The sequence below is a fragment of the Pogona vitticeps genome, chromosome 5, assembly GCF_051106095.1.
Source record: "Pogona vitticeps strain Pit_001003342236 chromosome 5, PviZW2.1, whole genome shotgun sequence".
NCBI classification, from domain to species: Eukaryota; Metazoa; Chordata; class Lepidosauria; order Squamata; family Agamidae; genus Pogona; species Pogona vitticeps.
Window position 1 is genome coordinate 154,979,632 of NC_135787.1, and position 144,179 is coordinate 155,123,810.

The 144,179-nt window shown below is 39.7% G+C and overlaps 3 protein-coding genes and 1 long non-coding RNA gene across 4 annotated transcripts in view; 1 reads left to right on the forward strand and 3 right to left on the reverse strand.

Moving 5' to 3' along the window:
* Positions 1-6,340, reverse strand: part of KERA (keratocan) — an 11,554-nt gene extending 5,214 nt beyond the window's left edge. Inside the window, exons 1-3 of the mRNA XM_020815460.3 lie at positions 6,271-6,340; positions 3,878-4,770; positions 1-912 (exon numbers count right to left, since the gene is read on the reverse strand). The exon at positions 1-912 is cut by the window's left edge and continues 5,214 nt beyond it. Coding sequence (XP_020671119.3) covers positions 746-912; positions 3,878-4,766 — 1,056 coding nt within the window. The 5' untranslated portion in view covers positions 4,767-4,770; positions 6,271-6,340 and the 3' untranslated portion in view covers positions 1-745. The remainder of the gene's footprint in view (positions 913-3,877; positions 4,771-6,270) is intronic.
* A 10,812-nt stretch (positions 6,341-17,152) lies between these two features.
* On the reverse strand, positions 17,153-33,659 carry LUM (lumican). The gene is made up of 4 exons (XM_020777431.3): positions 33,292-33,659; positions 32,702-32,929; positions 28,717-29,631; positions 17,153-18,114 (listed from the first exon to the last, which is right to left on the reverse strand). Exons 3-4 carry the CDS (start codon positions 29,609-29,611, stop codon positions 17,960-17,962), a joined length of 1,050 nt encoding a protein of 349 aa, XP_020633090.2. The 5' UTR covers positions 29,612-29,631; positions 32,702-32,929; positions 33,292-33,659; the 3' UTR covers positions 17,153-17,959.
* Positions 33,660-44,064: 10,405 nt separating this feature from the next.
* On the reverse strand, positions 44,065-85,015 carry DCN (decorin). The gene is made up of 8 exons (XM_020777412.3): positions 84,529-85,015; positions 79,506-79,746; positions 62,601-62,713; positions 54,998-55,211; positions 54,254-54,367; positions 52,570-52,663; positions 48,748-48,886; positions 44,065-45,625 (listed from the first exon to the last, which is right to left on the reverse strand). Exons 2-8 carry the CDS (start codon positions 79,708-79,710, stop codon positions 45,431-45,433), a joined length of 1,074 nt encoding a protein of 357 aa, XP_020633071.3. The 5' UTR covers positions 79,711-79,746; positions 84,529-85,015; the 3' UTR covers positions 44,065-45,430.
* A 7,497-nt stretch (positions 85,016-92,512) lies between these two features.
* On the forward strand, positions 92,513-101,444 carry LOC144589656 (uncharacterized). Its single transcript, XR_013545904.1, has 2 exons — positions 92,513-92,579; positions 101,174-101,444. It is a non-coding gene; the product is annotated as an uncharacterized LOC144589656 (long non-coding RNA).
* The last annotated feature ends 42,735 nt before the right edge of the window (positions 101,445-144,179 follow it).

Genomic DNA, 144,179 nt, shown 5'->3' on the forward strand with positions numbered 1-144,179 from the left:
CATAATTAGATGGTTTTCTTTGCTTAATATACATTTAAAAGGCATTGTTCCAGTATAAAGAGGCTGTGGTAAGAAAAGCGCCACTGTGGGGCCCCATGTAGTCCCTAATCTTGTTTCTAAGGTTCCTGGCACCAGATTCTACAATACACTTACTATAAAAATAATGATTTCTCCAACAGAAGAAAAGTTTAATTACACCTCCTAGAAGCCTCCAGAAGCATGGATTCATCTTTAAATTGGATTCACTTCTAAATTGCCCAGAAGCCTATCCTTACACCAAACCCACACACTTTGTTTAATGCCACAGAATTTTCATTTTTCAGAACTGGATGTGGACTTCCAGGCATTTCTAGGTTTGCTTTTCAGAGTGGTTTTTTGGTTGTTGTTTTTTGCATTTTTGGCAGTTTATGCAAGTCTCAAAAGGTCCAGGGAGTGGGAATGGACCCTATCCCTGGTGTAGACCGGAATGCATAAGCTGTACAAGCATGGGAACACTTTGCTTGTTTTATTGGCTCTGGAGAGAACCCTTATGCAACAAATGCATTAGAATGACATGTCATCTTGATAAAAAAAGGAGAAAACATTACAGAAGTTTGAGAAAGAGCAAGAAGTTATATAACACTAATAACAAAATCAAAAATCAATTTCTGAGGAAAAACAAAGGTAATGAGTAGACGTAAACAATTTTAATGCTAGAAAAACTTGTTGATAAAGTCTGTAACACAATTGTGATGTTAAGCTGTCCTTAAACAACAACAGCCTGAAGGAGCCGGAAGCATAACATCAGATCAAATGGAATTGGGGGTTTGATTTCATTGCCATCTAGACGGAGATAACGGAGTGCTGGCACATTTCTCTCATAGACATAATCCCCTGCGATAGGAACTGGACACATCTGAGTTCCATTGACATCTAAAAATAAAAGCAAACAGGTATATCAGAAACGCTATGGATAGAATTACCCTCATGCCAACTTTGTAAAAAGTTATCTCTTTCAGATGAATTTTCAGATATTTGAATGTGAATGCAGGCCTTATTAAGGAACCATGGGCGCATAGTTCATTATCTGTGTTGTCTTTTCCCTCATGTAAGATGACAGAGTAAATTAAGAGGCTGCTGCTACTTAACCATCGGGTGATAGCTGGAGCCTCATCATAGTTGGCAATGCCTTTGTCATCATTACTTAAACTTACAAATGCTGTAAAAATTAATTAAACATAAGGGGTTTTAAAAAAAATTGTACAGCTGAACCTTAATGTATAATACATTTCCAATAAAAAGTGAAGAAATGTATATCTATACATTGGCCAGAACCCTGTTACGTATTTATGTTGGTGCAAAACCAAAAAAATTATGTAAATCCCTGTGGCAAAATGCTTTGAGTTAAGGTTCTTTTGTCATACACCACTCACCTGAGTTGGTGCATGATGAGAATATCTAATTTTAACTAGTTGACATTTGCAACAACTATTTATCCCACTTGACCTATGCTGGTTTGTTCCATAAATAATAACACCCTGGCTATTCTGTAGGAATTGACTTCTAACTCTATAAGCACCCTGAATTCACATTAATGGAAATGCCTGCTGAATGTTTAAGATTTCTGGTTCCTCCTCAGGTATTGCACCTTTATGTTTAATACAGCCATTATTGCTTGAAATCCTATTTGTGAAACATTTCTTATTGAAGGCTGACAATGTCATCAGTGGGGGTACTGTTTCAGAAATCAGCTGAGTTCCTGGTTGTCAAGCCAGGGGTCAGATCCCTGCTGTGCCTTCCAGGAGAAGAACCAGCCTTGGGTAAGCTGCACAGTTCTAAAGCACCATCAGAAGAAGGGAATGGAAAGCCAGTTCTAAGTACAATGGTACCTTGCTAGACGACGACCCCACTAAACGTCAAGTCCACATAACGATGACTTTTTGCGATTGCTATTCCAATTCGCAAAACAGTCATTCCAATGGGCGATTTTCACTTGACGACGATTTAGTCCGTGCTTCGCGAACCGCAAAATGGCTGCCCTGTGTTTTCCGGACCCATGCTTCACAGGGTAGCCATTTTTACAGCTGATCGGCACTCGAAAAATGGCTTCCCTATGGGCCATCTTCACTGGAGGATGAGGTATTTTCCCCATTGGAACATATTAAACAGGTTTCAATGCATTCCAATAAGGATTTGTTTTTCACGGGTGATTTCGCTAAACAGCTATTTCAATGGGACAGATTATTGTTGTCACGCGGGGCACCACTGTACTCTCTACTCAGAAAATCCTGGAAAGGTTAGAACTAGAGATGGGGACAACTCACCATTTAGAACTATAGATGGGGATGACTCACAACTTTTGATGACTCACGAAGAACGAAGTTGCCCACATGAAGCGAGGAATAACAAAGTCATTTGTTGATTCATGGGAAGGTTATCAAACAAATCAACACCCCTTGCTGCCACGGCCCCCACTGCCACCTCCGCTGCCAACCCCCCACAGTCTACTCCCCACGCCTTTCTCTCCCTACCTTAGCCCCCCAACCCCACCAATACCCCTTTACCGTAATCGCCACCAGCACCAAGGTCTCCATCTGGCCTCCCAGCCACAGCGTGTAAAAAAGGGAGACTGGCTGCCCTTTGCAAAGATGGCAGCTTCAGCTTCATTTAGGTTAGGGAAGCTGCAGCTGCCATCTTTGCAAAGGGTAGCCTGCCTTAAGGGAAGCCAGGCTCCCTTTTTACATGTTGTGGCTGAGAAGCCAGATTGAGACCTCAGTGGTGATTATGGTAAGGGGGTGTTGGTGGGGGTGGAAGAGCTAAGGTAGGGAGAGGAAGGGGTGGGGGCTAAACTGTGGGGGTGGCTGCCTGTGGAGTTGAGTGGCTGCCCATTTTTTTAATATGAAGGACAAATAAAAATGGGTAAATACTCATCCCTTCATATTCATGGGGGGTCTCTGGAACCCATGAATATGAAGGGACAACTATTTAACAAATCAGCTATTTTTGTTGAAAAAGCCGATCCGTTTTTATATTCGTGCCCATCTCTAGTTAGAACTGAATTGATGGCATATAATTATCATGATTACCTTAAAAAACCATTGATGTAGAATTTCACTAAGTTTTTTGGGAGACGGTGAGGAATTCTTGGCACTGCAGTCAACTGTAGTCATAAGGGCCACAATTTGTACACTTCTCTTGTAGGAAAACTGAGCCTTTTAAACTGCTGGACTACACCATCATGGATTCTCATAACTTTTTTTTGTCTGTACTCAGGTAACAAATTTGTGTTTTTCAGAAACCTTAATTGTCTCTTTCCATTCGCTCCCCCCCCCCACAAACACTTCCTTTGCTCATTAATATTCATATCAGCCACTCACTTTTACATAAGAAAGTAAACAGATTTCACTGTTTAGCTGGGATATAAACCTGTTTTTCTATTTCTAGGCAGTCTTTTTTCCTCACTAACAACACTCAGTAGGACACACAGATGGACAAAGTTCTTTGCTGGGTCTCTATAATCAGTCTTGACACATGACCTGTCAAATAGGCAGTTGGTACTACTAAACAAAATTCTGAACTTCCTATCTCAGAATTTATATTTTGGTAGGAAAGTATCAATATTTCTGAACCACAGATTTAATAAGATTTAGTAAGAGTGATTTAATAAGAATGGGTCTGGTTTTCCAGTTGTTCTGATACTAGTTATATGTATACCAGAGTATTAAAAAGACACAACACTTTGCTTTGTCCCATAGTTTCTGTTGATTGCAACACAATCCTATGCATTTAACTCAAAACTAAATCCAGCTAGGTGGATTGAGATGTTAATGTAATAAACAGGGAAAATAGACAAGATTACTGTAAAAGCTTTTGGCTTAGATTTTAGATATGCACTTACTGTCAATCTTGTTGTTATCGAGATGAAGGTGTTCAAGGTGAACACTGATAGCAGGGATTCTGGTGAGTGCATTGTAAGATAGCTGAAGGACAAGAAGAGATGAAATATTAAAGACGTTCATTGGCAGACCTTCATCAGTTAATTTATTGTTGTTCAATCGAAGGAAAACCAGTTTGAGCATTGCATCAAAGTAATTTGCTGGTATGGCTTCAATAGAATTATTGTCCAAATACAGTTGCACGACATTATTTGGAAGGGCTGGTGGCATTTTAGTGAGTGAATTCTGAGCAATATTGAGTTGCATGAGACTGTTGAGTCCCTGGAATGTATTACTTGAGAGAGTGCTGTCCAGCAGCGTGTTTTGATGTAGATCTAACACAGTGAGGTTTTCCAAATTGCTGAAAGCTCCTTCAGGGATTGTAGTGATTTTGTTCCTTGCTAAACGCAGCTGCTCTAAGCTTGCTGGCAGTGGAGCAGGCACTTCTTCTAATTCATTGTCTTCAAGAAACAAGTAAAGTAGATTTTTCATGTTGCTGAACACACCTTTTTCAATGCCATTGCTTGTGATTTTGTTCTTGTTCAGATTTATCCATTTTAATTGAGTGGCATTCATAAAGGATTTCCCTGTAACAGTTCCAATGTGATTATTTTGCAGATAGAGATACCATATCCTTGCTGGGATGGCAGGTATTTCTTTAAGTTCCTTGCTGTCACAGTATAAAGCATTTGGGAAGCTAGGTGGACAAAAACATTCTTGTGGACACTCAAAGCTGTAGAGAGACCAATCATATGGATCAAGTTCATCATCCATTAATCTGATATTTTGGGTTGACACAGTGTGGGTCAAGAAGACTACCAAAAGGTTGGAACAGAGTTTTACATTCATCATTTACCTTAGAAAGAGAAGGAAAATAGTTTTTAAAACCATACATCTTCATGACATTGTTACCTAAAAGCAAGGACTTTATTTATCTATAGAATCTGGAGTTGTTATCTTTGTACAGGTGAAACTCTGTTTTACATTGTGTCATAGGTATTTTCCTGAAGAAAAAGGGTCACATTGTGATGTACAGAGGGAACTGTATGTTGTAACCACCAAACACTTTATACCTCTGTCTGGATTATAAAAAGGTCAGACTTGAGGGATGTGTGCACATTCAGTTCTCATTTAAAAGAAGCTTGATAGTTTGCTTCACTTACTGATCATTTAGTTCAATAACACTTTAAGCCATCATATTTCCTAGCATGGCAACCCTGTATTTCCTCAGACAGAGGAGGACTGAAACATATGAGCACTGACATAATTACTTTCATTGACAGTGAGCCAGGTAACGTTTCATCCTTCTTTAAGGAACTCACATATTCTTTTGTATTCCTAGATGAGAATGGCATCTGGATTAAATTTTCTAGGCCCTGACTTCATCACACACAAGAAGAGGATCAAAGTATATTATAACAGCTGCTTGCTGGGCATGTTCCCCAGAGGTCTGGAGAAATCTCTTTCAAAAAGCTGTCTCTTTCCTTCAATCTCTCTCCTGTGCCCCAAATTACTGGCTTTCTCCTAAAAAGCATAAATTACTTACCAAACAAACTCTGCCTAGAACTGCTTGACACATACTTAGATTTCTTTGTCCAAATCCATTCTTAAACTATCCACACTGGAGATAACTTTTTCCATCACTATATGTTCAGAAAGCTAAAATGCAAGCCAAGTTCCTATATTACAGTAATTTTGTACGGTACAGTAACAGTACATCCCAAATTATAATGTTCCTCTTGGTTGATAGAAGTGAATTGATACATTCCATTTCAAAAGCAAGGGGAGAATAACCCAGCTGCAGCAGCCTACATCTAAGTGCCACACAGAAAAGAGTTTTGGTTTGAAGGGTGGGGTGAATACAAAAATGAAATTAAAGCCTAGATTCATAAGGATCACCAAAGTGAAAACCAATATATTGTATTATTTACTTTCAAAAGGCTCTTCTGCTCTAGAGCTGCTCTAAAACATCACATCCAATAGCTCAATAGCCTTTGAAGCTAATGGATAATAGTCTACCACCTTGCTGAGTAATACTTGAAGTAATAAGAGAGGGGGGGGGCTAAACAACATCTCTTTTTCTTACATGTCTATAAATATCTCATTCTCAACATTCATATTGTGAATAGTGATAAAAATATTTTACCTTAGACAGGTTAAGTAGTGATTTCTGAAGGCTGTTGCAAAGCCATTGAAGTGCAACAATCTTTGTTTCCTTTCAACATCTTAAAGCCCAAATTCTTGAGAATGTATGGGATAAAACTCTAAAATATTCAGCAATAATCCCAAGAAACAATACCCAAGATAAATATTGCCCTATTTTTCTAATTTGACAATGCTTCAGAATCTCGCTTACCTCGGCTTTCTTGGATTTTCTTCTGTTCTTCCTATTGGTCACTGTTGTGAGAGTGTAAGAGGTTGACTCAGGCACCACACAGCCCTTCACAAATACAGCCTAATATATACTCATCATCGACTACACGGTTAACCCCTAAAATAGCTACGCACCTCAGGACTCCTGCACACTAAAATACAGGAAATCCTGGATTTCACATCAAGCAGCTACAAACTCTTAAGTTCATTCCCAGAGATCTAAGTTTTGATTTTAAAGTAATAAACTTATGGAACTAGAAATCAGATGGCATTAATATATCTGTAATCAAATATTAATAAGTCATTTTCAAGCTATCTAAATTAAGGAACAAAGACAAAACTAATGCCATCTGTTCCTACAGAAGCCTTTTATTTGATTCTGATAAAAAACAGATGCAAGAAAGCTTTTAAACATGAATCTCTTGATTAAGAAAAGTAGGAAAGACTGCTAAGAATTTTTAATGAAGTATTTTAGAACTGATTTAATAATCTGATATAGTTCTTATTCTACTCACATTATTTTTGAACAATTTTCCGGAAACAGGACTGAATTTGTGCCACCTGTTCTAAACATTTTTCCATATAATTTTGGGACCCGTAACGCTTTTTTGTGCTTAATTAGTGCTGAACATTTGTTTTCTATCCAGTTTCACAGTCAAGACCATGTGTGTGCCACACGATACTTAAAATGTGAAATCAAAATCAAAGTGACATCTAGTAGCGTAGCTAAATTAGCAACTCAGAAAATCTTTTTCAGTTTAAATGGGAGATGATGTCACTGATGTGGTGAGATGGTACTTGGTTGGCACTGCTGAAGAGTAAAGAAGGAAAGTGGATACCTAACCTTACTTAGAGGTCATATGAGAAAGCCGCAGCAGAATTGGAAGGGGCTTGTCTGCATTGTGAAGCTCCATACCTGTTAAATTGCTCAGTATCTTATTTGGTGGATAATTTAAGAGAAGGCTTCTTAGTGTCCACTCCTAAGGTCCGGAATATTCTTGTCTTCCTTTGGCAGGAACAAATCTTTCAGTCAGACAAACTTTACCATCAAAGACAGGTTGTTGCTAAGAGAGGATTGGAACTTCAGGGTGTTGTTTTCTTTTGACTGTTTTCAAAATTGTGTTTTCAATTTGTTCTTTATCTTAATTTTATTCATTTGCAGTGGTACCTCAACTTAAGAACTTAATCCGTATTGGGACTGCGTTCTTAAGTCAAAATGTCCTTAAGTCGAAGCACCATTTCCCATAGGAATGCATTGAAAGCCATTTAATCTGTATCTGCTGTTTTTTTTGTTCTTAAATCAAGGCGCTGTTCTTAAGTCGACACATTAGTTCCCATAGGAACTAATGCAAAGCCAGTTAATCCCTACCTATCACTAGGGGGTGATTTTTTTTAAAAAAAATCTTCTTTTGACCTAAGGTGAACTTAGGTCAAAAAAAGGGCAGGAAAGGGGTTCCCCCCTTTTTTTGGTTCTTAAGTCGAGGCTCCATTCTCAAGTCGAAGCAACTTTTTGCAAATGGAGCCGTTCTTTATTTAAATTGTTCTTATGTAGGGACGTTCTCAAGTTGAGGTACGACTGTAGTTTTATCAAAGATGCTCAAGCATCACTTTTTGGTAAGAAACTGAAGTATAGATTTAAGTAAATAGGGCTTACTTCCAGGTACACATAACTAGGATTGAAAAGCAGGGCTCTTTAAAATTCACAGAATAAAGGTGCATATTAAATAGGCAGGTTCCACTTAAAATATGTCTATTTTTTTCTGAACTCTGGCCTGCATTACCAGTGCTTACATGTTACCAGAAGAGAAACATCTGATCATAATATAGTTGACTTCATGCAGTGTATAGATACGTAAGCAGACATCACTGCATATTACAAGCCTGATCTAGTCATAAAAAGTATTTAAATGCAGTGTTACAGCATTAGTGTAAAGGCAAGTGATAGCTAACTTTTTGCTGAAAGACAATCACACTGTAGTATGTTTTATAGTATAGCATACCAAGGTCTCTTGCTCTCCTCAGGACAACAGTTTTTTGCCTGCCCAGTTCGAAGGGGGCTGGGAGAGAATGCTTTTCTGAAGCTGAGATGCCAGGATTATGTTATCTATCTTAGCATGGAAAACCTGTCCTTTACCACTGTGCTAGAACTCCTCCAATAACCAATTCAGTGGATGACATCAACAAGCAGGAATGAAAGATACATTAAAAACACTGTGTTATGTGTAAGCATTAGCTATTATTTTATCATTTGGCTATGGTTTTGATCAGTCTTTGGGAAAATGTTTTTGCTCTATTTCTATATGTAACTATGTGTTTATGGTTTTGTTCAGTAGTTGTACCTAACAACTAATTAGTTTATCAAGAATATAAGTAACAATTAAAGGAATTCGACATCCAGTAGTATCAAATAGTTCTCCATAATATTCTTTTGATTGACAAGGAATTGATTTTTTCCGTAAACTTAGAATTCAATGGTACAAATCTCCACAGAACTTTCAAAAATTTCAAAACACCACCATTGCCTTCACCTACCACATGTTTATCTTCTCCCCTCCACCACAGTTCACATTTAGAAAGAAAATTTATTTAACTTTGATAAATAACAGAACTAAAGTAACTAGAAGTAGTATATCTGTTAAAATGCATTTAATGCGTTCCTGTGAGCTAAAAACTTACCTGTAAGCGAAAATCCTCCATCGGGGTGGCCATTTTCGGTGCCTCTAAAGTGAGGCAACACAGTGGTGGCCATTTTGTTTTTCCGGCAGCCATTTTGAAACTGCCAATCAGCTGTTAAAAAATGGGCGCTTTGCCATGATCGCTTTCCCGCGATCATCGCAAAGCGATTTTTACCCATAGGGGCCATCGCTAAGCGATCGCTCTGGCGATGGCCAAAACCCCATCGCTAAGTGATTTCATCGTTATACGGAGCGATCGCTAAGCGAGGCACCACTGTACTTTGCAACCAACTGAACAGATCAACAGCATACAAACTGATTCCAACATATGAAAGAGAGGGAAAAAGTCCTCAGGAGAGAGGCCAGGCTCTCTGAATTCAAAGGCTGGAAGGAATTATTGGTTAGTGCTAAATAATCAACTTAGCCCAGAAAGGTCCTTCCAAGTCACACAAACTACAGACAGCATGCAAGATTGCAAATAAAACCTTCTAAGTTTCCTAGTGGCACTGCTCTAATAAATAAAAGTACTGAACTGATAGAGCCAAAGCTACAGTGAATACACTGCAGAGATGGCCTGGACATCAAGCATGAAATCCCTTTAATTCATTTTCCCTTTCATTCATTCACAAAGCAGTTATTATTATCTTATATTTCCCACCAGATTTCTCCCATTGACTCCAATATTCTCCCATTTTCCCAATAACTGAGGGAGAAAAATCTTTTTTTTCCTCTTGTGGACCTACTAGCTTTGTCTTTCCAGCTTGATCCAGAACTACTCCATTCCTCCCTCCTCCAATTTAAAGTGAAACAAAGATGTTGAAATGACTATGAGAAATAATTCAGGCAGCCACACCCCCAATGCCCCAAGTCATCCTATTTCTAGTATTCTGACCTCCTCTATCAGTCTGTGCTGTGATATTACTGCACCTGCAACAAGCCTCATTAGAAGGAAACAGGACCTCTCCCATCCATTAACTAGCTCCCCTTAATTTTTTATAATTGCACAGTCATGAATATGCACATTGATTTCTTGCTCTTTTTAAACAAATTGATTATATATATGCTCGAATGGGCTGGAAATGCCTAGACCACCCATCATCGTGTATGACTCCTATTAAAAGGAAAGAATTGGTTCTTGTTCTCTTCTTTCTGTCAGTCCTCATAATGATGAGTTGGCTTAGTAACTATACCCAGATGTCTCTCAAGTTGACTCTTTTCTAACAAAGAAACAAAAGTCCGATTGTAATAATCAAGGGCAGTCCAGTCTATCAACTAATTGAAATGGGGTGGAAATAAATTGGCTTATAATGTCATATTCCTATATGTGTGTACAGTACCCATATATAAGTATAAGTGAGTTCAGTGGGGCATACTCCCAACTATTTAAAGAATTTCAATTTTGGTTTCAGAGCAGCAAAGCAGTGGTACTAAGATTTGTGGTTTGCAGTTGATGCCACTTCTATGAGCCAATGCCAGGAAGAAATATTCATCTTTTTCTTTAGATGAATGTATTCATTTTACTCATTTCCATTTCAGGTAAACCATCCATGGTTTTAGGAATCATCCTGTAAATGTTATGACTGATTCGCTGTTTTAGTATAACTGGAACAGCAGCCTCTGCTGAGAGAAACAAAATGGGGTGACTAGAAATTTTATCCAATGTTTCTGCAGACTAATTCAGCTGTTTCAGAACAAGTGGAGTTTGATCCTACTTTGCCACCTTATTTTTGCATCTTTTCTATTTCTCTGAACTGCTCTAAATCTATCCCTTGAACTGACCAGACTAGTTGATTGCCTATGGGTAGGGCTCAAATTATTAGGGTTCTATGGGGGACTGAACTTCATTGTTCATTGTGGATGCTTAGGAGAGTATGGGGTGTAATTTGTCTTAAACTAGAGGCATCAAATGTTGCAGTTTGTGGATTTCATAATGTTTTAATGGTACAGATTCTGCCTCTTCCAGGAACAGGCCAGAATGAACCTTAGAGTCCCTTCCAGCTCTGCGTTTCTATAGTTCTATGAAACCACAACTATAGTTTATTTAATTAAAATAACCTTGGTTTGAGATAGAGATAATTTCATCAGTTCATTTAGCCCTTTCCCCCCTTTTGCGTATAAATTTTCATTCCTTTCTAAGATTGGTTATAGCAATAATTAAGTGTTGCTTCTCTATTGGGACTGTGGTTACCTCTAAGAAGAGATGTCTTAAATTATGCTTCATATTATGGGACTGGATCTAAGAACCAATAAAATTAATGAGACAAATCAGGTGCAACTAATTTAAGTCCTATTGATTTCAATAGGCCGCTTAAAGAATAACTGATCTGGATCAAATTCATGGTTTGGAATGAGACCTACTTATTTCTAGCCACAGGAAACTGAGTGCAAGTGCCAGACTATGGTTACTTCATAACACAGAATGGAGGTAAAGGAGAAAGGGGTATATTTCAACCCATGGCACGTTTCCATTTAATTTATGGAATTAAAAAGGCTGTTATTCAAGATTAGTCAAAGCTTTTGACAGACCTTGCCTACACCAAAGCCAGAGGAGAAAAGCAAATGAAAATTCCCCAAGTTGCCCCTAGCCTCTCCTCCTGCTTCTAGGAGGAAGTTTTCCCTTTGACTTTTAATTTTTGAAAAGTGATATAGTGCATATGCCCTGCCTCTAAAACACTGACATTTTTTTGCACTTCTTTGGCCCCTCCATGAAGCCGAGGAAGTGTTTAATTTGCCAATGTCCTGAAGTGGCTCTCTTCTTAAGCCACTTCACAATATTGGCAACTAACAGGAAGCCTCACTTTTTGGTCATTTCCAACAACTGCATGAATTGGTTCACTCCAGCAAAAATGTTGTCTGATCACCATCTTTAGGAGTAAATCAGCCTCTCCCTGCAAGAGACCAAACAGTTAGCTTCACTTTTACTATATCTCATGTCTTTTATGGTTTTATTTCTTTATCTCAATTCAAGTGAAGGTGGGTAAGATATATGGGTAAGTATATGGGCCGTCGCTGCTGCTTGTGTGATTTGATGTTTCATTTTTGAAATAAGTCTTGTAAATTCCTTAATAGAAAACAAAATGAAGATTTCTCATGGTAGATTTTAGTTATAGACTTGTATCAATTGCTTTTAATTTGTCTATTGGTTTGAAAAAGTCAAAGGGTAACAATTCCTGATGATGTGGCTTCAGATGATCAGTCAAAGAAACTGATAACAAGATCCAGATAAATGTAGTTTCTTCCAGATGTAGATTCCACATCACATTCATAATTCATCTTCTAACCTTTTGATTCTGGAGGAAAGGATTCTATTAGTGTATTTGCTTTAAAATACGTAGTGTCCTGTCTTTGGAAATCTCCCTCTGGAAGGCTGTCTTGGTACTTTCTGCTGTTGCTTTTCTCTGACTCTAGAAATCTCATATGGAGGAAGCACAGTGAGGTTACTTAGAACTAAAACTGTTAATTGGTTTAACATTTCTAGTTTGTAGATTTCTTTTACTGTGAGTGAGAAAAAAGAACATTTCTGACAATATGCTTTTAAAATACGCTGATGTCAGTTTAGCTCCTAGCATCTTAGCATCCAGGTTGTTCATAAGCTAAGAGGCTAACGACATGGGCATTTAGCTCGCTGTTTCGTCTGCTACAAAAATTATCGGATAATATTTTTTGCTGGATAAACTAGCCCACATCTTTCTGGTTCTTGTCAGGGCTTTTGCTTTTTTGGTGTATGTAGGATGGCTTTCTTTTGGTAAGTTTCCAGTGCATGTGATTGCTAGGAATAAACCAAACAAATTTCCATTTTTGATTAGCAGTATCATGAAGTGGCTTAATAGAGCCTCTTCAGGATATTGGCTAATTAAACACATCCTCTGCTTCTTGGCAGAAGTGCGAAGGAAGTAAAAAAATTTCAGCCTCCATTAGAGCTGTGAAAATACACTGCATCAGTAATAAAAAAGCAATTTTAAATCCTTTCTTTCACTTGTCTTAAAGGGCTGCTCAAGAAGCTTCCTGCAGCAGAATCTGCCACTGTGGCAGTTTCTCAATTGGCCCTTTAAGAGAAGGGGAAGAAGTGTGTTTGTGTGTTAGATATGTGTATTAGGCTGTGGTGGGAAGCTCTTGACCAGATCTTTGAGAAAAGTATATGTCCTAATACACTTCTCTTAAAGATCACTTGTAATACACATACCTACTACAAGGTCACTTGAGGTATGTATGTCATTTGGGTGCAAGGATCATAGCAAATGGCATTCCAGACCTCCTAGTGGAGGTCTGGAATGCTCCAACCAAGCCTGCTCCAACCAAGCCATGTAGATAAGCCCTAATTCTCAGATAAAGTAGATTTAAATTTCATTGCTAAAGTCAGAAATTCATATTGTTTGTAAGACCAGGCATGTTTGACAGTTCCAGATCCATCAACAAGCTGCAAACCAAGTTCCATATGAAGACCTCTCATAAATTTGTATTGCCTTTCTATATTTTCAGCCAATTCTACAAAGTAAAGAGTTAAGCTTCATTGGCCAAGCATGCTGATGACACTGAATCATTGCCAGGATCTTGCCAAACTGTGGAAATTCACACTTAAATAACAAACGAAAATCAAATGTGTGGTAATGGATACAAGAGCAAATCATCTCAACTTCACATACAACTTAATGGGATCTGACCTGGTAGTGATTTGCCAAAAAGGGGGTTGTAGGCCTATGTTAAATAACTCAATGGAAGCATCAACCAAGTATGCAGTGGCTGTGGTGAATATTATGATTAGAAAGGAAATAAAAAATAAAACTGCCGATATCATACTGTTCTTATACAAATCCATTGTGTGACCACATATGGAATAAGGTGTACAATTCTGGTCATCATAATTGAAGAAGAATAGAAATTAGCACAAAGCTCTTCATGCTGGGTTGTCTTAAGTCATTGGCACAGCACCACAGGTGCTGCATGTTCCCTGCCACCTCCCCACTGGCACCTCTACTCACCAGTCAGCTCATGCTGCTTGTTCCCTCCTCGTTGTGCTATCTTCCAGTCATGACAGGAGCATGACTTCCCTTCTCTGCCTCTTCCAGCAGCTGCCCACTCAAAGGTAGCACTGCATGAAGGCCTGCCCTAACTCATTGTCAGCTGGTGGAGGAGGCAGAAAAGGGAAATCCAGGCTCCTGCCAGGACTGGAAGATTGTTTAATGGGGAGAGAACAAGCACCATGTCCTGGTTGGCAAATGGAGGTGCCAGCGGGGTGGGGGAGTGGGGTATGGAACATGTAGCACTTATGGTGCTGTGGCAACAGCTTAAGATGATATGGCAGGAAGTGCTTTGTGCTCATCTCTAAAGAATATTGCAGAGCTGGAAAGAGTGCAGGAAACGGCAAGCCAAGTGCTTAAGGGACTGGGGCACCTCTTTCATGAAGAAAGGTTGTGTTTAAAGATATCTGCTAAATATGGAGATGAATAAAAAACAAATCACAATATTTATAGAAAATCACTGATTTTTTTTCAGATATTCATTGCGGTGTGTCAATTCCAGAGACCCGAAGAATACAAAGGGATGGATACTTACCTGTTTTTTACTCATCCCCATAGACAGAGAGAGAAGGCTAGGCTGCCGGAACGGCGGCTTCCGTTCTGGCAGCTTAGCTTGCTCTCTCTGCCTATGGGTCCACCGAACAGCTGATTGGTGGACTCATGGGCAGAGAGGGAAGACTAGGCTGCCTGAATAGAAGCTGCTGCTGCTAGCTGCAAAGACAGCAGGAACAGCAGAGGTGGCAGTACAGAGGCAGCCACGAAGATGGCAGTGAAAAGCAGTGGCAAAGGTGGAGGCAGCAGGAGAAGGTAGGGAGGCAACAGGGGCAGTGGGAAGAGAGCAGGGGCAGGCTGTGGGGGCAGAGAGCTCAGATTTGTTTCTTTTAAACCAAGCACCGACAAACTGATTGGTGGTTCATCGTAAAACATTAGTACATTCATGGTTTGCGGTTCATCAGCCTTGACATTTTGGCAGGTCATCCTCATCTCTAATATCTGCTTAGGAAAAAAAAGGTAAGTAAGAGAAATCATAAAAGTGGCAATCTTTCTTCCTTCGTGTATATTACTATAGTGTGGAATCAGCAATAGGACAGAATGGTGGGAGATTCAAGATAGATAAAAGGAATGACTTTCAGAATTCACCTCCACAAGGTGTAACAGTGGCTGCCAATATGAACAGCTTTAAAAGACTAAATAAATTGATGGAAATTTAAGTAATCAACCTCATTAGGCAGGATTATTTATTTATTGCTTCCAGTATCATACTGGAGGCATTATGCCTTCTTATATCAGTTGCTGAGAACAGAGGTTGTAGGTATACTCATGCATTGCTTTGAGATTTCCATAAGTAACTGGCCTCTGGTCTGATGCAATATAGCTGTTCTTGTGTGTTAACAGGCAAACAATAAATGTGGGGAAAAGGTAACATGTTTATTGACCATTACATATCAGTTTGCCTTTCCTGCTGTAACATATTAAGATCCTGCTTGGATTCACATGTAATAGCCTTTTCAAACATTACAGTAGAAACAATAATTAATGAAGACTGAGATGTGGACAGAAATAGGTAGCATCATCCCATGGGTATGTGAAGCAGGCATTGTGTATATGTGTGTCTTGTAATAGAAAAGCTAGCTGATTGCCTTTCTCAAGTTAATGTCTGCTTATCATCATCATTATCTTAGTACTGCAGAGCTGGATAGGATCATAAAGCCCGACACCTGTTAAGAAGGCCCAGAGGGGAAGAACTGCCAACCTCTGACTCCACACCAGATGCTTAAACCACTTGAGCTATCCAGCAATTCAGTGTCTCAAGATATTGCCATACCTATCCAAAAGAGGTAGACTAACCAGAGACTCCCTTAATTAGTAGTGCTCTATAAATGTGATGGTTACTGATCCACCATTTTTCCTCGTTATGGATAGTATTGACACTTCTGTATAGTTCTGTATTTGCTTTCTCTTTGGACTAATAAAATGAGGTATCCCCAAATCCTGTGTTTCATGGGCAGGAGCAGGTTTGCTAAAGGAATCCATCCATCTAATACCAAATCAGGCTACTGTCATCTAATTAAAACTTATATTGACTACTGTACTTTACAGATACTATGGACTGTCCAGAAAGACAAATAAGTATGTCCTAGATGGAAAGCCCCACTAGGGTTGATGTAAGTCAGTTCTGACTTTATAGTACAGAATACAGAGAGATCTAATTCATTCTGAACTCTCTCTAAAACAAAAAATAACTAATTGAGTCTGTCATACTTTGGGCAATTCATGAAAAGATGTGTGTATGTGTGTTCTGTGCCATCAAAGAACTGACTTATGGGGACCCTAATAGGGTTTTCAAGGTAAGAGAGATGTTTAAGAAGTGGTTTTACCAGTCCACTCCCCCAGTGAGTTTCCCTGGCCAAGTGGGCATTTGAACCTTGTTCTCCAGAGTCCTAATCTGTCACTCCAACCTCTATACTACACTAGTAACCCACACTGAGAGGACAAGACTCGCTAGAAAAGACAATAGGCTTTAAAAACGTGAAGGCAACAGGAAAGGGGAAAAACATATATCATATATTGTATATTGATTCAAAAAGAAAGCCACACCTTTGATTTTGCAAGGGGTGAGAAACACTATCAATGATAGGCCGTTTGGAGTCAGTAACTCATAGGGTCAGAAGCAACTCCATGGTACACAAAACCAAGAACGACCAGTAGTGGCTTTTCGGGTCTTCAGAGAAGGACATCGTAACAAGAGATGTCAGAATTGAATCTGAGGTATTTTCCATTCAAGCCTTTGTTACCTTGACATCCATCATTCTCTCTGGTTTCCAGTTCATTAAAAATTAACACTGTCCAATATAGTTGTACCAGAAGTGATTGTCTGTAACTTTACATATATTGGTGTATGCACATATCCCATGAATTTCACATGTTTTATAAAGTATTATTTGATTTGTATATAATCTCATTAGAACTAGATGTAAAGTAAATAGTAATAATCATTAATCTAAGTGGTGTTTTAAAAACGTTTAAAACCACAAAATATAGAAAACAATTTATTTAATGGAGTTGCAACCTTACAAAATTCAGCAAAATATAAAATAGCCTTTTTGATTGTTTTTACCTACACTTAGTCTTAAAAATGAAAAACTATTTTGACAATAATTTGCACTCAGTATTTTTCATTTGCTATGTTTTATTTCTACAGTCGTGTTAAATATTGCATGCAAATAAATGAATAAAACAATTGTGTACATTTTTCGCTGTAAAATAATAGATTTTGCTTTTGAGCTTTAAACAAACATTGCCATAACAGTTTCACTTAACGAACATAGAAGTATTGCCAAAATAATACCCTGCTAAATGTTGTCTTTTTTCCCCCATTGTTCACATGAATCATGCTTAACTAGGGTCTTAAAATACAACTCTCTATAGATCTTACTAGTTTATGTAGCTATAAATGATTATTGCTTTTTTGTGGAACATGGTTGCAGCAATGGAACAAAGCAAAATTGTAAAACAGGAGAGAACTTGAATGTAGAAATAGTGTAAATATATGTTCCAGCCCTAACATACTAAACATTCCATCTAGATTAGAATATACCTGACTTCTGCAAACCTGAGTAGAACTGTACACTCACAAGGAGTGTATTGCGTGTTTATAGTAAGTGTACACCAGTGCTTTTTTGAAAACCTTTCAAACTCAGGCTGTACTTTGTTGTCTGACCTAAATAGTCTAAGAGGAAAAAATATGGGGAGTGGGGGAGGGAAACCTTGCCCATAATCTATGGGACATTATAGCTGTACAAAACTTTGGCATCATTGATTTGCTAGAATATACACACTTTTTAAAAAATAGATGGCCAGAATCATGCTATTTATTAACAAACATGTTAGATATTACGCAAGATGATATTCTAGTTTTAAAGTATTGTGGTGGTGTAAAGCGCAATAGAGGTGACCTCTGAACGATGGGAGGCACAATTCATTCCAAAGAGATTTCGGCAGCCATTCGGAGACAGTTGTACAGTTCATGGGGAAGATCAGCTCTCGTCAGATTGTTTGCATCCAGACGCAGATGTCTGACCCTGGAATAGGCCAGTACTCCAACAACTTTACAAAAGCTGCTCACAGGAAATTCTGCAATGTCAATGAAACATTGTTAGTAGCAGAGCAACAACACTGTCTTTAGCACATATTAAACCTTCGCTAATCAAGGTTATAGATGTTGAGTGTATAAGGTACGCACATTACAAGCTCTTGAAAAATTTCTTGTTCTTGCCTATGCTGAGAGCCCTGCTTAATATCACCTGTGCACCAGCGAGATTTCTAAAGAGTCTAATCTTGTCCCACTTTTTTCTTTTTTTTTCCATTTGCTTTCCATTTGCCCAGGAAACTGCCATGTTCTATGCAGCTTCATATTCTTTCTGGTGAATCCTATACAGGAAAGATGTCATTCTGTACAGAAATTATAGTAGGCTTGTACAGCTTGAGATTTCTTCCCAGAAAAAAAATATATAAAAATCAAATGTAGGGTGACAAAAATCAAAAGTGACAAAGCCCATTTCAGTACATATGTATTCTAAGTCTTGGTTCTAAATCTTGGTTCTCAGTCTTTGAACTTTTAGAGAAATGATATTAGAATAATTAAACAGCAAAGGTTGGAGTCATAGCTTGCTATACTAATGAGCATAAAAGTATGCCTCATTTAAGAGCATTTGTCATACTGGAAATGACAACAGTACACTATGGTGAATCTGATACAGCTGCCAGGAAGGCAATGCCAAGATTTTACTATGTTCAATATACTAAATCTTAATTGTTTCCAAATTTACTGAATCTTGATATATTCTAGTAGGGATGCATGTACTGTTGAAACCTGGTACTAATCAAATAACGCTTCAAATAAGATTTTATTTTTCAAGAGACTGAAAGAGGTAGCAAGGTTCAAATAGAAGGATAATTTATTTGTGGGAAAAACAGAAGAAGCAACTCGACCATGAAGGCATTTAGTTGGCAATCAACAAAATACATTGTGTAATTATTATGGTCTAAAAGTTTTAGACCTGTCTGCTGTAAATGTTAAGGACCACAGACCACTACTTAGTTTAAAAGGGAGTGAAGTACAGTTTTAAAAGTTGTAATTTCTATTCTGTTACCTCAGTTGCAATCTATTTGGGTCTAGAAGGTTCCCTGTGGCACAGTGGTTATTCTACAGTATTGCGGTGAAGCCCCTGCTCATGATCTGAGTTTGATTCAGATGGGTTCAGGTAGCTGGCTCAGGTAGTTAACTCAGCCTTCCATCCTTCTGAGGTAGGTAAAACGAGAACCAAACTTGCAGGGGTGGAGGTGGGGGGCAAAGTATTCCTTGCATAATTACTCTCTGTAAACTGCCCAGAGAGTGCTCTAGCAGTATTGGGTGTTATATAAGTCAGAAGAAAAAGAAAAAAAGAAGCTTCTGCCCATCTTACATGGTTTAGATTTAATGCCTCCCCTCTGTTCTCCTAAAAATAAATGAGTTGAAGTTCGCTTCATAATCATATCTGAAGGTTTCATCCAAATTCCTGGCTAGGCTGATCCAATATTATAAAATACTCAGAATTCCTGCATGCATGTCATTTGTGGTGGGGCTATTTGTATTTCTCTCAGGTTCTGCTTAACACTAAATCCACTAACTGTTCCACTTTGTCTGCTCTATATGCCCTTCATAAAGATTTTATTATATTAGCAAAACGTTTCATAGCTGGTATACCAGAGATAGCCTTTCAGATCTTCAGGCCTTCAGAGCAGATTTTCAGAATATATGGAGGGCTTGTAGGAAACGGGGGAGACTTTGAATCTTGGCCAAAATATTTTAGTTTTTTGCTGTGCTCTGCTTAAGCTAGTCAGGCTGATATTTAAATAGTTTTCCCCCCTGGATGTTGATTGGATTTAGTTCTCTCCTACTTTATACTTTGTTCATTCTTTCCGGATATGAAATTGTTCTGCTTTGGTATGTTCTGTTACTCAATCAAATTCCTTTGTCATTGAGACATATTTAAAAAATGTAGATGGCAAACTGAGGTAAAGGAGCCCAAGTTCCTGGCAAAGAGCTGAAAAAAAGCAGCAGGAGGAGTTGATTTGGATGGAAGAAGTGGGGATGAGGAGAGTTTTCTGAACTGCCCCTCTGCTGCTGCTTCACACCATCATCTTCCCCAGATGCCCTCCCCTTATGCCATGGCTAACAGGTATCCGATTAGGAAAAAGTCAGCAAAAAGGTGACATCCAAATTGTCCTTGTGCAGCTCTTTCCACCATCTTGTAGTGACCATGTATAATAGTCCCATAGGTAGTAGAACTGGCAATAAAGTAGACACAAAGGTACAAACTATTTACAGCCTTCATGGCTGAACTCTGTAAATTCTTGCTCTGAGAACAAGTGGGTTTGCTCTTTCCCAACCAGCCTCCAATTTGGTTGACCTAAGTGCACAAGGGGACGTGGTGGCTCTGCGAGCTAAACCACAGAAGCCTTTGTGCGCTGCAGGGTCAGAAGACCAGCAGTTATAAGATCAAGTCCATGCGACAGAGTGAGCTCCCGTCGCTTGTCCCAGCTCCTGCCAACCTAGCAGTTTGAAAGCATGCAAATGCAAGTAGATAAATAGGTAACACCTCGGTGGGAAGGTAAACAGCGTTCCGTATATAGCCGCGCTGGCCACGTGACAACGGAAACTGTCTTCGGACAAACGCTGGCTCTATGGCTTGGAAACAGGGATGAGCACCGCCCCCTAGAGTCGAACACGACTGACTAAAATGTCAAGGGGAACCTTTACCTTTACCTAAGTGCACAAGGCCTCCATACACCAAGCTGTCAGATGTTGGTTTATAACTGAATGTTTAATTTGATCACAACAAACATCCAGTCCTATGTTCTTGAATACGTCATGTCAATTTCTTGCACTTACTGTATTTTATTTACAATATTTTTTATTTACAATATTTTTTAGCTGCACCATTGCCAGTGGCTTCTTATTAGGCAAAAGTTATAATAGCTGAATAGTAAGATAAAACATACTAGTACCAATGATGGGTGTGCGATTACTTTTTTAGAGAAATATTCTGAAGCAATAAAAAACACTCCAAGTACGGCTAATTGAATAATCATTAATTTTCTAGAACTGTAATATCAGTTTGGCAAGGGACTTTGGGAAAGACCTGATTTGAGACAGATTTTTTGTGTTGCTTTTTGATGTTTAGAATGTAACTATTATGATCTCACCGAATCATATATTTTGGAGGGGGGAGGACTCACAGGACCGGAAAGGGCATCTCATTCCAACATTTTAGTGGAGTCCTCCCCCCTCCTGTCTTGGTCATGAGCTGTCTGTTCAGTGTTTCCAACCTTTCCACATAGAGCTTGGGCCTCCAAGTCTTGCACAATCTTTGTTGCCCCCTGCTGGTCATATTCATTAATATCTTTCTTAAACTGTGGTGCCCAAAACTGGGCACTTTCCTCCAAATAAAGTCTGATCAAAGCAGAATAAGACAGTACAATTACTACTTGCGATGTAGATAGCATATTTCTATCAAAACAATTTACAAATTAATACATTTTATGTGTATATGCATCTTACAGAGCGGCCTTCAGTCCACAAATGTTTGTACAAAAAAAAACTCCACTCCCCCTGTGTTATTTAAGATTCCAGAAGACTTTTCGTTTCTGATGCACAAACATATCTATCCAATGCATATACAGTATTTCTATTTAGACTGATGTGCTATCTTTGTTTGAACTCCTTATCAAAATGGACAAATGAGGTTTTAAATTGTTGGCCTGCTCATGTGCTCTTGGATTCATGGGAATGGGAGGTGTTTTGTTTTTTTTTTTTAAAAAAATCCCCTGGATAGTGGCCCTAGGTAGAGTACATTTGTTTATCTATCCTGACATATATTCATCCCTTGAGTTACATGGGTTTGAGCAGCATGGTTTATATTATGGACTGATTTTTAAATTGAATGAATGAATGAATGAATGAATGAATGAATGAATGAATGAATGAATGAATACTGTGCCCCTTTCAACCCAGAATCCCCTTAAGTTTGACACTGAAGATGACAAAGTGGTCTACTTGTCCCCGAACAACAACATCTCTAATTCAGCCTCTAGATCAGAGAATCATAAGGAAAGATCGTCAATGCCATGGAAGAGAACCCTAACAAAGGGATTTTGTGTGTGTGTGTGTGTGTGTGTGTGTGTAAATCAACTGTTTATGCTTTGTAGTAATGTTTTGAGGGGCATAAGCATTATATATAGCTTTTGAACTATACAGGGGTCTGACACCCCTAATTCCAGTGTTGTTGAAGAGCGAAGTATATTTTATATATGTCAATAGTCATGCTAATAGTTGGGAGTTCCTCAGCTTGTTTAAGATAAGCTGACAGCCCACCATCCATGTTATCTATATGCTAATTGGGCAGAGTCAACTGTTAGAAATAGGAGCTTCTGACTGACTGAAAAAGTCTTGTCTTAATACTTTGGTCTGGGCAAATGGAAGACTAGTAGGTAACACTGTTTATGTGATAAACTAATGGTTGTAGAATTTTAATGATTATGCATAGTAGTTGCAGAATTCTATGGGTGGAGGATGTAACTTATTAAATGCATAATGAGTACCATTCCTCTCCATTTTCTTCTTATACTGCCTATAGGTTGAGACTAGAGATGGGCAGAAACCTCAGTTTGGAGGTTTATGCTGATTCGTACACATGGCACCACAGTGTGTTCCCATGTGTTCCCCTCCCCCCTCAGCTGGATCCCCCATTCACCAGCCAGCACGTGCTCCTCTTCAGCTGTTTAGTCAGTCTCTGGCAGGAGCATGGGTTTCCCTGGCTCCTTAACAGATTGCATACTCAGACAAAGAAGGCAGGACAGGCAACCCCATGCTCCTGCCAGAGATTGGTCAAACAGCCAAGGAAGAGGATGAGAGGAGTGTGGCCCAGCTAGTGAGTGGGTAATTGTCCAGGGAGGCAGGGGAAGGGAACATATGACATCTGTGGTGCTATGTGTAGGAACTGGCACAAACCTCTGAACCGAAGTTCACGCCCATCTATAGTTGAGAATTTTCCACCTTGTGTTTTAGATCCTTCTAGTGAAACTTTTACAATCAGAAAATAGGGATGGAAATAATTGTGTAATGGAACAGCAGCCAAAATAGATTTATAAGCAAAGCTGTCTCATCAATCTCATACCTCACATTTGCATTGGACAAAGTAGCATAGATTATTATAAGCAGTGGCCCTTTGTTGCTCTGTATAGTTCCAGGAAGCCTTTTTTTTTTTTTTTTTTGCCTAGTTTGATGCCTATTGCTGTGAACTGTTGCTTCTTGTGGAAATAAATGTTCAGGGTGACCAGTTTTATCTACTGATAACTTCAGCTGTAATATATTTTCACTTCTTCAACCTATCCTTGTTTGATCTTGAAATACAGTGGTGCCTCACTTAGCGAGGTTAATCCGTTCCGGATTAACCCTTGCTCAGTGAATCCATCATTAAGTGAAACAAAAAAGTCCATAGGAACGTATTAAAACTGATTGAATACGTTCCTATGGACTTAAAACTCACCATTCTGCGAGTTTTCTCCATTGCAGTGGCCATTTTGGATGCCTTGTTAGCGAGGCAAAACAGCGGCCGCCATTTTGTTTTAGCGGCGGCCATTTTGGAACCACCGATCAGCTGTTCGCTATGCTTCGCATAGTGAAAAAAGCCCATAGGGGCCATCGCTGAGCGAACGCTCCAGCGATGGCCCGGGACCCATCGTTGTGTGGATTCACCGCATAGCGAAGCATTCGCTATGCGAGGCACCACTGTATTATCATTGGAATAAATCCAAAAAAAACCCTGAAATTAGTAGCGCTAACAGCCCATTGCATGTGTATTGGTTGAAATCCAGTAGTACGTCACAACTACAGTAGGCCCATAGAATCAGTGGCAACTTGATGAGTCAATTCCTCTGTAAGTTCCATTGAGTCAATGAGCCTATTCTAGCTATGATTTTAGCCATTGTTTGTTTCCACCTGAATGAAATAGCAAGTGTTGCATGTAACTGTAACTGTTACTGGATTCTAATGCATCTATTGAATCTCCTGATGCCTCATGAAGATCTATCTGTCTGTCTGTCTGTCTGTCTGTCTGTCTGTCTGTCTGTCTGTCTGTCATTATTCTTTACCACTTTTGAATGAATCCAGAATGGCTTAAACAAACACAAAAATCACAAATCAATACCAAATACTATAGCATCAGCCAGCAGCAAAATTAAATACATACAGTGTTCGGTATGCTCCAAGAGGTTACGGAAATACATACTTTTCATCTTACATCTGAGTGAAAATAATTTTGGGGCAAACTGGATATTTACAGGAAGAGGATTGTGTAATGAGGAAACAACCATCATAAAAGTTCTGCTTCTCCTCTTAGCAACATGAACTAACTGTACTCTGGGTTACCACCAGGAGAGACCCTCCACTGATCACATCATTTGGTTTGGTTGGTATTGGGCAAAGAGATCCGAAATGTAATTCAGTTTTGACCCATTTAGGGATTTATCAATTAAAATCTGCATGTTGAACTGAACCCAGTTGTTTCCTGCAGTTAGCATAGAACTTTTGTGGTGGTGTGACATGATCCTGCCTTGCTGCTCCTTTCAACAACATTCTCCACCAGCTGTACCTTTTCCAGCATACAGTAATTTGAAGGAAATTTCACGTGAAACTTGGTGTAGTTTTCTAACTGGAAACTTTATTGTGAGGTTGTCCTGATCCAAACAAAAAAGGCTATAGCAGGTGAATAGCAGGTGCTATTTGTCTCCCTTCTTCCAACCATCCAGAGCTACAATTACAATTTAGAATCCCCCAGGTGCAACCACAAACTTGAATAACACACAGGTATGTCTATCAATATGTTATAGGCTGCTAAGTCAAAATGCTAATATAACTTTCAAGGTAAGTGAGATATTTAAGGAGAGGTTTTACCAGTTCCACCATCCCCATAGGTTTCTATGGCCAAACAGAAATTCAAACTTAGACCTCCTAAGTACTACTCTATCATTCTATCTACTGCACCACACTGGGTAGAAAACATTATGCGCCATCAAGTCAGTTCCAACTTGTGGCAATTCTTTGCATGGCTTTCTAGATATACTCAGAAGTGGTCTATCATTCCATCTTCCAGGGGCACTCTGGAACTATGCAGCTTGTCCAAGTCTGCACGGGTTGGCTCTTCTATTAGGAGACACGGTGGAGAATCATACTCATATCCTCTGGCTCCAGAGCCAACATGCCTAACTCACTGATTTATCCAGCCTTGTCTTGTTAATAGGGGCATCTTTTATATTGTCAGATGTTACATTTGTTCATCTACTTATATGTTACAGCTTGTTTACATGATTTTTATATATCTGCCTTCTTTAAAATCATCTTATTTATTTATTTATTTATTTAACTTATATGTCACCCACTCTACCCAAAGGTCTCTGGGCGGCTTACAATAATAAAAGTTCAATTAAAATACAATAAAAGATAAAATGATTAAAATACAATTAAAATAGATACTCTAAAAATTGCCATCAGGACAGTTGATGTTATTTCAATTAAAAGCCTTCTGGAACTGGAAGGTTTTGACCTGGTGCCGAAATATCATCAACATTGGCGCCAGACGAATCTCAATCGAGAGGGACGGCTCTTTCAAAAGGGCCCCCTGGCTAGATCTTAACTGTCAGGTAGGCTCATATGGAAGGAGACGATCCTTCAGGTATCCAGGGCCCAGGCTGTTTAGGGCTTTATATGTCAAAACAAGCACCTTGATTTGGGCCCGGGCAGCAACTGGTAACCAATGTAATTTAATCAGAATTGGCTTGATGTGTTCCCTAGCAGCCACACCACTCACCAGCCACGCAGCTCAATTCTGGACCAGTTGCAGTCGCCAAACCATCTTCAAAGGCAGCCCCACTCACGTAGAGCACATTGCAATAATCTATACGTGATGTTACTAGTGCGTGTGTAACTTTCATGAGACTCTGCTCGTCTGGGTAGGGTTGTAGCTGGTACAATTTCCGCAGCTGAAGGAACGTGCCCCTGGCCACCGAGTCCACCTGGGCTTCCAGAGTTAGACTGGGGTCCAGGGGCACCCCGAGGCTGTGGACCCTGTCCCTTAGGGGGAGTGTAACCCCATTCAGGGCAGGGAAATGGCCCTCCAACCTGTCCGGCGAAGCACCCACTAACAGCACTTCCGTCTTATCTGGATTGAGTTTCAATTTATATTAATCCTCATACAGTCCATTATCAGGTCCAGACACAAGTTCAGCACAGAAACTGCCTCACCTGGATTGGTGAAAAACGAGAGATAGAGTTGAGTGTCATCAGCATATTGCTGACTCCTCAGCCCAAACCTCCTGATGACCTCTCCCAGCAGGGGGGACAGTATCGAGCCCTGAGGAACCCCATAACATAAATGCCATGGGGCAGAGCGACCGTCCCCCAGCACCACCCTCTGGACACGGTCAGCCAGGAAGGAGCGGAAGCACCGTAAAACAGTGCCCCCAACCCAACCCAGCCAGCCTATCCAGAAGGACACCATGATGGATGGTGTTGAAAGGCGCTGAGAGGTCCAGGAGTATCAACAGGGTCACACTCCCCCTGTCTCTCTCCCAGCAAAGGTCAACGTACAGGGCGACCAAGGCAGTCTCTGTACCAAAACCCGGCCTGAAACCCAATTGAAATGGATCCAGAAAATCTGTTTCATCCAGTAGCGCCTGGAGTTGCCCGGCCACAACCCGCTCCAACACTTTTCCCAAATAATGGAGGTTCGCTACTGGTCGGTAGTTATCCACAAGCCTTGGGTCCAGGTTAGGCTTTTTAAGGAGTGGTCGAATTACCGCCTCTTTCAAGGTGGTAGGGACCACTCCCTCTCTCAAAGAGGCGTTCACAGCCTCCTGGACCCAAGTGCAAACTCCCCTGGCAGATCTTCCAATAAGCAAGATGGGCAAGGATCAAGCAGAGTGGTGGTAGAACGGACAGATCCAAGCACCTTGTCCGCATCCTCAGGTCTCAACAATTGAAACTCATCCATTAATATTTGACCTAAGCACGGCACACTGGACACTTTTTTCAATTTTGCAGTAATGATGGAGTCCAATCCACTGTGAATCTGAGTGCTTTTTCTCTCAAAATGAATGGCAAACTCATCACAGTGAGCTGATGAGCAGTCAGGGACCTCCACCGGATTTCCCGGTTGAAGAAGATCCCAGACAACCTGAAACAGCTCAGCTGGATGACGTTCTGAGGAAGCAATATGGCTGGAGAAATATTGCTGTTTTGCCAGCCGTATTGCCATGAAACGGGCCCGATAATGGGCTCTAAGTCATGTTTGATCGAACTCCCAGTGGGTCTTCCTCCACCTGTGCTCCAGCCGTCTCCCCTCTCACTTTATCGCCCACAGTTCAGAAGTATACCAAGTTGCTGTCTGGGCTTGGTGAGCAGGGAGAGGGCGCTTAGGCAGAATCGTGTCAACCACCTGGGTCATCTCCCTATTCCATAGGGTGACCTGAGCTTTGACAGGAGCGCCAACCATATCAGACAGATAATCCCCCAGAGCATTCAGGAAACCATCCGGATCCATTAGTCTCCGAGGGTGGATCATCTTAATGGATCCCCCACCTTTGCAGAGGGAAGAAGAAGCTAATAGAATAAACTTCACCAGGAAGTGGTCTGACTATGACAATGGGGTAATGACAAGCCCCTCCACGTCCAAACCACAACCTTCCAATCCTGTTGAGAAAACCAGGTCCAAGGTATGGCCCTTCTCATCTGTTGGGCCAATGACACATTGAGACAGCCCCATGGTTGTCATGGCGGCCATGAAGTCCTGAGCCGTCCCAGTCAAAGCAGCCTTGGCATGGATGTTGAGGTCCCCCAGCACCAACAGCCTGAGGTCCAAGACTACCTCCATCAGCTCAGGCAGGGAGACTGTTGGTACACAGCAGGGTGGGTGGTACACCAACAGAATCCCTAATCTGTCTCACAAGCCCAACACACAATACAGGCCCTCAGTACCTCCTCTCAAAGGAATCTTGATATTGATTTTGTGGTATTTCAGGCTGTATATTAGTGAAGTAACTTCATCAAACAAAAAAACCCCCTAACTTTCCATTTCTGGAGTTCCATTTCTGTTGCCTCCTATGGATCTACAGTTATCTAACTGAGATGACATGAGCTAGGATGCCATAAAGTCAAACAGCAATCACTGGGCAGCTTGACTTTTTCACTTATTTTGCAAAGAAATGTTCATTACTTCTTGTGGAAGCATAAAAAGGTAGAAATAAAGTCTCCATTTGTTCAAGATCAATACTTTCCATCCCATCAGTGTCCAATGGGATCTTTGTCATAATTCCTCTTGTTTTATTGAATTAATAATCAAGTATTCATCGGATGAAGTCCTGGTAATAAGGGACCTCTCCTTCCATGCAGACCTCACTGTTGCCCCTAAAAGATGGGTTCAAAAGGTTTCTTAGCCTTTGAAGGAATGTTTTGGAGGTGCATGGATGGCTACAATAGGAGAGAGTAGGGAAATCACATCCTCCTAATTCCAAAGCATTCTGATGTTCCACCAGCAGAATGCAGAATTTTTTATCAAGCCCAAGGATATACCATTTCCTTAACAACACTGTTGATCTCACTGTCTCTTTTATCTTAAAAAATTGGGATACATTACTTACGGTTAATTTGGTTGACTTGGAGGTAGTAATTTTCGAGATGTTCATTTACTGTTGGAATGCTTTTCAGATGATTATAAGAGAGATCCAGCTCAACAAGTGTGGAGATATTCAAAGCATTGCCTGGTATTCCAGAATCGGTCAACTTATTATGAGACAGACGTAGATACTGCAGTGCTTTAAAACCCTTGAAGTATTCAGCAGGAATGTTGGTAATCTGATTATTGTCAAAATACAGCATCAGTATATTAGGGGGCAGTCCCAAAGGCAGCTTAGAAAGTTTATTGAAGCTCAGATCAAGGTACAAGAGTGAATTTAAGCCTTTAAAAACCCCAGAAAGTGTATCTTCACTGAGTGCATTGTGCTGTAGGTGAATGACAGTCAGATTTACTAATCCTTCAAATGTATTAGGATTGGCTTTTGAAATCTTGTTATGAGTGAGCTGCAGGTCATCCAGAGTATTGGGAAGTGGCCCAACAATTTCAGTTAGGTTGTTGTAATTTATATGCAGTTTTTTCAAATTCTTTAATTTGGCAAAGACTCTGCCTTTAATTTTTGAATTTTCCAGGTGATTATTATCGAGGATCAACCACTCCAGATCTGTTACATTATCAAAAGCATTCTCTTCTATGCCTTCAATCATATTATTGCGGAGATATAGATATTTAATTCCAGAAGGAACAATTGGCAGACTTTTCAATTTAAGATTGTCACAGTACATTGCTGTTGGATATGTTATAGGGCAATTACACTCAGGTGCACATACTGCTGTTGATGGCCCATACATTGAGGGAGCATAACCATAATCAGGCTCTGAAGGATAATATGGATCATAATCATATTGACAGAAGATGCCACTGATCAAGAAAAAGAAGAGAGGAAGAGTATTCAGATGCATCTTTGCAGTGTGGGTTGTTTCTGTTCAGGGAGATAAAATGCACAGAATTACCTAAAGGAAGGTTTTGATAAGTAAAATACAAGTTCATACCCCTATGCAATTTTTGTGCATAGTTGACATATCATAAGTAAAAAGTCTCCATGTCATAGGTATATATTATTACATTATGAATGAATAATTGTTTTCTATTTTATTTTATTCAGTAATATTACAGTTAGCTATAGGAAATGTAGAGCCAGTGGCTATTGGGTGTTAATAGATACAAATGAAACAAGATATCGAATGAAATGTTATTGTCTTGTAAAGCTATCTTAAATATTTAAAACTGCAATGTAGTGAAAATACTAAAGATACGGTAGTGTAGCACAAAAGAATGCACTATTAACTACTAAAACTAATAGATCTGAACAGAAAACATTTGTCCCAAATCTGACTGATATATGAGATACAAAGCAAATGTGTAACTTTAAACCATCAAATTTTTAAAACCAATATATTTGTCCATGGATGAATAAAATGAGATGATTCAATGTGCTTGGAGAAAGTATGTGATGTATGGTTGTACCTATTGAAACAGGATCTCCATAGACAGTACTTTTATACAGCCACCAGCTGTTATAAATGTGCATGTTTCTCTTTTGGCATGCATCCACATCGCTGCAATTGGCCTAAAGGCATTCACATTTTCCTCTCTCACTGGTATACAAATGGGAGAAAAATGAAAGCAATAAACTAGGGCCTTTATGTTGTGTTTATAATATTTTAATTAGATCATCAGAAAGCAGAAACAAATAGATGGAGAGACGGCTTCAGTAAGAACAAAGACTCATGGTAAATAATTAGTTTAATGGTGCTTTTCTTTGTCACATGCTTCTTTCCATCTTTGCAGAAATGTTCTTAAGTACATTGTATAGACTTCCATATGTCTCCCACCAAGTGTCATAATTCTTGTTATTATGCGCCATCCAGTGACTTTTGACTTACAGTCAGCCTTTGACCTCAAAAATATACTATCATCAACAGCCCTGACAGCTATTGCAAACTCAAGACTGTGGCTTCCTTTACGGAGTCCATAATATATGCACTGAGCCAACTATGCAGAAGCATTTTAAAAAACTGCTGCATCATCATATAGTGCCTAGATTAATGATTTATGCATGTAACCAATTTTCATATAGCCCTGAACAGCTATACTGTTTTGGGATAATCATAATAAAAGTTCATACCTTGATGTCCTCTATCTTTTAAATCCTCCATATATGCCTGGTTCAATTATAGTAGGAGGACAAAATGTGAGTGGAAACGCCATGTATTCAATACCAATAAGCACCAATTTTTGTAATTGGTGTATGTGTACAATTGTACTAAGACATACTGCTTGTGCTGATTAGCTGGAGACCACACCCTCTTGAAGTTTCTAGTCCTAAACACTGTCATTTCTCTTGCAGTTTATATAAAAATATATATATTTTAATTGTTTTGATATCTATTAAAATGACAAATATTTGCTTTAATTTAACCATCTCTTTGAAAGAACCTTTTGGACAAATTCATAGTAAAATATAGAGAAGCTGAAAATGTTGCTAAAATTATTCTCAACACTAAGATGTAAGTATTTCTTCTAGATTTTGTCATTTGCTTCCAATATTTACTTATTTGTCCTGTGCTAACTAGAAGCCACTTGGTGCCTTGAAAGTCTTTTGGCAGTGTAAGATTAGGAAGATGGGAGACATATGGAAGATATTTTTGGCTTTGTTTTTTATTTGGTGGAGTTAAACTGTGCCGTAAACAGATTTAGATAAGAACACACTCCAAGCCAAAATTTTCAGCTCCGGGTATTATAGGTTAATGTTAATTGGATGGTGTTATGCGGTACATCAGCCTTCTTTGATGTAAAGCAATTGAACACATATACCCTACTTCTGTAAAAGCACAGAAAGTTATTTTCCGACTCCCAAGGCCTCAAGTCGCATTCTGTGTCCTTATAAATACTGTAGTTCTAAAATATTTTTGCTGTGTGTGACATACATCTGGGGACAGAATGTATTTCTAAAACTAGTTCACTCAGAGAACAACTGGTTAACTCAGCTAAATTTACTTACTAGTTTACTAACTTCCTTTGAATCTTGAAATATGAAAAGGGTTAAGTGGATGTAATACTTATCTGGAAAATAATTTATCATAAGTATATGACCAAAGACATATAGAAATATGACAAAAATACATTCTGAAATGTTAGTTATAAGCTTATAATTGTTTGTTATGTGAGTAAGGAATGACATGTAACAATTTGTTTAATCTATGATCTGCTAAAGCATACTAAATAACTATGCTGATTCAATACATCTTTTTAAAAAGTTGTTAATAATTCTTCCTTAGGTTTTGTAGACTAATATAAATATCTTACATAGGTGCACTTACCAGTGAACTTAGATTGCATTTTCAGGGCACTTTCCTGACATAAACATTTGAAAATATTTTTGTAGAATTTGTGTAAATGTTGCATGCAGCAGTAGAGTCATTTGGCACTTCCAAATCACATCGTTCTTTTATACTAACTGTAACCAAGCTAACAATCTTTATCCACTTAAAAATGTTTCTTTCTGAAGATTTCAATATAACTCCATAGAAATAGAGAATTAATATATTGACACAAAAAAGTGCTTTTGCAATCGTTTTGATATTAATGCTTTATAATATTGTAGTTTTAATGGAGTCAAATGCAGGATACTTATTTTTCAAGTCTAACTCCACCACCCAATGATTTATTAATTCAATACAGATATTTTATTTACTATCCAATCTTGTACCAATCAATAGTTGGACGAGCAAAGAATTGCATGTGAAAAATCTTCATTTCATCCCTAAGGTTTGGCTGTTGATAATGACCCTTCTTCTAGAAGCCAACATGTTCATCAAAGTATAACAAAAACCCACAGAGCATGTGACGAATTTCAAAACAAACAGTGAAAGGAAATACACAAAAGCAACTATGTCAAGTTTGCAGTTTGGCAAAAATTCTGACAAGTTCTCAGTACCACTTTGTTCAGCTGCGGGATTGTTAGTGTTAAAGCATGCGAGGGCACTTACCTTTCTGACGTGTAGCTGCTTGCTTTAATTCCCACAGCAGATTGAGTAAGGGACTGGGTCGACCAATATATGCTATAAACAGTGTCAGAAGGTAACTGGCTGCCAGATCCTCTGCGATACAAGGGCTTAGGGGGAAAAATCCTAGTCACGCTGTTGTCTGAAGCTGCTATGTCATCATGGTGGTGTGGTATGTAAAACGGCTGCTGTTTAATGAAGTGCAGGTGGACACTGCGAATGGTAAAGGACAACCCATCTGTTCTCTCCGTGGAACAGGAGCAAGATAACCCTTTTAAGCAACCTGAGGAAGTTGAGGCTGTCTACCATAGAATGAACAACAGCTTTCTCAAGAGCAAAAACCATTTTTAAGTAATGTACAAATTGCAAACAGACATTGCCTTCCCCCCCACCTCTTGCTCATTTTATAGCCCTAAGCAAGACTTAACAAATAACATTAAAACCTCGTTATAGCCACAAGACTTAAACCAAATGACTCATTCACTTTTTCTTGTTTTTCTTTCTGATAAGTTATGTACATAGTAATTTTATAAAACTCTCTGCAGTGGAAAATGCTGAATAAGATTTTCCCTCACCTTATTTTATTTAAAAAATAGTCTTGAACATAGGAAAGTACAGATTGGAGAAGGTGTTCATGGTCAAATATGCAAGTACAAATAATTTTCTTTTACTATTTAGCCTAAATTTATGCCAAAAAAAGATTATTATTGGAAAATATATCAATCCAGGGATAGAAGTAAACAATTGGCAACTTCTGCAAAAGTACACTAGCTTTTGTTCCTCTTGTGGCTAAAAGACCTCCAGAATCTGGAAACAATCAGTTGTGTATTGTCTGTTTCTTGTTTTGTGGATGATGTTCAAGAATGCATCCTAAGGTTTGGATGAGCCTATTGTTGAAATAAGCCACTGCCAAAAATAATGTAGTAAAAATAATAAGGCAAATGATTGGCAAAGCCTTAAGTATTTATTCTGGTTCTGATATCTCTATGAAACTCCCACGAAAGGCCTCCATTTGTTCTGGGATTCATTTTTCCTCTAATGACTCATCATCTCATACACAAATGATAAAGTATGTGGCATAGAGAAGGGGGAGGACTATTTCAGGGCAATCTAGAAAGAATATACTACTGTATCACATGGAAAGGGCTGCAGCAATACCGTGTTTTACGTACAATAGACAAAGTTACTTAATGACACCTAATAAATACATTCAGATATACTTTTGTTTGTTAGCCAGTCACCTCCCTTGCAGAATCTGTAACCAATCTGTATATGTGAGGGGCCTTATCACTCCCACCACAGCATCTCTCTACATCTCTCGCCTTAACTTAGGGGCTGTGTACATTTGCCTTGCAATAAGCTCTGTTCTAAATAGAACTGATTTAGAAATCACATTGTATCAAATGGTATTTGGGTCAGTATATGTGTCACTGGAAGGACAGATCCTGAAGCAGAGGCTCCAACACTTTGGCCATCTCATGAGAAGAGAAGACTCCCTGGGAAAGACCCCGATGTTGGGAAAGTGTGAGGGCAAGAGGAGATGGGGACGACAGAGAATGAGCTGATTGGACAGTGTCATCGAAGCGACCAACATGAATCTGACCCAACCCTGGAAGGCAGTGGAAGACAGGAGGGCCTGGGGTGCTCTGGTCCATGGGGTCACAAAGAGTCAGACATGACTTAAGGACTAAACAACAAGAAATATGTGTCCTATGGGGGAAAAATTTAAGCTGTATTGTTTCTCAGTTAAAGGGACTCTGGATGAGGGTTAATAAACTGAAACTCAATCCTGACAAGACGGAAGTGCTGTTAGTGGGTGCTTCACCGGACAGGCTGGAGGGCCATTTCCCTGTCCTGAATGGGGTCACACTTCCCCTAAGGGAAAGGGTCCACAGCTTGGGGGTGCTCCTGGACTCCAGTCTAACTCTGGAAGCCCAGGTGGACTCGGTGGCCAGGGGCGCCTTCCTTCAGCTGCGGAAATTATACCAGCTATGGCCCTACCTGGACGAGCGGAGTCTCATGACAGTTACACATGCACTGGTAACATCCCGCATAGATTACTGCAGTGCGTTCTACGTGGGGCTGCCTTTGAAGATGGTCCGGCAACTGCAACTGGTCCAGAATCGAGCTGCGCAGCTGATGAGTGGTGCAGCCACCAGGGAACATATCAAGCCGATTCTGTATAAGTTACATTGGCTACCAGTTGCTGCCCGGGCCCAATTCAAAGTGCTTGTTTTGACGTATAAAGCTCTAAACGGCTTGGGCCCTGGATATCTGAAGGACCACCTCCTTCCATATGAACCTACCCGGCAGTTAAGATCTAGCCAGGGGGCCCTTTTGAAAGAGCCGTCCCTTAAGAGGGACAGCTTGTAGACAAATGGCCTTTCCGGCAGCTGCCCCCAGACTATGGAATGCCCTCCCGACTGAGATTTGTCTGGCATCAACGCTGATGACATTTTGGCGCCAAGTCAAAACCTGTTCCAGAAGGCTTTTAATTGAAATAATATTAGCTGTGGGTCCGATGGCAATTTATATATATATTTTAATTGTATTTTAATTGTTCTAAATTTTATTGTATTTTAAATGTTGTAAGCTGCCCAGAGACCTTTGGGTAGTGTGGGTGGCATATAAAATAAATGAATGAATAAATGAATAAATGAATAAATGAATAAATGAATTAATAATAATAATAATAATAATAATAATAATAATAATAATAATAATAATAATAATAATAATAATAATAATAATAATAATAATAATAATAATAATAATAATAATAATAATAATAATAATAATAATAATAATAATAATAATAATAATTTGAGGCTTTGTTCTGCATCCACCCGCCTTACCCTCATGGTGCCCACTTGCCCCTGCTACTCTGGGGAGGTGAGGGAGGGAGAGGGTCTGCTGGCAAATCTCCTTGTCCCTTTAGAAAAAATTGAACACTTCTGTCCCTTTCAGAATGCTGAAGCAGCTGTCAGCTGCCTGATTTCCCCAGCAACCCTGCTGATTTCTCCTGAGTTTTCTCTGGTCCATTTTTAACTTTGTTTCATTAAAAGTTGCCTGGAGAAGAAAGGTGGGAACAAATAAGGCAAGTAAAGGAAATTTGTGCACACAAACTTGCCAAAGAGGGAAATAACCTATAGCAGGAGTGCGGAGCCCTTGTGAGAGAAGAACTGGCCACACCTTCTCCTTGTCTTCACCTCCCAGGGAACAGCATAATAATTCTTAAAGGGACAGAAGCAACCAAGCTTTCTTAAAGGGACAAACAGCTTTTACAGCAGCCCCTCCTTCTCCTGTGCCCATCCATCCCTCTGTCCTTCTTGCTGCTTCTCCCATTGCCTCCACTGGTTACCTGAAGATGCAATTTGTAGTGACAGAGGGGTATGCATATTCAGAAACAATTGAAATAAATACATGTGTTCTATAATAAATGACCCTGTGGCAGAGCAGTATTTTAGGTTGTTTTCCAAACAGAATTCACATTTCCCTGGTGAAATAATTCATTATTTCATTTATGTCATGGCGACACCTTATTTTAAACTGTTTTTTTAAGCAGAACATGGCACAACAGCATATATTATTTTCAGTGGAACCAAGCCCTCACTCTGTCAGTTATAGCTTAAAAAGTAGGAAACAACTTCCCAAAACTGGCTTGCTCTAAATTTGCTTGTGCATATTTCTTAAAACTAATCATAACAGGCTTGGCCAGTCACCAGACATAAACAATTCTGAGTGTGTGGATTCCTCAGATGTTCTCAAATGTTGCCGTGCATTTCTGAGATCAACCAGTAGGCAGTGCAGACCTGTAGTCAGTTAAGAAGCTATGGTGGTAGAGAGAGGGGAGAAGCATTTAAATGCCCTCTGTACCCATTCACTACAGCCTCCTCTGGATGTCTCCTTTAAAATACACAGGATATTTCTAAAAAAACAGGGTACTGGGTGCTGCTGAAACAAACCAGATTTCCTTGTGAAGCATTGAATTGAAGCTATTGCTTATAGGTAATTAAAGGTATACATAAACACCACCCTCCGGTTTATGAATGTGGAATATTGGACTTCTGTGTTCACAATTCAAAACTCCAGAAAATGGCCTGATATTCCTGCACAATATGGTACCCACATTGCCAGCATGAAAAAGCATACATAGCAAAGGACAGCCTGAATGTTGACACTACACATGTCAGGATGGTCTACAGGAAGCCCTCTTATGCTCACGGCCATTTACCAGAAACTGACTCCTTTTTTCATCAGTTAACCACTTCTCACCCAAACACAAACCAATAGTCAGGACTGTTTCTAGTCTGCACAATGCAGACTAGAAAGCTATCTTCCAATTTCTGAACCCTTTTTCTACAAATATGCTGCCTGCAGGTTTTCCAGAAGATATCCACTCATCTTTTTTGAAATAAAAAGGGGGACTGGGAATTAACAAAGATTGTCACTTGAAACTCAGGACAACATTGTGCATACTATGCAAAAGATAGACAGTGAAGAAAGACAAGGGGAAATCAACTCATTTGAAATGTAATGCCAGAGATAAGCCTTACATACACCACAGACCACCAGAAAGACAAATAAATGGGTGTTCAATCAACTCAAGCCTGAACATTTACTATATCAAAAGTGAGACTATCCTACCTTGAACAGTGGCGCCTCAACTTACGACCATACTCTGTCCCAGAGTATGGCGTAACTCAAAATGATCGTAAGCCGACGCACCATTTCCCATAGGAATGCATTGGAATGGGATTAATTCACTTCAGCATTTTTTTTAAAATGCAAAAAAAACACAAACAAACAAAGCCAGTCCCATCAGAATGCGATGAGGTTGCAAAAACACATCTGAAGTGACCTGATGGCACATAACATCTGTAGAAATGCATTATTAGTTTTTAAAAAAATCAAACACAGTCGCTCAAAATTATAAAAACATTGACTGGTATCATATAACAGATACAAGTTTTAACCAAAAACCAACATATCTGTTAAACAGCACAGTGTGCATGCTGTTCTTAATATTGCCATATTTTGTAGCTCTGATGTTGTTATATCTGAGATCAGGAATTGCTTTTAATACTGTGTGAAATTTCTTGATTTTGTTAAAATGACAAAGGTGACCACTGAAGTGTGTTTTATCCACAAGCGAGATGTTTCAGTTGCTAGATCTCTGTATTTTGTTAGTTTTTCCAATTCTTTAGCTTCAACTCTGGCATCTCCTGGAATTGCAATGTCAATTATCCAGATATTTCTTATTTCTCATGAGTTTTTGGAGGCTGACAAGGTTTTTTTTTTTTTTTTTTTGGCTTAATGATCAATGCACTAATTTTGCCACTCTGACATTTCTAACGTTGTAATCTCTTTACAAATGAGGTGTGACACAGTTTCATCTTTTTCTTGGACATTTGCTTTAGCACTAATTCCTTGAATCTTAGTTTTGATCACATTGGTTTGGAGTGCTTGTTCTTATTTATTATTATCCTTATTATCATTGTTGTTCTTGCTCCTGCTGTTGCTGTTGCTGTTGTTGTTGGGAAGATTTCTATAACATTTCACACTTTCTCTGCAACCTATGCTGAACCAACAAGAAATTTAAACATGTTTATGAATAATCTAGCCTTTCTCAGCAGATTACTCATAAACATGTCCAAACCCACTTATAAATTCGAACATAGGTTGCAGAAAAATATGACATGCCAGAGAAATCCCCTCTAAGTATTATCACAGTCATCATCATAATCAATCAATTGCATAGTGTCAATATGGGTAGAACCAAGATTATGATAAGAGACTATGACAGGAACTAGCCATCAAAGCTCTGCAGACATTAAGTAAGACTAAATGAGTGAGCTTCTGAATATTTGTTCTGAATTTTTGCAACATATTTTTAAAAATATTGTCAATATTTGTTTTTTTTGTTTTTTTACAAAATTAATATAAATTTTGGGTGTTTTTTTTTTGCAGTCAGACACAGAAGATCCCTTCAAGCATGATTCTGTTTGACCAGGAAGGAATTATATTAAACTAAAAAAAATTAGTCAAGAGTTAGCTATTTGGGTCCTGATTGACAGGGTCAAAAATTCAGATTGCCTGAAATGCAGAGTTGATTCCCCCTTAGAAAACCCAAGGGGGAATCCACTGAGACTGAAATTTCTGTCCAGTCTCAGAAATCCTAAGATAATGTTTACTGAAAATACATGGGAAAAAAATCCCCTTTCTCAAGGAATGTCACTCCATTACTTTCTTTAAAGGAAATTTGTTGGGTTTTTTTTCAATCTGTTTCTGTGATCTCTCTAAATCTCTCTCCTTCACCCCCACATTTCATTTTATGAAGCTCCTGCTGTCTAGTCTGCACCATACATGCACAGTCCAAAATGACTGTTGTTCCATTTTTAAATGCCTTTTTTGATTATCAGTATTTCAGCGCCTGCAGCCTGGTTTCTTTTCAATTATAAAAAAGCAGATTGGACCCACCATTCTGTTTCAAGATAAGATTGGTCTTTTCAATTTATATGATTTATTTTGAATCTGGGGACATCTACGTGCACCTATTTCTGATTGTGAGGTGTTAGTAAAACAAGTTTACTTTTTTAAAAATCATAACTTCAAATTCCTTTGCCCAAACGTCCCCAAATTTGGCATAGAGCAATAGCAAACTATCTACTACAATGCTTCATACTTGGTGCAGATCTAAAGCCTTGTTTAAAAGTTATATATATATTTGTTTGGGCTGTTCCCACTTTTAGGATTTCCTTATCAGAATATTGATTTGCTCTGCCAGCACAAGATCATTGGAGCAATAATACATCACTGTATATCAATGAATGAAAATGTGGCACTAGCTCAATACATCCCAGTCATTTTGTTTGACTTAGGGTCCATGCTGTGCTTACATTTCAGATGGAAAGACCACATCATATATTGTAAGTACTGGAGAATTTGTGGTAATCTTGGATTTGTTTCCTATTCCTAAAAAGGAAATAGCAGCTTTGGACATGTACAAAGTGGTAGTCTGAATACAACCTCTTAACAGACCACAGGAGTGTTTTTCTGATCCCTGTATCTGTTTTATGACAGCACAAAGAATTACTCATTGCAGTACTTTGTTTCCTTTCCAAAAACATCTAGAGCTTACTAGCAGTGCCCTTATTTATTTTTTGCCTCTTGCTGCCCACTTAAGTGCTTGTTAAAGCTATTTGTTTTGGACTAATCCCTGAATTGCACAGGGTTTACATTATGACTTCTTTTTGAGAAAATTCAATTCATAAAAATATGCAAATGGATGGAAAATGATTTTTTCACACAAATAAAACTTTAATGTGAAAAGGGACATTAGCGAATGAAAGAAGAGGTGGCAAAGATAGCATCAGATTAAAAAACAGTTAAACAAATGTCAGGGGGCTACACAATGTGTTTTTTGGTTATTTTCACTGGACTGCTATCATCATAATCATATACCATGAAATCAGTTCTGACTTATAGTGACCCTTTTCATGTATTTCCAGGTAGAAAATACTCAGAGGTATTGTCAGGTTGGTGTTGAGTGTGAGCAAATTTGATTGCATCTACCCAGTTCTGGCTCACCTACACTGGTAACCTGTGAGTTTCCATGTCAGGTTTTGATTCTTTTCTACAAAGCCCTCACTGATTTGGGCCCTTGCTACTTCTTGGAGTGCCTTTCCTCAAGAACATCCACCTATACCACCAGATCTTCACAGGCAATGCTCCTATGGTTTGCCATGCCAATGGAGGCTAGAAAGACACTCACCAGAAATTGTGCATTCTCAGTAGTGGCACCAGCCCTTTGAATGGACTCCTGGTTGAGCTGTGCCCCCCTCCCTCCCTTTAGGAGACTGCTTAAAATGATGTTTTTTAAAAGAGGTTTTATGAGGATCCTCTAAAGCAGGGGGTCTCCAAACTACGACCCATAGGCAACATCCTATGGCCTGCTTTGCCTTTTTATCTGGCCTGGGCATAGGAAGAGGAGGGAAGAGGGACCAAACGATCCCCCTCCCCCACTGTCTTTGCAAAGATAGCAGGGGTGGGGGATCACTGGGGTCCCCCTTCCCTCCTTCTGCCCTCAAAAATGTGTAAAATATATGATGTGGCCCTCATACTGAAAAGTTTGGAGACCCCTGCTCTAAAAAGTTGCGGAATTTGCCCTATCATCAGACAGAACAGTATTGACATAATTGGAGAAAGGGATACTGTTTAATATTTGTTCCTATTTGCCTCCTACATTTTACATCTGATTTAGCTCTGTTAACTACATGATATGACAAAAAGGAAGTATCCAGCTCATAGGGCTGCCATTGTTGTTTTCTCTCTCCAGGAGGAAACAAAACGTGTATCTTATTGCCCTAATATCAATGTGCTATTACACATGTAAATAAAGGAGCTGCAATCATATTGGCATTTCTGTCTAGTTGGTGTACCTTATTGTGGCTAATTGTGGCTAACTTATAGGGTGCTGGAATACATATCGCCTCTGCAATTGGGTGTGTGACTAAGCATACAACTGAGATACACTCCAGCACCCATTCAATTAGCTGCATGGAATATGCTTGATCACTAGAGGTCGCCGTGACACTTATAGTATAAGCAATGAGTAGCTGGGGTTTCTTGAATAATACAAGTGAAGAGAGTGGAAGAAAGACTCATGGGAATGAAAATATGGATTCCCCAACACTCCTGAACTCATCGCTTGACAGCATCCATTTTCTTTGGTACCTTTCACGTTCATGAACACTTAACTCCCAAGTACTTTGGATAACCTTACCACACTAAGTCTTCAACTTCCTGATCTTTACAATTTTTCTGTTCTTCCTAAAATCCAGATTATAATCTTTATTTCTTCATTCACCACTACTGTTCAAGCTCATTTAACAGATAAACTATTTTGCTTACATGTATAGATTCTTTTTTCTTGCCCTTGTAAAGAAAAGTTGAGGAATTAAAGTCCATGAATTATGCTGAATATAGACATGTTTGTTAATATCAGAGTTCCAGCATTAAAGGATTCTGGATAGAGGGAAGAATCTCCCATTCCTATATTTTCTAGTGTCATTATCAGTGTCATAGTTAATTACAAACTGCTATACTTATGTTGCTGCACTAGGAAACAATCCACCCATCTATCTGTCCATTCATTGTTTTCCTACTTCTAGTGACTCTACCTTGATGACCAAAATACCAAGGAATCATCATACTATGATAAATCACTTTTACCATATCTCTTTACTTACAAGTTCTATCTTCTTGCTCTTCCCACCAGCTCTCCTGTCTCTCAGTTCCCTCATCACACATATGTTGCTGCTGTTTTGAATAGCACAGCGTTTGACTAAATGAGATGAGATATGACAGAAATCTCTAAATGTATCACCAGACTTTTAAAATTTGGACTGGTCTGTTCTGAGAAATTATATCTACAGTGGTGCCTCGAATAGCGATGTTAATGCATTCCACAAAAAACATCGCTATTTGATTTCTTTGCTATTCAAAACGCGGTTTCCCATTGAAATGCATTGAAAGCCGGCTAATCCGTTCCAATAGGAATGAATTGCTGTCGCTATTCAAAAATCTCAATGGGAAACATTGCTAATCAAAACGCAGTTCCCCCATTGAAATGCATTGAAACCTATTCAATGCATCTCAATGGGGGAACAAAAATTTAAAAATAAGAACAAAGCCAGCCAGCGCGGGAGTGAGGAAGGAGGAGGAAGCCAGCCAGCCAGCCCAGAAGGAGCGTCGCGCCCGCCCACCCGTCCTTGCCTGCCGGTGGGCACCCGGCAGGTCCCTTTGTCCTTCTCCTCCCTCGAACCCCAGTGCCGCCAGGAGGAGCCTGGCACCCGCCGCCTCCTCCTCGGAGGAAGAGGAGGAAGTAGAGCAGGAGAAGGGGAGCCAGGTGAACGGGCACACCAGGGCCCTTTCCCTTCCCCCGCCGCCGGCGCCACCACCACCCCGGGAGGAGCGAGCCAGCCGAAGCACCGCTCACCGCCGGCCCAGGGCTGAGCGCCCGCCGCCTCCTCCTCGGAGGAAGAAGAGGAGGAGCGGGAGAAGGGGAGCCAGGTGCACGGCCGCACCAGGGCCCTTTCCCTTCCCCTGCCGCTGTCACCGCCCCAACCACCGCTAACCAAAAATTGCCCATAGGGGCCATCGCTAATAGAAACGCAAAAATGCCCTGAAAAACACATCGTTATTCGATTTCTTCGTTAACTGAAGCGCTCGCTATTCGAGGCACCACTGTACATACATTTTCCCTAATAGAGCAAATAGCATCTAGGGTAAAAGTCTTCATTGGGAAAATGACATATATAAAAAGATTAACCCTTTCTCCAGAAGTGCACTTTAGTTTAAAAAAAATCTAAAGAGACACTAGATTGCATCATGGATATGTGTTGGCTCTACCTTTACTCAAAGTTGGGCCAAAAACTGGGTCTGGTACTATCTCTATTCAACTCAATATAAATGCTCCTTTTTTGGAAGATTTTCTAAGTTACTTAAAGCATTTTGTCAGGGAGGTGGAGAACTATATTTCAAGTGACGTGTAAGGATTTGGAAAGACATCAGGGTTTTCTGCTAGCTTGAGCAAAAATTTGCATGACATAATTTGCATGCAAACATGTTTGATTTTTTGTCCTCGAACTCTGAAGATTCTTTGGGAGAGCCATCAACAAATTTATGGCCAGAATCCTATTTCTGTTTGCATAAGATTGGCATCACTTGCAATAGTTAAATGCAACTAACTGTTGAGGTGCCAAGGCATATCATGGCTATGCCTTTGTGCGACAAAAAAACAAGCCCCACCCAGCATCTTATCAATTAGCCAACTTAACTGCAGCAAGTTATGCAAACCTTATGTAAATATCAATTCTGGCCCATATATTTTAGTGCCCTTTAATTTGTTTCTAAACTTTCAACTTGTTTTATATAATAGGGAAATATTCAATTACGTTTATGCTATCACTGTGGGAACCAACTATCTTACCAGAAGATGAGACCTTATCATGTGACCAACCTCATGACATTAGAAAATTGTTAAGTTTATTCTGCATCAGACGTATAATTTTTGTGGTGAATATAATACAATCATTTTTGTTTTATGTATTCTGGTACTCTATTAATTCTATACTGCCAAAACATTATTTTCATCAGATTTTCTGTTCAGAAGGGGGGGAAAAACTTCTACCTGTCTATGTGAAAGATTCTTAACATAGGTCATTTATGTTAACATATACATAAACTGTTCTTTATTTTGTCTGGGTCTAGACTAGTACATTTTCTGATGATACACTGACATTGTTATGGGTGGTAGGTTTTGTATAATACACACCAAGATAAAGGAGTTTGCCAGTACCATTTAATATAAAAACATACATACATTGGAAATTTTGTATTTTTGGACAGTTTAGAGGTATCAAAAATTCTCTGTAAAGTGATATGTGGGAAAAATACTGGTAAATTTGATGACAGTTATTCCACAAATGTACAGCCCTGTTGTGATACTAAAGCCAGTAGCAGAGATAGGCATACAGAAGGTTTGTTTTCAGAGGACTTTTTGCTGAGAAGAGACTTCTAAATGAGCTTTTCTAGTTCTAGCCTGCTGATGTTCCTTTTCTAGATATGATAACACTGGTAATCTGTGTATCTCTCTACATCATATTTAAAGATATTTAAATTCTAATGTGGTTACAATAATGTGCAGTGCTGTATTTGAGAACACTCAATTAAGGTTGTGGGTTAACTCCAGTTTAATTTACACATGTCTGCCATTACACTGGTTATTGTATATTCAGTAATTTTGAGGATGGGATGCCAGCTATATTAGGACATTACTGCAAGCTCAGCAAAGATTCTTCTGGCGTTTTAAAGACTGACAAATTTTATTTTGCAAAAACTTTTGAGGATTGCAGTCCACTTCATCTAACACCAACGAACTGTGTAGAAACATTGCATCATGGGTTATAGCCAACAAAAGGGTTTGTACAAGAAAGGAAAAGGCATTGCTTATCTAGAAATCATCAGTTATAATCTAGAAATGGCAGCAGCCACAGACACTATACTAATGTGGGGTTCCTGTGTAGAATGTTTTCTTATTTCTACATGGGAATTATTTGAGAAGGCATAAACATATTTCAAAGAGGAAATGTGCATATATTAAGAGATTAATTTTAACCAAGATACAACAAGAGCAACATTTTTATATTGCTTATGATATATATATATATATATAAGATACATTAATGCCTACACAGGCTTTAAACAGGTAGTAGGCAGTATTTAGATTGATGGGGTTTGGTAAACTCTTCAGTTGAAGATTTTCCTCCAACAATAAAAAATATACACACATTAAATGTTTCATTTCTCGCCCCACCCCACCCCAAGTAATTTCTTTGTTTGGCTTTGAAGCAAAGAATACAATCTATATAATTTCTAATTATTAAAAGCTTGACAAATATTTACCCCAAATCTCATGCACAGTGAAGTACTGTAATCTGTTGTGCTCAGCTAATTGAGAGATACCAGAGAAATATACCACATACTGGCAATGAAATGAAAATTACATAAATTCAGCAATTTCTTTTGGAATGATCTGTTTGGCTGTTTACATATATCCACTCTGCAATTAAGTTTCCAGTATTTAGTTTTAATGTTTAGGAACAATTTTAACAGAAAAGTGGTATTGATGGCAGAAATGTATCTGTGTATCTATTTGTAATTTCCAAGTTGTATTACAGATCGTTCATAGATACAGCGGAAGGAAGACGGCTGGATTTCCCAGTACTGCACAGGGTTACTGAACAGGCTCACTCCTGAATAGGAGGCCTTCTTGGTGTTGTATCCAGGAGGACAAAAATCATTAGGGCCAACGGCAGCAATTTTGTTGTTGTGAAGGTAGACCACCTGAAAAATCAACAATATTGTAGACATGAAACAATCAAGCTATCATACTGCCACACAACAGGGGAAAATTCATAATACTTTAGTACATAGATTTGCAACTGTTTCAGTCACAATTACTTCTAAAGATTCACCCTCTCAGTAGATTTAGATTGCCTGGTGCATGCAGCTGATACATTTCTCCTATACCAGGGGACTCCAAACTACAGCCACATCCAGCCTACCCTACTTTTTTTTATCTGGACCAGGGATAGGAAGAGGAGGGAAGGAGGACCCAAGACAGCAAGGGTGGGGGATCACTTGGGTCCCCCTTCCCTCCTTCGGCCCTCAAAAATGTGTAACATATATTATGTGGCCCTCGCTGAAAAGTTTGGAGACCCTTGTCCTATATCATCACATTTCGCTAATATACCACACTTCAGGTAGCCAATTTTTAACCCATATGTGACTGGTTCCATATGTCACTACTTGCTTACTCTAAGTATCCAGACTAAGAAACATTATTTCCAACCATGTTCTAATCTAGGGTTGCCATGGTCCAATTCTCTCAACCCAGGTTATCTAGTGTGAATGTTATGCGAATTGGGTAGCTTTATTGGCATCATATACAAATCTGTATATTATGTAAATTACAAAAATTACATGTTGCATTTTTCTATTAATATCTTACAGCTTTGACATCATTTATATAGAACCCCCAGGTTTGACAGAGGCAATATACTGTAATGATTATTTGTTGGACTTAAAAAGTAGAGATACTGGTTGAAATCCCAACTTGTGTGTGTTTGCATGTGTGCATATGTGTGCATGTATTTATTTATTTATTTATTTATTTTATTTTATTTATACCCCGCCTATCTGGACTACCAGACCACTCTATTTCAAAGTGATACTGATCTAAAGTGATCTCTCCCATATTTTGTGTCCACTTGTCAGTAGAAATCATTTCTAAATAATGACTCCAACTAACTACTGGTTTGCTTCACTACTGTGGGCTATTTTGAGATACATTCTAGAGCTTTGTAGCATCCAGAATCCTTCAATCAGAACAGTCACTGTCTATGCTGACTGAGAGATTCTGGAAGAAATAAAGTAACTATGTCAGTATCTGCTCCATAGTAAGCTACAGGTATCTTGTAGAGTTAGACCATCTTGACTGCTGCCATTGGTGTTCTCAACATTCAGACTGTTCTTTGCTGTTTAAAACTTGGCATCCTTTTTCCTGTTGGCAAGTTATTGTGCAACAATATTGGGCCATTTCCTGGTCTTTTGAATCATGGATACAGAAGCACAATATCCCACATTTTTTAAAATGGAGGGCTTTAAAAGAATTGCATTAGAATAACTGCTACAGTATTTCTCTGAAGATAGGACAGGGTCTTATATTAATTTTTGCTCCGAAAAATGCATTAGGGCTTATTCTTAGGGGATGTTTTATTTTACAGTCATGTCATCTTCTGGTTTCTACACAATGCTGCACAATGGTGGAGGGTGGGGTTTCACTTAACTAGGGTTTATATCAGTGGTTCTTAACCTTTTTGAAAGAAACGCCCCCTTGAGCCATTGAGGAAGTTATCATTGCCCCCCTCCCCACGGTGATTATGTATGTATGTATGTATGTATGTATGTATGTATGTATGTATGTATGTATGTATGTATGTATTTATTTATTTATTTATTTATTTATTTATTTATTTATTTATTTATTTATTTATTTATTTATTTATTTATTTAAGACACTTAAATCCAATGACCCCTGAAAACAAAATTAAATTCCAAGAAAATGAAATGCCCCCCAAAAAGTAACATTTAATGATTTAGTTGCAAGTGAATTTTAAGACACAAAAAGAAATATAAAAAGGGCATAAAAACAAATGCAGGAACTAAAAATTTCAAGACAAAAAGTCTGAAACTAAATTAAAATTGGAGGAAAATATATATTCATGCACACTGTAAAAAGGCTGCAGCCATCTTCACAGGTTTGGCTTGCTCCAGCGCCCCCCTACCGCCCCCTTCTGCTCCAGCGCCCCCACGCCGCCCCTTTTCGTTCCACCGCCCCCCTGAAAAATGAAATTGCCCCCTGGGGGGCATTATCGCCCACGTTAAGAACCACTGGTTTATATTACGAGCATCCTGGAAAATCATACTAGGGCTTATTTTCAGGTTAGGTCTTATTTTCAGGGAAACAGGGTAAATAAACTGTGTACAAGTATAAGCAAAAGTGAACACTTTCAAAGAGGTCAACCCACAGTGTAGCTGCTGTGGCAGATAAAATATAATTGTGGGAAGAAGTAGCCTGTTTTTTCTATATCTGCAACATTTACACATTAGAGGATGAGATTTTAGTTTATATATCCATGAGATGCCATCAAACTGTGTTTGGCTTCATTCGTCTATCTATCTGTATCTATCTATCTATCTATCTCATTAATGGAAACTTGGAATACAGGCTTGCTGATGGGCTGAAGGAGCACCAGATTATATGCTTAAAATAGGATATAACCCTACAAACCCAGTTCTGTTCACTCTTCTATAAGAAACTGATTTGGGCATGGATAAATAGACAGTATGGAGGGAAATGGGAATACATGCTCTAGCTCTGCCCTGCTCCACCTTGATTTTTCCATAACTGAGGTTGTAGTTTTCTGCACAACTAAGATCCTGGATTGCATTAGATTTAAAGATGGAGAGTGCTGTTTCATTCATCCAAATACAGAAACAATTTTTGTCAGTTCTTTCCTGTCAACATGAGAAGATTGATGTAGAAGGAGTGTTCCTCTCTTTTAGAAAGGTAAAGGTTCCCCTTGACAGTTTGTCCAGTTGTGTATGACTCTAGGCGGTGGTGCTCATATCCGTTTCCAACCCATGGAGCTGGCATTTTGTCCACAGACAATCCTCTGTGTTCATGTGGCCAGCGTGACTAGACACGGAATGCTGTTTACCTTCCCACTGAAGTGGTACCTATTTATTTACTCGCATTTTTGCATTTTGCATGCTTTCGAACCACTTAGCTACCATCAAATCTTTGTTAGGAAAAACTGCTATAATGAATAGTGTATGCTGTCTATGAGTTAAACATTCCTAGTTACAGTATATTCAAGCGCTTATAATATACTATGCTTTACCTGTATGTACTTGTGCTCTCCCAATCCAGAAGGTACTTTGGAAAGTTCATTGTTGTTCAAATGAAGCTCTCTCAAAAGTGGTGTATTAGCTAAAGAGCCATTATCAACACTAGCAATGTTGTTATGACTGAGACCAAGCCTATAAGGGGAAAAATAGTTTTGCAAGTTATAATGCAATAGCTGTTTCATATGCAACTGCTTCATTCAGTATATTTGTGAAACACATTTTTGACATGGTTGTTGTGGGTTTTTCGGGCTCTTTGGCCGTGTTCTGAAGGTTGTTCTTCCTAACGTTTCGCCAGTCTCTGTGGCCGGCATCTTCAGAGGACAGCACTCTGTGCTCATTCATGGCACATTTTTGACAACTTATATTTTCGTATGGATTATATTAGAGATGTTTCCTAGCCATGTTACAAGATGCTACAACTACATACTTTACCTCAGTCCTTCCACAGTGGTGCCTCAACTTACAGATGTCCCCACTTATGAACATTTCAACTTACGAACAGCTCCATTCGCAAAATTTTGCTTCAACTTGCAAATGGAGCTTCAACTTACGAACAATAAAAATCATGGGGGAGGCAGGGAAAGCACAAAATTTGAACTTTCAGTTAACTGTTGGCCAGCGAAGAGGCTGTTTGTCTGCTACTGCACTCGTCCCAGTGGTTAAGTGAGTGGATACGGAGAGAGACTTTGGATTGCCAGTTACTGCCTGATATTGCCTTGTACTGTACTGCCTGGTACTGTACTGTATGGATTGTACTTTTTTGGGGAGGGAGGTCTTTATTTTTTAATTCTTGATTTTTGGATTTTTGACTTTCTTTTTTAAAATAGAGAGATTGCCTGTTCTGGGTGAGTACACTGTATTTACTGTACAGGGTTTTTTGCAGCTGGGGGGGGGTAGGGCTAGGTGGGGGTAATGTTTCTGTGCTCTCATGGGTCTTGCAGTGTAGATTTAAAATGTGAAAAGTAGACTGTAATATTAAATTAAAATTAAATGTGAAAATTAGACTGTACAGTAATTTTAAAAAATTAAAAATTAAAAATTTTTAATTTATTTTTGCATTCTGTGGCTTCTAGGGTTTGTGCACTGTGACCTCTCTTCTGTTTTAAAATGTGTGGGTTTAAAATGTGGCTCCAAAGTCTGTCTGTTTTAAAATCAGAAAATATTCTGTGAGTGGCTGTGCTGGCTGTTGATGCAGGCAGGATGTAAACTGCAGTTTAGATTCAAGTCTGTTTTCCCCCCCTTCTCCCCCCCTCTCTCTGCTCTCTTTTTACGCTGAGGGGGTCTGTTTGCTGGAATAATGTTTACTGGTTGTTGATGCAGGCAGGCTGTAAAATGCTGTTTAGACTCCAAAGTCTTTTTTTCTTAAAATCCGAAAATATTCTGCAAGGGGCTGTGCTGGCTGATTTGCTTCAAAATGCAGTTTAGACTCAAATGTGTTTTGTTTAAAATGTGTTTTAGACTCCAAACTCTCTTTCTCTCCCCCCCCCCATTGTCTTCTCTCTCACTCTGTCTTCTCTCATTTTGTGCTTAAAAGCACAAACCTTTGTCTGAGGAGTCTGTGTGCCCCAGTGATGACCTTCTTTCTTTCTTCCCTCTTTTCCCCATTGTTCCCTCCCTCCCTCCCTCCTTTCCTGCCCTTTTTTTAACCTAAGCCATTTTAGGTTTAAAAAAAGAAAAATTATACCCTAGTGGTAGAGAACGGATTAACTTCAATTTACAAACTGTGCCTCTACATAAGAACAAAAAACAGCTGGAACAGATTAATCGGGTTTCAGTGCATTCCTATGGGAAATGCTGATTCGATTTATAAATGTTTCGACTTAAGAATACCATTCCGGAACGGATTAAGTTTGTAAGTCAAGGCACCACCGTATATGGCTCAACTGAGTTCAGCAGTGAGCTGGCATAAATTTAGTTTAATGCTGGCTTCACATGACATGTTACCATTATGTGAACATATCATGTGAAATCAGCATTGTAAAAAAATCATTATTTTTTTTAAATTTTATTTAAATTTTATTTAAAATTATAAGGTTTTATACATATGTGAGTGCTGTAAGGACTGTAGATAAAACTTATCATCATCATCATCATCATCATCATCATCATCAATACCAATGCAGCTGATATGCCAAATTTGGGTGTATAAGAATTTGAAGCTTTTAATTTTGCATAATAATAACAGTGACACCCAACTGGAAACAAAGAATCCTAGCAAACCAATTTTATTGTTAAACCTTGGCAAACTGCAGAGTGATCAGATGCTGGAACTGTTAGTGTCTGATGCCATGTTTTCTCTGGGGATGTTATAAGGACCAATATACGTAATTTTAAGAACACCTAGCAAGGAATGACAAGCCACAGCTATTTCAAAGCCAAGAGATAAGAGACAACAGAACACATAGGATGGGCAGGGCTGAATTAATTCTTATTTATGCAGCAAATCTAGTCTGCCTCTATGCCACCAGTAGTGGTTTTCAGGATGGTGATCAGCAAAGAGTAGTGAAAATTATCACAGTGAAGAGATTTTAAAAATTCCACTAAAAATAAAAGTGAAGAATAATTTAAAAACAACAGCAAATGTCCAAAGGGAAGTAAAAAGCAACACTATAAAAATGTAGGTTCTAACTGCAGATATCAGCATGTATGCTTTTTTATCACTGTTTCTTGAAACATCCCATAAGCCATGATGTTTTCTTCTGTTACAAATTCATTAGTCTGTTTAAAAAAAATATACCCAATACCATGTCCAGCTGGCCGTTGTCTGTAAAATATCAGTATGATTGGAATGAAGCTGGATTAGTGAGTTAAAGGGAGGAAAAGTTTAGCATAAAACAAACTGGAAAGTACTATTTGAACTTTGGTCTTTTTTGGTTTGTTTATTATATGTTTAAGACTGATCTCAAGAACAAAGAATATCTAGTTGCCAAAGCTCCATCTCCCTTCCACACACAGCATTTAAATTTCAACCACAAGCAAGTAGACCCTTTGGGGCCCTGGTTTTTGCTTTTTGTTGTTTTCATATCAACAGTTCTCACTGTTATGCTGGCATTATGTTTATATCGTTCAACATTTGTCTCTGAAACTGAAAGAAAATGTGGTTAAAGCATATAACTTTCTCCACAAAGTGTATCATTTCCCACTACTATATAAGAGTTTCATTGTACTTCGAGCAGCCTATGGTTATAACTATTGGAATTATGCTGAATTTGTAGTACCAGCTTGCATTTAAAATTAGATGATAATACAACATTTTAATATATCTCTACTTTTTGCTGCAGCTAGAGGGACCTGTTGAACTAGAATACCAATATACGTGTGTGTGTGTGTTTGTGTGTGTGTGTCTGTGTGTGTAATGCTTTCTGAGAAGCAACATGGAATAATATAACCATTTATGGAATTTGAAAGAACCAGCAAAAGAAAGAAACAGTAAGAATGGTTTCTTTACTGACTTGTTTTGTGTAAAGACTTATGCATATATCTATTCCACTCTCCACTTAGATCTTGACTAAATACATACAATTGTTCATGAATTTAGTGGATTTTCAGTCCACCTTGGGTCAAATGAAACAAAGGAAAAATAATACAAAGTTGTAAAGCTAATTAATGTAGTTATCATGCAAGTTTCTGAGGTTCACCCTGCCTAACGAACTCATTACTTCTCCTTTTCAAGTCTGCTGCTGTGCTTGGCAGCATTAGGCATGGTTCAAACCCAATGATCCTGAAACTCAAGACAAAATGAACTGTGGCAGCTGAAGGTGTTGTGGGCTACTAGTAGTATGCAACAGGAATTTATATATATAAAAAATGATTACTTAGCCAAATGGACGAGTCCATTTAGACTATCTGCATCCAGTTTGTTGATTTTGTTCCCATCAAGATGAAGTTCTGTCAGTGATGTGGGAAGACCTGCAATAAAATATGGCCCAGAGATAGATTTCTAATTAGATGTGACAACTAGGGTTGGTTTTCTTATTACATTCATTGGCAAAATTTCTAAGATTAGTGCTTCTCTAACAGTACAGCGCTATTATATGCATTTTTCAAGTTATTAGAGCAACTATTCTTCATGACAATTTTCTTATATCTCTTAGCATTAATATGGTATAGGGTTAGCAATGAATCACACTGCACCATATAAGGGAGAAGTATATTTACTCTCTACTCCACGTTCTTGCCACAATATGATATAGTGATGTGAGAAGAATGTTCAGCTAAAACCAAATGTTACTTTTGGATTACCTCTTCCAGCAGCACCCATACCTATGCTAATGTAAACATTCTAGGAGTTGTCATCTGAAAAATAATGTTTCTGGGTGAATTTCAATGGCCTTGCAGTTGGAAGAGTTAAAGAAAGAATTTTTGTGTTCTGTTTTTGGGTGCTGAATGTATGTCTAAACAACAGTTAATTTAGAAGTTATGGCAACATACATGTGAAAGCTGCCTTCTGCTGAGTTAGCCCACTGGTTTGTCTTCACCATTACTGATTACTCTATAAGATTTTGTAGGATAGAAGAATCAATTCTGGAACAGACCAAATGTGTATCTAATCCAACTTTGTTTCTCACAGTGGCCAGTCAGATAACCATATGGGAAACCCACAAATAGGATGTCGTTGCAATATACCATTTTTCCACTTGTGTTCCTCAGGAACTGGAATACCAAGCTGGGTTTCCCTGACATCCTGGAGGTTGCATATAGCCACTGTGACCAGAAGCCATTATTACCCATCAATCTAAATCAAATTGTTAGCCCCAGCTGCAGGATACCTACTGAATACATAGCTAAATGTTAAGTCAACAATTATATAAGTCACATTCATTCAGTGGGGCTAGCAATTGGTTTTAGGCCTGTCTGTTTCTGAACTGGCATTAATTGTATTATATAAGTCACATTCATTCAGTGGGGCCACCAATTGGTTTTAGGCTCGTCTGTTTCTGAACTGGCATTAATTATGATCCTACTTCTGAGATTCTTCCAACAGGAATGCTGGGGAATAGATTTGAGCCTTTTGCACATATTATACTAGAGACCTCAGTTCCTGAGCTATAAATCTTACAGTGAAAATATTTTTAGTCAATGATTTCACAAGATGAGCTGGGGGTGGGGGGAAGAATGTTCCATTGTTAAATTCATCCCTTTAGAGTAGATGCAGAAGAAAATGTCCAAGTTACCTGAGAAGGAAAGTTTTTGCCATTGCAACAGCTGAGGGTTGTGTGAGTTGAGGATGTGGATTCTGCAAGCCCTTTTGGGAGAGGTAGTGCACAAAGAGAAGCATTGCATAAACTCTTTTTATAGAAACTTTTCCAGTGTGAATTTGATTGTCCCATTTCAGGGGGAAAGAAGCAAGTTCTCCACTATAGAAACTGTCCCCAGGGAACATCTCTTTTTCCTCTGCCAAAGAGGATGATGACCCCTTCCTTTAAGGGGAGTAAAGAGGAAGGAGTAAAGGAGGTCACTTAGTCTCAATATGTGTGTTCTCCAAAGCAATGGCCTTACCTTTAGGGATACTAGTTATATTAGTATCTGAAATACGGATATAAGAGAGTTTCTTCATTCCTTGAAAGGCTCCATTTTCTATACCTGCGCTTTTTAATGGGTTGGTGCCCAGTTCTAGTAAGAAAAAGCAAAGAAACATGTACATGAGTTTTATAATCATTAACAGTAAAATAATTATTAAATAACATGTGACCCTTCTCATTTAGCTAATTTCCTTAATGATGGATTAACTGCATAGCATTTTGCACAGATTATGGGTTTCACCCATTCAACACCCCCAGTGAGCTGCCACGGTGGAGTGGGGATTTGAACCCAGGCCTTCTGAGTCCTAATCTGCCACTCTATCCACTATGCCACAGTGGGTACCATAAGTTTAAAATGTACTTACTGCAAATTATCCTTTGACAATAGATAAGATTTTAAAAAGTGTTTATTTAACATTCCACAGTAAATAAGTGCTCCAATGGAAAAATCTGATTATCTAATCGTACATGGACCCATCAATTTCAATACATGAGAACTTTAGTATTTATTGACCTCTGTATGAACTACAACACATATACACCCAAATACATCCTCTTGCCTTTTCACACAGAACCACTCATAGCTGTGTCATCCCAGTCCAAGCAAACAGTCTTCCCTAGTCTGGGTTTTGTCAAATTCCACTGAAATATTGCACTATGTTTCCTCCAATATAGTATTTTTATAAATCTTATTTATGAAAAACAAAAAAACAATGCCTACCTACAACAATCATATTGTTCAGTCCACTGAAGACAACTTTCCTTAGTTTTGTGATTTCATTTTCATGTGCCCGGAGCTCCTGTAAGCTTTTGGGCATATTCTCTGGAAGTTCCTTTAGGTTGTTCTTGGAAAGATAAAGCCTCTCCAGTTTCTTCAGTGGAGCAAAAGCTCCTGGACTGATTTTGCTGATTTTGTTGTTCACAAGGATCAATGCCTATCAAGCAGGTAACAATAAAAGAAAATAAGATGTTGAGGTCACATAAACAGACTGTTGAGGGAAGTTACAAACTTTCACTTGAAGCTTAATTGTCCATGGGTTGTTCTAGATTAGAGATGGGCATGAACTGGCTCATCTAGGACTGTCAAGGTAGAAGCACAGGTCCTGCTCCCCTTCCCTGCCTCCTCAGCCAATCAACAACTCACCGGGCCCAGCTTCCTTGCTTTTTCCATCTCCTTGGGTAATCTCCCAGTCATAAGCAAGAACACAGACTTCTCCACCCCGCCATTTTATCTGAGTGGGAGATCACGTTGGTGAGTGGCTGATGGAGCCAGAGGAGGCAGGGAAGAGGAGCAGCAGGAACTGAGATGAACTGGGATGAAACGGTTCATGCCCATCTCTAGTCTCAGTTTTGTTATAGGAAAGTCACCACAGCTTATTATGATCAGTAGGAGTTTGCTGCCCCTGATTATAATTTAAATTCTGGTTTTCACAAGGTGTGGCAAACCATAATTTGCATAACACTTCTGTTTTTGAACAAAGCACTTGTCTGCTCCCTTAGTGTAGCTAAACCTACATACATAGCAAGCACTACAGGACAGACTAATTGATCACAGAGAGACAAACAACATATCAAGTGCTACAACTTTTCCTAATTCATGTGATAAGGCAGCAGTGCTCAGATTTTCCAATATAGCGTATTGTGCAGAATTATGCAAAGAACATAAACATATGTAGATTTTCTCCAAGAGCAACAAAAAAATGGTGCCAGCATATCTCAACAGCTCACACTGAGGGGGAAAAAAAATTAAGTTTTCACATTTATCCTCTATGACAAATCAGGTCAAGATTTCCATCTCTGCTGAAAACTCATTCCCTGCTGTATTGTGGGTTTTGGTGTTAAACATGCTGTGAGAAAATCCTGAGCACGAATAGAAAGATTTATATGTCAGCCATGTCTATGTGTCTTGGCCAAACAGGAACTACTAAATTCGATACAAGGCTATACCATGCTAGTTGATTAGCAAGTCTTTGTACATACAGATATAGAAATATAACTTATGCTACAGTAGCTGAGGACAAACCTGATACCTCAAGTGGCGCAACAAGCTTGGATTTTCTCTGGGATATCATTTGAACTCAGATCTTGTCATTGCAACCGAGGGTCCAAATGACTTTTGGACTCTTCTGTTTTCCCAGCCCACCCCACCAACCTGAAGAAGGGTCTCAATAGATCCTGAAAGTTCACCTGTGTTTAATATTTAGTGGCACAATAAAATTATAGCCCACTCTTTTCAAACTTTTACATGGACTACATTACTTTTTTTCATTAGATTTATATACTGTAGAACATTCAGGACTCCACTTTTGAATGGCGGGTCAGGAACAAAACATAGTGGGGTTTTTTATATTTTAAAACTAACTGCATACTATCAGTGCTGCCAAAAAGTGCTCAGTTTACATAGATTCAGAACTATTACTTTGTATAACAATTGCCATGCCAAAAATTTTTAAAAAACCTCAAAGAAATCAATATCTGACACAAATTACTTGTGAGCAGAATGAAGTAAAGACCATCTCAAGTCACAGGGGAAATGGTGCCTTCCCCAGATAACATGTTTGCTTGGGTTTAGTCCTGAATTTATTTTCAATATCAATTCTGAATTCTAGTCTCAGAAATGCATATGAACATATGCTCTCTCTTCATCACTGAGCAACTATGTATTTGTTTATTTTATTTTTATCCCACCTTTCTCCCTTCGCTTAATCAGTCTTATTGCCTATTGAGCCCTTATTGCCCACTTAAGCATCAAACTGCACTTTCACTGACACACATGAATATATTTATTCTGTGGTCGCTACAAGGAAAACCAAGTCTACATGGTAAGACTCTTATGCAAATGTTCACCACTGGAGTTTCTTTATTATTGTTATTCATCATATCGTGTCCCCAGCATCCTTACAGCCAAAGAACATCCCTTCTCCACTCAAATTCACTCCACTTGGAAGAGCTGTGTTCACAAGTTCATTATTCCTCTTTGGTTCTCTGACTTCAGAGAAGCTCCACATTTTTCTAGCTTTCCCTTCCCACTTAGGGTTATGTTTGTAGTAAGAGCTCAGCCCAGAAAAATGTTTTCACTCAGTCTTTACAGATCCACTCCCACTACACAACAACACACCCTCCTTTCCAACTGCATAGGCTAGTTGAATTCCTCCAAAAGAAACATTCCTCAGTTGTGAGTTGTTTGACACTAACTTTAGTGGCCCATTCTGTTCTCCCTGGTGGCACAGCACTTCTGCTAGGAAACAGGACACATGAAGATGTCTCACATCATGCACATTGGCCTCCTGACAGCTGTCCAAACACTCCTAAGTGAAATTCTTCAGAGGAACTGCTCAGATTTTGATGGTTGATTTTAAAAATCAATCGGCTACCATTATAGTTCCAAGGCACAAAAAGCAGTTATATACTGCTATTCTTTCTTTTTTTTTTTGAAAGTAACTGGTTTTGGAAGGTAAATCTGAATACTATGAGCTGCTGCTGTTACTCTATTTCCATCTACGTTGTTACCTGAACATCCACAACAGAGCACAGGGCTGTACTAAGAGACAAGGACAGACTGGTATTAGAATCAAGTTACTTTCTTTATCTGCTATTTACAGGAGCCACACTTCCTATGACAATAAAAATAACTTCCATGGTGCAGTGGTTAAACTGCAGAAGCGAAATCTAATGGAAAAGCAATGAGTGGAAAGTGGAGGTTTCAAATGTTGTACTTGCTTTCAGAGAAACCCACATCTTCTGCATTCTGATAGGTACCCTACCAAACAGTTGATGTCATAGAAATGTCTTCCATCTCTCACACACATCGCAGTTTCCCTCCATCTCCATTTCTACCTGGCACATGCACTGTTTGTCACAAACTTCACCACTACCACTAAAACATATAGACTGCACCCCCAAGTCAGTGTGGTCAACAGAGAAGACTTAGAGCCTTCCCAGGCTGGCCACTTCAGTATGGGCTGGATCAGGCTACAAAGGATCTGTTGAGGTCAGGAAAGAGGACTAATGTATCGTTTGGCATGCTCCTCCCATCCAAATGGCAAACAGCCCTTTGTAGACCTATCTGTTGTCAATTAAGCACTTGCCCTGATTGTCTGTGAAGAATCAGGGGAAACAATTCTTTTTATGTCTAATAATTCCTGGCTGATGCAATTAATCACTTCATTTAATTTAAAAATATATATATTTACCTGTCTGTGTATTGCCAATTGAGAGACTGCTCGCAGCCAATGCACAGACAGGCAAAGACAATAATAACAATTTAAACAAAGTCATTCATTGCATCAGCAATGATCTGACAGATGTACAGAATAATTTCACTTCCCCTGACACTTTGCAGATGAGCCAGAAAGGGTTCAATTTCTGAAGGGTTCAATTTCAGAAACGGACACTGGGAAGAGATTCAAGGCTTTAGTTTGATCACCTCCAGGTGACCACACTCAGTGGAAATGGACTCAACTTGAGCCCTCCAACCTGACCTAAAACAGAAGAGCCCCTTGACAGATGTTCAAAAAGGTGCAGGTTGGGGTAAATTGATCTGCTCCAGTGTGGGTACTGGAAAAAAGAGTCGACCAGCCCAACAGTCCACCAAACAGCAAGACAAATGCCCATGTGGGGCTTAAACCCAGTCCTCTTGGGCTAAACCCTAGCCACCTAGACCAACAGTTGGCATGTTAAACCTACTGTTTATGTGAACTTTACTTCCTTCTTTTTATCTGTTTTCTTTTAAATCTTATTAAATTTGTGAGAGTAAATATATGTATACTAAATATATGCTTTGAGGGTTTTGTGATAGCAATAATTCCAGGACCTTATTTATTTTTTCAATCACAGCACAGCTGTAGACAACGTGCACTCACTAAATGCATTATCCCGTTGCAAAAGTGGGGGGGACAGGACACCAGATGCCTCATCTGTCTCTGTTTTGATTTCCAGCCCTTCTAAATGCTTTCATAATTAAACTTACGCCAAATGTCTTTGCAACTAGCAGGAGTAAAAACAGAACATTTACAGAAATAAAAAAAAAAAGTATAAACAGCTGTAGAGACAGAACGCATTGAAGAAAAGCCAAGCCAAGAGGGTGAAGCTATCCTTGTGAACAGTTTATGTGTTGTGTGTTGTCTCCCCGGAGCATTTGATTTCCTGTTCATCATCAGTAAAACAGGAGGTATGTTTTACAGATGGCTCCACTGTGTATATGATAACATTGTATGGTTTCAATTTTGTATTCTAGCCAGGAGTGGCCAGATTTGTGAGTAGAAAAGTTCATTCCCAGTTTAATAGTACTAGCAAGAAGCCTCCCTCCCACCCACCCAGAAAAAAAAATTGCTGTTCAGCTATGGGAGTATTTCTAGATAACTAAAAGATTACTTATTGAATCTCTTTTACGTTATCATTGTTAGCCATTTTGATCATTTTAAAGAAAGGGCAGGAAGTAAAATGGTTGAATAAATAAATTAAAACATAAATAAGTGTATGTTGGAATGACCCACTAAAAGGCTCCAAATTAGCAAAAAGAAAGCAAATTTTCTATTCATTTCAGTAGCTGCTTTTGGCATTAATGCTGCTATCACAACTTTTAGTTTTACTGAGAATGGTTATGTACTGCTGCATGAACCATCGGAGCTGAATTCCCCAGTTTCTAGCCAGAATTATTGCTCTGGTATGGGCCTTCATGTCATTGCAATTTGCTAAGAGTTCCTCCTGCAATCAATAGATGATGCCTGGAACATCAGGCATTTTCTGAGAACAGTATGTTTGACAGAGACAAAATGGCAGAATATTAGCCCCATTTTGTTTGTGCTGGTCTTCAATGCAACTTGAAGCTGTACTTTCGATTTGAAGTTGCTCCCAAAACAAAAAGCAGCTAACACTGGGTAGCATTACATTTCCGGACACTGTGTTTTGTCATAGGTTCTCCTGTCTTTGGGATACTCAGACTGGGGAAAGCAACCTGGAATCTATGACTTAATAGTTTGCCACAGGAGAAAACTTGATCCTGTTCAATCAGTATTCCTGTTCTTCTTATTATTATTTTGGTATTTGAATGCATGTATTTACTGTGCAGGCTGACCACTGAAGAATTGATGCTTTTGAACTGTGGTGGTGGAGGAGACTTTTGAGAGTCCCCTGGACTGCAAGGAGATGAAACGGATCCATTCTTAAGGAAATCAACCCTGAGTGCTCACTGGAAGGACAGACTCTGAAGCTGAGGCTCCAATACTTTAGCCATCTCATGAGAAGAGAAGACTCCCTGGAAAAGACCCTGATGCTGGGAAAGTGTGAAGGCAAGAGGAGAAGGGGACGATAGAGGATGAGATGGTTGGACAGTGTCATCGAAGCTACAAACATGACTTTGACCAAACTCTGGGAGGCAGTGGAAGACAGAAGGGCCTGGCGTGCTCTGGTCCATGGGGTCACAAAGAGTTGGACGTGACTTAATGACTAAACAATTTACTGTGACATTTGTGTCTGCAAGTATGTGTGTGTGTGGGGGGGGTGAGTGTTACTTGATTATATAAGAGAAGCACTGATCTCTCAAGCATCTAGGCATGCACCTTGGATTTCCTGCTTCTGCAGAGAGCTGGGCTCAAGGACCCTTGGAGTCTGTTCCAGCTCTACAATTCAATTCTGTGGTTTGCTTCCAGGGCTTCTTGGCACAGGCTCAAGGGAGATTTGTCCCTAGATATTTGAACTTACTTTCAGCTGCAGCTGTTTGACATAAAAGTTAAATAAACAACAGACTTTAGTATTTCACCCTTGCACTTTTTCTGGCCATTTGTTCTACAGTACATACATAACAGGTTTGCACTCCATCAGGGCAGCAGGTGATTACCAATGGGACAGAAATGTGTGCTGTTAGACAAGTTTTCAGTGCAGTTATTTGTACCACAGCTCTAGAATTTTAGCAACAATGCAACTTCTTAAATTCAACATAAACATTGCATATGTGTTTCCTGATGGATACATGTCTGATGACCCAAGATTACCAGTCCACCAGGTTGCACCCACCTGGTCTTTAAAGAGTAGATGAGTTAGGGTTCTGGAAAAATAGGACATTTCCCTTGCCTTCCTACATCGATGCTGTGCTGCTGCCTATTGGGGAGGAAGCAGTGTCACTACCTATCCTCTTTCTTCTCATTCTCCAGTGCACAGGCAGCAATTGTGCTGCTGGAGAATGTGACTGCCACTCATGCCAGAAGCTCAAAGGAGACAGCATACAACCAGTTAAGCGCACAACAGCCTCCGTTCACACTCCTGCTGCCACAGACAATTACAAGTTATGTCCACTGTGCAACTATATAAGTTTAGAAGACATTGTTTCTTATGATACCTCTGTAGAGATTATGAACTGAGTGAATCAGGTCCTCCCACAGCTCCACATAGTCCCAGCCCCAGAAAGCTGGACCATAAAAAAAAGACTGAGTTTGTGCTCTCCAAACAAGCAGCCAGTTCTGAAATGTACAAATCCAGTGGCACCTTGCAGGTCCCTGCACAATCTGTTGTATCTGTTTATCACTTTTCTTCATACTGAGATAGAACTGGCTAACTAAAATCAAAATAATCTCAATTTCAAAATTTCAGTCATTTTTTAATCCTTACATACCATTTTTTTGTGTATGCATTTTTTGACATAAAGTAAATAATAGCTTCCTTCATAGTAATTCTAAAATTAAGGTACTCAGAAGTTTAATTCAGCATCCTTTGGATGACACAGTTTAGTTCAAATCAAGTGACCAAATGTGCTGTGGAAACAGTGCTCTTAAAGCACTGTTACATGATCCAAGGCTGTAAGAAACACCACAAATTTCCATAGCAAGTTCATGAAGTATGGAAGTGAAAAATGTGGGCAAATATGACTTTAAACACTCCCACACAGGTTTCTAGGAAGTATAGGCCAAGGTGATTTAACAGCTAAGTATACCTAGATGCATATATACATTATGACACATAAAATATTTCAACTCTGATTTAAAAAATAAGTTTTTTGAGCCTCTTGTTCTCCTTGATCCTTATCCTGAAAGAAAAAGTGATTATTTTACAACCAATCTCTGAACTGGTATTGCAGACCATATTAGAAGTCCAAACTAGCTGAAAGAAAGAAGATACCTTTTTACATAGTCTCTTAAATGTTCTCACCACTTAATTTTTTAAAACGTTTTTTAAAATAGTAGAGCTGATATTTATGAGAAACCTACAGATGTTGTGTCAGTATTCCCTAGAGAAATATAATCTAGAAATGAATCAGAAAACGTAGCATGAAGACAGGCCTAGAACAGGTTTGTGTTTCTAGAATAGATAGGCATTCCACCAGAACTTACATGAAGATTCTTCAGATTTTTGAAATCTCCATCCTTTATTTCGGTGATTTTGTTGTTTTGCAGGTCCAGGAGGGTAGTATCTGAGGGAAGATCCCTTGGAACTTTAGTCAGACCTTAATGGGAAGAGAAAAATAAGCTCTTCAGTGAAAGAAGAAACATGCCTAAAAGAAAGACATGGGTTATCATTCATTCATTCATTCATTCATTCATTCATTCATTCATTCATTCATTCATTCATTCATTGCTGTTAAGAGAGCAACCAATTCTAGGCTTTGTAGACAAAGTTTTAAAAAGGACTTCACTTCAAAATCCTCTCAGACAGGGATGTGTATCTTCCCCTGTCTCATTTGTACATAGAAGGAGGACAAATATCAAATAATTTCTCCTTGCCTACAAGTCAATGGGATTTCTTCTGCCAATTCTGATAAGGGTTTTCATATTTATGAGACTGATTCCTGAGCAGATTTTGTTATCATGCAAACTGGTATCTGCTGCTTTGTTGCTTTAACTTTTTCAAAAGTAGAAGCATTGGATAAATCAGGGGTCCCCAACCCCCAGTCTGCAGCGTGGTGGGCTTCCTTGAACTGGGCCGCGGACACTGATCTCTGCTCCCCCACATGCACGGTGGATGTGTTGTGCTTGCGGATGGGTGTGTTGCACTCTCGTGCATGCATACGTGCACCACATGCCCACCTGCGACATGCCCACCCACAAGAGCAGGAGTGCCCCTGCCCCCCCACACATGGAGCCCGCATCCCCCAACTGGTCCATGTTCCGAAAAAGCTTGGGGACCGCTGGGATAGATAGCTTTCATCTTGCACACAGACACATCTAGAAAAAAATGTACAGTTTTGAAAAATATGCATAGAGGTATTCCAGATGAGCATAAAACGCAGTTTAACATGACCAGCTTCTGGACCTCCCTATTACCTGCCTCCCTCCATGTGCCTCAGTTTCCCCAGCAGGAAAATATTGTTTTATTGAGAAATCTTTTTGACAATTGGCTAGCTACTGAGGATGGGACTTATTACCAACTGGGTTTTGTACTTTTTTTAGGGGCATATTTTAAATTGTGTTTTCAGCTATTCTTTCATTTCATGTTAGTGTGAGCTGCCTTCAGTTCCATCTTAGGGAGAAAGGTTAGATATAAATCCAATAATAAATAATTGCATACAGGAATAAATATGCTTTATCCAATGAGGAAAATGTTTTCAAGTAATATGCACAATTTAAAACAAGGATGGGCAGAGTGCGACCTGTAGCCTGCATATGTCCCCGATCTCTGAATGTGGATGTCATCGCATCTGTGCCCCTAACATCTCCCTTTGGAGTAAAAAAGGTGGTGCAGGGTCCTTTTGGGGATTCAGAGGGCATTGTCGTGATGCTCCACACCCATCCCATTTGGGGTCCAGAAAGACTGTCTTCCAAGCTAACAATTATTAGAAAGCCATTTTAGCATGAAGCATAAAAGCGCGCGCGTGCACACACACACACACACACACACACACACACACACACGAGACAAGCAGGTCTCCACCTATTATGCTCAACTCTGATGATCAATTGAAATCTCACAAAAGAGAAAAGCAACCATGTTTGTTACTGCAACATTCCAAAATGCATAGTACACTAGTATCTTTATTGGGATTCTCAGTGTGGTATAGTGGATAGAGTAATGGACTAGGACTCTGTCAGGCTTCAAACCCTCACTCAGCCATGGAAACTCACTGGGAGAGTGGAAATGGTAAAAAGTAGTATCTCAATTACATTGAAAGCCCTGTTAGGGTTACTATAAGTCAATTCCAACTTGTTGGCACAGAACACCAATAGTATCTTTATTAGGCCAGCTCAGGAGTCATTGAAAATGCGCAAGCTTTTGAGATCTCTAGACGTTTTCATCAGGCAGCATGTTACAAACAGTAAGAGGTGGGGAGAGGCAAAGCCTGAGGGTGTTAAACTAGTGAGGTCTCCATAGATAGATTGTGAAAATTAGATGTGGGACAAGGTTGCATGCATTTACATTAAGCTGTAGAAGGTGATCCAGTAGTTTAATATGACTTTTGGAACTACCCCAGGACTCATGGGATGAAGAAACAAACAATCCCCCTTCTGACCCCTACGTAGAACCTTTGCCTTGGCAACATTCCCTCAGTCCCTGTTATACTGAGACATCCTTTTGGCAACTGATGAGTCACTGAGGATGGGACTTATTACCAACTGGATGCTGTACTTTTTAAATTGTGTTTTCCACTGTTTCACATAGGTCTTTTAACTGCCTTTTGAAAGTGGATCTTGGTTTGCATTTTAATTATATTCTTCTTTCATTTGATCTTAGTGTGAGTTGCCTTCAGTTCACACTACAGTGGTTTCTGTAAATGTCAGAAGCAATGATTTCCATTGTAGTCTGAATGGCATATATTAAAATATTGCCACAGCATTAGGAAACCAGCCCTACTCATATTTTCCACCATTCCATTGATATTATCCATCTTAATCTCATCAATTTTCTATTCTCTCCCTATTCAAACAAGTGGTTCCTTTACACAATGTTCAGTTCTGAAGACTAGCAAATCATATTTCAAATCTTCTGCACTTTAATTATGGTCAGTTAGATGCTAAGCTATCATTCTGTATGACAGTCAGGGGCCCAGTCTTGGAAACTGTCCAAATACCAGGTTCTGCTGACTTCAGCACATAAGTGCTTGAAAAAGGCCATGTTTGGATTCAGCTTCTTGTTGTGCACCTGAAGAGAGTAAATTGTATATAATCAGTGTAGACAAACCAAAAACATGCCTCATTTGATTTGTATCCTTCTTCTCCTAAAGTAAACAGTGAAATTATCATTGATTGTAATAAGTGAAACATCAGAGTATAATTAAAGAAAATGTCTAGCATGAGTTTACATTTCAGAGTTTTCTGCAAATCAGTACCTTCATATTGGTCCTTATTTAACATCATATTCAGCTGGTTGGATTTATAAAAATGGAAAACATTTGTAAATGAAACTACATCATCAAAGTCTATCTTCACTTATTTTTGAAATTGAAACAAGAGGGAGGCTGTTTTCAAAAGAATACTTCTTTTGCTTTACCATGAATGCCCAGAGAACATCACACAGTTGGGTTAAAATTAGTTCAAAGGCCATTTTCACTCAAATGTGTAGCTTAGATGAAACAACTGCATTTAAAAGCTATAAATATCCCCAGGTAGTTCCACCCACATTTGCTTCTTTTTGCTATGGCCGAAGTCCGATTCTAAGACCTGAATGAAGGTGAATACATAAGGAGGGGGAATGAACTCTACCTGTTGCCTTCTCGGAGGCACAGAGAGGAATATTCCACATGCACCTTAGATGTTTTTCCATGCCCTCTCCCTAGTAGGTGCCATTTTTCAAAATCAGAAGTGGCCAGAAATCATTTCAGTTTTTGGAAAAAGTCCCCCCACCCTGCAGTCCTAAAATAGCTCAGGAAGTATAGATAAGCCTGGCAAAATTGCTCGTGTGTGTGTGTGTGTGTGTGTGTGTGTGTGTGTGTGTGTGTGTGTGTGTGTGTGTGTGTGTGTGTGTGTGTGTGTGTGTGTGTGTGTGTGTGTGTGTGTGTGTGTGTGTGTGTGTGTGTGTGTGTGTGTGTGTGTGTGTGTGTGCAGCAATGGAAGTTTCCCATTTCTTTTTAATTGTTGCTAATAAATCAGCAATGCTTTGAAATGGCTCTTAATTTTTTAAAAAAGAAAGAAATGTTTGCCTTCCTTCAAGACTTCAAAAGTTGCACAGTCTGCGAATTGGTTTCTAAGTCCAATTTAAAGTGATTGCTTTAATGTGGAAAGCACTAGACATCTTAAGACCTAGTTACCACAAGTAACTTCTGTCATTGTATTGCTCTGCCAGTGCCTTGAAATCAACAGAGGAATTCCTTTAGATTACATTGTCACCTAATAAGATCTTAAGCCAACCTTTTCCATGGTGGCATCCTGTATGTTGAATTCTCCTACAGGTTAGAGTGGCACCAACTTTGCCAGAATTTTTCCACGGGGAGAAACCAGAACTTGTATAATTCCTTTCAAATAGAATTAATTTAAAAACATGCTGATTCAGTAGCAATGTAAGGATGATACCTAATGCCAAGGGAGGCCTGGAAAGAAAAAACAAGAAACCGGGCCTTCTCGGCAGTGGCCCCTCGACTCTGGAACAGTCTCCCACCAGAGATCTGCCTGGCACCCTCGCTGGGTGTTTTTTAGAGCCAGCTTAAGACCTGGCCTTCCCTCCTGCCAATACTTGATTTTTACTTTTCTATGTTAATTTCCATCTATACTTTTTCCATCTTGACTGAAACTAATATTACTGATTTAAATTGTTGTTTTAATTGTTTTATGATATTCCTATTGTAAGCCGCCCAGAGTAGACATGGTCTAAATGGGTGGGATATAAATAAATAAATAAATAAATAAATAAATAAATAAATAAATAAATAAATAAATAAATAAATAAATAAACCTTGCAATCCCACAGGGAAAACAGTGACAATGTAAAAGGTATGTCTAGAAAGTATCAGTGATCTATTATTTGACATTTTTTGAAAATGTGAAACAAGGTTGGAGGTTTAAGAGTGGAATTGAAAGTCTTTAAGCACAGGCCACCTCATCTCAGGGTATTTGGAAGCAAAATGGAAAGCGATGTAATGGAACATATGGGTTACTGCTTATACACTTGCTGGTCAGAGTTCTATCAGTTAGTTATGCCAGCTTAGTTGCAACACAGTGGCAAACTGCTGGTAGTAAGTCAACAATAGGAATCTTAGAACTGCACAGCTGGAAGGGATCTTATGGATCATCAACAGCCTGTCAAGGAGGCACAGTGGGGAATCAAACTCCCTACCAGATACCTAAATAATGGAGTTATCCAGCAAGACACAACTTGTATCCCTAAGTATGCACCATTCGTATGACTTTTTGCATGGTAAGGGATACAAACAGCAACTTGTTAACTAGTGGCAATTTGTCACTGCAATTTACAGCACTGCATTTAATGCCACTGGCCGTTACATCCAAAGTGTGAATTACAGTGTTCTTATACTTCAAATGGTTTTTGTTTTGATTTTACATTGTAAAATAAGTTCAGACTAGAACTTATTTCTATGAGGCCTCTTCCAGATATGGCATTTCTTCTTGAGGGAGCATACAAAGCTGTCTAGTGTATTTAAACCCTATCTTTTGATATGCATATTCTACTTAATGTTAAGATACATTTTTGTGTCACTACAAGTTTATTTAAAATTCTCATTTGCTTACATAACTTTTTGCAAACACACCATGAATGCACAATTCATTCTTGCACAATTCCCTTCCCTGTGGATTTTTAGTAAGTTAAAATATATGAAACAAATCCAGCAACAGGAAGCCATATGGCAATGACTGATTTTCTGGAAAATTTCTTTATTCATTGCTCATAACAAAAATCAGCTTGAAGCTAATGTCCTTTGTCTTTTCTATCTTTGTAACAATACATGTTGCAATGGTTTTACAAATTTAATTTTGTATGTTTGGAAAATTGCCCAAGTTCAGCATACTAACTTTTGACTTCAAAAGAGGAAACATCTCAAAAATGAGGGGATTAATTTAAATAAAGTTGAAAGTGGTATGGAACTCCCTATCCAATGGTGCAGTTCCCCCCACCCACCCACCCCATGATAGCAGAATAAAAACTTCATACCCCACTTCCATTATGCTGCATAGAAAACCCTGACATTTTCATCCTGTGTTTTGTAAGACCAAAACCCAATTCCGTATGGATTCCCAGTCTTCTGGAGCAAATGCTTAGGGTACGTGGGGACTGCAGGCAGAGTGTGTGTATCATCATATCTCACAGAAGCAACAGAATACAGTGGAAGTATATCATTAGCTCCTGTTCTCAGCTAGAATGTATGTCATGTTGATCAGGAAAGGTACTGCCAAGTTCCACAGGTCACAATTATGGTTAATCAGCAGCATCAAAAAGCTATTAGATGATAAAACTGAGGGCATCATTCAGAAAGTGGAAACTGATTGGATAAGAAAAGGACCACAAATTTGCATTTAAAAAAAATGCAGGCAAGCAATAAAGATTTTTTTTTTTTAAGGATTTAAAGGCACATGCCACCTGGACCAACAATCAAAACATCCAAAGCATCCCATATGTTTATAGTTAAGCATGTGATTGAAAAGGGAGTTAAAGTAATTAAAGAAGTTACGGAGAACATAGAAGTTGAGTGAATTATTGTGTCTATTTTCTGCAACAGTTATTGATCAGATATTTTCAGGAAAAAGTCTGGGGAATCACAGGAAATAGCAGTGAAAAATGATAAAGTCCTTGCCTTTCTGGCAAATTGAAAACAAACTTTCAAAGGCTGAAAAGTTTCTGAAAGGGGGACTAAAATAATAAGAGGATTGCAGTACTGTCTTGCAGTACTAAGAGTCAACCAGTGAAGGCAAAAGATTCAGGGCAGATAGAGGAAAGTACTTCTTCCAGCAGCATATAGTTCAATAATGGTATTCCACAAGGTGTAATGAGGGCCACCAGCTTGGCCTGCTATAACAAGTCACTGGAAAAACTCCTGCAGGGTAACGCCATCACTGTTTCCTAGTATTTACGACAAGGAACACCAATAGCTGCAGAACTTGAGTCAGAGGCTGCTACGGTGTCCAAGTCCTGTCTGAGGTATACTGTTGACTATTAAGTGGACAGACTACTGGTCTAAATCAGCCTTTGGTCTGAATCAGCACATTCTTACAATTTATCTTTAACATATGATGCAAATAATCAGACCTTTGATCGCATATTGTGACATCACGTTCTCAACTTAAGACATTGAAATACTGTTTAATGTGTTGGAATAAAATAAACAATGTGTGTGTGCCTGCAAGTCAGTTCTGACTTATGGTGACCCTTTTCAGAGTTTTCTAGCTAGAAAGTACTCAGAAGTGGTTTACTGTTCCCTTCTTCTAAGGACAACCTGGGACTGTGCAATTTACCCAAGACCATACAGACCAGCTCTTTTCCCCAGAGGCACTGTGGGGATTTGAACTCCCAATATTTGGGATCACAGCCAGGTAGCTAAACCACTGAGTTGTAATCTGTTTTGCCTACAACTCTTGGGATTCTTTGTCTCTCCTCACCCCACATCATTTTTGTTGATTTAGGCTGTCTTGATTTCATGAGCTTCAAAGAGGAATCTTCAAGCTGAACAAGATTTCCTACCTTCACAGGCAAACAAGACAGACAGTGCTATTTTTCTTGTCAGAATTCACAGAATTTGCTCAGACTCTCACTGCGTAAGACTAGCTTTCTTTCCCTTTAAGAAATGTATCCTGGAGAGAAGAGACAAATGTGGTGCCACAGTGTTCTGTCCCAGACCCAGCAATTTTCAACTTCCTCATAATTGATTTGAATGAGTCTTGTTGACCACAAGCTTAGCAGGCAACAAAAAAGGATATCATTATCAATAAAAAAAATCTTAGAAGTGCAGACATGGAAAGAACCCTATGGACCATCAAGTCCAGCTCCTGTCGAGGAGGTATAGTGAGGAATTGACCTCTCAGCCTTTAGCTCCACAGCCAGACAGCTGCTGTACTCCGTAGCATTGACAGAAGTATTGTCAAGATCAATCGAAATAGTAGCACTATTCTCTTCTCTTTTGGTCAGACCTCATGTGAAATCCTGTCCAGCTCTTGACACTACTGTCATCAGCAATTTGAAATGTGTCCAGAGGAAGACATCCAGGATTGTAAAAGGTCTGGAAACCAAGACCTATGGGTAATAGCTGAAGGATCTGCTAATACATAGCCTGGAAAAGAGAAGGCTGTGAGGCGATATGATAGCCATGTTCAAATATTATGTGTAAATAAATAAATAAATAAATAAATAAATAAATAAATAAATAAATAAATAGAGATAGATAGATAGATAGATAGATAGATAGATAGATAGATAGATAGATAGATAGATAGATAGATAGATAGATAGATAGATAGATAGATAGATAGATAGATAGATAGATAGATAGATATAACTTGGGTCCAGGCTATCTCTCTGAATGAACCTGCCTTGCTTTTAAGATAATCGAGCCTTTTATTCTTGGTCTTACCACCCTCAAAGCCTTCTTTACTGCTCTGTCCAGGAGGTTGGACTGACCCCCTCTCCTTTTGCTTTTTTTCCGTAAGTAGGAGAATAACTTTCTCTTCAGGCAAGGTTTTTCTCACTGCCTAAAAACAAACAAACTGGGCTATTGTGTTTTTGTTATTCATTTTAATATGTTTTTAGAACTATTTTTATTTACCAATTTTTATATTATATCTAGTTAATTGTCTTTTAATGCTGCAATAATTTATTTCAATAGGGTTTGTTTTACTATTGTAAGTTGCCTTGGATTCTCTTGAGGAGAAAAGCAGGGAATCAATATTTGAGAGAGAGAGAGAGAGAGGGACAGGCAGGCAGGCAGGCACACGCGCGCACACACAAACACACACACACACACACAGAGAGACTTGATTGCTAATATATTGGAAATCTCCAAAAAGGAATTTTTAAGTCGGAAGTTCATAAATATTAGCTTAATGAAGTAGACAGGCAGCTGTTATTGTAAACTGTTCTATGATATGGGAAGGTACGCACACAAAAACTGTAAACACACAAACACACACACAGAGGTGCATGCATGCACACACACAAGGTTTATTTGACTCTTCATTGGTTCAAGAGTAGAGATGGTGATGAATATAAAAACAGATCAGCTTTTTTGACAAAAACAGCCAATTCATTAAATATTTGTCGATTCATAGTCATCAAATTTCAAGTCCTGATGAATACGGATTGACAAATATTTTCCCGTTTTCATTCATCCTTCATAAATTGGGAAAACAAACATTCGGCCTACCAGCTGCCAATCAAGTCATTGGCAGGCCGATAGGCAGCCAGCCACCCCCACAGCCAGCCACCCCCACAGCATACCCCAACCCTGTCCTCTCCCCACCCCTTTCCTCTCCCCACCTTGTCCCCACCAGCACTCCCTTACCATAATTGCCGCTGCTGCCCCTGAGGTCTCCATCTAACCCTTAAGGCAGGCTAAGGGAATCCAGGCTGCCCTTTGCAAAGATGGCAGCTGCAGCTTCCCTACCCTAAATGAAGCCACAGCTTTACATGCCATGGCTGCAGAGGCCAAATGGAGAAGTTGGCGGTGGAGATTATGGTGTTAGCGGGGGTGGGGTGGAAGGGGGTGGTGGGGTGTGTGGCAGCGGGTGGGTGGCGCTTCATGAGTCATCACCTTTTGGCCACTCACGAAGCTGGCGACTCACCAAAATAGTGAGTCATCCCCATCTCTATTCAAGAGCTATCCCAAATCAATTAAATGCTGTAACACTTGGCTGAAGTTTTGTTCAAGCCAGATTCTTACAATCCATGGCTTTTGACTCGAATCACAATGACATCATGCGTGAGAATCAGTATACTTCTATCTGGCAGCTGGATTGATGGGGTAAAATAAAATGCAAGAGTGAGTTGGGGGAAAGAAACAATAATAAAATCCATGATGAAAATTGAGTCTCCACCCAAATTGTTAAGCTGTGAAGTAGATATTAAGAAGGTTGTGAAGCTCAGCCAAACAACTAGTCAAGTATAGCTTCATGTTTGACCATTTATTCCAGAGAGAATTCAAACATAAATAATATAAGTGGGAATAGAAATATGGTAATATTATCTTGTTCTAACCTTGCACACAAGGGAAGAGGAAGTCTGGATAATAGTCCAGTGGAGATGTTACAGCATCGCATAATTAAATTAGTCAGAATGTGGGGCCTCTTACAACTGGCACATAGCAATAGTTCATGGTGTGGGAAGTCCAGGTTCACTCATTTGGCCATGCTAGTGATTTAGAATGAAACAATATGATTCTAAGCATGAGCAATGCATATTATATACCCGAGAGATAAAATGCATTCATATATTGAACCTTTAAATGGAAACTGTATATTTGTGGAACTCCATCTAAACAGAACACCTGTGAAGCATATTTGTATACTTCAGAACTTCATTCTTTCAAATCTTTGGGCTTACTTAGGAACGAAATCTAATTATTTCTTTCTATACACCTCAGGAAGCATTTTTTATTCTTGTAGTTTGACAGTGTGACTACATAGTGAGAGAAATGTGAATTCACTTACTGAGAAGTCATCGTGGGAAATTTGGGTTTCTCCAGGTTTGTTCATGTTAACTAGCCACAGAGGGAGGAGGAAATTGGCTAAACAGTCTTGTTTGCAGCTTGTTAACATAGCTCTCTTCTATGTGATTTTCACCCACTGCAGACGTTTAATATGAATGCCTAAGGATATGCAACCATTTGACTTGAAGAAATATGACATCTTACTGTAATATTAATCTGTTTAAGGAAACACTTGTTTTTCCTCCAAAGGCATATACCTTCGGTTTAAAATTAAACACGGAAGTTCACAGTACATATCAAAAAGCCCTGCCTCATTCAAAACATGGGCACATTGATGCTCTCTTCTCAAACGTTAACTTCCATGTTAAATAAATATGGGATGAGATCCACTCTTTCATTCCCGAAAGAGAGAGAGAGAGAGAGAGAGAACTACCTCTGCCTACCCAAGACTAAATCATTAACGATAAGATTTCATTCTCTTAAATACGGATCAATTAGATCAGTGGTCGGGGAACAGGGTAAATTACCCCAAATGGGGTAAAAGTGAAAATCTTGGGGGTAATGAGCAGAGTGCTAACCCCCTCCCTCCCTCCCACCCCCACCCTCTGCAGCCAAATCTCAAATTGTAAGCCACCTCTCCCTGTTACTTTTTCGGTTGCAGCAGGGCACTTGTAAATCCTCCGTTCTTTCAGAGATCGGAGATAAGCCTGCTTAATTGGTTACAGCTGAGGATTAGCCCCAGACAATCAATCAATCCGGGGCTTCTGAATGACTGCTTCCTCCGAAAATGACTGCAAGCAAGCAGGAGGCGGGAAAGGATCAAAGTGAAGGAAGGTGCGAGAGACCGAAGGCTTCATCAAGCTTATTTAAATGTATGGAGAAAATGGATAGATAGAGGGTGTGAGGGAGAGAGAGAGAGAGAGAGAGAGAGAGAGAGAGAGAGAGAGACTGACTCAAAACTATGAAAAAGAACAGGCAAGTAAAAGAGAAAGGGGGAAAGGGTGGCTTTTTAAGGTGCTGTCTAGGTTTATCATTGCTTTCCTTCCAAAAAGCAGGGGGTCCTTGAATTCCGTGGCTGCTGTCACCCTCTATAGTGATCATGGAGCCCAAGAAAGTAAAATCTGTCACTGCCTCCATATCTTCCCTTTCTATTTGCCATGATCTTAGTTGTTTTGATGTTGAGCTTCAGACCATTTTTTGCGCTCTCCTCTTTCACCCTCATTAAGAGGTTCTTTAAGTCCTCCTCACTTTCTGCCATGCTTTTGCATAGTCAATGAAGCAGAAGTAGATGTTTTTCTGGAACTCTCTGGCTTTCTCCATAATCCAGCACATGTTAGCAATTTGGTCTCTAGTTCTTCTGCCCCTTCAAAATCCAGCTTGTACTTCTGGGAGTTCTTGGTCCACATACTGCTGAAGCCTACCTTGTAGGATTTTGAGCATAACCTTGCTAGCATGTGAAATGAGTGCAATTGTACAGTAGTTGGAGCATTCTTTGGCACTTCCCTTCTTTGGGATTGGGATGTAGACCGATCTTTTCCAATCCTCTGGCCACTGCTGAGTTTTCCATTGATTATGATTTAAAAAAGCACACTGGTCCTTTGATATTGGGCTCTGGCACCAGGGTTGGTGACATGACCTTTGGCCTGGTTTGTTCCTTTTTGCACACCACACATAGAATGATTAAAGTGGTAGGGAAAGCCCCCCCCCCAATTCTGCATTGGCTGTCTCTAGCAAACATGTCATTTCTAGCACCACTCTTGCAGCCACTGATGATGATTAAATCCTCTGCGAGTTAGCAAAAATTTAATGCAACTTGCTAGGCACGTTGGACACCTTACTACTCCCTATATCACACCATGGCTGGTGTGTTCCAGCAAAAATAGTGCACATCTTTATCAAATTTGGTGGATCCTGCTAGTTCGGTACACAGCCTGTGTAGATTCAATAATATTTTGAATTCAAATAATGTATGATTTCCTTCCTTTCAAATCAAGGGGGTAATGTTGGTGTATATAAATTTGGGGGGGGGGGGGAAGGTAAAAAAGTTCTCTGACCCCTGAATTAGATTCATAGAATCATACAAAAGTGAAGTTGGAAGGGGTCTACAAGGCCATCAACTCCAACGCCCTGCTCAATGCCGGAATACAATCAAAGCATATCTCCCAGGTGATTATCTAAGCCTCCAGTGTTGGAGCACTCACCAACTCCCGGGGTAACTGGTTCCACTGTCATACTGATGTAACAGTTAGGAAATTTTTCCTGATATTCAACCAAAACCCGGCTTCCTTTAACTTGAGCCCATTGTTGTGTGTCCTGCACTCTGGCAGGATCAAGAACAGATCTTCTCCCTCCTCTATATGACAGCGTTTCAAATATTTGAAAAGTGTGATCATATCACCCCTCAGTCTTCTTTTCTCAAGGCTAAACATGCCCAATTCTTTCAGCCTTTCCTCATATGGCTTGATTTCCAGCTCCCTGATTATCCTTGTCGCCCTCCTCTGAACTTTTTCCAATTTGTTAGCATCCTTCTTGATGTGTGGTATCCAGAACTGGAAACAATACTCAAATGAGACCTAACCAGTGCTGAATAGAGGGGGACATGACCTTGTGGGATTTGGAAATTATGCTTCTATTAATGTAGCCTAAAATAACATTTGCCTTCCTTGTAGCCACATCACACTGTTGGCTCATATTTAGCTTGTGATCTACAACAATTCCAAGATCCTTCTCACTCATAGTTTTGCTGAGCCAGGTATCCCTCATCTTGTAACTGTGCAATTGGTTTCTTTTTCCAAGGTGCAGGACTTTGCACTTATCGCTGTTTAATTCCATTCTGTTGCTTTGGCCCAGTGCTCCATCCTATCAAAGTCATTTTGAATTTTGTTTGCTATTCTGCCCAATTTGGTATCATCTGCAAATTTGACAAGCATTCCCTGCACTCACTCATTCAAGTCATTAATAAAAATATTGAACAGCTCCAGGCCCAGGGCTGAGCCTTAAAGTACCTCAATAGTTACTTCCTCCTAGTTAGAGAAGGACTCATTAATCATCACCCTCTGAGTACGATTCTATAGCCAGTTGTATATTCACCTGGCACTTGATCTATCCAGCCCACACCTAGTTAGCTTGCTAATCAGGATATCATGGGGCACTTTGTCAAAAGCTTTGCTGAAGTCAAGATATACTGCATTTACAGCATTTCCTCTGTCTATCTGGGAGCTGACCTGATCAAAAAATGAGATCAAATTAGTTTCGCAGGATTTGTTCTTGACAAATCCATGTTGGCTCCTAGTTATTACTGCATTGTTTTCTAGGTGCTTGCACAATGACCACTTTATAACTGTTCCAGAATTTTGCCTGGGATTGATGTCAGGCTGACTGGCCTGTAGTTCCCAGGTTCCTCTTTTTTTTTGCCATTTTTTAAAGATAGGGACAACATTGGCCCTCCTCCAATCCTCCAGCATTTCACCCATTTCCCATAATTTCAAGAAAACAATGGATAGTTATTTTCAGCCAGTTTCTTCAGTACTCAGTTCATCTGGCTCTGGAGATTTGAATGCATTCAAGGTGGTATTTCTTGACTATTTGTTTATCTATCTCCAGCTACAATTTGTTCGGAAGTTCATAGTCTGTCCTATGGCAAAAGACTGAACTAAAATAGGAATTGAGCACCTCTGCCTTTTCTTTGTACTTTGTTACCATTTTTCCATCTCCATTGTGGAGCTGTGCCACTATGTCTTTTGTTTGTCTTTTGCTACTCACATACCTGAATAATGTTTTTTTAATATTGCTTTTAGTGTCTCTGGCTTTTTTTGGTGTCTTTAGTTCTGCTTTTATTGCTTTTAGTGTCTCTAGCTAAGCTCAGCTCATTCTCAGCCTTTGCCCTCCTAATGCCATCCCTGCATCCAGATTAGGTCACAAGATAATAGAGCTGTGGACAGATCTGCAGTGCAGAACTGCTGTTTACAGATGTTGGTACTATCAAAGCCTATGCTGTGTTTCAGCTGTTCCATACCACTGTGTGATTATGCTATGGTTTTCACACTCAGATACAAAAGTGCACTAATGTGCCTAATTATAAATCAAGTAAATAATCAACAGCAGCATCACAAACTCACTGTGAAAAGGAGCTTCTCCAAACCAGTTCTAGCTGGATTTTTCTTCTTCTTTTAATTCATTCATAAAAGATTGGGAGTTGTCATTTAAGCATTCAGGTCCAACCTACAAAGCAGAATGAGCTACAAGTCTCCCTCAGTAGGCTACCCCTTATTTGTTAATTTACCTCAACTAGCACTTACTGTCTCAGTATGTTCGCTCAGAGACTTTGGTAATGAGAAAGAATAAAATGTTTCCATTTACTTACCATTATCCATAGGTAAAAACAAGCACCATATTGTGTGAAAATGTTACATTGATGAGCTTAACTGATAAACTAACTTCATTACTGATTAATTGACTGGTTACATAGCTGACAGAACACTTAACTCTGTCTTCAGACTCTGTAACTCTAGCATTGACAGAACAACAACTGGAAAAATGGGGGGGGGAGAGAATCTGAGGAAGAGAGGGAACTCTTGGCTGCTCCTGGGTTAACTGACATTCACCCCAGTCCAGAAAGATCCTTCACAGCCAAAACCTCTCAAAGGCATCATATGTAAGTTGCAGTGCATCCAACATTCTTCACAGTCTATTTTGGTAAAAAGCTCAAGCAGAGACTTTAAGCTTTCACAAGATAGGAGGTTTGAGATGCAGAAGTGCCATATCCATATCCATGAATAACAGGCAAGATAGAAGGTTACTAAAAAGAACAGAAAAGAAAAAGGTCCCTACCATTCATTATAGAGGAAACAATCATAGCTAGAAGCACTATATAATTTTTAAATAGTTAAATTTAACAAGGCAAAATGATAAAAAGTTTAAAATTTCAGGGCTATATCCAATTGTTTATCTCCAATTAGAGCACACATTGAGTTAATGAGACTTATGTAAGTCTTGATTTATCATTCAATGGCTAAAATCCTGTTGCTTAGCATTGGAAATAACACTAGAATAGGCCACTGAATTAGAGAGGTGAATCAGCTTCTCCATAATTGATTCAAATGAACTTACTAGTTGCAACTAGAGTAGGCCCATTTGAATCAATGGAACTTATAGAGCAATTGATTCACCAAATACTGATTGATTTAATAGATCTATTCTAGTGTGACTTACTATGCTAAGCAACAAGATTTAAGCCAGTGAATCAACTCTGTTTGGGACATTTCATAGTTGCGCTTAATAATATATGCTGCATGTATGTCTTACACAGGCATAATAATTGTATGTTGTCAAGTCAGTTGTAACACATAGTGATTCTCCATGAGTTTTTCTAGATACAAAGTATTCAGAAGTGCTTTAAGAGGCTCTTGTTCTGATGGCACTGTGGGACCTCATAGTTTGACTTTCCTCCAAAATAAAGTACTGGTCCTTGAACTTTTTATTTCTCAGGGAAATGATAGAAATCTATAGCTAAATGGGAGGAGTCAATTAGATAGACTAGATGTTGCTTTCATTGATTCCTTTTCTACAGGGTCTATAATATGGCATGTATCTCCTCACTTAGACGTCTAATCCCTTGCATCATCTTGATGTCTAGAACATATCAGCTAGATATTTGGATTTATCATTGAAGAATAAAGCTGTATTAATTAATTAAATAAATTGACATAATTGTTAATAGAATCAACTGAAATCCAATGACAGAAAATGATAGGTTTCATAAACTCAGTGCTCAGTACCAACAACTACTTGGTATCCTACTCATGGGGGCCATTTTGCAAATGAAGAGATACTTGAAAACAAAACAACTACCCCCCCCCAATCCTGTGATTCATAACTATCTGATGAAATTATGAGTATCATAATGTGGTACACAGAATTTAGGACTTCTAATGTTTTCTAATACCAGTCTGACTGTATAATTCCCCCCACCCCATCTAGTCCATATTGTTTTATGCTTTGTAGAATATTGACAACTCTGTCTCTTCAAAGAAAAATGTCTGTGGTAATGAATAAAAGGTAGAATGAAAGGTGTGAAATGGCTACTGTTTCTTTCATAGTCTTCCACCACACAGACTGTTCTGCCCCCAAACCAATGTAGTATTATTTTCCTAATTTTCTGTTGTTGTTGACAAGGCTATTACACAAAAAACCTAATAGGGGCAACAAAACTGTAGTGTGACTAGAGATGAGCATGAACTGCCGATTCAGCAGTTCATGCTGGTTTTTCCTTTGAACAAAAAGGTGTTTGGAGCTTCCCAGCTCCACCACCTCTGGCAAGCACCCACTCAGAGGTAGAGGAGGCAGGGCAGGGAAGCCAGGGTGCTGCCTCTAAGTGGGCACCTGCTGGAGGAGGCAGAGCTATGAAGTGCCAAACACAGTTCATCTGAAGGATAAGCCAGAAGTTCATGTCCACACTTAGAGTGACAGAAGAACTCAGTAAATATGTCAGTGCTGATGCCCTACAGTAGTGGTTCTCAATATTTGGTCTTCCAAATGTTTTGGACTTCAACTCCCAGAAGCCTTAGAAAACAAAGAATAAGGAATGTTGGGAGTCGAGGTCTAAAACAATTCACAGGATAAAAACTGAGAATCACTTCACTATCATTGTAAACCAGCATCCGTAAGCATGTTTACATTTAATGTGAAGACATTTTACAAAGTAAGGTTTTACTCAGCTTACCCAAATCGGAACATTGCACAACTCGAAGATAGCATTGACAACCAAATGGACACACTGACATTGGAGGATATCCTGTAGGTACTGTAGGTTCAGGGGTTCCTGAACCTGGCTCATCTTCAAGCATAAAGTCAAATAAGCCTTTTTGATGGAATGGCTTGGCCAAGCACAAAGGCAGGAGTAGCAGGAAGAAGATGGCCACTTTCATGGTTCAGTTCATCTATTCAAGGAAGCAATGGTAATTCTAGGAGGCAAAGAAAAGGTATACAATTTGTAACATTATATTGGTGTTTATATCTTTCACCTAGCTGTCATTTAAGAAGTTTCTAGTGCATCACTGCTAGCATTTGCTAAAACAGCATTGCATTCATATACCAAGGCAAACCAGTACACATTTATTTCACAGACATTCATGGAGGAACTTGGAGTCAATTGTAAGCACATCTCTTTGAATATCTGAATTTCACTTGCATTTATTAGTAACAGGCAGCTGTGTTGGAATTATAGTTAAGGGAAGGAGCCACGTGATAGTACTTTGTCAGTAATGGGAACCAGATTGATTTATCTTTTCCCAAATTTGTCATCACATTGATCAATCTGCAGTTCTGAAACTTGTTATGGGGATTTTTGTTTTCCTTTCCTTTCCTTTTTGTTTTTCTGCCTTTAAGAAAAGCCAAGCTGGCAAGATCATGGGAAAGGAAGCTATAGCTGCTTTAAACAAATCTCAGTATTTTAAAGGGGAAAAATCAATTTTATATTGGCTATTCTTGGCTTTCTGGAAGGTGAATCAACATTTAATTTAGTTTTCATCCATTTGCCACAACACTGTAACTACCATTTAAGCAGACAAAAACGAGAGCCATGGTCCCTACATGTACATTACACGTATTTGATCTGAAGTTTCGGAAGTCCCAAGGAGTGTGACATAGTATGGACTTAACTTGCAATGTATTAGGGTTGTAAAATTCTGCTGATGCTTCTTAATATATATGCAGCCATAGAAAATAGTAACTCATACAACACTGTTGTGTTTATGAACATATTCATTCAACTTGTAACCAAGGTTTCTTATTTGTCCTTAGTAAACTTTTAGATTCAAAAATATAGCCCTCCAGTTGCATATGCCCTGTTGGCAGTTTCAATGTGGACAGTTTGGGTGTTACCACAATGACATGAACACCATTCTCTCATATTTGGATTCCATCCTAGCCTGCTAATATCCATCAACATAAAACACATGGGATGAATGGATGGCAGAGTTGTTTCCCACAGCAGTATTGGCTAAGATGCACCAGCAGGAAAGCACCCATGCCTTTCCTTACATCTTGTTTACACATGTTGCTAGTGGCATGAGAATCACATTATATGGATACAGCTCTCATGCTATGTTAGTCATGTAGAAAGTCATCACACCCTAGGTCATAAGGCCTATATGTTGGAAGACCACTGTACTTTCCTGGTGAACAGGAGTCAGAATTCATTTCCTTTGCTGATGCAACAATCCATTGTGTCACCAGTTGGGCATTTCCCAGTTTGGGATAAGGAGGTATCCAATAATACTGCCTTATGCAAATTGGAAAACTACTCAACTGCTTTTACAAAAGATCATTGTGTGAGTAGAAGAAATGAATGGGATCCTGCCCAGAAAATTTAATGTGCATGAATTTTGAAGATTGTTGTCATACCATTGTTGTATCTCTATTTTTACAACCAAACACTGGATCCCCCTGCAAGCATGATTCTGAAAAGTCTGTTTGGCCAGGAAAGAATTTAAAAAATCAAAAAGTTAGCTAAGACAGCTAATTGGTTCTGATCAACAGCATCAAAAGTTCAGATTGCCCCAGAAGTGGAGCTGATTTCCCCTTTGACTACTTATGTGAAGGGACTGTTTAGTCTCAGAAATCCTGAGAGAATGTTTACTAAAAGTACTAGAACAAAAAACAACTGCTCTATGTTTTTCTAAAATAATGAGAAATACTTTGAATATGGCTTGCAAAACTGTATGTTTTTATGACCTTTAGGTGTCCTGCAGCTCTCCAAATATATCTCTCCCACCTACAAATGTATACAATGTATCATATTGCAAAGCTCCTGCTGGCAGGTCTGAACCATGCATGCTCAGTCTCACAACAGAGTGGCTATTTTTTCCTTTTGAAAGGCCTTTTTGGGGGATCAATATTTCCACCCTGCAGCCTGGATTATTTCCATTTTTTTAAAAAGGCAGATGGATTCAACCATTCTCTTTCAAGATAACAAAGATTGGCATTTCTATTTATGTTATCTGTTTCAAATCTGGGGTCATTTTGGGTCACCTATTTCTTAATTGGGGGAGTTTTATTTTTAAAACATCATAACTTGAAAACCCTTTGTCTGCACGTCCCCTAATTTTGGCACAGAGCAAAAATAAACTATCTGTTCTTTCAAAGTTTCAAAGTTATATAACAAACCTTGGGTCCCCAGATGTTCTTGGACTAAAACTACCAGAAATCTCAGCCAAAACAGCTAGTGATGAAGGCTTCTGGGAGTTTTAGTCCAAGAACTGGGACCAACAGTACTGTGCTGTAGTGCTGTTTCACTACCAGCACTACATTACATTGACTCATACTTTCAAAAGCCTCTGGTAGGAGCCAATAACATGCTTCTGAATTGATGAACTCACTATGGCTTTATATGAATGGCTATTGCAGTAGTAGAAGAACTGTGGTGCTCCAGAAGTGATTGGACTATAACCGCATAACTATTGGGCAGGATGACTGAGCTGATTGGTATTGTAATCTACATTGTAGAGCCACACATTCCCCACTTCTGTATATTGTATCTAGTTCAAAGATATACAAACAGATATTCAGAGGAATCCAGAACTGAGACATATAATGACAGTAATAGGCTTGTTTTTTCTTTCTTCAACCTGTCCAGTCATTGTTCACGGCACTGGAAAAATCTATTGATCCTTCATTTTCTTTCTGGTTCTAAAATGTTATAATTCTGGGGGTAGGAACTGTGCTTGTTTGCTGTTTTGTGTGTGTGCATGTGTGCGCACGTGTGTGTGTGTGCGTGTGTGCACGCGCGTATGTTCATGCATGCATGCGTGTGTGCTTATATCTAGAGAGAGATGTGAAGTGCAAAGTGGTGTGAAGTGTGAAATCCAATATGGATTGAATAAAGCACATGGAACTCTTGGCCTTTAGGATTTCTCACTATATATACGTGATGACCCCTGTAAAATATTGTAGCTGTTTCAGGTTAGGCACTGCTAAAAATAAATCTATCAAAGAGACACATGCTTTCTTTTTCTTAGTTGACATGTTCCTGCATTAAAGAGTACCCAACATCCAACACATGAAAAGATTTAAAGCACTGAAATGTCATCTTTATAGTTCACCAACAGTGGCACCCTAACCAAGCTTACTTTTAGGTAGGTATGGTAAGAATCACCACAAAATTATATAAATTTATGACTGCCAACTAGTAATGGGCCTAATCTTTTAGTAATTGCAGTATAGCTGGCTTCGTAGCTCATTGGGATGGAGCACCTGGCCAGGTGTTGGAGGCTCAATTCCCCTTTATAAGGGAAGAGCTAAGTTGCCTTAGGGAAGTTATATAGTCCAAAACCAGAAGAAAGGAACAGTAAACCATTCCTGAGCAACTATACCTAGAAAATCCTGGAAATGGTCACGATAAGCCAGAATGAACTTGATGGCACATTATGAGAGTATTATCCTATAATATCTATGGTTATTTTAAGAATTTGTCCACAGCTGTAATTTTTAATATATACAGTAGGAAATAAGCTCCATTGAACTCAGTGGGACTTAACATCTGGATACTAAATTATGGCATAACATTTGGCATACTAAATTATGCTTTTATTAATATGATTGGTTTCAACAGATTTTTTTTCTATAGGATAGCAAGCAAAGATAGGGAGGGGGAATTATTTATCATATTAATTTACAACAAGAAAATATGTGTACATCCAAACAAAATAAACACAATAGGAAGAAAAACACATAAATAAGCTGCAAAATCTATCAACCATGGCGGGAGTGGACTTATTATGAGATGACATATATACATGACTTAAAGTGAGAGGGCTGAGGGGGAAAGATTGATTTCCATACTGAAATATGCTGCAGTATATCTATCCAGGAATGTAAACTTCAGCCTACTCCATGAATCATTTGAGACAGAATCTTTGGAGTGAATGTTTGGCTGAACTGGTTTGTGGAATGCAATGCTTTCTCTTTAGAAAATGGAGACAGTAAGAATGACTTTTCTAGGAAGAGGAGACTGCAATGCAAAGCTTGCTCAGTCATAGACCAGATTTATAGCTTCAACAGCAACTAATACGTTGCATCTATTCATGTTTATTAGTTCTGCAAATACAACTCTCTCTTATGAGGTATCAAGAACAGATGAGGCAAACATATTCGGCTGGACACATTAACATTTTTGAGGTACATTATTTCAAACAGCATGAATATCTGCTCATACTAACTTTTTACCACAGTATAGCTAAGTTTGTTTGCTTTAGTTCTTTCACTCAGGAATCCTGTTGTCTAAAATATGTAATCGTTGTTTACATATGTTATATACCACTTCATAATGTTTAGAGAGATATCTGCTACTCTGGCAAAGCATCCCCCACTTATTTGAAAGAAAAAAAGTCTTCATTTTCAGACTATAAAAGAAAGAGCCCACATAGTTTACTCTTAACACCATATGCTCCAATTTTTATGAAACAATAAAAAAAGCACGGCTGCAAAACATCTGAAGAACATATTCATCCTTATTTGAAAATACAAACTAAGCCTTCTTTGAAAATGCTAGTCAGTAACCCCAAATGCAAAAGGATTGCTAGAAAAATGTCCACAGCTCTCGCGAATGATCTCAAAATAATGCAGAGGCAACTGTACTAACGTTTTTGTTTAAAAGCCTCTTCTTTCAGACTCCTTGTTCCCTCTAGTTTTTAACTGAAGTTTTATTGCACGGCGGCAGAGTTCAGGATAATTATCGAAAGCCATACCTTTTAATCCAGGGATTTGCAACACGCACTCTCAGAGCTAAGATGCAATTAAACTAGAAGCATCAAGCCAGACAGAAGAACTGTGCAGGTGTGGAAAAGAGGAGGGGTAGCTGACTGCTCCGGGACTGTCCCTCGGTGGTAAACCCTCCTGCTGCTTCTATTCCACAGCACAGTTTTTAAAAAGTAAGATTTCTCTCAATGAACACAATCCAGGCGGGCTAACACCCACAGTAGATCATATGGTAACGATATGTCTCCTGTATTGTAGCCAGAAACTTTATCAGCCCCTTCCCTCTCTCAAACACACACACTTTTAGCCTTATTTCTTTTTCATGTGTTCAGGTTCCTAAGTGGTTTTGCAGATCAGCACAGACTTTGATGCCTTTTCCCTTCTTTAGTTCTATCATTTTCTTTGAAAAATCACATATTGTTTTATACAGCTTTCTAGCTTCCAAACATTTACTTTGGCAAAAGGAAAACGTCTAGTGAGCTTTTATGTTTACAGTGTAAGATGTATGATGATGTGGGAAGCACATAAACTCCCCCAGTGAATGGAAAACAACCCCCCACCCACAGATAACAATAGAAAATGAATGAGCAATCTTTGATTAAAGTATTTTTTTTCAAATAGGTTTGCATCTGGAACATTTAATCTTTAATTTAATGATTTTAGAGCACAATACTATGCAGAGTTACTGGGGAGAAAGTCTCACTGAACTTAATGAGACTTTTAAATAAACCTGCATAGTATTGTACCGCACATGTATAATCAGAAATGTGTCATGTTTTAAAGGAAAGCATGGAATTAAAAGAGAGAGAGAGAATTTCTAAACAAACAGGTATTTTTGTTTATAATTATCACTAATTTTTGTAACTATTTTTACTTATGTTTTTTTTAATATAAAAATTAGTTATAAATGTTATAAATATTTGCTTGAGATGTTGAAATGTGGTTTTTTTAAAAAAATTATATAGAACCAATACCTGTGTGTGCTTCTGAAAACACCTATGAATAATGATGTGCTATCAAGTCAGTTCTGACTTATGGTGACCCTTTTTAGGGTTTTCTAGTTAGAGAGAAGCAGAGACGAGCAGGAATCACTGAACCAGTGGTTCATGCCGGTTTGTTTTTTAGCCAAACAGGTGTTCACACTTCCCAGCCCTGTCTCCTTCTGCCTGCTCCCACTTAGAGGCAGCGCCTGGAGGAGGTGGGGCAGAGTGTTTTCTCTGAGTGGGCACCTGCTAGAGGAGGTGGGGCTGAGAGGCATTGAATCTCTAACTTAGAACTTGTTCACCATCCTTTTCTTCTGGGGCCATCCTGGAACTGTGCAGTTTGCCCAAGGATACACAGGCTGGCTCTTCTGAGACACATAGTGGAGATCTGAATTCCCAGCCTCTGGTTCTATGGCCAGATAGCTAACTCACTGAGCTATGCAGTCAGCTGCAAAGTCACCTTCAATAACTGAGTCATACCTTGGTGTAAAGGCTGTTGAAACTCTGTGTCTTACTTCTGAGCAAACAAGCATAAGGCTGGGAGAAAAATGCCAGTGAGCACATGTAATTTCCTTCCACTTTCACCTTTTCTGCATAAAATGTGTAGGTTTGAAACTCTGTGTTCTAACATGTACCATTTTCCATCCCCTCAGGGTGCATCCAGGTGCAAATGCAGTCAGCTAAAGGATTTCAAGGGGAGATCTAAGTTGTTAGGCTCAAAACTGTCTTTTAAGTTTTATCCAATTCCTTTTCTCAATTGGAACATCAGAGATTTGAAAATAATTGTTATTTCCCATTCACCACACAAGTAAGCTAAAGAAAAATTCATTTTTAACATAGCTGGTGGCAGGATGGGGTTCTATAACTGTGTAAAAGAAACAATCCTGTTCAGCATGCTGACAGTAATTCTATTCTGGAAACATAAGGTCTATGGAGATTTCTTAATTTATGGCAAGTCACTTTCAAATGTTACCCTATTTGCATATTTGCAGAATTTAAGACACTGTGTATAAAAATTTTAAAGCACCTTGATTTGTTTAGAAAATTAAGAAAAGTGAGTTATAATAAAATGCAATTTCACATTTGTTCATACTGCAATATGTTTAGTATAAATTATTCAACATTTGTTTGGGTGTCTTAACTGTTCAGCTTTCACACTCATCCATGGTGACTGGAAATACAATTGTGTGGGTGGTCTTGGTCTTGGTCTCCAGTGATACCTTCTTACACTTGATTATCTTTTCTAGTTCCATCATTGCTGCCTTTCGAAATCTCAAAATCAGTAATTGAAGGTATACAAAATCTCTGACTATTTCAATTTCTATGTTGTCAACATTAAAGTTTTGTAGCTCTTCTGTGATCATGATTTTGGCCTTCTTAACGTTCAGCTGCAGTCCTGCTTTGACACTTTCTTCTTTCACTTTCACTAAAAGCCAATTCAAGTCATTGCTGCTTTCTGTCAGTAAGATTGGCATATCTTAATTTGCTGATATTTCTTCCATCATTTGATTTGTTTGAAATGTGGTGCTAGGTGAGAGCTTTGTGGATACCCTAGACCAGTGGTCCCCAACCTTGGGCCTCCAGATGTTTTTGGACCACAACTCCCAGAAGCCTTCACCACCACTTCTGCTGGCCAAGATTTCTGGGAGTTGAAGTCCAAAAACATCTGGAGGCCCAAGGTTGGAGACTACTGCCCTAGACTGTCAGAAAGACAAATAAGTGGGTCCTAGATCAAACCAAGCCTAAATTATTTCCAGAGGCAAAAATGTTGAAACTGAGGCTGTCCTACTTCCAGAATTCTCTGGAAAAGACAATAATGCTAGGAAACGTTGAATGCAGCAGGAAAAATGGAAGAACAATTTGGAGATGGATTGCCTTCCTAAAAGAAGCTACAGGCTTGAGTTTTCAAGAGCTGACCAGGGCAGTTGAAGACAGGACATTCTGAGAAAATATCCTTAAAATGTTCTACAGACGGTATTACACACCTGTAAGATTAGCAAAAATATCAGTGGGTAACAGCAATATATGCTGGAAGTGTAAAAAGAATGCAGGAACTTATTATCATATGTGGTGGACATGCGAAAAGGTCAAAAATTATTGGACACAGGTATGGGACATAGCAAAAGAAATTACCCAGCAGAAATTAGATATAAAACCTGAAATGGCATTATTGGATGTCATATCAGGCATTAATGATAATAAATTGAAGCATTATCTTATACTGTATATATACTCACAGCAACTAGACTACTCTGGGCCCAATAATGGAAAACCGAAGAGGTTCCAACGATAGAAGAGCTGTTAAAGAAGTTATGGGATACAGCAGAACTGGACACTCTATCAGAAGCACTACGGGAACAACCAAGAGACTATGTAAAACAAAGCTGGGAACTAATATATTTTTGGGCCCAGAAGAAGACAGGAGTGTAGGGCAAAGTTTATGATGCATGTATATCTACTTAGCACAGACTGGAAATGAAATTGGGGGAGCAGATGGGTTAACGAAGCTGGAGTCTTGGACTCCAAAGGGGGGGAGGGGTTTGTTTTAGGGGTTAGTTTTTTTTCCCTTTTTTCCCTTTCTTTTTTCCTTGTTTCTATTTGTCTTATTTTTTGTTTCTGTGTGAATAAAAAGAAGAAGACAGGACATTCTGGAGATGGCTCATTCATGGGGTCATCACAAGTTGAGGATGACTTGACAGCACAAAACAAGAAGATACTGCATTGGAAGAGTTTTTAATTCCATAATCAACATAGCTGGTAGAGAGAAATGGTGGGAGCTGCAGTCAAGCAACAGCTGGAGGATCACAAATACCATGAAACTTTTTCAGCTAAATGCCAGAGAGAAGCAGTATGTTTTAAAAGCTGTTTCAAGGACAGATAGATGGAAGGAATTTCCAAAGGATAGGGGCCATCACTATGAAGGACATTAGTGGTCTTAGTGGCAGACTAGTCAGCAAGGCTCTTGTAGCTAGCTAATCATAATGCACATGCCATGGAACTTGTGGCACTACTTGACAACAAGCAATGTTATAATTCTACTGACCTCTTTCTTTGGAGTTAAAGGAAACCTGTATTTTTCCTGTTCCACCCATGACCCAGCCGAGTTCACTTCATCCTTCCCCACATAGATCTCCTTCAAAGCTGTTTTGTTTTTAAAGTCTTCATTTAAACAAAATACATGTTTCTGTGTGCTTTGTTTTTACCCTAAAGTACACATTTTAGTACAAATCTTGCATCATTTTTGAACTAATAATTACAGTAGAAATTACAGCAAAGTGCCAAAAAAATTGAAGCATATCTGTGTTCCTATTCACATTTTAGATTGTAAATTTGAATTAAGGGACAGAACCTTTTGGCATTCTTATTCCACACTGAGAAATATCTGGAGTGTTTTTAATATCTGAAAATGGGAGCCCAGACATAGCTGGGCATCCTTGTTGCATCTGAAGCAGGCCTACCCTGGGGCTTACAAGGAGTGGAGGACATGGGGAAGACCAGGAGGTCCAGAGAGAATGAAGAAGGCAACTGCCAGGTAGCTCCATGACCTGCCTTCAGCTTCTGATTAGCCAGAAGGGGTGGGATTGCCTCAAAAGCCTTGCATTGGCCAGCAAGGGAACTTGAAAAGAAGATTGTGGGACAGGTGGACTGGAGGAAAGGGTTTCCACTCAGGTCTGCCTACCTGGCATAAAGGAAGAAGGATGTGGCCACCCCTGCTCAATTTGCTGTGGGCTAGCCTTTTTCTCCTTCCTTCCTTTCCTAATTGTATGGTGGTGGAGCTGCTGTTTCAGTTGATTAAGGTTGTAATGATGAAGGGACGGGGTTATTTGGTGCAATAAATTTGTGTTGCTGTTTGTTGGTGATTTGGGACATTGGGGTTGGATCCAGAAGGTATGAGGACTGAAATTGGAACTTGCGAATTATGGATGGTAAAGGAGCCTTGCCATATGGGAAGGTTGGGGGTAGGGCCAGGCATGATCTAGCCCAGCCCGGTGGATCATGGCCTCTGTCTTGAGGTCAGGTGGCAGGAATTATGGAGCGGTGCATGCTTGTGCAGTCTTCAGAACATGGTTTCTTTTGGTGGGAGGTCCAGAGGCTGCTGAAGCAAATAGTGGTCGCCATCAGCGGGCATTTGGGCTGCCCGATGTATTGGATCTGATTCCCCCAATGCTGGCCAGGGTTTGCTGCTGAAACCAATAAAGGTATAGCCTTCTGAAGAAATGTGTGTATGTGTTCACTGTGTGTGAACACAGCTGGGGAAGGGCACTCAGCAAAGGCCTGCAACTGGCTGCTTGCAAGGACTGTAAGGGTGATCAAAGTATAGACATGTTCCACCTTCATTCTTAACTGAGAAAGGCCTCTGTCAAAGCGATGAATAATTGGCACATCTAACATAGTTATTTTATCTATTTGCATGAGAATTTTGCTGAAGGATATGAAAGGAATCCGAAGAAAAAGTGAGAACAGAGGCTCAAAACTCCTGTCCATCAAAAGTCCTACTTCAAACATTTCTAAGCAGCGGAGGTAGGTAAGGAATCTGAATTCTAATACCTGAAATTGATAAGAAGTTATTATAATGTCAGTGAACCAAACAGAGGCTCCTCTAAATAGGATTAGCTTGTACTCAGAGCTTGGAAAACCAAGAGCACACCTGGGGACTGGTGAGAGAAAGTTGCTGGGTTTGCTTTTTAATTCACGATTAATCATTTTGCACCTCCTGGAACTGAATATGGATCCAAATGCAACATGATGGTAAAAACCCATACAGTTCTGAGTTTGTGATTAATTCACAGAAGAAGAAAAAAGATGCATAATAAATGTGTCAAGCTGAAAACAATATGTACACAGAGTTCATTTGATTAAGTTTCATTTGAAGCATAATCCAGACAAGATAGTGGTGCTCCTGGTTCCACTGGAATGGAATTAGATCCAACTGGTGCTTGATGGAGTTATTCTTCTCTCTGGAAAATCAGGTTTCCGGCTTGGGTGTGCTTCATCCCTAGCCAATATGTTCAGATCTTGGTGGTGGCCAGGGGTGCAACTTCAGAGTTAAAATTGGTGCACCAGCTACACCCACTCCTGAAGATGTATGACTTCCCTATGGCAGCAGTCCAACTGGCCCTCTCTCCTATCATGGTGGCTGGATGTGATGGCCAGGGAGGGTACTGTGGCATGCCAGGAGGCTGACATGGGTCAGAGGAGGGATATGTATTTGTGTGAATCAACAGTTTATGCTTTGTAGTTAAGTTTAGGGATGCATAAGATTTATACATGGATTTTGAACTACACAGGGGTCCGGCACCCTAACCCCAGCATTGTTGAAGGGAGAAGTGTACCTTTTTATTCAGAAAGGCCTTCAGCAATTAAGAGCCTCAAATCATAAGATTCTACCGGAGCTGTTTTTAAAGCAAAGCAATTCTAGTATTTTTAATCAAGTACTTTAAATGTATTTTAGTTGCATTTAATAACACAATGGATTTAATTCTATTGTAATGTTTGTAATGTTATTGCATTTTAATTTGCTATTACTTTTAAATCATTTTATAAGCCATCATGGGTCCCAGAGCAGGAAGAAAGGCAGAATATTAAATGCATACACACATACCTATGTACACAGATATGCTTTAATCGGTGGGAAGATATATGCAACAATCCAGTCATTGGGCAAATGTTCACTAAAAAGTTTTTGGAAAAAAAGTTTGCAAAAATATTTACAAAGTTCTGTGCAGGAGGGAAGTCCCACATTCCAGTGAGAATGTGAGTCAGAATAAAACTGGCTGAAGATATTTGAAGATTCATCTGGAAGAGTTGCCAGTTATAATTCGCAAATGGAACACCAGGTCCCTGGAGGTCTTATATGAAAGCAACATTTTTCTGTAGGCCTTATCTGTTGCATATCAAGTCAGCACGCAACAGATAAAGGCTGCAGAGATTTCTTAACTTCTGGCAATTTACCTCGAAATGTTGTCCTGTTTGCATAACTGTGCAACAGGACTTCATCCACTGTTCGCAGAATGGGCCAATGGTCCTCCGCTGGGACACTGTATGTTGATGTCAGCAAGCTGTAAACAGCAGAGCTCTGAGTGATTTTGGAGGATTTCAGGAAGTGCTTGTGATTGCAAGCATGGTGGGTAGGGTGCTGCACATAGATTTGAAAGACAGAAGTCACCTACTCAGCCAAGTTGCCCATCACTGTGGTTTAGCCACTCTCTCTGCTTAATCTACCTGATAGGGTCCTTGTGAGAATAAAAAGGAGAATCATGTAGGGGAAAAAGGAGAATCATGTAGAAAAAAATAAAGGTTTTTTTTCCCCTCACTCACCACCAGGTCTGTTGTGTTGTTTATAGCAAGTCAAGGGAATGACTATTCCATGTTCTTATTTCATGTTGTATCCTAGCTCTTTTAACAAACAAAAGGAACACTTTTCAAACTGGCCTTTTTCTCCTGCAGTCTTTTAAAAAAACCTTTAAAACCTTCTTAGGTATGTTTCATATTAAGAAATTAAAGCTAGTGGTGCTAAGACAGTAAAACATGAACAAAATATTTCCACTAAGTGTACTGGAAACAGCGGAAAGGTTCAGTATTGGCTAAAATATTCTTTGGACCTCAAAGGGAAGGTTCAGTCTGTCTGGAAATATTTTTATGGCTTCTCCTGTGAAATTATATCTAAAAAGATCTTACTCAAAAACGAGACCCAATCATGGACCCGTGTTTATAATTAAAACCATGAAGATATTGTACTTTAGCTGAACTGACTTGTGCTTAAGGGCTAACTTTCGCTCTGATGTTGTCTTATATTTCATCAAGGAAAAATGGAATTAGATTGTTGTTATATAACAAAGCTTTGGGCAGCTCTGATTAGTATAGCTAGAAGACACATTTGTCTAAGGCCTGTGTGGTCTTGTGCTTGAAACAAGATTCCCTCATGCAAGAATTTTATCTCTGCTATTGAAAATTAAGCTTTTCCAACTCCAGGTTTTCTCCTCCTATCCTTAGCAAAAGAAGACACAAGTGTGATTGAGGGGTGGTGGGCGGAGACAGAGTGATGCAATGGTGTAGAGGTGAGTGCTACTGAAGAAATCATTGTAAAAATGATGTCAATTTTTTTTTTCAACCTGTAACCTCTGAGCTGGGATACACAGTGTGGTGTAGTAGAGAGAGTGAAGGACCAGGGCTCAGTAAGCCTGGGTCTGAATCCCCACTCAACCATGGAAGCTCACTGCGAGTGTGGAGTTGGTAAAACCATTCCTTAAATATGTCACCTACCTTGAAAGCCCTATTAGGTCAATTCTGACTTTACCACACAGAACAATAACAGCCTTTGAGCTACACCAGCAAGCAGCATTAAAACCAAAAATCACTGAGTAGCTTTTCTAAATGATGTTGACATCTCCTCACAAATTACCCTGTTATGAAGGTCAGCCTTCAAGGTCCTGCTCTTTCTCCTATCCATACCTGTGGTTGGGCATCAGGGACAAGGGGTTTTTCTGCAAGGAGGTCTCCAACTCTTTGAAAAGCTGTGTGTAATAATTACATTCTAAAGTTGTGGAACATAAGACTATTATTTGCTGAAAGCCACCTCCATCTCATCTCCAAATGAGTAGAATCTAGGATTCTTAAGTGAGCTCTGCACAGATCAATAATGGCCTAGCAATTCATACAAATTGCTTTTACCTGTGCATCATTTCTATATTTTCTAACTAGTTATACACTGCCAGGGCTGAAGCATTCTGGAGAGGGAGAAAGGGTACACTTTACTGAGGTCTGAGGATATAGATGAGTCCAATCCAGGCTGCAGCCTCCTCACCATGACAAAATAAAACCAATCAATTGTTGTTCATGTTGAGAACTGGGAGCATTAGTATAAATTATTCAGTAATTTCATTTAATTGATACTGCCCTCTGAAAATTGATTTGATACTGATGACATGGATATTGAAAATCTTTAGTCTGTTACATTAATTACATTAATTGTTACATTAATTAGTCTTTGCTTTTGTTCCTAGAGATCTGGCTAGGATCTGATCTGGCCATGATGGCACACACCTTAGTTACATCCCATTTGGATTACTTTAATACGTTTATGAGAGATTGCATTTGGGAAGTATTTGGGAACTTCAGCAGATCCAGGATGCTGCAATAGAGTAGAAAGTCCTTGTTCCAACAGCTTCATTGCCTACCAGTCTGTTTCTTGCTCCGGTTTTAACTGGTAAGGCCATGAGTCCAGGCTACCTGAAGGACCATATCCCATGAGACAAGATTTTCTAGCTTTTGAGATCTTCAGAGGAGGCTTTTCCTGTAGTCCTACCCACCTCACAGACACACTTGGTGACAATACAAGAGATGGCTTTTTTGGTGGCTGCCCTTCCAATAGAAGATGAGATTGCTCTCCTTCCACCACAAACAAAGATCTTTCTGTTTAGGCAGACTTTTAGTTAGCAACAAGAGACAGGCGTGGATGTAAAAAACAAATTGCAAAATTTGTCAAAAATCACTAATTTATCAAATTGTGTTCATCAGAAGCAACGCTCCTGACTAATACTAACTGAAGGATTTTAGCAAATTTTGATTTGTTGGGCTATAAAATGGTTCCCCCCAGGCACCTAGAATCACCAAAATTGCAGAGCTTCTCCTGACTCTCCTCTACAAGTCCTGAATATTTCATGAAGTTTGGACTTTGGATATCCAAGTTATAGACCCACAAAGAGGGTCCTCCATTAAAGGCCCCCCCCCAGGCACTTAGAGACACCAAAATGACAGAGAGGCTTCCCATGGCTCTCTTCTACAATCCTTCCAGGATTGGTGAATATTGGGTTTTGGACGTCCAAGTTATATACCCACAAAATGGGTCCCCCTAGGAAAGTGCCCTTTAGTAACTGGCTCTGCCGTTGTTGTGTCCCCAAGTCCCGACCTTCCTGCCCGGGATCCTGCCTTTGAGCAATCTGAACTTCAGCTTCCAGCTGGCACAGATACTGAACCTATGGCATTGGCATCTCCACTTTCACAGCTGCATAGAGCTGGAGACTTGGAAGGAGTGACCATTGGAAGGCCAATGTGGTGATGCTGTGCCAGAAATCTCAAGACAGCCATGGTACCTTCTCCTGGGACTACTCCACCACTTCTGTCCCGTCCTTGTCTTGCTCCTCTTCCTCAGCTTGACCCTCTGGTTTCTCCAAATAACATTATCTTCTCTCTTTTTTTGTACTTTTTTTTTATAAGGGTTAACAGAAAGGAAAAGGGAATTGGGATTGATGAGGAAGAGGGGAGACAATAACATACTTTCATCCATTCTGTACCTATTGCCATATCAAGATTTTAAATTATTCTATTTACTCTTTTCTGCCTTCTAGATTCAGTTCTCCTTTCAATATGTACTGTTCACAAGCTGCCTGTTGATTTAGTCCACTTGTTAAATAGATCCCATCTTTCTGTTGCCCTTTGCAAGGGATAGTCCTTCATGACTTCTGATAAAATGTCCATTTCGGCTATTTCCCGTATCTTTTCAATAAGATCTTCTTGTTTCGGTACCGTTGATCTTTTCCAATTTTTAGCATATAAAATTCTAGCTGCTGTAACTATGTATATAACTATATAATTCTTTGACTTATCTATATTTTCAGGTATCATACTCAATAAAACCAGTTCTGGGGTTAATGGCACTTTACAGAGCAATATTTGTTCCAACATTACATGCACTCTTTTCCAATATTGTTTCGCTACTCCACATGACCACCACATATGATAATAGCTTCCCACTTGTGATTCACATTTCCAACACTTATTTGATACATCTGTATACATCTTTGACAATTTTTCTGGGGTCATGTGCCATCTATAAAACATCTTTTATATATTCTCTTTAAAGTTCACCGATCTTGTAAGCTTTATATTATTTTGCCATATTTTCAGCCATTGATCAATATCAATATTATGCCCTATATTTTGTGCCCACTTAATCATACATTCCTTAACCATTTCATCTTGCATCTTAATTTCCAACATATAATTATACATTTTCTTAACAGTTTGTTCTTTTGAACCTAATAAAAGCTTGTCAAAAATCGTTTGCTCTAAGTAGAAGCCTTCTATTTTATCTTTTGTATATCTAGATTCTAGCTGTGCTCTAGGCCACCACTCTATATATATATTCTGTGACTCTAGCTCTTCTTTAGACTTCAAATAATGTTATCTTCTCTTGATGTCTCTCCTCCCCTTCCAGACACTTGTTTCTTTATATACTTTTGGATCTCTTTTTCCCCCTTCTGAGTCACATGCCTCTCATTTTTCTGCTCTTTCTTGGTGCATCTTCCTTCAGCATTCACCCCACTCAGAACCCCCCTCCCTCCATGACTTAGTTATTCTAGAATATTAATTGTAGAGTTAGTCTCTCACCATTCCTGGGGCTGTTCACCTCCAGGGGAGAGGCCAAGAGGCTTGCCTGTATTTTGTCATCCTGCATTTTGCCATGGATAAGAGAGGGTGGAGGACTAATCCAGGTGTTGACAGAGGTTTGAGGTGCAGCGGTTGGCCCAACAACTGTTTTTTGTGAGATTTTTATGGATTAGGGTTGCATCACCGCATTAGCACGCATATATGTGTTGAATTGTCTGGTTCTCAACATTGTAAGTGCGGAGCGGGGGGGGGTGTCTTTTACTTCTAGATGGCTAGACTCTAACGCAGTCCAGCAGAAAATGAAGCCAAATAAGTAAATCGCCCTCACAATCATCGAATAAGAATGATTTTGCCAGTTGTTTCTACATACAAAAGGATAATAGCTCATGATATGGACTTATCTAAAAAACATAGCACCTTCTAGAAATAGGAGCCACACATTCTTAAGTGAAAAAACAAGGACACAAAGCTCCCTGTATACATTTCCTGAACATCACATTAATTTTCTCAAAAAAACTTTGAGTAATATAGAATGAAATGGGACTAGATATAGTCTCCTTACTCCAAATAGTTAATCTGAGTAATAACCATCTGTCTAAAGCAAGAGATATTTCCATCAACAGTACAAATAGATTTGATGTAATCAGTTGAGCAATACATTGAGGAATCATTATGCCTAAGTATTAGAAATGGGCATGAACTGAATAAAAACTCCAATGAACTGGGGTGGTTTGTGGTTGATTTCATGACCCAGTTCAGGGATTCTGTTTTGCTGAAGCTTTTTTCCCCCTTGTTGTTTTGTTTGCTTCAGGAAACCAAGTTTGCCTGCCCCCTTTCTGCTGCCTCCCCATCATCTCGGTCTACCTGCTGCTGCTTCCACTGCGGCCACCGAGGTGCCCTGACCTCCCAGTGCCATCCTCGGCAGCAGCATCCCTGACAGGGAAGCTGAGCCACTGCCTCTGAGCAGACACCTGCCACCCAGATGATCTGGGTGATCAGCTGGCTGGCGGGCACATGAACAGAGACTGCAACCCAAATCCTCCAGCTGTTTTCTCCACCCCGCCATTGCCTCTCCAGGCCACCCAGAGAGGCCGAGATGATGGTGGAGGCAGTGATGACAGCAGTGGCAGCAATGGTTGCACCAGTGAAGGCACTGGCACTCGCAGGTAGGCCAGATGACGGGGGGGGGCGGGACAGAGATGGGCCCAAACCACAAACTAGTTTGTTTTCCGTTTGGTCCATCGTGGTTCATGGTTTGTGGTTCGTGATTAGCCATGAACCATCACGAACCACATTTTTTCTAATTTATGCCCATCTCGACTAAATATCATTTGGATACCAATAAAACTGCCAATTGTGAAGCACATAGCAGAGGTACTAATCCTAATAGGCATAGTTGTATATGGGATGAGATTTATTTATTTTATTTTTATTTTTTTATTTTATTTAATTTATATCCCGCCTATCTAGTCGCGGTGGACTACTCTAGGCGGCCAACAACAGAGATAAAATACAATAAGAATAAAACAGCAAATACAAAACAATTAAAGGTAGAGAGACAATAAAAGAGAAAAGAAAATCAAAAGTAATCTGGTGTGAAGGCCTGCCGAAACATCCAGGTCTTTAATAAATTAGATGTTAATGCATATATTTTGCTTAGTCGTTAAGTCATGCCCGACTCTTCGTGACCCCATGGACCAGAGCATGCCAGGCCCTCCTGTCTTCCACTGCCTCCCGGAGTTGGATCAAATTCATGTTGGTAGCTTCGATGACAGTGTCCAACCATCTCGTCCTCTGTTGCCCCCTTCTCCTTTTGCCTTTACATTTTCCCAACATCAGGATCTTTTCCAGGGAGTCTTCTCATGAGATATACATATATAGGAAAGGCAATATGTTACAGTCATATTGTTATATCCCCCAAATACAATTTACATAAAATCATGCTGAGCTCTGTAATGCCATTGTGAATAATTCAGGTGTATTTTGTTTATATCTAAGGTTTTAAAAAACACATTTTCTAACCTCCAGCTCTAGGAGCTGGCAAATTATTTATTTACTTTAAAAATCTTCTCCTTTCTCCCAAAAGAGGAAGCAAAGCAGCTAGGCATTTGCAACTAGCCTGATAGGGTAATATTCATCTTATATTTTTACAGTACTCCAATCTATTGCTACTTGCCCAGTTGGGGACTTGAGAAGAGAATTTCCCATTATTGTATCCTTCATCAACCAGTAGTGCAATATCGGATACAGTTTCTCTAAGAACAGATATAATATATGGAGTAAAATGGTTTAAAGCAGTCGTTCCCAACCTTGAGTCCCCAGATTAGATCTACAACTGCCAGAAATCCTGGCCAGCACAGCTAGTGGTGTAGGCTTCTGGAGTTTTAGCCCAAGAACATCTGGAGACCCAAGTTTGGGAACCACTGGCTTAAAAATGATTTGTGTATTACATTTTTAGATTTACATTTACATGTCTATTTACATTTCTGGAAATAAATTATCTGGAAGGGATTTTCTTTACATGCAACAAGATGAGTAAATAAATATTTGTGACTAGTTTTGTAAAGGTCCTTTTCATGGACCGTTAACAAATACTCAACAATTTGTTGCCTTTTCATGAGGCAATCAAAAAAGAGTTTAATCAAGTCTCTGAAGGCATAAACACGGAAGCAAGCAAGACATCTGTAATTTGCAGGCAGATTACAGATGTTTGTGACTTAAAGGAGATGGACCAGGTGCCTTGAACTTGAGTACCAAAAATCATGAGAAGTTTCAGGATAGATCTAGTTCTGACCAGTAATTTCCAAAAACTATTCCAAGCTGACTCTTTGAAAAATCCACAAGAATGAAATAGAAAATCCACACTTGAGTCTGGCAGGGTTTTCCCCCCAATTACTGTCTTGCTGTAAATACCCCTGTGACTGGAAACAAGCAATAGGAAGTGTTGATGTCATCTTACGGCACTACTCTATGAAGGATCTGCAAAGTAGTGATGGCTGCCTATGATTTTTTCTCTCTCTCTCCAGTTACTGCACACGAATTTACTGTGTTTATTCTTAGCGTTTTGCTCCACATCACGCTCATGTCCACAACAGCCAAAGATACATACCTTTTAAATGACAAGGACACAGAGCTAACCAGATGTCTGGGGTCACTTGAGCAGACAACATGAAATAAAGTCAATATTATTTTAGGAACACGACTAAATCAAAGTATTGCGGTTGTATTGATTCTGTTACTGTCATTTGTTGATATAATTGGTAATATACAGTATGTGTTGGAGATCTGTATTATTTTTTATCTTCCATGAAGACCGTCATGGCATAGTGGTTAAACTGTAGTATTGCAGCCAAAACTCCACTCACGGTCAGTGTTCAATACCAATGGATTCTGACGGCTGATTCCATCCTTTTGAGGTTGGTAAAATGAGTACCCAGCTCTTGGGGAGGGGGGCACAATGTGTAGCCCCAGATTGCTTGTAACTAGAGATGGGGATGAATATAAAAATGGATCACTATTTTCGACGAATATAGCCGATTCCTCATATATTCGTCAATCCATATTTGTCAAATTTTAAGTCCCAACAAATATGGCTTGACAAATATTTCCCTGGTTTTATTTGTTGATCCATCAATTTGCCTATATTTGTCTATATTCGTTACCCTTTCGGGGGCTTCTCTGTGCCATCTCTGAGGATGGTGCCAATCAGAAGCTCTGGCCAATCAGGAGATTCTGGATTGACATGTCAGGCAGCCAATAGCACTGCTGAAAGGGCTGTGTAACTTTTACAGAGGCTTTATAAGCTTTTCCCCTGCAGCCATTGTCTACTTCTGTTCTGATTCTCTCCAGAGTGAGAACAGTTGCTGTTGGCTTGTGCTATATTGCTCTACTTGCTTACTAGCTGTGGCTTTGGTCTCACTTCTGTGGCAGCAAAGCAAACACTTGTTTATCTTTTCTTTTATTAGTACAACTTTACTGAGAATTTGGGGAGGGATTTCTAGTAGATTTCAGTTAGCTTAAGCTACTTATTTTTTGGAGGCTTGTGTTCACAGTGGGTGGGTGGGAAATTGCTGTGTGGCTGTGTGGAATCCCTTCCCCCAAAATTTATTTCTTTCCTATTCTGAGTGGCTGTGTGTGTGTCTCTTCTGAGATTTAGTTGGCAGGGCATTAAGTTTAAAAGTTTTATTTTTGGAGGCTTGTGTCTTCTTTACGCACAGTGGGTGGGTGGGGGATCCCTTTCTACAACAAGATTTAATTCCTGGTTGTGGAAAGTCTGAGACTTTAAGTTAACATAACACTTGGTTATTATCCCACCTTGATGGCAAACACCTACCTCTTGCTCATCCATGTGGCAGACATCTTCCATTACACCACCAATGCCTCCCCCAATGCCACCCTATCTACTAGGAATCATGCTGGCACGTGGAATGTCCGAATCCCACATCTGTGATCCTGCCTAGGGAGACAGTGCCTGATGGGGCCACAGTCTACTTTGCTGCCAACTGCCTCAGTGCCCAATGGGGCCACAGTCTACTTTGCTGCCATGTCTGTGCCTCAGTGTCCAACAGGGCCACAGTCTACTTTGCTGCCAATTGCCTCAGTGCCTGATGGAGCCACAGTCAACTTTGCTGTCATGTCTGTGCATCAGTGCCCAATGGGGTCACAGTCTATCTCATTGCCTCCTGAGGGCAAACGCTACATCACTGCCAAATGTAATGTTGTTGAAGACAAACTCTACCTTAATGCCTCATTCCTCTGTGTGCCTGCCAGAGACAAATCAAACTCCCTCAAAGCCATCTGCTTCTGTGCCTCGTAGTAAACTATCCTGGGGGGACCCAATCTGTGGGTGAATAACTCAGGTGTTCGATATCCAATATTCACTAAACTTAGTAGGAATGTTGGGGAAAGACACAGGAAGCTTTAGTGTGATTTAGGATTTTCTAAGCACCTGGGGGGAACTTTCCTGGGGACGCCCTACTTATGACTATATAACTCAGGGGTCCGTTACCCAATGTTCACCAACCTTGCTGGACTTGTAGAAAACAATCTTAGGATGCATCCCTGCCTATCTGATATCTCTAGGTGCTTGGAGACCAGTTTTATAGTATTTCAAAGGAAAAACAAATTCACAAATCAATTTGTCAATTTGTTGATTATTCATAAATTCGTATTCATTGACTTTGATGAATTATGCATTACAATGGATCACCATTTTTAAAAAAATTCATCCCTATCTATACTTGTGTCTGTCCTGTGTTTTAAGAGATGGGCCATAAATTCCAAATTGCCAGCTGAAGAAGAGATTGAAACCAACACGCATGCTGCAGCTGCTTCCATCTAAGAAGCTAACCTGGCCTCTGCACCATCAGCCATGTGAATTTGGGACATTAAAACAGCACATAAGTTTGGAACTGCCTACAAGAACTTGATGCAAAGCCTTGAAGAAGATGATTTATCATCAAAAGCTCTCTATTTGTTTTGTATTTTTTTAATATATTCTTAATGGTCAATGAAAGGTATCATCTGCTCCTGCATTTGTATTGTTTCCATGACCTTTTCCTGATTTTTCTGCACCTGTATAATTAAAAAAAATGTAAACCACCCAGAGAGTGCTTTAAGCACTATGGGGTGTTCTATATGCAGCAGACATTGCTGTTTACTTTGCTTCCAAGCCAAATGTACCCTACCTGACATCTAAGATACCTAAGAATCTCACACAACAGAGAGAAAACTTTTGGCATTTTTCATTTCTTAAATACAAGAATGAAATAAGTGCACATTTTACATGTGGGAACACATTTGATCAGTGATCTGGGTTTTGTGTGTGGCTTTAAACCCTTACACAGCCCTTCTCCAGGATAGTGCCATGATCTTCATGCTCCCCAAAGGGTTATTGACCCCTGGGTTGGAGAAATTAGGATTGCCATGAACTTTGCCTGTCAAGTGAGAGAAATGGAGACAATGGGTTTCAGAATTAGATACCACATATGAATTTGCAGGATGCATACCCAGGTGAGTCACTATAGAGAGGTTGCATCATCACCAGTCATTGTAAAGGGGCTTGCCAATAGATTTCCGATTTCCTAAAACTTCTCTTACTATACTAAAACTCGCTCTTCTTAGGGCAGCAGTTTATACTTTGTGCCAGGAGGGTCCCTATGTTTGTTGCTGAATAATCTGTTTTGACCTCTGTGAAGTCTTGAAGACTAGCAGAAGTAGGCTACCGTAATGACAATCCCAGAAGAAACCAAAAATGATTGCTGACCAATCCAGATGTTGTCTGACAGTGTCTTGGCACATAGGCTGGTAGTAGCCACTTCTCTGTCTGACATCTGGCCTCAAGCACACCTCATCTTTTATTTTCTGTCTTCCTAGAGCCTGGACAGCATAGCTACTAATCATCATAATCAGCGCCAGGTGGAATACAGCAATAATCCAAGCCAACCTGCTGCCTGCTTTAGTACAACTACTTTAGCCCTACCAAGCCTCTGCATGGTTTTGAAATTCTGGATGAACTTTTGGCTATCAGGATTTGAGATCTGCAGCTCGACCCATGTTCCTTTTCCGTTATTGCTTTGCAGTATTTAGTAATTCCTTTTGGAAATGACATGATCTTTGGCTCCAAGTTCATAATTCTGACACAATACACAGATAATTTCAGAAATAGAAAATTACATAACAGTTGGCAGCAGTACAACATGGGTGCATGCCTCATCCCCAAACTGTAGAAGGATTTACACATTTAAAGATAACAACACCAGCAACCCACTGGCAAGAATTATGCAAAACAGAATTCTCCAAATACAATAGTAGGAAAATTGCTGATGTGCAATGCAGTCATTCTTACATTGAAAGGTATTCAGTGTATTCTTTAGTCTAGATAGATGACAGATCCTTTGGGACAGATAGGTTGTGGGAATGCATCACAATGAAGATACCATAAACAAATGACCCCAGCATCTCCAAACCTGAATGCCTGAATTCTGCAGAAGGCTTCATCACTTCAGCTATCTATATATGCATGGCTGCTATCCTTGATTTGAATGCTCAGTAGTGTAAGTGGTAAGAGACCTTTGACCTTGACCCATGCTGAAGTGTGACGATTTTGGCCTCATGCCACTATAGTTGCTTGCTGTGTTGGTGACATGAAAATCACCGACATGAGCATTCTTTTTTACTGCATTTAGGCAGACCTACAGTTTAAGACTGTGCCATCGAATTAAGCTCTGCATACATTCCTGCATATAAACTCACATTATATTGGAAACCAAGATCAATAATTTTCAATGTGGCAATCTGAGGATACCTGTAAACTTTTTGCTGCCTTAAGAGTAAGTAACATATAATAGTTACACAAAAGACTATGTGAGAGCCACATTTATTTAAATGTGGCTCTCACATCTAATATTTTTATTATAATACTGTATTCTTTTTTTTCCTAAGATGGGAGATGAAGAAAATACACTGAAAATTGAAGAAGAGCTTCTGTCTTAAGTTTGGATTGCCTGCTTTTCAGCTTCACTTTTCCAGCTTCGTTTTTCATTAATATTCACACCTTTCTCACTGAACTCAATTGGTATGTCTACAATAATAATAACATTTATGTGGTGTCAATTCAATTCTGACTTATGGTGAACCTTTCCATGGTTTTCTAGGTAGCAAGTTCAGACAGGCACGGACCAGAAAACCAGTGGTTCATGATGGTTCATGGTTCGCTATTCCAGTTTGTGCCTGGAGGGATGAGGAACCTCCTGCCCCTGCCCTTTCTGCCATCCGGCCAACCCGTTCCCACTGCCCTCATCGCCTCCCTACCTGTCCCTGCTGCCTCCTCTGCTCCCTCCTCTGCTTCTCCCTTCCAGGAGCCAGGCCGGCTGGCTCAGCACATGCACCTAACTATCAGCTGGAAAAGAAGCCAGGCCACTGTCCCTGAAGATGGTGGCAATGGAGGTGGAAGAGGGTTAGGAGAAAGCAGGACTAGGTAGGGAGGTGACAGGGGCAGCAGGAAGGGGGTGGGCAAGCATCCATTTTGCCGAAGCAAAACAAAGCACAAAAAAATTTGGCACTTAATTTCATTTCAGCAAAATGGGTTTCATGAACCAAACCACAAACTGAATCATGACACAGCTCGGTTCATTTTTTTCCGGTTAGTAGTTCAGTTTGTGCCCATATTTAGTAGTGTGTACTCAGAAAGTGTTTACTATTCCCTACTTCTGGGGGCATTCTGGGGCTAAGCAGCATATCCAGGGATACACAGGTTAGCCATTCTCATGGAAGGCACAGTGGGAATCAAATTCCCAACCTATGGCTCTGCAACTTGATGCCTAACTCATAATTTCATTTTGGAATAGGCATGTAAAGGCATGGGAAAATGTATGATTGTTACATACACAGCATTATTAACACGAACAATAATAATGTGGTTCTTTTCACACTGGTGGATAAAGGGTATAATCTGAAATCACACTAAGCTGTATAAGGGTATTTATGGGGTGTTTATGGATGGAGAGGTTTGTGGAGTGGGACCTTTACAATCATTGAAGGCAGTTCTCTGCTGTTAAGGGGCATGCACTCTAAAATCCTGTTTAGAAACTCAAAAAACTCAGCTCTGCAGCTCAAGGACAGAACACATGAATACTAACTGGATATTTCTTAATCATCAGTACAACTACCAATAACTTCAATGATGCTTGCCTTAAAAGATCATCTCATAGAACAGCAGGCATGTTTTATGGTCTCCTTAGTCACACAAAATCATCACCCTGAAATTATTTATTCACATACTTTGGACTGGAACTCAGTCTAGTTCTCTGTATTGTTGTCATGCCTCACTTTAAACAGTTAATTCATGATCACACATGCCTCAGAAAGTATGTATCTGCAACCCCTCGAGCCACTGGTAATAATGGAAGCATTTGTTGATGTTTTCAGTATAATTATACATCCCTCTCTACCACCATGTTACTCATGGCAACATACACAGGATTTCTTGGCACATGGTTTACCATCTAGGCAATGGCCAGATCCAGACTTGCCTAGTTTCAGGATAAAGGCTTTGTCATCTGCTCTCAGATCATGCTCCGATCAATGACTCAAAGATTCTTATTAGGAAAAGATGCTTTACAAAAGAAACCACCAACATCCTGCTTAAACGGACTTATTATGGAACATTGTTTAAGCTTTAGTGTATTTATCCTTCCCCCCCTAGGATTCTTAAACGTGTTACAATGAGATTTCCCAATAATCGTTAAGTAAACTAAGACTTATGAGCCACTGGACGGCTCAGTGGTTTAGGACTCTGGCTGCTGAGTCAGAGGTCGGGAGTCTGATTCCTCACTGTGCCTCCTTGACAGGGGCTGGGGTCCATGAACCACAGGGTTCCTTCCAGCTCTGCAGTTCAAAGGATATTTAAAACTGCTTGAGCTCCTGGCGTGCTTTAACATTGATACAGGAGAGATTCCAAAGAGGAAAAAGGCTCATGAAAAAAAGCAGGTACTGTGCATCTATTCCCCCCACCTCCATCATCCATTGATTTTACTGCTTCTCTAGCCCTCACCATTTGCAGCACTGGTTCTTAACCTTGGGTTACTCAGGAGTTTTGGATTGCAACTCCCAGAAGCCTTCACCACCAACTGTGCTGGCTGGGGTTTCTGGGAGTTGCAGTTCAAAAACATCTGAGTAACAAAGGTTAAGAACCACTGATTTACAGTGTGCACTTGGGGAAGACTGAGTTAAAATCTTGTCTTCACTCGATCATGAGAGGCAAATGCATTTGGTGCTCTTTCTGCCTCCCCAAGCAAGGGTCTACTGGCCTTGAAAACCAGAGTCTCATTTCTGCAACTACTGTCCTTTTCTTTCTAAGTGTGTGTGTGGCATGGAGAGCATTATAAAAGAAAAGCAAGCAAGATGTCTTTCATTAATATCCAGTTGCATATATTCATTAGCAAATGTTTGATTTTCAGTTCAGCAAAGCACTTCCATAATGGCATTCCTTTTCTGATCGTTTTCCATTCTGGTAGCATGGTTTTTGTTCTGGTTTCAGCCAGCCAGAACTCAGGTCATCAAGTTTAGTCTTCTGCATGTATGTTCTCAGCGGATCCCAAGAAAGACTCCGACTCTGCATTACCATCTGCCAAACACTTTTCCCCATGCAAGCCCATCTGGAACTGATTGTGACTGTACATGAGTAATCCCTGTTTCATCGCAATCCTTTCCTATAATCATGTGTCTACACAATGTTTTGTTCAAAGGCTCTTGCACTCAGTGTGTGCGAACCGTGCAGTCCTCATATGGCAAAGGCTCTTCAAACATGTATTCTTCACAGCCAAACTTGTAGTGTTAGTGTGGATTATTCCAAAAGAAGAGCTTCACTCTCCTAGACACCTGTCCAGTGTCTAGTTCTACATGCAAATGTTAAACCAAGAAATCAGAAATCTGCTATAGATGTATGTACTTTCTGCACAGTATCAAGAACCAGTGTGGTGCTGTGGATGGTTATGACTCAGGAGACTTAACCTACTTATTCTTGCTAAGTCATGGAGACACAAGGAGGGCTGGGGAAGTGGCACAGGTAAAACCACCCCTTAAATATCTCACATATTTTAAAAACCTTATTAGACTTCCCATAAGTTGGATGTGGTTTGATAACAAAACAATGTAATGTCAGTGAAGACTAGTGATGTCATGTTGCTGTTTTCATTAGCAGGATCAGTGGTATCATCGGCCACCCTCCTCAGGCTTCTCTGTCGAGCAGCTTAAGTACAATAGTTGATGGGGATGTACATTTGTTGAAATACAAAACATTCAAGACTATTTCTGTGCATGCCTTCTCTGAACTCTCTACTGAGAGATTTGGCCATGGAGCAACCCCTCCACAGTTGTTGTTGACCTGGTTTCAGCAGGAATGCATGCAGGAATCATTATAAGTGAGCATGAAATAGAATAATTAATGCAAGCAAGGTAAAAAGCATTGCCCATTTTATCTACTTTTGTTTCAGATTTAGAAGCTCAAAAGCAGAGCTTACATTTTTATAGCAGTAAACAATGGTGTTGAACTTATGGGAAGGAAATAGAAATGATATAATGGCAACTACGTACTTAGGTATTCCAAGTGATTGATGTGTTTTCCCTTTTTGCAAACGTGATTCCGTGTATAAATCTGAGCTATAAAATATAGAGAAGCTGGCATCTAAAGATGAGAAGCTCTTCTTTGGAAGGAAAACAACAGGGATGATGACTGATAAAAGCACAGAAAAAGCCTGTAATTCACTAACCACTTAAATGGACATCCTTGTACAGAAGCTGGCTTCCAGGGTCACAAAGACCATAGTGCAAGACAGCTGGCTTAAATTAGATGCTCAGTGCTATGAGCTAGATTTAGCCGCAGCAGTTTGCACAGAAACATACAGCATTTGTGCCACAGATAAATCCTTAGATAGATACATAAACGAATTGAAACTTTGGTTGTTGGGTCAATGCAGCAAACCTTAAGATGACACAGGGTACCAACATCACTACCTTATATGGATCATGGCACTTTCATATCAGCACAAAACATACACTGTTGCCACAGTACCAGTAACTGTTGCAGAAGTAGTGATGGAGATGAGTTGTCACTTCATTGTGTACAGAAGAAAAAAAGGCTATTTCATTTCTGCATTCATTTTCATTTTAAAAGTTTCCTTTTGCGTCTCCATTTAGCAGAATAACACCCCTTGCATCTTTTGAACTGCATTTATTTATTTATTTATTTATTTATTTATTTATTTATTTATTTATTTATTTATTTATTTATTTATTTATTTATTTATTTATTTATTTATTTATTTGGATTGCATAAGTTTGGACTTTTCCCACTAGTTTTCCTTTTCCTCCTACTTGTTTTCCTTGCACTTATTCCAATGCAGGTGCCCATCAAGTCTTGTGCCTCTGACGTCCATGTTTCCCTTCCCAATGGAATGATGTTTTCCGGGTGTGTCACTACCTTTCTTCCCTGGTAGCAAGCTTGACAGATTTGTGATAGGAACAAAGGGCTTCCTTTATGTAGATGCCTTTTTATCTCTGTCATTTTCCCTGCTCCCCTTTGCCTATCCTCTTAACTTTTCTCTGACCTGTGCCAGACACTGGCAATTTTTCATTGCAATAGGAACAGATGAATGAAATCAGTGGCAATTTTTCATTGCAATAGGAACACTGAAATTAATCCAGTGAATAAAAAACACATGAACTTTCACTCAGAGCTCATTGAACTGACTGTTCCTTTGCCTTAATAACAAAAACACATGGGGACAGTTCATTTTCCATTAGTTTTCAGAACAAATGCACCCCCCCCTGCAAAATCTACTTGTCTCCTTGTGACAAGTGAGAGTTTTCTAGACTGTAGCCAGATGCTTCTTGTGATGAGCCATACAAGACAAGACAGTGGAATATGAGTATACTCTGGTTTCTCTTCAGATCGCATAAGACAGTGGAAGAACAATGTATATATTTCTGTCTTCTCCAGTCCCAGATACCAAGACGTCTCTTTCACCAAAGTTACCAAAAAGTGATTTAGAACAGCCATTCTAAACCTCTCTTTATTTTGGCCATGGCCATAAATGAAATATGAAAGAAATATAGACCAAATTGTATAATTCGCATAAAAACCTTATTAGGTGATGTGTGAAGAATTATTTCCAGTCTGTGCCCCACTTCAAGTGTGCCAGGGCTCCCCAGGGGGCCATATGCAACTCTCTCTCTCTCTCTCTCTCTCTCTCTCTCTCTCTCTCTCTCTCTCTCTCTCACTCACTCACTCACTCACTCTCACTCACTCACTCACTCACTCACTCACTCACTCACTCACTCACTCACTCACTCACTCACTCACTCACACATCCTGTTGAGAATGGCTGCTTTACAGGCTCCAATAAAGCAGGAGGAGTTAAGTGTGCTTTAAATTTAAAAGAATTTCATATAAAGAGACTGAACAATTTACTGAGGAAAGCCATAGGAATATAGAAAGATCCACTGTAAGAAGCAGAAAAATCAGGACAAGCAGAGTTTCTGCAACAACTGGCAAGTCCTATGCCCTAACACCATTTGCTCCGATCAGTCTGAGCTCAGAGGGATGCAGATTAGCTGATGGCAAGCAGTGCTGGTTTAGGTGCTCAGCATTGGTTCATCCTGTGAAGGAAAAGAAGGTAACATGAGACAACCACAGAGATAAAGGAGAACGTAGCAGTAGCTGCATGAAACTTCTGTGATCAACATCAGTTGGTGCTGGGGAGGGAAACCAAAGACTAGAGACATGGCCATAATGAGTGATGGAAGGTGATGGCATATATACCTCCATTGTGAAAATTTTGTATTCTTCCTAAACATCACTTGCTGTCTTTTATCAGTACCAATCAACATAAAAACCTTTTACTGTGACTGTTGTGGTAAAGCGAAATGAGTCTCGTGTTACGTACCTTAAATACAAACATTTTAACACAGCAGAAGCTTTCACAGGCTTCAGTCTTTTTATACAGATACATCTTAAAAAGTTGCATCTGAGACATATGCCTGGCTTTGCCGGATAATAAAGCATAAGAAATGTGTTCAGAAGTACATGAGCTTATTTCAGGTTTTCTTGAATGAGAAGCATTAAAACTATTAGATGGTTGCTGTATTTATTTTAATCTCCTGTGGCCAGAATGATTGATAGTTACCAAAGTAGCAATGCATTTTGTGGACAATTGCAGCTTTGACTAAACTCTTGGCATCATTAGCTAGTACTTTTTTTGTAATTCAGCTAGTGTTTTGAGTATTGTTAGAAACCATTACTTAGTGAAGTACAGTATTTTGTAAAGTACAGTAGGAAATATGCAAGCAAGTGTACAGTAGATTTCAATGGCGGGTTTATCCATATATAGACTTCCACAGAAATTTTAAAGCACTCAGATATGTTGATCCTCTTGTCCTTTCAATTTCATGTCTATAGTAGTCTGTCTTATGTCCAGTAAAAAGTTATGCAGTGACTAGATTGTAGGTAATGCTGCCTAGTCTTTTGTAAATGATTTCCCCCCCTGCTTTAAATAGAAATGAAGGTTCTGATGAACTAAGAACTTTATGTCTTATCCAGTGGAAGCTGGGAACTCCAATGTTGTGAGGGAGGTGCATTTAATACACATTTGTCTGAACTTTAACTGAGTTATCCAAGGTTCTGAACCTATCTGAAGGGCACAGATCAACACATTGGATAGCAATTTTAAAGTCCAAATGGAGATGGATCAGCTTCATACACACACCTCACCACATGGGAATCACGAGCCTCCCCTGGGCAGAACATAAAATAATGGTAAAACCATTTATCTCTCATTGTTATTCACTGACTATTGAGCAAATGGTAAGATGAAGGCATCTGTTCCACCACTGGACCTTGCACATGTCCACTAACTTAAAATGTGAAGCAAGAGAATTCTATGCATACAAGGTCTGATAAAAGTAAAGCTGAAGTATTCCACTTGAGAATGTTCAGCTTTAGATGGAAATCCCTGAGGAAGTGTGGGAAAATCAGTCAGTTTTGTTTGCTCCCAATTCACATTTTTTAAAAAACCTCAAATTCTTTCCATCCCAAATTGAAGAAATATGAGAAATTCTTCTGAAATGAAATTCTTCCTTGTCTGCACCAGCCAAATTCAAAAGCCACAGCTAATCCTAACATGGAGAGAACTATGTTGTATTGCCTTCTCTCTCTCTCTCTCTCTCTCTCTCTCTCTCTCTCTCTCTCTGTATTTGCACCCATGTCATTTCCCACAGAATGTGTGAATACAAAGATAACACGAATTGGAAGGGAGCACTTTTGCTCCTTCACTTTCTTTCTACAGTTTCCTTGATTTGACTTGTGCTTTTAAATAGCCAAATATGGTTTTGCTGTATAGCCAAATACCATCATCACCTTAGAACTGTGGAGCTGGAAGGGTCCTATGAATCATCTACAGATATGGTTTGGTTTTCTTCTTCTTCTTCTTCTTCTTTTTTTTGTCTTCTAAAGATCTGAGCACAAAATGGAACTGTGCCCTCTCCAGGCTGACTCAATCTTGCATCAATAAAATAAGTACTCAGCTTGCTGTGGGGGTAAAGTGTTTCTTGCATAATCATATTGCAAACTGCCTAGAAAATGCTTTGGCACTATGGGGTGTTATATAAGTACCAATGACTGTGGTAGCTGACTGCTTCTGTGGTTGACAGCATAACGACACCAAAAGCTCTACATTTCCCCACACATATTCTAAAAGCTGTTTGCCTACTTAACTTTGATATTTGAAGCAAGATCTGGTCATTCTAGCCTATTATTCTCTCTCTCTCTCTCTCTCTCTCTCTCTCTCTCTCTCTCTCTCTGACAGACAGCAGCTTTCTAGTTCTCAGTTTTGGTGTTTCTCAGTCTGACTCCCTGACAATCTTTTACCTAGAGATCCTCGGTCTTTCTGCATGCAAAAAAAAAAACGTTCCATGAATAAGCAGTAACTTCCCCCCTACATCCCTTGGGAGAATTCTGCTTGTTCTCAGTTGATTCCATTGTTTCACATTGCTCCATTAATATTAATAATATGTGAAGTGTGACAGTCTAATCTAACACTTCAAAATCACATTTTGAAAAATACAAGCAGGGTATTTCACTTAATAAAAGTTCAAGAATTGGTTGTATTCAGTTTTGCTGTGATTTTAAAAGAAAAATCAAGTGGCCATGATTTCCCTGTGCTAGGAGCAGACACACTGAAGTGACGGCTGACCTGTATGGAAAGAAGGGCTCCCAATGGGATGAGGAACTTTTACTGCAAAGGGATGACAGGAGGTAGAGTGGCTGGAGCAAGCATCATGGCAGCCAATGGCTTCTCTAACACACAGGAAATCCCACTGCTGGCCATTGACATTGTCACCTGTACTGGTCATTTGTGGCAGCTGCATATTTGCGTGGTAGTTTGTCCAGCTGCCTGCTGTTTTCACTGTTAGCCTGTGCGCCCTCCTTGCAAATATGGAACATTTCCATTTCTCTTTATTACCTCTCAGGAGCAGTGGTCTCTTCCTGTTTCTTTTCTTTCCACGTACACCACCTGTGTGTCGCAACATGTCACAATGTTTGATTTCTGCAGACCACATCCAGAACATACCTACCTTCTCTGTGTAACAAAACATTTTTCTTTTTTTGTCCCTGCTTTGTTTTCTAGGGTTGCTTTCCTTCAATTTGACAATAAAAAAGAGAATGGATGATTCTATTTTTAAAAAACACTTCCTAGAAAACAAATATTGCTATGGCATCTGTTCTGGACCCACACATGTTTTCACAGTCTGTTTCTGATGAATTTGGAGTTCCTTTATATAATTTCCAAGGAAAGAAACACATTGTTTTTGCTGGTTATTTAATCTATGGCATGGTATTTCATGAGAGTACTGCAGTGGTGGATCAACATCTTCTCCCTCCATCCCAGCGTCAAGCAAATGAAAGGAAGAAAACTCTTGGAGTTCAGATTCAAAGCTTTTTTCTTCTCCTGATCTAAATCTGATGGATGACCTTGCTGTTTCAAGGGCAGTTACATTCAGTGACACACTGACCAAATGACTGCTAAATCTCTCATGAGCTAAGACACACTAACAGGTGGCAATTTTTTTCATTGGATTTCACTCTTCAGAGATGCTGATTGCACAGCTGTTCCAACATAGTTATAATTGGGAGTTTTTAAGGAGAAAGGTGGGATATAACTAACTAACTAACTAACTAACTAACTAACTAAATAACTAAATAACTAAATAACTAAATAACTAAATAAATAAATAAATAAATAAATAAGAATGAATGAATGAATTCAAGGAAAATCTGTATAGTAATATAGTGTTCTTAAACTCATAAGTTACAAGTTTCACATTAATTGGGCAGTATAAGGAAAGAAAGAAAGAAAGAAAGAAAGAAAGAAAGAAAGAAAGAAAGAAAGAAAGAAAGAAAGAAAGAAAGAAAGAAAGAAAGAAAGAAAGAAAGAAAGAAAGAAAAGCACATCTGTAGGGAAAGAGAGAAACAGGTAAATGCAGAGATACAAAAGTAATGGAGTTAGAAACGGCATACTCTCATGTCCTCACATAGTACCCAGTGTGGTGTAGTGGATAAGGTGACAGACTAGGACTCTCGAGAACAGGGTTCAAATTCCCACTTGGCCATGGAAATTCACTGGAGTGGAACTGGTAACACCATTCATTAAATATCTCACTTACCTTGGAAGCCCTGTTAGGTTCACTATAAGTCAGTTCTGACTTGACAGCACAGAACATACACACGCTCTAGGCAGATTCTCCAACCTAGTCTGTGCCCTGATAAAGGGCAAATATCTTGAGGTCAGCCCACCTTGTGCCCTTTAGGTGACCCTCCACCTCAGTTCTTATCCAGGTCTGTGACAGTATTTGTGCATTTCTGTTTTCCTTGAAGATCCTATTCCTGTGAACAGGGAAAAGTGAATGACAAGATCAAGACATATACTGAATGGTGCAGACAGGAGAGAAGGGTGCAAGTGGCCTTTAGAGCTGGATCCGCCATTATATTTTTACTTTCTCCCTTCTTCCCAGTCACCAGGGAAAAGCCACAATTGTTGTCTTAAGGCAACTACCATAAAAAGGATTGAGGGAGGGACTTTGGAAACACTTTGAAATGGTTCGTCTTGGATTCTTTATTATAGGACAACACAAGGAGCCAACTTTTCTATACCCCCTGTCCTCTTTCTCTTATCCCCCGAGCTTCCTGTTTCCTGCATCTGAAATCAGTGGTGGAATGTCTACAAGACTGGGATGACTCCATCGATGATTTTCTGCACCAAGAACGGCAAGGAAGTATTATTTCCACGGTAAAGACCACACTCTCCTTCTCTGCTGCCAGAAACTCAGCATCTTCCTTAGGTTCTCTTCCCCTTCTCCCACTTCCCCTTCTCCCACTTAAGCAAAAGGCATTCATCAGTCTTATAGTCTGCTTCCAGCAGACTGATACAGACTACATTATAGCTGCATGAACTGAATAACTACCAGCGGACTAAAAAGAGAAAGAAAAATGACACTTAAGCAGAGAGGTGTGTCTTGCTTCAAAATCAGAGGTAAGGAGGAACAATTGGTTACTGTTGGATTCCTTTAGTCACCCCAGCCAAACCTTCCAGATGCAGCATACAAGACTGAAATAATGTCAACAAACTCAGAAGTAAACATGGCCAGTCCCACCTCCACTACCACGCAACCCTCCCCCCATCTTTTGGAAGATGAAAGGATAACTGGTGACAGGGGCAGGATCTGATTAACTAGAGCAGTGGGGCCAAAGCCATTTTTCATATATCCTGTTAGCCCAAAGGCCACAATTTTAAATGGCTACGATGAAAATACTGACTTGCCCCCACCTCTCTGTATCTGTCCGTACAAAGATAACTAATCTGTGACAGAGTTGTGTGCCAATTTAAAGACTAACCAGTTTTCTCTAGCATATGAGGCAAAAGCCATTTTCCTTGTCTTGTGAGAGAGCAAAGTATTTTGCAGTGCTCCTGAAAAGAGAAGAAAATAAAGGAAAAATGGAGGTGGGAGTTACAATTCTGTAAATAAAGCTTTAACACAAATAATGCACATTATTTGTCTACTTTTTGTTGCACAGATTTGCAAGGGTTAGAAGCATGGGAAGGCTGTTTGCATCTTTTAAAACCATCAGCCTTGCTGTGTTCTGTACCTTGCTCCGCAACCAGAACCAACCTTTACAGAAAAGATCACAGGCTTGCATGGGTGCTTGTCTGTAAATTTTGGAAGACCAAAAGTTAAAGTATTCAAGGAACAAAATGTTGTTTTTAATGTAGTTTAGTTTATTGGTTAATTTAAATTCAGGTTGGGTAACTTAATTTTAGGTGACACTGGGTAACCTAATATTAGAAAGTACAATTTTTCATAATTGTAACTTAAGACTGCCCTAGTAATCAGATTTTTTAATTCAGATGTTGGTTTTTTATTTCAAAGTAAAGTAAATCCATATCTAAATAATTTACTTACTTTACTTTATTGAATGAGTCTTCAGACTGTTTCAATAAAATAAATCGCTGATAAACTACTCATACATTAGAGTCCAACTCCATCCATGTAAGTTTTAATCTCCCTCTTCTGAGAAAGGGAGCAAAACTCAGTAAGAAAATTAGTACAGCATGTTTGGGATTTACTTTATCCTGGTGCTCTTCAAGGGTATGGTTCTTAATTGGTCTAATTGATGTGCAGTGTTCAAATGGGATAATATCAAACAGACTACTTTTCCCCTGGCTCAGGAATGTTGGCTCAGGAGTTGCATCTCCCCGATGCATCTTAAGATATATATATCTTAAAGGATGATGCTGTTAAGGTGCTACATTCAATATGCCAACAAGTTTGGAAAACTCAACAGTGGCCAGAAGACTGGAAAAGATCAGTCTACATCCCAATACCAAAGAAGGGCAGTGCCAAAGAATGCTCCATCTACCGGACAATTGCACTCATCTCACACCCCAGCAAGGTTATGCTCAAAATCATACAAGGTAGGCTTCAGCAGTAGGTGGACCGAGAACTCCCAGAAGTACAAGCGGGATTCCGAAGGGGCAGAGGAACTCGAGACCAAATTGCCAACATGCGCTGGATTATTGAGAAAGCCAGAGAGTTCCAGAAAAACATCTACTTCTGCTTCATTGACTATGCAAAAGCCTTTGACTGTGTGGACCACAACAAACTATGGCAAGTCCTAAAAGAAATGGGCGTGCCTGACCACCTTATCCATCTCCTGAGAAACCTATATGTGGGACAGGAAGCAACAGTTAGAACTGGATATGGAACAACGGATTGGTTCAAAATTGGGAAAGGAGTACGACAAGGCTGTATATTGTCACCCTGCTTATTTAATTTATATGCAGAATACATCATGCGGAAGGCTGGACTGGAGGAATCCCAAGACGGAATTAAGATTGCTGGAAGAAATATCAACAACCTCCGATATGCAGATGATACCACTCTGATGGCGGAAAGTGAGGAGGAACTAAAGAACCTTGTAATGAGGGTGAAAGACGAGAGTGCAAAAAACGGTCTGAAACTCAACATCAAAAAAACTAAGATCATGGCCACTGGTCCCATCACCTCCTGGGAAATAGAAGGGGAAGATATGGAGGCAGTGACAGATTTTACTTTCTTGGGCTCCATGATCACTGCAGATGGAGACAGCAGCCCCGAAATTAAAAGACACCTGCTTCTTGGTAGGAAAGCAATGACAAACCTTGACAGCATCTTAAAAAGCAGAGACATCACCTTGCCAACAAAAGTCCGAACAGTCAAAGCTATGGTTTTTCCTGTAGTGTTGTATGGAAGTGAGAGCTGGACCATAAAGAAAGCTGACCGCCGAAGAATTGATGCGTTTGAATTGTGGTGCTGGAGGAGACTCTTGAGAGTCCCCTGGACTGCAAAGAGAACAAACCTATCAATTCTAAAGGAAATCAACCCCGAGTGCTCATTGGAAGGACAGATCCTGAAGCTGAGGCTCCAGTACTTTGGCCATCTCATGAGAAGAGAAGACTCCTTGGAAAAGACTTTGATGTTGGGAAAGTGTGAAGGCAAGAGGAGAAGGGGACGACCGAGGATGAGATGGTTGGACAGTGTCATCAAAGCAACCAACATGAATTTGACACAACTCCGGGAGGCGGTGGAAGATAGGAGGGCCTGCCGTGCTCTGGTCCATGGGGTCACAAAGAGTCGGACACGACTAAACGACTGAACAAACATATATATATATATATATATATATATATATATAGAGAGAGAGAGAGAGAGAGAGAGAGAGAGAGAGAGAGAGAGAGAGAGAGAGAGAGAGAGAGAGAGAGAGAATAGTATATATAGTCAAGGCACTACTATACCTCGACTATATATACTACTGTATATATATCTAGAGTAGTGCCTCGACTTACGACCATAATCTATTCCGGAATGATGGTCGTAACTCTAAATGGCTGTAAGTCGAAACACCATTTCCCATAGGAAGGGGGGGGAGAAAAGCAAGGGAAGCATGCAGGACTCATTGCAAAAGCACAGAAAGCAAATGGAGTAGATTGAAAATGCACAGAGAATGAACAGACAAGGTTGGAAATGCACAGAAAGCAAAGGAAAAAACAAGGGAAGCATCCAGGATCCATTGCAAAAGCACAGAAAACAAACAGAGCAGATTGGAAATGCAGAGAGAATAAAGGGACCAGGTTGGAAATGCACAGAAATCAAAGGGAGCAGATCAGAAATGCAGACAATGAAGCAAAAAGCAACAGAAGTATGCAAGACACATTGAAAATAGGGGGGAAATCCCCCAAAAGCAACCAAACCACCCGAGACCCATCGGAAATGGGGGGGGGGAACCAAGAAACAAACAAAACCCCCAAGAACCATCAGAAATGGGAAAAGGCACTCTAAAAAGCAACCAACCAACCCCCAATTGGAACGGGAGGAACCAAAAAAAAAAAAAAAACCCCCAAGACCCATCACAGCACAGAAGCATAACCCCCCCAGCCAAAAACCATGCTGCAAAAATACCAAGAACATTTTCTGAAAAGCATAAAGCAGCAGTATACCTTAACAGGCAGCCTCCTCGGATCACACACTCTCTAACTGCTGGGGTGAATGAGCTACAAAGAAGCAGCCTTTTTTGCTACTTACAGTCAGCAATTTGAATTTCCCTCCTTTTTCCCCTGCCTTTTTCTGTTCGTAAGTGGAAGCTCCGGTCACAAGTAGAAGCAAAATTTTGCGACCGGAGCTGTTTGTAAGTTGAATTGGTCATAAGTAGGGACGATCATAACTAGAGGCACCACTGTATTTTGCTTTTAACTATAATGTATTAGATTGGTTCTATAGTCCTAGCCACAACTGATTCTCTTAGATTCACCAATCCTAGAACAAACAGGGTAATGTGGTTAAGTGGTTATAGAGCAGCTTTCTGAACCTTTATAATTGTCAGAGACTCTACCAGATTTCCCACAGTTTATGCTTCCAACCATTGCTGAATAATTTGAGAACTAGTACAGCATCAGCATCATCTAGCACATCTTGGGCTTTGGAATGTCTAAGGCCACACATAAATTAACTTTCACTGGCATTTGGCTCGAGTTTGCTTATGACAGCTTTTTGGATTATGTTGTTAGCATACTCTTCGCTAAAGAAAAATGGGAGGTATGAGTTGCATGATACAACACATCCTTTCAGGCTGGGCCCATGTGGAAAACGATGGACATTCAGCCTCTCCTAAACAAGTTGTGTATAACATCAGTTTGGAACGTGGCTGCATGTTTGCTTTGCAAACTGGACATATTTATTTATTATTTATTTAACTTCTATACTGCCCATCTGGCTACCAAGGCCACTCTGGGCAGTTCACAACACGATAAAACAGACAACATTTTAAAAGGCAATAAACATAATAGCTATACCAAAAAAAAAACCAAAATTAAACATACCAGTCCACATACATCAAAATAACTAAAACTAATTTTAAAAGACAAGGTGGCAAAACAGATAATATAAGCGCTGAAAAAACCCTGCACTATGATGATGTGATTCAATATAATTGAATTACCTTGGCTACAAGAGGCGGATAGATACTTGATTTCTTTTTCTCCTCAGTTTTGACTGTCTCTACATGACAAGACACCTTGACAAGGAATTTCTAAAGTCCTGTGAGATTTTAGCTAGGAGTAAGACAAACAGCTATTTTGCTCCACAACTTTTCTCTGATTTGTACCATCTCCTTTTCCTTTGAAAAACAACTGTGCATGCACATACACAAGCATATACATCCCACAGGTACAGAAGAACTCATTGCTTGTTAAGTAACAGACCAACAAGCCATCTCGAGTTTAGATTCTTAAAATAATATAGCACTCATCCTAATTGGAGTTAATATGCACAATTATTTCAAAAATACACAATTTTTTGCACACAAAACAAGTATCTTTGCGCAAAACACTGCCAGTGCAAGAACTGTTTCAAAAGTCCCAGGAAAGTCCTCATCATTCTCACTGGGGAGGAGAAGAATTTTGTAATTCACCATCCTTGCCTTTGACAATGAGATGACAAAAAATTCCCACCCTATTGACTATATACTTTATTTAGATGACAAGGAAACTCAAGCTAAGCTAGGCATAAAGAGATCTGAATGCATAGTCTATGGTAGAGATTGTTGAGAAATTTTTAAATTCCTATACAGGTTTACCCAATGTACCATTTGTGGTCCAAGGGTGCATCTGAACCTCTTTATGTACAAATGTTTGTGCATCCTGAATCTCACAATGCCAATTTTAACTCAAAAGCCATATCAAAATTAATGTATACTGTGAGTGAAAAAGGTTTATTGAGTTTCTATGTTGATCTTCAATATGGTTTAAAATGCAAAGTTTAATGCATATTTACATGCAGATTTTGTACATGGAATGTTAAAACTATAAATGGAATGCTAAAACTATAAAAGGAATGCAGAAATAAGATAGAACAGATTTGTGAATTAACACCTGTGCTAGTGATATGGACCAAAAATAATTTGGCTTCCCCATTCCCACTTTAGGGTCTTTTGAAATCTAAAAAATTATAGGTTATTCTTTAACTTGATAGAATAAGCTTAATATGGATTTATTTTAAGGTGTACCAATTTTTCCCCTTTCTAGTTTTCATATTGTTTCAATATTGTAGGCTGCCAGGGGTCCTCTTGAGGACAAAGGAAGAATACAAATAGTTTAACTAAATAATAATAAATAATAACACAAGTTTCAAACCTAACAGGGCTTTGTGGCATAGTGGTTAAACTGCAGTACTGCAGTAAAAACTCTACTTACAACCTGTGTTCGATCCTAGGGAATTCAGATAGCTGGCTCAAGGCTGACTCAGTCTTCCATCTTTCTGAGCTCAATAAACTGATTCCCCACCTCACTGGATGGGCAATGTGTAGCCTGCATACTTAAATGATAAAGTGTCCAGAGAGAGTTTTAAGAACTATGGGGCAGTTATAAGCAGCATATGTTAATAATGAAACAACAACAAAAAAGCACGAATTAATATATATATACTTGCATTATTAGTTATTGGCATTATCTCAAAATGGGGAGATTCTCCAGACTATGGAGTATTGCTTTTTGAGCAAGCAAACAGATAAGACTGTAAAAGCTTTTATTGCTTTCTGACCTTTGTTTTGTTTTGTTTTTGTTCATATATACATGAAAGTAGTACGGCTTTTACGGGGTTTTCCTCCGATCTTTACATTCCCAACACTGAGACTTAATTATTTTATTATTTATTGTATTTATTAAATTTATACCCCGCCCATCTAGACTGAAGTCTACACTGGGCGGCTAACAATAATAGGATTCTGTCAATTAAAGGCGCCTTTCCTTCCTCTTATTTTGGCCACTGTGCCTCTGTCAGTTCAACCCAGCTTTCATCTTGCATTTGCCTGCAGCCAGAATGTAAAGAATGTCATGAGCTTACTTGTTAAAATCATTACGAGCACTTTCAAGGAAATATGTGGCCCCTTATCCAAGATCACATTCAAATCAACCACATTTTTCAAATACCAGCCTGCCATGAAGCTCTCTTGCTCAGACTTCAGTGTGCAGGACTTCTTTGCCCTCCCACCCTGGAATAAAGAGACAAGATGTGGGTGATGGAGTAAACTAGGGCCACATTCTATTGAACATTTGCTATTCTATCCCAAGGGGCCTGCTGTAGTGTGGGATCAGGTTTGGGGCTGAAGGTCTCATTGGGCCTCCTCCTCAACCTTATACAGGTGAGTTCCATGCCCCTTTGTTGTGCGGTCCACACATGGTTGTGCTCTAAGAGAACACAACCATGGCTGGCAAAAGATCTGACACCACCCCAAGCCAAGCCCCCCCTCTCTTTGGTGTCCCTTGGTCCAGGAAGGGCTCCAGCGCATCCTCCCCACCAGCACTGTAACCTCATGATCCACAGCACCGTGAGGTCAGACAGGCTATCATCTCCCTTTGTACTCCATGGTAACTCACCAATCCTTGAGCAGCTCACACTACCCTCCAGTGTGACCAAATAGAACACAAACCAGTGACATAACGGGGGGGGGGGGGGAACCACAACGAAATTGCCAGTTCTGGTAACAGGTCAAAAATCCCTATCCAGCCCTCAGAGAGTGACCAGTCAGACTCACACTGGATTGTAGGGTGGGAAGGTGGGCAGAAAGCTAAATACCACACTCCCAAGCCACAAGAGTACATCTTGTGCTATCCCAGGAGGTGGGCAAAGAGACTCTGCTTTGGCGAAATTGTGCTCAACAGTGGAGCCAGCCATTAACATCGCAGAATGTATTCTCGCAAGTACTAGACAGAGATCGAACATGCTACAAGAACCCATCCATCCAAAGGAAAACTCCACTGAATGTGGTGCTGGCACAGCGAATGCATTGCCCACTAAATAGATCACTCTTTTTTTCCCCCTGTCATTAAGGACATATTCGCTCTTCCAAAGCAAGAGAGTGCATGTATCCTATGATAGCTCTATTTTACTCAGAGGGACAGCAAAATATACTGTAATATATCCTGTAAGTCAGTGAGCTCTGTCACAGGTTAATAAATGGAATTCCTGGTTGTGTAGAGAGGCAGGAGGGAGATCGAATCCATCCACCCACCCATCATTGAGCTACTAAGTATGATATGGAGTAATGACAGGTACATCATGCTTGATCCCAGGCGGCAATAATACTCAGTAAATGGCTCATTCTTCTCTGTTAGGGCTGTCTCAATATGCCAAGGCACTTCAATCAGGAATTTTAAAGTCCCAAAAGATTCCTTGCCTCCAGCTGAGAATGCCAGATTTTTCTCTGAAGATTGCAGTAATTTACAGGAAAGTTGCTACTGTCTTTTCCCTCTGACAAGCAAATCCCACATACTGTCAGAGCACACACACACCACAAAGCAAGGAAAGAAGGACCTGAATAAATGTGGGGAAAAAACTAAATAAACAGAAGCTGCTTTATACTGAGTCAGATCAGTGGTCGGTCTAAGTCCCATACAGGCCAAGTAACTCCAACTTCGTCAGGGGCTCTCAGTATGTGAGACAAGATGCTCTTCTAGCCTCACTCAGAAATCCCTGGTATTCCTCCATCCTAGTATTAACCAATCTCGATCCTGCTTAGCTTCCAAAATCAGATGGAAGCAGGTATGTTGAGGATGGTACGGTGGTATAGGTAGATCAAACGTGCAAAGAATTTCACCTTAGATGAATGCTGTTAAGTCAGGGCCTAAGACCAACATCATATTGAAGTAGCACGGCAGGCTGGAACTTGTTTTCTCTCTCTCCTTCCTGCAGCCCCTGACAGTGTTCGGAGAATAGTTCCAGAGGGATCTTGTGTAGTATTGCTGGAATGGAACAGCGCTGAAACTTCTCACCCAGCTAAAACTAAAAACAGTAAATTATTCAAATATTAACTGTTGAATAGCTCAGTGAATAAGGTCTCTTGGAGTTCAGTTTCCCATTGGGCCTCTTTGACAGGGTCCGGACCCTAATGTTCCATAGGGTCCCTTCCAGTTTTTCACTTCTAAGATCTAAGAACAATGGATTTTGCACTCCTGCTATAACTGAAGGGGGGGGAGAGAAAAATGCACCCCCATGTAACTGATACATTTCTAACTTCACAGAATTTAAAGGCAAAGAAAAATAACATGCTGTTCTGTATGATTTCAGAAAAGAAAATATAAATGGTATCTTAATCTCAATAAAAGTTAAATCACAGAGACCTGTCTGCTGTCCGAAACAACTGCCTGCCAAATATATACATTATTTTCCCAGTAAGTGACAAATGACCATGTGAGTACTGTCAAACCCAGATTTGAGTCCTTAGTTGCATTTATTGAGCCCAGCTATGCACCCCACCCTTTCTCTTTGACATTTAAGACAAGTTTATAAAAGTGTTTGAGGTTCACTTATTGCTGAATCAGTGCATGTTTGTACAACAGGAAAAACATTAATAATTTTTCTGGCATATCCCAGTGGGACGAGAACGTAATCAAAAGCAGCCGTACCATTGGCTGTTGTCTGCTTGCCAAACGCATACTGGCAAGAGTGCTTAATTAAATGCAAAAGTAGCAGTTCTCTTTTGCTAGCATGGAAAATGGGCATTCTTGAGAGAAGGGCAGCCACTCAGAAAAGCTTCAAAAAGTGAATTTGTATTATGGTGTGCTCATGTGGCATTTTGAATGCAATGGAAATGGTGTGTAATCTCATTTTATAAAATACAATGTTTACTTGAATTTGTTTTAAAAAACTTTTTATGGATTTAAATTCAAAATTAATTCAGGGGAGGGAATGGGGTTCAGTGGTAGACCATATGTTTTAGATGAAGAAAAGTTCCATGTTCAACCTGCAGTCTCTCTAAGAAGGGCTAAGGAAAGAGCTTGCCTATATTCTGGAGAGCCACTGCCATTACATTTTAATAGTTTGGGGCCAGAGGGACCAGGGATCTGATTCAGTGGCTGAAATCCTATTGCTGTAACTTATGCTGAGTAAATTTTATGACATCAGCAGCAGTGATGATTTCTTCAAAAACTAAATATTTCCTATTTCTCTCCCACAATCCACAAGATTCCCTTATAATCCCTTTCATCAGGAACTCATGGAAGTGCAAGACAGGAGGGGGAAATCTAATTTTGAAAACCTCTGCCAATGGTAAAGTCATCCTGGTGGCAGTGAGTTTTGGTAATTAAAGATGTTCTTCTCCCATTCTGTGGCTCCTATGGTTTTCTGATAATGAAAGGGATTTCAATGGTGCTTCGATTTACAAACATCCCAACTTATGACCATTTCAAGCTCTGGCCGCAAAATTTTGCTTCTACTTGACACCAGAGCTTCGAGTTACGACCAGAAAAAAGGTGGGGAAAAAGGCAGGGAATTTAAATTACTAACCGTTGGTTGGCGAAGAGGCTGCTTCATTTTAGCTCTTTTGCCCCAATGGTTAGAGAGTGTGCATCGGAGGAGGCTTCAGACTGCCTGGTGCTGCTTTCTGCTTCTGAGTAAGTATATACAGGGCTTTGCAGGGTGGGTTTGGGCTGGGGGGTTATGTTTCTGTGCTGTGATTTTTTTGTGTGTTTTGTTGTTGTTGTTGTTTCAGCCCCAGCGCATTCCGATGGGGCTTCCTCTGTTTGATCTGTGTGTGTGTGTGTTTTCAGCCCCAGTGCAATCCGATGGGGCTTGCTCTGTTTGTTTTCTTCGTGTGTGGGGTTTTTTTTTTCAGCCCCAGCGCGTTCCAAATGGGGCTTGCTCTGTTTGTCTGTTTTTTTTTTTTGTGTGTGTGTGTGTGTGTGTGTGTGTGTTTTCAGCCCCAGCACGTTCTGATGGGGCTTGCTTTTTTGGGGGGGTGATTTTTTTTTCAGCCCCAACGCTTTCTGATGGGGCTTGCAGTGGGTTTTTTTGTGGGGGGTTTTGCTATTGTTTTTTTTTCCCATCAGGACTGGATTAATCACGTTCCAATGCGTTCCTATGGGAAATGGTGCTTTGACTTATGACCATTTCGAATTATGACCATCTTCTGGAATGGATTAAGTTCATAAATTGAGGCACCAGTGTACATAGGACCCCTGGAAGCTTCAGAAGAAAAAAATGGAAGTATTTAATTTCTGAAACATTGCAGCTACTGATGGCATCATCAGTCTTGTTTGGCATAAGTTACAGCAACAGGATTTCAGTCAGTATGAGGTGACTTCTATGTTCCTATTGTCCAGCGTTCCTATGGGTTTGAAATTTGTATCATCTCCCTCTCTTTACAAATATACTTATGGTTATAATGTCCATCATTCCTCAATCTATTGTCCAAATAAGAAGTCTCTTTGGAAGCTTGGGCAGGCAGTCTTCAGTTTTGAGGGGGACAGTTGGATTTGTAATTGTTTTATGAAGTGGTCATCACTGAACATAAAGGAGGCTGCCCAGCCTACACACAACTCTGTACGGTTAACTGAAATGCCCCTGCCCCTATCTGAACTTGGACCAATATACCATGGTGATTACCTTGAATGGTGCTGCATCAAATTAAAAGAAGCACATTTAAGTTGTCTCCAATGCGTGCTGCATGTAGGGAAGTGACTGCTAAGAGGAAAAGACTTCACCAGGCATCTCTGAATGCTATAGTGTTGTTGTCAGCTTAATAAATTACTGCAAAACAGCTTCTTGTGGAGAAGTCTTAAGTCCTTTACTCTGTCTCTCTCTCTTTCTCTCTCTCTTTCTTTTTCTCTTTCTCTTTCAACAGTTGTCTTTGTGTGCTTGAAAACATCTGGTTGAGCTCCTATTACAAATTCAGCTACTCTGAGCACAAAAAGAACTAATCTGCTCTTAACTGCTTGTGTTGCTCAAGTTCTTGCATTTTGATTTTCCTTTTGAATACAAAGGAAAAATAAGCTCCACACAATAATATGCGATAGGTTATGCAAAGTTCAAATGAATGAAGAAAACAGCTGTTGATGTCTGCCTTCTGAGACAAACTGATCCACACTACTATAGATGCATCTGAAGTGAGGCTAAGAGATGGTTTTAAATGCCTTGAAATTTAAAAATGCACGTTTCAATCAGCTCTCAGGCTGTAGGCTGGATCTATGGAGCTTCCAGGAACCTAGACTTATGAATGAGAAGCATCTCTCTTAAATTGACCATCTGTCCTTTTCCCCACCACAGTGTATCCTCATAGTTTAACTTATAGTTCTGCATTTTTTTTTTAATTTTGTAAACCTGAAAATATATCAAGGACCACCTGTCAAAGACCATATTGTGGTCCAAGAGTAGAACCTGTCACAAACTGCTGGTAAAAGGAGGTGGGGACTGTCACAATAATCAGGAAATTACTGACATCATTTTCTGTCCCCGCTTTGTGAATACTGACACTTTTAAGCTTGTGAGAGGGACTTCCATAGTTGAGTGTTCTTCGTGCTACTATATACACACTGGAGGTTTTGTGATTCAGCTTCCCCATTTAGAACAGGAGCGTTCTGCACACCACTCTCAAAGTTGTTCTTGTTTTTTTTAATTCTTCTGTCACATTTCCACCTTCATTTTGCACATTTAACCTATACCTTATCTCTTGTCCCACCTAAAAGTTTTTCATCACTTCTCTTTACAAAGAGAAAGAGAGCTTTGTGGTGTAGTGTTTAAACTGTCGTACTTCAGCCAAAACTCTGCTCACAACCCAGGTAGCCAGCTCAAAGTTCACTCAGCCTTCCATCCTTCCAAGGTCAGTAAATTGAGAACCCAGCTTGCTGGGCAGGGAGTTAATGTGTATCCTGCATAATTACACTGTAGAACTGCTCAGAAACTGCTATAAGCACTAGGGGTGGAATATAGACAGCACACTTTTTTGCTTTGCTTTACCTCCTTGACATACAAATCTTTCTTGAACAGCGACATAGCTCAGTGGTTTAGGTCTCTGGCTGAGGAGCATGAGATTGGGAGCTCAATTCCCCACTGTGCCTCCTTGATGGGCTGGACTTGATGATCCATAGGGTCTTTTCCGGCTCTGCCGTTCTGAGAAGATGATAATTATTATAACCGTTTCCTTCTCTTCCATTTTCCCTTGCAATTCCCAGCTACCTTCTTGCTATACTAAATTGTCACTACTATTGTTATAATTTTTAGGAAAATATTAAACCTTAATCTCTCCCACACAACACCTTTACATGGTTTGGCTATGTCAAGGTAGCTGACAGCAACTCTTTCAGGAGTCTAAATTCTTTTATAAAGTCTAGACCACTGGTTCTTAATCTTTGTTACTCAGATGTTTTTGGACTGCAACTCCCAGAAGCCTTCACCATCAGCTCTGATGGCTGGGGTTTCTGAGAGTTGCAGTTCAAAAACACCTGAGTAACAAAGGTTAAGACCACTGGTCTAGACTCTCAGCAGAGTCACCAAAATGGAACGGACAAGATTAAGATCCCAGACTAAGATGCACCCATCTTCTTCAGGGTTAAGAGTCATATCAGCATGAGAAGCTTACAGTGTTGACGGGATAAGAGAAATTTTTAAAGGGCAGCTACAGGTAGCAGCAGTAATGTAGCTGTCATTGGTGGAGGATATTTCATAGAAAATGGCAGTGATAGCCATCCTGTTAGTACTGCACAGACAAAGGCTGTGATTAACTACATCGCATACTGCACACCTCAAAACTCTGCAATCAGATAAAGACATATTGATTAGATATACTAATGAGACAAAAGAAAACAGGAGATTGTACTGAAAGATGTGACTTAGTGCATGACAGCAAATGCCTACTCTGATTTTGTAACTTATGGCAAATCACCTCTGAGATTTACACCATTTGACGTAGGCTGTCTTAAATGTTCATATGTTGAAATGGTTTTGGGTTACAGTATGTTCTGTCAAGTCTCCTTTCAAACTGTTAAAATCTGACCATTATGGACATAGATTATTGGAAATGTTAATGGCTACTTGAGCAATTGCCACTGGGAGTTGAGCAATAAGTCATGGAAGTGTTGTGGATCCAGCACTAGTAATTTGATGGTGTAATTACATACAAAGGAAACTTGTAAATACTTGGCAGGCCACCAATACAGCCCTACCAAATGATGTTTCTTTCAGAGTAGTTTACTGAAGGTGCAATGCAATGTGTTTGTTATGTGCCACCAAGTAGATTCTGATTTATGGTGAAGGTATATGAGATATTTAAGGAGTTTTTTTGCCACTACTAACCCCAGTGAGTTTCCATGAATAGCCAGCGTGATGTACACCTGAAAGTGATGGACTAGGACTCAGGACACCTGATTCCAAGGCCCTGCTTGCTCATGGAATCTCAGTGGGAAGGTGACAATGTTTAAGTCACTCTTTATATACACCACATGCCTGAAAATGCTATTAGGTTTGCCACACGCACTTCTCATTTATAGCAATTTGCCACCAAGATTCATATCGACTGTGTTGAACCAACAAGTGTAGCTAATAAGACTTTGGGCCATGGACTGCAACAAGCCAGATGGTCAGGGTGGGTTCAGAAAAAGAACAGGCAGTAGAAATTGCCATACTCACTTTTAATTTGCCTGCTGCTAGATTCCATTGATACAGACAAACATCATTTACAGGTTTTGCTCTTACTCCAGCCTCCATCCTTTGAGCAACCCATGGAAACCCCCAGTCAGGAGGCACTGAGTTCTCTGCCCCCACTACCCTTTCTAGGAAGATGCTGTCAATATATGGGGGGATGGGGTTGAGAGAGCAAATGCAGCATGAATGGGCAAGACCAAGTACTCATCTGAGTGTATATGCTTTTAATAACTTTATTCTGAGTATTAAAAGCAACCAGATTTTAAAGGTGAGGAAACCCCTGAAGTTTATTGGCTGGAATCTGTCAGGTTTACTCTGCTCATTGAGGGTTTCAAGTCTCCAGATTTTATGTTCACCAGTGCAAAACCAAAAATTAGTTTTCTAGTGCAAGTCAATGAGAGAATAGAGACCTAAATTTACAAATCAATTCAGATCTGGAGCACAAATGCAGTTAGCTGGGTTCTGACTCCCTTGGGCCTAAATTGGGGTCCATCCCAAAACACTGAATAGACCTCTAAACTGTAAGCGATACAGGAGGAGGCAGGAAAGCCATTTGGCTAAGGTGTCACTTCAGAGGAGTCTTCACTTCAGTCAAGGCTACATAGTCCTCTGCTTCAACCCTAACATGCCTGAGGACAAAGCTATATAATATTATCCTGTTATGCATTCCATGAATAATTTTTTAAACATGCCACTCTTTATATTAAAATACATTTATCCCTTTTCCAGAACATTGAGAGAGCTTCTCAATGTAAAATGTCTCAGGCCTCATCTGAGCTCCCAAAGGTCCTACTGAGACTGAATCCATACACAGCCCTATTCTTTCCTCCTTTGTCTGCTTTTGAAGTGGGTGCTACAATGTCTGTTTCTCAGGTTTTCTGGGGTTTGGGGGATGCTTTTTTTTCTTTACTCTGTAATAGTTTATCTTTCAAGTGATGCATTTTGTTTAATCCTTCATTTACTTTTTAGTATCTTGTAACCTGTCTGCTGTTGGCTATTCTATTGAGCATCCTTCTTTAGTTGAGGAGAATTCACTAGACAAATTCCACCTTTTTGCCAGATGTGTGAGACTCTCTGACAGCAAGATACACTATTTCATGTCCTTATCTGCCATTAGGCAAGTAAGCGTAGCTTTGGCACTAAGTGTAATCACTTACTGGCCCTGTCCAATAACAGTAACATCAATTAGTGTTTTAAAAGGGTTAAAATGAGATGCCTAGAGCACAGACTTGAAAGTAAGTTCAATTAAATATTGTGGCCCTTCAGGTTAAACATGCATGTAACTGATAGGATGGAGTTCTGGATGCCATAAGTTACAGGCAGTAAACTTTGCAATCAAATCACCCTTTGAAGCCAACTTAAAATATGTGATTGAATCTGAACCTCTGCAGACAACTCTGATGGCTGAAAACCATACTGTTCTGTATCACTAAAAGGGCTATTGGCAGAAAGAGAACAATGCGTGGGCTGATGTGTCAGGAGAGCTATCTGACAAAAAGCATGCTTTAAATATCTTGTTAGCAAAGTAGTGGAACTCTGAAAATCATCAAAACCATAGCAAAGTTGAAGATCTGAGAATATTGATTTTAACAACTTTTGCTTCCCATGAATAATAAATTATATATTTTTTAAAAAAATTAAACTTTTATGAAATAAAACTATGTCTGCAATAATGTATATAGAAAGGGATTAAAGAAAAGACAATCCAAGGTATTGTCTAGTGATGGGCATGAAATGAACCACAAACTAAAAAAAACCCCAACAAACTGGACCAGTTTGTGGTTTGTTTCCTGGGTGGTTCAAGGAAACCCACTTTCACAAAGCAAAACACCAAACTTTTTCATGGTTGGCGTTTTGCTTTGTTTCCCCCTTCACAGGCTCCAGCACCTACCTTACTTGCTCCAGTCTTCCACCTCCACTGTGGACATTGCCCAAATGAGTAGGAGAGCAGGCTTTTTGAGGCCTACTTCCTGCCTCAGTGATTCTAGAAGACTTAGGTTATGGCGGGAAGTGTCGTTTTGCTGCCTATTGGGCTAGAACCCCATCAAAACTGCACTTCTCACAATACCCTAACCCTCCAAAGAAGAACTGGGACAGGAAGTAGATATGGTTTTTAGCCATGCAGAGGTTCAGATTCAATCATATATTTTAAGTTGACTTCAAAGGACGAAGTGATTACAAAGTTTGGTTGCCTGAAACTTATGCCATCCAGAATGCCATCCTACGCATGTTTAACCCGAAGTGCCAGGTTACCCTCAAGACTATGCTGTAGGCATCTCATTGCCCTCCCAACCTTGGAATGAAGATGCGAGACACGAATTATGGGTTAATCACGGGCCACACTTTATTAAACATAATCAATGTTGCCATCCTTTAGCAAAGGGGGAGTCCTGCCATAGTGCAAAATCAGGTTTAAGCACAGAGGTCTCAAAGGACCCCTTAAGCAACAAATGGGCAAGTCCCTGGCCCCAGGTTCTTGTGGTTTTAAAGACTATGAGAACCCGGCCAGCCCCAATTTGTCCACCCCTGGGCCTCAAGCAACCTTCTCCTTGTTGACTGTTGGTCCGGATGTGGCCCCAGCGCATCTTTTCCCCCAAGCACTGTGATCGCACAATCCACAGCGCTGGGAGGTTAGATGGGCTACAGCATACCCGAGTTTGCAATGGGACTCACCAACAAAACCTGTTATAATAAATAAATGTTTTATAACAGTCATTGACCAGCAAAAGTAAGGTATATTATTTAAATTAGGAGACATAAAATCAAACTAAAAACATTAAAAACACTAAAAACACTAAAACACTAAAAACATCTATATACATATATATAAAACTACATTCTTACATCTTACTAAATATCTCCTTCCTCCCTATCATAGACCTTATCTATGGGCTATTGCAGCTTGCATAGAATGACAAAATTGTTACTTTGAAGCTCATAGAGCCCGTGTGATCATTATACCAAATTAGTATAAACCAATTTAAAGATACTATAGCTGCGCTATAGGTGGAACCTTTCCTTCATGGATTTTGATTGCAGCAGCACAGAATTTAGCTATTTTTGTTAACATATCTGAATGTTGGTTTAGCCCAGTATATCTGCCAGGGCATTGCCCTGTCAGCAAAAGCACTGTGTAATGTGCCTCTAATCATCCAGGAAATGCCCTTATATAAAGGTTAACAAGGACTTCTCAAATATCAGAATAAAAAGCACAATGAAGTAACACATGGGAGAAAGATTCGATCTCACCAGAGTTACAGGGGCATATACGCTGAGTGTAAGGGATGTTATTATACTGTACTTCCCTTCCTGGACTGCTGACAGAAGTGCATTGAAGCGGGCCACAGTAAGAGTTTTGTGTTGTTTAGGTATTAAGGGTAAGTAGAGATATTATGCTGGTTTGGGTGGGAGCAGTGCGTTGTCAAGTATAAACCTATTTCTGATACATTGGTGCCCCGCATAGTGACGTTAATCCGTTCCAGGATTAACGTTGCTATCCGGATTCATCACTATGCGGGGGGGGGGGACCCAAAAACTCACCAGCAAGTGAAGATTCCCCCATCCGACCGCCATTTTCGCTGCCTGGTAAGCGAGGGCAGGGCACGAAAATGCTGTGAGCTGACATTTTCTGCACCCGGTAGCCATTTTGGAACCACCGATCAGCTGTTTTCTAAACATCACAATGCGATGTTTAGCCTATCTAAACATCGCAATCGCTATGCGGATTCGTCGTTAAATGGTCCGCTCGTTAAGCGAGGCACCACTGTAATACCAAGGTCCTGTTGCCTTTCTGTCTCAATAATATGCTGCCTAAAATTACTCTTGGCCTTAATGTATCCCATTTGTTGGATACTTTTTACTGAATAGCCGTATCTGTTGATTTTATGGAATATTGCTCTCTTCCAAGATGACTGACTTATCAAAACCTGTTATATCCTCACTACCCTCTATTCAGCAAGGGAAATTTGCCCAAGGAAGAGATTTTTCACATATGGATCATGTGCACGCATTTACAACACATGGTGAGGACAGAGGTTCATGTTTTGTACCGCAAGGCAAAGTGCACCATAAGCCATTGCCTCATACTATCTCCTGGTATCTAGACTTCCAGGAGATCAGCCTGGAGACATTTTAGACACACACCAACCTTCAGAATATGAACATACGTGGCATAGTGTGCGTGCCTTTGAGGCAAAAATATGAAGGAATGCATTCAATTGGCAGTAATTCTACCTTTGCACTATGTGAGTAAGAATGATTCTAAAGTTAGCAAGTGACATGAATTTCCATACAGAACATTTTGTTAGTCTTGGATGTAAATGAAAGGCTGTTTATCCCATTCCATTCCATTCTTTTACCTTGAAAGTTACTGTGGACTTTAAAGAGACATTTGAGAAAAGTAAGTTTTTATCCTCCACCTTTTCCTATAGGTGACATATTCCTTTCTGCAATGATTCACCTATAAAAGTTGAAAAATAAGTATTGTTACTCCCTTATAAAGATAAAATTATATAGTCACACAATGAGAAATACACCATTAGTCGAATTGTGGTTTTTGTAAGTGTTATGATGTGGTTATTTTATTTCCTTCCATATGTGGGGCATTTAAAAACTGACTGAGAACAATTCCAGAGGTTTCTGCATGAAATTATGGGGCACTGTTGTGTGAGAATAACTAGATTCACACTATTCCATTGTCGTTATTTAAGGACTTCAGCACTAGTAATAAAATTTATGCTTTACTTTAAAAATAAAATAAAATCTCTGGCTGTGATATTAAGTAAGGGTTTTTAAAGTGACATTAAAGAAGAGGTGGTTTTTTGTTTGTTTTTACTTTTTAAACACCTACATGATGCCTACGTGAGAATGATGTGATGACAAATTATTAGTATATTATACTTCTGGATATGCAACAAAGAAAAACTTACCTTATAGTAGTTGGAAATTCAAAATACAGAAAGTACAAAAATTGCAAAGTACTGTAGCCAAACTTTAAGGCAAGAAGTAAAAAGAATATGGAAACAAAATCAGGTCATCCTTCTCTCCAACCAAAATATTTGTTTACCAATTTAAGGCAATCACCAATAGCTGATACTTTGTTTCCTGAAATTCAAAAACTGGTGATGTCATTGATCGTCTGATCCACAAACTTTGTCATCTCACCTGCAAATCTTTGGGACCTGACTCCTAATTTTTTACGCTTGATCCCTAGGGTCTGCTGAGAAATAAAAAGAGCAATGGTTGTCATCATCATCATCATCCCAGACCATGAAAAGTTTCCTTTGGGGGCAAATCTGTCTAGAAACTACCACAAGCATGTCAGTTGCCATCTGAAAAGTATCTGCTCCAACCTCTGTATATCTGCACAAGATTAAAAAATCCTACAGTGGCTGAAATCCAGTAACATAAGGTTAGGACACATCTGTATGAAGACAACATTAGCTGCATCCATATATTGGTTATTAAAAGTTTCCTACCTCCCCCAACCACCAAAGATTCCTAGGCAACCTTTGGTCCCGGGGAAAGCCTGGGGACAGCAGCATAGCGTGAGAAGTCTGAAATGTCTGAAAACTCCCACTGCTGGTCTAGGATCAATGATGGCAAGTTTTAGAAATTTTAAATTTCCAGACCCATCCTGCTGTCTCCAAAAGGGCCTTAGGGCCAAAGGGCTCCTAAGGGAGATGAGGAACTGAGGTTGGGGGAAATGAACCTTTTAATTACCAGAATATGACCATGGATGCTGATGGCATCAGACTTACGTGGTGTAACTTTTCATTACTGGTTTTCAGCAATTAGCTATCAAGCATTTGTTCTGGCTGGACATATTTGTTGTAATTAAAATACCTTTCAAAAATGTCATCCTGTCTGCAGAAAAATGCTGAAAGGGAGAAGAAATTTCCCTACAATGTTTCCTGGGTGGGGGTGGGGTCACTAAGTGGGCATAACACAAATTCTTTTTTACTTCCTAGGAGGAAGGTGGTGTTTTGTTATGGGGGTGGCGGCTTCACAAACAAGTGTGTTTGGGGGCCAGCCACTATTTGGTACGTGCCACAAAATCCCATCATTCCTGGGTATTATGTGATGTGTGGTATTCCTAGGACAAGCAGAATTCTCTTTTTATTAAACTCAACAGACTTGGCTTCTGAAGCTGCCTGTATTCATCTTATGTCATTTCTACATATATACAAAACTATGTGGGGGAAAGGGGAATGGTTGTATAATTCCACTCTTTACTCTTAGACAAGCCAAGTTCATACACAGCAGAAGTGTTTGTGCTTCAGATGACTTTACTGAAAATGTATGAACCAAGAATGTGTGAAGTAAAGAAACATACAGGTGTGCTTTTAAAATGACAAACATTTTCATCCTTTCCAGTGAACTGTGTGACACTCAAGCTTCAAATACATTTTTGTGGTGTCATGAATACATACGCATATGTATGTGCATATTCCTTGAATGTTATATATGTACTGTTTGGAAGATCCTTAGACCAAATACAGTTTAGGGAGGAAAGAGGAAGCTTCATTTATATGACAATAGAGGCATGGTCATTTTTCCATGACAAATGCAAAAGAAACGGATGCAAAAGTCACCTCAGAACATCTCTCCATGAATGGCCTGAAATGGATAGATTGTAAATCTTTGTCCCACAAATCCACCTCTCCTTAAACCTTCAGAAATTATTCTACTATTCAAAAGCCTATTTAAGCAAAGAGGTCAAGCCTTTATGCATTCACATCTGCACAGAAAATACAAATATGTTAAGTGTCCTGCCTAAATTTCCACACCACACAATCAGTCAGGACCCTTGCTTATTTACAACATACTTGGAGCTTAGGAAATTTATTTTTGAATTATATCTCCCACCATCCCCCAGCCACTAGCCATGCTGAGGGAGAGGCAGGATTCTGAAATCTAGTTGTAATCTAAAAAGCAACTTTTCCAAACTCTGAGGTGGAAAGAGTGTTCGGATTCTTTGGACAGCCCTCCCAAAAACCTGGCCCCCTCCCCAATGATCTGGGTATCTGACCTAGACTGGAAGATGGTCTTCCTGTGGGAAAAAGGAAAGGAGAAGAGAGTGGGATCAAGAGTTTTGTCAGGACTGGTGAACTGTCACTCAGAGGCACAATGGAATTTTTCTAAATACCAATTTGGAAACAAAGCTAATTCTAGGATTGTTGTTACATGCTGATTGGGGAAGAAGTTCTGGAAAAGGAAGGCTAATAAATTGCTGAACCCATGCCAACGTACTGTTGAACCAGAAGGCTGAGCAATTGCTCATTTAAAATTATGTGTTTTATGCTACGTTTTGTGCTTCATTTTTGCCCTTTTATTATCCCCATTAAATCCCCAGTTAGCTAACTATGAGTCAATATGATTGCTGGGACTCACCAAGTTTATTACAGGATGCCTTCAACACTTGCTTGTAGCCCTGGATATGCAGAATCATTGTTGATGTATATATTCATTATACTCCAATCTACTGTTTCCATGTTCCTTCCATCCCAACTTCTGTTGCAGATTTTTGAATTTTTAGTTAAATTCCTCTAGCTGTGCAACAGAAGTGTGGGGATTCACAGAACAGAGTAGCTTCAAGTTCCCCAGATTAATCCACCCCTTTTTCTCTTCAGCTGACACAGTCTCAATAACTGACTCTGAGATATTAGTTTTAGAAAAAATAAAAACCATTTTCTTTACTGGAGCTCCACTGCCCACCATTTCTCAAACTGTGTGTCCCAGAACATATGTGTTCTTGGATGTGTCACACAATGAAGGTCCTTTTTGCAGAATATTCCTCCTACCTCATCTTTCATCACATTGAGAGCATGCTATTGTGGTCATGATGCCCTTCTTAAAGATAGGTTTGCTATCCTTGGACATAATGCATAAATTCTCTCCAAATACTTGCTGCCTATTGATACCTATGCTGCCATTAAACATAAAAAATATGAATGTCATTGCTGATTAAACATCACTAGTGTAATAGCCTTGGCTATTCTGCTTTAGAGGGAGAAAATAAGACCTGAAATTTGAGTTCGTATGTAGGTTGAGGGCCCCTCAAAAATGTTCAGAATGTGGGGCATGGTCCAAGGTAAACTGTGTAGTTCTCAAATTATTCCACCCACCTCTTATTTTGCAAATCTTAAGGTGGGGATAAAAAAAACCTTCTGACCTCTGAGAAAGATCCTGAATGTTTACAATGGAATGGAAATTTAACAAGATGTCCCAAGGGTTCCTCCCACCCACTTCTCCAGCCTTTTAAAAAGGCCAGTTCCCAACTTGGCTTTGATGTACCCTCATCTCCCCCTCTCCTTTTTTTTCAATCACCCCTCGGGCAACCTGAGATTTGATTCTCTTCTGTGCCCGCCCGCCCCCAGTATATCTCTGGAATAAAACAAAAACTCAGGTCCAACGCTAGGAATTAAAGAAGGGACACAGCCCATAACAAAAGAGGCAGTGTACAAAGCATAGTGTGTAGTGATCTCTCTCATGGTAGAGATGGTAGAGACCTCTGGGTAGAGTGGGCGGCATATAAATTCAATAAATAAATAAATATATACAGTTATACATAATATGAAAAAAACAAATAATAAGACCCCGCCCCCTTTTATCATAATATGAGGAGCCAGAGTCATCCACAAATACTGATTAGAAGGAAACTGAGAATAGATAAAGGAACTATTTCTTCTCATAGTACTTTGTCACCTATGAAATTTGCTGCCACAAGATGGAATGATATTGGCTACCCACCCGGATGGCTTTAAAAAAGGTTTCGAGACATTTGTGGAGACTAAGCCTGCCAGTAGTTACCATTCCTGATGTTGTGTATTATGTCCATTGTCAGAGGCAGTGTGCCTCTCTATACTTGTAGGTGGGCAACATGAAAGAGAAACTGCTATTGTATGAATGTCCTGCTTATGGGCTTCTGATAAGTTACTATGAGAATAGAAGAGACAGTCCTATGTTCTGATCCAATGCGGTTCTTAGATTTTTGAACTACTAAATAATTATTCTTATTGTAGTGAAGATACAAACATTGCCCTTGTATCATCAAATAGTAGTAAGAAAACAATTTACAGTAATATAAACCAGGGACAGATTACTATGAAACTAATGAAGATTACGCTTCAGGGCCCCTAATCTCATAGGGGCCCCAGAAGTGACTTTGGATCACATTTTTTTTAAAAATTGTGGTGATCTGTCATGGAACAACTCCACTGAAAAAGATAACAATGATTACCCAGACCTCAAAGCCCCCCCCCCCCATAACAGTTCAAACTCCAGGGCCTCATAAATAAAAAATTTAGGTCCACCACTGCTATAAACATTCCTGGAAAAGCAGTCTAAACATCTTACCCTTAAGTATACTCTCAACCTGAACTACTGACGCTTCATAAAACGTGTCTCTGCTAGATGTTCAGTCAGGATTGAATAAACTTGCTATTAAATGGAGATGGTTGTATTCATATAAAGAGGTCATAATGGCTTTTATTTTTTGAAAACCTATATCTGGCTGAAAAAAAATCATCTAAATATTGATGCTGAGAAAGTTCCTGCAAGTCAGCACAGTATAGGCAAACATTGTCATAAACAAGCAATAGTTATTTCAAGCTTAATCCAGTTACATGTTCCTCCTTCAAAAGCATTAACAGTATTAAGCAATACGAGATGTTTGAGAACAGAACAGTGCTCAAGGCACTAAAGTAGGATGTGTTAGCAGTAAACAGAAGAAAAAAAAAGTGAGACCACCTACACAGAATTGTTGTGTTCATAATCCTGTAACAAGAAATAATGTAAAAGAGAAGCAATTGATAGATTAAGAAAGGAAACGCAAATTGACAAATGGGATAAAAAGGTAAAAGTTCCCCTTGACATTTAGTCCAGTTTTGTCCAACTCTAGGGGGCAGTGCTTATCCCCATCTCCAAGCCATAGAGCCAGCGTTGTCCATAGACAGTTTCCATGGTCACATGACCAGTGTGACTAGACACAGAATGCTGTTACCTTCCCATCGTGGTGGTACCTATTTATCTATTTGCATTTGCATGCTTTCGAACTGCTGGGTTGGCAAGAGCTTGGACAAGCAATGGGGGCTCACTCCATCACGTGGATTTGATCTTACGACTCCTGGTCTTCTGACCTTGCAGCACAGAGGCTTCTGCGGTTTAACCCACAGCACCACCATGCCCCTGTGTTGTTAAATAGAACTTCTATATTTAACCTCCATATGTTGGGATGGGCTATTTATTTCCCCAGAACCATGCTTTGTTGAAGAATCCACATAGAACTAGACAACCAGAGTAGATATTTTACAATATTCTTATATGAATAGTTGTAAACAACAGCTGAAATCCAGTAGCAGAATTCATACCATGTAAGGCTGATGGCATCATCAACCAGGTAACAGCCAGTAACCTTGTACTGTTATTCTTTTAACAGATTAGCAGGGACAAAAAGTGGTCTGACAAGTTTATTGCTTTTTGCCATTGCGACAATTTTTGTTACACAAAAGAGCCAGAATCCTGTTGTTCGATTACAGCAAGTGTTAAGTGCAGTGTAGTAAACTGCAGCAGTGAATTGCTGCTAGTTAAGGAGTTGCTGCTCATATCCCTTGTCATGGACCAATTTACACAGTGGATAGAAATGGTGTTGTAATTACTATCTGTAATTCCATGTTCCTTTTTGCATCACTGCACTTCCACTGGCATAACTAACCAATAGGATTCGATACACTGTAATATTTTGGACCAAAAAAAGAGAGTCCCATACCAGTTTTTTTGGTGAACCATGTGACGTCCCTCTTTCACGTCACAACGGTCAGGACACTCTCTCAATCAAACTTTATTTACGCTGCCACCAACCACTCCTTCATAAGACTCTTCAGACAAATGTATGATTTTAAAAATAAAAACTTGTATTTTATTGATAACAACAGAAGGAATGGTAAATCACTTTATCAACTAAAATAAAAAGCCAATCAGTAATAATACACACACACTCTCAGACCTTGACTCTTCATAACTCTCAACTCTAACTCTCCATAACTCTTGACTAACTAAAAACTGTCTCACATCATTCACTCCCCCCCCCCTTATATACACGGCTCCACCTCCTGGAGTCCCACCTCCTGCTCTGCTATAGGCAGATGGGTTCCAGCATAACCATGATAGGCAGGTGACGTCATCGCAGCCGTCACAAACCATAATGACAGGAGGCAGAACTGAAGTGCTCCTGTTTTCAGTAAGTTGGGCCAACTGACAGTGGGGATGGCAGGGCCTGGAATTATCAGTTGGCTCCATAAAGACATGAAGTATTCATTAAACCCAGTGGGTAACCTTGTCCTGAACCATAGACATAGGCAGTGCTAGCCATAGCGCTGCACATTGGAATTCCAAAAGGATCAAAAAGTATGCCAGAACATTCTCAAATCATTTTGCTTTGGAAAAAAGGAAAACCTGGTATATGTGGGTTAAATGGTATGAGAAAGAGGGATGGCAGAATCAGACTGACTTTCTGCCTTCAGCTTTAAAAAGCATTCCTTGTTTCAGGGGCTTCCGTTCATGTCAATGGAAGCAGCTGCTCCACATACATTAAGAGACATGAGTAAGAGCTGAAAGGGGACATCAACACACTCGCAGCTGCAGCAAGTTACTGAAAAAGTGGTACTTGATAGCCATGGGTTCTATGCTGAACTCTACCATATCTTGAGTGTGAATCTGGAAAAACTAACCAACCCCAAGGGGGGAAGACACACTATCCATATACTGATGAGGGATCCCTTTTCTGAAACCTGAGGCAACTGCCTCTGCTGTCTACTCCATCCTTCTTCAAATGTTTTGCTGTTTTGAAAGAAGCATTACAATAGAAGGCTTAAAAAGAAAAGCATCAGAAAAATGCGAGTAGATAAATAGGTACCACCTCGGTGGGAAGCTAACGCCATTCCGTGTCAAGTTGCGCTGGCCACGTGACCACAGAAACTGTCTTCGGACAAATGGTGGCTCTATGGATTGGAAATGGGGATGAGTACTGCCCCCTAGAGTCGGACACAACTGGACTAAATGTCAAGGGGAACCTTTAACTTTACTATGCGTATGTTGTTCCAGAAATGTTACATCAAATAAATATTTCCTCTATATCAGTTTTTTCAAGAAACTGAGGGCATCCCAAAACAAGGCCCCATATGGGCAAAAATGGGAAGAAGCTGGGGGGGGGGATGTGAAGCGGATTGTGTAGCATGGTAACTTTTCAGTTTTTATACTGATGGTGACGAAAATCATGACACAGAAATGAAACAAGGGGGAAGGAAATTCAGTAATTCCTCATTAAGGAGGATTCAGGAAGTAACGGTTGAGCTTTGATCTGTCCAGTGATAATCAAAGATCTGTAGCTTGCAAAGAAATATATCTCTCCCGCCCCCTGTACTTGGAATTGTCTACTTGAAACTGGCCCTTTCAAAGCATGAAGTATCTACTTCTTGACTCCAAGCTGAAACCAAAAATGCCAAAAGTCCATCTGTAGCAAAACCACTACTGCCCCTTGGCTTCCCAATGGCAACTGGTAATCATAGAGCTTAATTTCTTTTGCAGGATGTGCTCTCCCACATTTCCACTCTGGTATACTGAAAACAACCAACAACTCTGAAGATTTACTGGTAGCTTTGCTAAAATAGCCGTTTTATGCATTAATCTTAAAAACACACTTCAACCACAGCAAGGAGAAAGGCTGATGGCAAAGCCACAAGACTTTAGTCTGCAAGACCATTGACAGCAAAGAAATCCATGATATAGACACAATACAGTTGCCACACTCTTTTGAACACATTATTTCCTATTCCTCATGAGATCATATGGGTTTGTAACAGATTTATCATGATTCACGGTTGCATCCAAAGGAGGATATAAGCACGGAAGGTGTGCCTATCTGATTTTTAAAGCATCTTTCCTTGTATGTGTATCACAGTGCATTCCATTCAACAACATTCTCCAGCCCTCTGTGTAGCATGAAATGGGGGACAAGGCCTGCTGTGATGGGAAGAGGAGTTTGGGAACTCTACTTCAGCCAGCCCAGCTTGATTTGATCATAATTTGGCACACTTGAGTGTTGGCATGCAAAAAAGACCTTACTTATAAACTGATAATTCTCATTGCTTTTCTCATCTAAATCTACAAACAGTCATTGACATAGCATTTCAGACTTTTGATTTGTTTTGATTTCTTATCTCTCCAAGACAGCTAGCTCACTGGTCACTTTATATGTAGCATATCTATAATTTTTATTTGAAAGCTAGACTCTAACTCTCACATTGTCAAACTTGATTTTGTGCAAGTCCAGATGCTACTGAAAGTTTGGCTTTCTGAGTAGACCTATTGTGTTTGCTCCATCTTCATATCTGGCTATCCAAAGTGTAAATGGTTTGCATCAGGTCTTAGATACCCAGGTCAGCAGCTGGACTCAATCCATAGGGCCTCTTCCAGCTCTGCAGTTCAAAGAAGGAGGAGAAATTGCAGTGGTGGTGTGTGCATACCTAGGAGATGCTGCTCAATTCAGCATACCAAATTCTCATTTTGGGCTAGACTAGATCTTTTAAAGCGTCATCCAAACTGGGTCCCATCACTTCCCCCTTGATCAGTAAAGTTAAAACCACATAGGAGGGGACTGTGATGCCAGCACTGCCAGCTCTTAAGACGGCATAGTACAGTTACAGGAGTAACTGTGTCTACCATTGCTCTCAAATGATTGCCAAATTTCATGAAATATTGCTGAGCTGTGTCAGAAGCAAGAATCCTGCTTCTCAGATGCTCAGAAGCAAGCAAGCTTTGTGAGTACTGGGGCCACTTTTCTACACCCAAGATTCTACATGACCTGCACCAGCCCTTCTAGATGAAACCTGAAGTGACCAGGTTACTTCCACTTCTAAAGTCCCCTCAGTGTTTTCCCCTCCAATGAGTTAGGAGGTTCACATCTCTTGAAAGTGTACTCCTCTGAAACAAGATGTGACAAGGACATATATATGCATTTGCAGGGGACCTTGTCATATCTTGTTTCAGAGGAGTACACTTTCAAGAGATATGAACCTCCTAACTCATTAGAGGAGAAAACACTGAGGAGAATTTTGTTTACACTGGGGGTTCTGTAGACCACAAAACTAAACAGGGGCTGCTACACATGACCCCCCAGAGTTTACGATTCTCATCCCTAGCACAGGGAATAACTCACAGTACAGCAATCCTATGCACGTTCTTGACAAGAAGCACCCTTAACAAATAACTTTGGTTTTGTTTAGATGTATCAGATTGCACTCGGTCCCTAGGTATACTCATTCACATTTGGTTTTCCACCTTTATGTGCACTCATAGTTTGGACCATGTTGGACTCTTAAGTAACTATTACTATATGGTTCTGGAATTGTTGTGGGCCACCCTTCCATAATGTATCCCATGGTGCTGCTTTGACATCTAGGAGTGCTATGAAGCCAGGGGGTCATGTGCAACAATACCATTACTCAGTTATTCTGGCCCAAAGGGTTTTAACTGGAGTGGAACAAGTGGCCTTTGCCCCCTCACTGAGGAACCAAAATGTAGAGGGCACAAAAATCTAGTGGTGAAACTACTGATGAATATTAGGTAAATAAACAGCAACTCCTTCTGGCCCTATTTACTTCTCTTTTATTAATAATAATAATTATTATGTGCCATCAAGTCAATTCTGTCATAGCAACGCTTTTCAGGGTTTTCTAGGAAGTGGTTTTTCATTCCCTACTTCTGACGGCACCCTGGGTCTGTGCAGCTTGCCCAAGACCACATAAGCTAGCTCTATGTCACATGAGGCAGAGTAGAGAATCGAACTCCCAAACTCTGGTTCCATAGGCAGTTATCTAAACCACTGAGCTCTCTAGCCTCCCTTTTATGAGAAATCACAAAGTGACTTGTTCTTCCTTGGGGCAAACACCACATTCTCCTCCTCTATTTTCGGGGGGGGGGGCTTGGGTGGAAGATGGCATCAATGGCCCCAAGTGCCACAGCTGAGTTGATTTAAGAGGCTGCTGTTTCAACAAAATAGGTCACATCAACAGGCTTCAAGAGGAATAAGACATAACTGCCATAAAGATTTTTTCCATTCCACTATGGTTATGATGGAGAGAGGGGTCTGGTTTAATTCTCAACCTTCTGAGTTTTTGATTTCTCTGCTGAGACTGTTAAATGGAGGGTTTAATTTTAACAGGATTTTAAAGAGGTGAGTTTTTCTTTCATAGGAAACCAGATGGGAGACTAACACACTGTATTTCATAGGCCATTGAAAAATAACAGTGCAGGATCTGCTTTCATATACTTTTGACTTCGTTGTATTTAAAGCAGCAGCCAGCAGTCTGCATGGCCATTATGATTCCCCTGAGCCAACAAGCCTCCTAAGTGGTATGATCTGATGTTGCAATGAATTGCAAAATAAGGGTGTTCCATGACCAGGACGAGCGGTTTACAGCTGTTGTACTTCATATGGTTTCAAGCAGATCTCTGTGTGCTGCTCTTTGTGGCTTTGCCTCCCATTCTTCAGTCCTTCTTTTGCAATTTGCTTATGAACATCTCGCAAGCTTATCATTAAAAGCAGCCAATACTGAAAGTTTTTCAACCAATTTCCAAACACATTTTGTACTATTAAGACTCAAAACCACAATCTGACCCACTTCTGCTGACATATATTGTGTTATAGGAAATTGACGTGTGCAGAGAGGTTCCAGATTTGGGGAAGTCCAAATTTTGACTTGATCCTTCCCCCACCTACCACACACTCCTTTTTCTCCCTTTAGGTTTCTATGGTTCTTTTGGGTCAGTTGTGTCAGGAAGACAATTAACATCCACACTTTTTGAGGTGTTAGAGGTATTGCTGCACACAATGTCTGTTTACACTCCATAGCCACACCTCCACAGACGATCCAGAAATGCAGGCAGCTTTGTTGAATGAGATCACCAAACCAGTTCTTCAGATTCCAACTCCACCAAGAGCAGGTCTCTTATAAAATGAATGGGTTAATCAAACTGTTAGTTCTACTACAGTAGACCCATTGAATCAAAACGATTTACGTAAGTATTACCTTATAGTTGTTATGGGTTTTTCGGGCTTCTTGGCCGTGTTCTGAAGGTGGTTTTTCCTAACGTTACGCCAGTCTCTGTGGCCGGCATCTTCAGAGGACAGCAAACTGTGCTCTGGTGTAGTT

What these genes read in the sequence shown, in the direction of transcription:
- LUM (XM_020777431.3), bottom strand. Translation starts at nt 29,611, where the DNA reads ATGCATCTGAATACTCTTCCTCTCTTCTTTTTCTTGATCAGTGGCATC. An exon ending in CCAAGTCAACCAAATTAACC is followed by an intron (nt 18,115 to 28,716) that starts GTAAGTAATGTA and finishes TTGACATTGCAG; the next exon opens with AATTTCCTGTGAGCAGCTTT.
- DCN (XM_020777412.3), bottom strand. Translation starts at nt 79,710, where the DNA reads ATGAAAGTGGCCATCTTCTTCCTGCTACTCCTGCCTTTGTGCTTGGCC. An exon ending in TGTGCAATGTTCCGATTTGG is followed by an intron (nt 62,714 to 79,505) that starts GTAAGCTGAGTA and finishes CTTCCCATTAAG; the next exon opens with GTCTGACTAAAGTTCCAAGG. An exon ending in GAGAGCACAAGTACATACAG is followed by an intron (nt 45,626 to 48,747) that starts GTAAAGCATAGT and finishes TTGATTTTTCAG; the next exon opens with GTGGTCTACCTTCACAACAA.